The sequence below is a fragment of the Saccopteryx bilineata genome, chromosome 5 (assembly GCF_036850765.1).
Source record: "Saccopteryx bilineata isolate mSacBil1 chromosome 5, mSacBil1_pri_phased_curated, whole genome shotgun sequence".
In the NCBI taxonomy this organism is placed as follows: Eukaryota; Metazoa; Chordata; class Mammalia; order Chiroptera; family Emballonuridae; genus Saccopteryx; species Saccopteryx bilineata.
In genome coordinates, this window is record NC_089494.1 from 21625679 (window position 1) to 21769857 (window position 144179).

The following is a 144179-nucleotide window of genomic DNA, read 5'->3' on the forward strand; positions in this document are numbered from 1 at the left end:
GCTTGTTCCACTCCATCAATTACCACATTTGATTGCTTGTTGTCAAATATTCTTAGGCTGAATATTTGGGGCTGGGAGGGGGGGGAAAGACTTCAGGTTTCCTGTAAGAGATTCTTGCCAACTAAATTTATATCTGACAAAGAGAATGTACTCAAAAGAGTCAAAGTGGTCAATCCCTCTGTATGACATCATAATTAAACACCAGAGAAGAATTAGTGTACATGTTGAATTTGTGAGACAGCTTCAGTTCCATGGGAGGAGAGTCTGAATATTATGTGTATACTGTACCATTTTGCTTGTTATATATGTTTATCCAAGTGAATATGAGGAAGATTTACTTCTTTGTACAACACTTCAAAACGGAAGACAAAAAATTAGCATTTAGACTGTTTTCAACAAACCATTATATTGAGTCTGTAGATCAGGAAAGAGATTCAGGCCAGAGATGCCTTTGGAGTACTGTGATCAAAGCAATGAGGTAGACGGCATGGAGAAGAAAGGATGTATAAACAGACTAAAGAAAGCCAATTTTTCTGCTTCAGAATCCCCCCCAACCCTTGGACTGAAGTGTTACCCTGGGGTGGAATGAATAATTTTAAGAATCTAAGGTACTAGGGAATACTGCTTAACTGGAAAAATAGAAGAACAGACTAGAAGTGAAATGGAGCAACAAAGCTAGACTTGGATGTGCTCAGGAGGTCCTCGCAGAGAAGCACAAAGGCAGATAAGATACCATTAAGCCCTTTTTAAAATGGAGAGAGGGCATCGTTCATGCCCTTAGCCAGGGATTTTCAACCGGTATGCCATATGCCGTGGCACACTACGTGCCGCCAGGGATTTTTGAAACATGCATTACCTGATTACTTAGTCAGGGACACTGACCTTTTTTCATTCAGGTTGTCACATAAAAACATGACATTAGCCCTGGCCGGTTGGCTCAGTGGTAGAGCGTCGGCCTGGCGTGCAAAAGTCCCGGGTTCGATTCCCGGCCAGGGCACACAGGAGAAGCGCCCATCTGCTTCTCCACCCCTCCCCCTCTCCTTCCTCTCTGTCTCTCTCTTCCCCTCCTGAAGCGGAGGCTCCATTGGAACAAAGATGGCCCGGGCACTGGGGATGGCTCCTCGGCCTCTGCCCCAGGCGCTAGAGTGGCTCTGGTCACGGCAGAGCGACACCCCGGAGGGGCAGAACATCACCCCCTGGTGGGCAGAGCATCGCCCCCTGGTGGGCGTGCCAGGTGGATCTCAGTCCTGCGCATGCAGGAGTCTGTCTGACTGTCTCTCTCCGTTTCTAGCTTCAGAAAAATACAAAACAAACAAACAAACAAAAAAAAACAAACATGACAATAATGCCCTGGTGGGATAGCATGGTTGGTTAGAGCATTGTCCTGAAACACAGAAGTTGCTGGTTCAATCCCCAGTCAGGGAACATACAGGAACAGATTGATGCTCCTCTCTCTCTCTCTCTCTCTCTCTCTCTCTCTCCGCCCCCCCCTCCCTTCTCCTTCCTCTCTCGCTAAAATAAAAAAATTAAAAAATAATAATAGTTAACACAGCAATAGTTATCTGGTGTGAATGAATCAAAAGTATAGTTTTTTTTGTCAGATTGGCAAAAAGTATATTTTTTGGTGTGCCACAGAATTTTAGTAACGAGTTTACATGTGCCATGAGATCTAAAAGGTTGAAAATCACCGCCCTAAGCCAAGGCTTTACCAAGACCTCATAGATGGACTGGATTTCTACCAGGAAGTGTTTCTCTGGGGCCAGAGTTCAGGATTTTACACATTGCTGATGTGCCTCATCCTGGTTACATGGCCTGTCTTACCAGCACACATGTGTGGACATGGGAGAAAAAAGTGGCTTTCCAAAATCAGGACCCAGGGCTGAGAGGAAGAGTTGGTTCAAACACACGTGGACCATCTCCATTAAAGCCAACCATCATTAACCCTTAAATCACACAATTATTTAGTGGAGGAAATGGGATTAGAAATAGGACTGTCTGGCTCTTGAAATCACCAATTTACTTCATTACACATCATAGCATCTCTCCACGGTTGTCTAACATTTTAAGTTTTCTTTAGTTTGATTTCGCTGGGGCTCCACAAAGCAATGGCTTACCAGGGTTAATAATCAAGGATTAACTCCTTGGCTACTTCTGACTTAAAATTTTTTGATTAGTTTAAGGTGCTATCATAAGTCAGTTAAAATACCCTATAAGATTTTAATTAATTTGACTCATTCTGCTTTTTTGGACAGTTTATTTGGAAATGTTTTAGATGGCTACAATGTAGCCTGAAGCTTGGAGGGGATTTGGGTGGACACAGGGATATCCACTAGAAGGCTGTGGAGACAATCTAAGCCAGGGGTCCCCAAACTTTTTACACAGGGGGCCAGTTCACTGTCCCTCAGACCATTGGAGGGCCGGACTACAAAAAAAAACTATGAACAAATTCCTACACACACTGCACATATCTTATTTTAAAGTAAAAAAACAAAATGGGAACAAATACAATATTTAAAATAAAGAACAAGTAAATTTAAATCAACAAACTGACCAATATTTCAATGGGAACTATGCTCCTCTCACTGACCACCAATGAAAGAGGTACCCTTCCAGAAGTGCGGTGGGGGCCGAATAAATGGCCTAAGGTGGCTGCATGTGGCCCGCGGGCCGCAGTTTGGGGACCCCTGATCTAAGCGATGATACAGTTGGGCTTGTCCTAGAGCAGGGGTCGGGAACCTTTTTGGCTGAGAGAGCCATGAACTCCACATATTTTAAAATGTATTTCCGTGAGAGCCATACTAAGACTCATGTACATTACGCATTATCCAATAAAAATTTGGTTTTGTCCCGGAGGACAGCTGTGATTGGCTCCAGTCATCCACAACCATGAATATGAGCCTTAGGAAATGAATGGATTGTAATACATGAGAATGTTTTATATTTTTAATGTTATTATTTTTTTTATTAAAGATTTGTCTGTGAGCCAGATGCAGCCATCAAAAGAGCCACACCTGGCTCGCAGCCATAGGTTCCCGATCCCTGTCCTAGAGTGAAGATCAGAGAGAAGTGGGAAGATTTGAGAGTCAGTTATGGGGGAGAAATGCAAAATATTTTTGAACTGGTAGCACAGGGTGAAGGGAAACTCAATAGATGTTATCTGTAAATTATAGCAATCAATGAAAGATCCCCATGAGGGTATATACACTTTAACAGACAAAAAGTTGGGTTGGGGGGAATACTCTTAGGAAAAAAGAGAGTGGCGCTTTCGATGTCATGAGCAAAGCTTTCCCAAGCTCAACAGTAGTCGAATCAGCACTCCTTACAGATAATGCTCAACTAAACGTTTCTCGGTTTTTGATTATTTTTCATCGGTCAAGTTCAGCTTAGGGTGCCAATATTGTTCTAGAAAAGCAAGGACATTTTTCATGGTTTTTTTCTGCATTTATCTCTCCAGGAGAGAGGGGGCGTTCCCTGGACCCGCCCCGCCCCGAGGTCACGCCCATTGAACTTGGGCGTGCACCCTTAGCCACGCCCCCGGCCGCGCGCGGGGATTTTGGCGGGTTTCTTGGCCCCTGCCCCGCCCACCTCCACGTGCCCCGCCCCCAAGGCGTCCTGCCCGTCCGGACGCGGGAATCGCCGGGGCTAAGGGTCGAGTCGCAGGCCTGCCGCGTCTCGATCGCTGTCCGTGTCGGTCCTGCCTCCCAGTCTCCGAGGAGCTTTCCCCGCGAAGGCGGGGCGATGCCGGGGGACCGGCACCTGAGGGTCCGCTCCGGGAACCAGCCTCGTCCCGCGCCCGCCATGGAGCCGGCGGCTGGCGGGGCCTGGGCCCACACTCGCGCCGCGCTCGGCCGGCTGGAGAAGCTGCTGCGCTGCGCGCGTTGGTAAAGATGGACCCTCGAGGGGCTTGCCGCGCGGACAGGGAGGCAGGGGTCGCCGCAGGCCGGGGGGCGGGGGTCTTTTCAGACCTGCGCTTCCCGCCTTCCGTCCCCGTCCCGCACTCGGGCGGACGCGCGGGGCTGGGACCTGCCCAGGGATCTGGCGTGAGTTATCCCCATTCACGTTTCTGGACGGCTTTCCAGCCCCTTTTTGCGTGTGTGGGCGCCGCAAACCCAACTAAGATGGTAGTTCTTGAACTTTGGGGGGCGTTTGAAACGCCCATAGGTGTGGTTAAGAACGCGGCTCGCCGGCCGCGCCGCCGGAGTTTGAATCTGTGGGGCTGGGGTGGGGCTAAGGCGCCGGCCCGCAGTAGAGGGGCCCTGGATCTTGGTGACCTGCTAATTCCAGGCTCTGATGCCGTTTGGAGCCGCTGTCACTCTTCGCTGAGCTGGCCTCTTTGACCTTGTCTCCGTGGCAGGTTATGGGGGGCGGGGGAGAGTTTGGGGCCTTCTGTTGAAGGTAGGTTATAGATGGTCTTGTGATGAACACTGACATTCTCTTTATCATTCAAGTACTCATTTCCTTGGTTTGGTCAGAAGACTGGCATGGGGTTTCAGCTTTTAGAGATGTTACTTATTAGTGTTTTTTGTTTCTTATTTTCCTTCATGCTGTTACATCCTGGGAGTCCCCCGAGTCCAAAGTTTTAATTCCCTCTGAAGATACCATTTTTATGACCGGTACTCCTTGCTTCTTTTCCAATAGCTCTTCCTAGTATAAAAACCAAGAAGGTTTATAAAACCCAGGAAGGGTTTGTCTCACTTCTCATTTCTTCCAAAAGTGTTTATTGTGTTTATTGAGCCCCTGCTACGTGCACATCTCAGGATTTCTGCATCAATATCACTCGGGTAGGTTTTCTGTCTCTAGCTGTCCCGATCATATTTCCTCTGAACTATGTTTTAATTTCTTTTTTTTTTTTTTTGCCTCTGATTTCCAACCTGCAGAACTTAGTTATACATACAGTATAAGTAACGTAGCAGCTTTTCCTTGTAAAAATGAAAAGAACTTAATCCACAGTTTGCATTTATAATTTGTCTTACAAAAACTTTAAAACCTATGACAAAAATGACATTGCACTCCTTAGAAAAGAGGCACTTTTGCTAGACGGACATTCTGAATTGTGTGTTTTCCCATAGCACAGGGGTCATCCCTCTGAGAATAAGAAATTTAGAACTAGCTCTGCAAGTGGCTGTAATAGGAGCAGTTGCGGTCATGCCCAGATGAGAGTTCAACAAAAATTAGACATTCAGATGGGACGTTTCTGTACGGGATACACTAGGGCAGCAGCATAGCCCTTCACTTAGGCTATGCAGCCAGGATGCCCAATTTCAGATTCCAACTTTGACATTGTTGAATGGCCCCAGTTATTCAAACTCTTTGCTTCAGTTTCCCTGTTTGAGTGATGATATTGCTCATTAATAGTAATTTTTAAAAAGATTATTGAACATCTTCAAAGTGCCAGAGGTGTTAGGCATTTGGAATTCATTAGTGAACAAAGTGGGGGGGGGGAACAATCCTTTTGAAGGTAAAATTCTTTGGGAGGAAAGAATATAAATGGAATTATACATGTAAAGTGTTAAGTGTGGTAGTTGTCATAGAATAAGTGATAAATCATAGGTATCTTAAAAATCAAAAAAGCAAAGCCTGTTTGCTGAATGGTTTTGGGGGAAGAAGATAGGTGATTTATATAAATAATCTATAGGTTGCCCTGAAATCTGATAAAACTAGTTCACTGTTTCTCCCCTAGCAAATATTTGTCCAGTTTCTAAGAAGCGAGCTGACAATAAAAGTAGACAGGACTGAAAGTAGACAGTAGCTAGGTCCAGATTTTTAATACATCTTATCCTTGACTAGAGAATGATGTTGAACAGTGATTTAAAGCAGTGGTCCCCAACCTTTTTTGGGCCACGGACCAGTTTAATGTCAGAAAATATTTTCACGGGCCGGCCTTTAGGGTGGGATGGATAAATGTATCACGTGACCGAGACAGAAGCGTCAAGAGTGAGTCTTAGACGGATGTAACAGAGGGAATCTGGTCATTTTTAAAAAATAAAACATCATTCAGACTTAAAAATAAATAAAACGGAAATAATATAAGTTATTTATTCTTTCTCTGCGGACTGATACCAAATGGCCCATGGACTGGTACCGGTCCGCAGCCCTGGGGTTGGGGGCCACTGATTTAAAGAATATTAATATGTGAACCACTGATGGATTAACTAAATCACAATTGTTTCCCTTTATATTTTAACATAGGACTCTGAAGACTTTTTCTGTAAAGAATCATACATTAAATATGTTAGGCTTTGCTGGCCACGTAGAGCCTTTCTATTTTTTTTTAACTCCTAATAATGTAAAAAACCAATATTTTTTAGCTCAAGGGCTGTACAGAAACAGCCTATTGGCTTGATATGTATGACACTTAGGCAATAGTTTGCCAAACTCTGTTTTAACAGAGCTAAATGTCTTAAGTTTAAAAATCCTTTTTTGGTGTGAAATTTTATATCACATGGTTTAATATTAAGAAATGAGTTTGCATTCCTCTCCTGGTATCTCTGTGTTTGTCACTGCCTGTAGTAAATAAAACATGGTTGATTGCTCCTTACCCAGGGGGGAAAATGTTCTTTTCCTCTCTGCCTTTGCCTAGTAGCTATCTTACATCATTGCTCAAAAGGAGTTACTCAAGATGGCCTGCTTCTTGCTTTTGCTATCCACCGTTCAAAGCAGTGTCATTAGAAATTGTGTGTCAGTATGTCCTTTTACAGAGTTTCAGAGCTCGGTGTAGTAAGCTAGTGATTACCGCATTTACCCTGAGCTTGCAGGGTAAACGTTGTTTGCAGCAAACATTACTTGTGTGTGAGGGTGGATCAGTGGCAATACCAGGCATCCTTTCTGAACTTTCAGCCTCAAGAATGGCTTCACGGTGAGGCTGGTGAGATTGTTCGAGAGGCCAGATGGGACATTTGTGTTAGGTCCAAGCCTCGTAACCAGGTAGAAGTTATATAAAGATTTGGAAAACTGAGACAAGAAGACCGGATCATTTGAGAAACTGGCAGAAAGCATAATGATAATGTGTTCTTAAAAGGAAGCAAGAATTGAGAATAGGAGCCACACTGTAAAGCCTGGGTGTCATATGATAATATTTTGTGAATTAAAATAATTAGGCACCTTGACATTTTATTGGGGGACGGGAGGGTGGGCATCTATGACAGTTGTAACTTAAGAGTTCCTGCACCTCTTACATCAACTTTTTGTAAAAAGTTAAAAAGTCATCTTGCAATTTTTAGGGTGATTTTGGACCCTGGGTTGAAATCCTTACTCAGTGTTCTTGGCCAAATTAGTTCATCTTATATGATGCATTCGTCCATGCCAGTGATCCTTAAATGAGATAATTGCTCCTTCAGTCTGCAGTGGTGCTGGTTATTCATTAGGGCACCAGGCAGCCACTGAGCACTGTGGTAGTGGACACATGGTATTTTATACCTGCAGGAGCACATGCTAAGGGATGAAATGTGTCCACAGTTCAGGGTAAATGATGCTGAGCTTGGCCTGCTCAGCATCAGGCCAAGGCGACGCTGAGCAGAGTACTTGGGTAGAGCCAGTGGAGGGAGGCTTCATGGGCTTTTGAATTGGGCCTTGGGTAGATTTTTATAAATGGATCCCAGTGGGGGGTTATTAACAAATAAAATGCTAGGAAGTATTGTATAATAAAGGCAGAATGAGTCAGGTGGGCAGAGAATTAAGGCAGGGTCAAATCATAGAGTGATTGGTAGCCTAACAGACTATTCATTTGGTTCAGATGCAGGCATACTTGGCTTTATTGCACTTCAAAGATGTTGTATTTTTTACAAATTAAAGGCAAGACCCTTCACGAAAAGGTGATGACTTGCTTGATTGTGATACTCAGTATATTGCGGTGGTCAGGAACCCAACCTGTAGTATCTTTGAGGTCTGCTTGTAGTTACTTCCACAGAGAGCAATTTGTGGAACTTTGTTCAGTAGGTATCATATAAACCTCCAAATTGTGGGATTTATTTACTTACGTGACATTTTGATCCTTTGATTTATGCCTGTCTTCATTTACATTACACATTTCATAAGGACAGGTTCACATTTGTAGCCACAGTGCCGGACACATAGTTTCTTAGTGTTTGTTAACCCATGAAGGAATTAAGTCAGGATCCCATTTCAGGGGTCTTTGAAAGTAGAAATACTAAAAGGACCTAGTTAATTCACTGAATCACCAAGAATGCCTCCCCCCCCCCCCTGATTCCTGGGGTTAATTACCCACAGTAAACATGACTAAGGTCTGGGCAGGTGTAGAAGTACAGGTCTTTCCTTCCCCATAAGATTTAGAGTTGGAATGACAACATGAACAGTACCATTTATAGCAGGGGTCCCCAAACTGCGGGCCGCATGCGGCCCCCTAAGGCCATTTATCCGGCCCCCACCGCACTTCCGGAAGGGGCACCTCTTTCATTGGTGGTCAGTGAGAGGAGCATAGTCCCCATTGAAATACTGGTCAGTTTGTTGATTTAAATGTACTTGTTCTTTATTGTACAAATATTGTATTTGTTCCTGTTTTGTTTTTTTACTTTAAAATAAGATATGTGCAGTGTGCATAGGGATTTGTTCATAGTTTTTTTTTTATAGTCCGGCCCTCCAATGGTCTGAGTGACAGTGAACTGGCCCCCTGTGTAAAAAGTTTGGGGACCCCTGATTTATAGTCTTGTACATAATTGTTATATAGGGCTTGTGACTGCCGGAGAAACTTCCCAGACACATTAAGCATCCTTTAACCCTCTGAGTAGTATGAACGTTCATGTACATCCTCGTGCCTCCTGACCATCTAGAATACAATCATACATGTGTAAGACAACATTAAAAAAAGGCAAATGGGCCCTGGCCGGTTGGCTCAGTGATAGAGCGTCGGCCTGGCGTGCAGAAGTCCCGGGTTCGATTCCCGGCCAGGGCACACAGGAGAAGCGGCCATCTGCTTCTCCACCCCTCCCCCTCTCCTTCCTCTCTGTCTCTCTCTTCCCCTCCCGCAGCTGAGGCTCCATTGGAGCAAAGATGGCCCGGGCGCTGGGGATGGCTCCTTGGCCTCTGCCCCAGGTGCTAGAGTGGCTTTGGTCGCAACAGAGCGGCGCCCTGGAGGGGCAGAACGTCGCCCCCTGGTGGGCAGAGCGTTGCCCCCTGGTGGGCGTGCCGGGTGGATCCCAGTCGGGTGCATGCGGGAGTCTGTCTGACTGTCTCTCCCTGTTTCCAGCTTCAGAAAAAAAAAAAAAGAAAAAAAAAGGCAAATGAATGTTCTTGTTTTCATAAATCAAGCAAACATGATTTTAAGTTAATAAAATATTACTGGAACTAATTTCATTTTTTGAAAAAAAAAAAAAACTCACACCCGGGATCTGCAAGCATGAAAAGAACTCACTACTCAAAGGGTTAATACTGTCCTCCTTCTGTAGAGATTGCCTTACAAATGAAGTATTGGTCTACAGGCCTGTGGCTCAGGGGAGAGATTTTCGGCTGCAAGTGAAAATTAGAGTCTTCTGCATATAGATGGTACTTGAAGGTATTCTTTTAGAAGTGAGCAAGGAAGAGAGTATAAAGACAAATGCCTAGGTCTAAGCCTTGAAACTCAACATTTGAACCTCAGATGGTATGAGTGAAGCAGCAGTTACTTAGATACTGTTTTGCTTCAAAGAAAAGGGAATAGTATACAGAATAACCAAAACTATGAGTTGGGTATACATAACATTCTCTGTGGCTTATCTATTTGTCTCATATGATAGATTCTATTATCATTAATCATTAATGATAGAATTCTATTGTCCAGTTGGCTTTTGGGATATTTGACTCATTGATTTATTCAGTAATTACTGACATTAAACAAGTAGGCTTTCTTATTTTCCCCATGTGATGTACTTGAATCTGGCATATAAAATAACTGTACGGGGTAAGGTGCTTCCATGTCAGTATTCACATCCCTTCCTTGTTAACGATTTTGTTTGTTTTCATAAAGTTAAACACAGCAAATTGTTTAATTGGCTTGGAGAGCCTGTGCATTTTGGTATTAAACATGTTCCACATTTAAAAATACCTTGGAGATTTTCTAAAATGTAAGAGTACTGTGGTAGCTATCTTGCCTAATATTAAATAGCAGTTGATACATTATGGAAGCTTAGGGAGCCATTCGGTTAAGAAATAGGTCTGCCGTATAATCTCAAGTGAATTTACTTTCATTTTTTGCAAAGAAATTTTTATATCAATAGGAACTTTAAAAACAATAGTTTGTTGGGGGATGCATTCGGGGCAACACACAAAAACAAAACAAAACAAAAAACAATAGTTTGTTCTTACTGCTTAGTTCTTCCCTAAGTTATAATCCTCTGACTGCACCAATCTTTCCAAACCAACTACATGTCAAGTAACAGGTATGACGGCAGATGGGAATTTTCAAGGTACCGAAATCCTGTTACCATGCAAATGCCTTTTCTTTTTCCTTTGGATTTTTTTTGCGCGCGCACGTGTGTGTGTGTGTGTGTGTGTGTGTGTGTGTGTGTGTAACAAAAAATAGGGGAAAGATCAAATAGAATTGTTAATATATATGCAATTTTGTATGTATTCTTCCATTTTGGTTCCTTCACTAAGGGTTTATTGAAAGCCTGCTATTATATAGTACCAAGCTAGGTATGTAATAGAGCAGGCGTCCCCATGAGGCCATTTATCAGGCCCCCACCGCACTTCCAGAAGGGGCACCTCTTTCATTGGTGGACTAGATATGTTGCTGGGTTCTTGCAGTGTCACCAGAAAGGAGTTTTAAAGGGCACATGCATGGGAGAAGTTTCAACGTGGTGGCGAGATTTACTGGGGTGAAGGGAAGTAATACTCCCTGGGGGTGGTAGAGGGCAAGCAGGCTCTAGTAGCAACTGCCCGGAGGTACCTGATAATCCTCTATGTATTGTCTTGATTTTGGGGCACAAGCAGGCTTTTTTTCAAACTATCCAACCCACTTTTTGGGTTTTCCCGGGCTTGTGCTGGGCCCTTCCCCTAACCATTCCTTTCCTGGACTTTCCAAGTGTTCTCCATCTTTATCCAATCAGATCCTTTTCCTATATTTTCCCATGCTAGACCGCACCCCTTTATGTTTCCATTTTGGCTCCTAGTGGATATGCCTCAAAAGTTTTGCCTCACAATCTGGTTTTTGTTGTGCATATGCCAGCAAAGGAATTTCCCCTGCTGTTTTTATTCCTCCACAGTAATCCTGGCAAAGGCTAAGGACCCATTACCAATTCTTCCTGCCAGCTTTGGGATTACCTCCCCTCAGGGAGAATATGGTGATGCCCTGTGACTGTTGTGGCTTCCTAGTGAGTCAGGTTTATCGTCCGATTCAGCTCTCTGGTAGATTAGGCTTAATATCTGATTCAGCTCTCTAATTTATTAGGCTTAATGTCTGATTCCACTTTGCTCCCTTCCTTTACTAACTAGCTACCTACACTAACAGATATGAAGCTCAAAGTACAAAATAGTTTTCAATTATTATTTTGATAATAAACATCCCTCATTACTCTTGAGGTTCTGTTTTCTATATATATGTGGCATTTTAATTTTATTATTTCTTAATCTCTGGAAGCTTTTGTATCTTGTCTAGATATCTTTGCTCTTGAATTTTCAGTTTTATAAGCATTTGAGTATTTATCAAAGATATGTTCCTGCCTGACCAGGCGGTGGCGCAGTGGCTAGAGCGTCGGCCTGGGATATAGAAGACCCAGGTTCAAAACCCAAGGTTGCCAGCTTGAGCGTGGGCTCACCAGCTTGAGCCTGGAGTCGTTGGCTTGAGCTTTTGAGCATGGGATCATAGACATGACCCCATGGTCGCTGGCTTGAGCTCGAAGGTCACTAGCTTGAAGCCCAAGGTCGCTGGCTTGAGTAAGGGGTCACTTGCTCTGCTGTAGGGTACCCCTACCCCCCTACCCCCCTCCATCAAGGCACATATGAGAAAGCAATCAGTGAACAACTAAGGTGCCGCAACGAAGAATTGATGCTTCTCATCTTTCTTCCGTCCTGTCTCTCTATTCCTATCTGTCCCTCTCTCTGGCTCTCGCAAAAAAAAAAAAAATAAAAAAATAAAATAAAATAAAAAGATACGTTCCTGGCAGTGAAATAGTTGAATGAAGTTGGATATACACATTTACAATTTTGATATTGCCTGGTTTTAATAAAATTATTTTATTCCAGTATATCTTCTCAGCGAAGCTCTAGATATTGTCAGAAAATCTAGTTTTAACAGACATCATTGCAACTCGGCTTTGTGTATCTCTCGTTTGTGCATGTGGGGTACAAAATGTAATTTGCTTATCACCTAAATTCTTCTAGTTGGACGAATAATCAAATTAGCATGAGACAGATTAACAGAAGAAAGTGTCCAAAATGTATTACAGATGTATATGCAGGGTGTCATAAGGAAGACGAAAGACCCGAAAACGGACACTTTGGGCAGTTGAGGTCTATGCGCCATTTTGCATAAAGGAGAAAAAGGGATAGCCGTCTAAGACTTCCAAGGGGAAGTAGGCAATTCACAGGTTGACAAGAAAGAGCAGACATGGAAACAAATTCTTGCTGGGCCACCCAGAAAACATGGGAAACAGAAGGAAGATCAGAAAACAGGCTACTTGATTTCTCTCTGTCTGCCACGTTTAGTTTATATTATGATGCTAAGGAGACCTTTCTTTAAGCAGCTTTTTCTAAGGGAGAGGGTCAAAGGTTCTTTCTGAGTCTTTTTTTTTTTTTTTTTTTTTTTGAGACAGAGAGAGAGTCAGAGAGAGGGATAGACAGGGACAGACAGACAGGAATGGAGAGAGATGAGAAGCATCAATCATCAGTTTTTTGTTGCAACACCTTAGTTGTTCATTGATTGCTTTCTCATACGTGCCTTGACCATGGGCCTTCAGCAGACCGAGAAACCACTTGCTCAAGCCAGCAACCTTGGGTTCAAGTTGGTGAGCTTTGCTCAGACCAGATGAGCCCACGCTCAAGCTGGTGACCTCGGGGTCTCGAACCTGGGTCTTCTGCATCCCAGTCCAATGCTCTGTCCACTGTGCCACTGCCTGGTCAGGCCTGAGTGTTTTGTGTTTTAATAAACCAACTTAAATTCATTATCCTGAGAGGCTTATTTTGGGGTGGCAAAGCTCTGGCCCCCACTCAAGCTCTTCATTAACATTCTTTTGAAGTTGGCCAGCTCTCCCCCAGGCTGTAACACTCCTCCCTGCTTCTTCCCCTGTACACACACACATGCAGGTACCTTTTCATCTGTTACCTGCAACAAAATATAGTCCACTTCACTAGACTCTAGAATAATTAGTGCAAATGATCAATTCATAAATACTAGATTTATTGCTAATTCTACTGTAGCATTTTATTGCTAGGGTGGAGGGTACGAACTGGTATGTAGATAAAGGTTCACAGTCATCTTAGGAAGAAACCTGAAGCTTTGAGACTGAAGAATTAAGGCATCGAGTCAGCTGTTGTCCGAGAAAACCCGAGAGCTGTGGGTGCATCCTGGGGTAGGCCTGCGTGAAGAGGTAGGGAGAGAGGCAGCTTGGGAACTGCTGGAAAGGAGGCAGATAAATGAGAGAATTAAAACTCAGTAGAAAGAAAGGTTTCAGGAAAGAAGGTGACGGAAACTTACTTCACAGAGAGCTGACGGAGAATGAGAACCAAAAATGCTCTGGAGAGTAGTTTCAGCAGTGAGCAGTTAGAGGCAACCAGGCAAGGGGGTGGATTTCGCTGGTATAGGACACTTGAAAGAACTGGCATCTGCAGGGAAGGGCAGAGATGGGGCAGAAGGAAGAATGGGAAGCCTGTTCTAAAGAAAGTGGTTTTCTTTAGGTTGAAGGAGAGGTATCTGTTCGTGTTTAGATGCAGATGGGAGGTGACTATAACAATGAGAACAGAATACTTTAAGAGTCAGAGGAGATCTAGGGACAAATAGAGCAGCACATTTTAAGAAGGAAATGACTAAAGGAGCCCTTTTCATTTGTGCCTGGAAGGAGGGTTAAGAGTATGGGTGAAGAAGTAGGAATGAGTCTAGGTGCTGAAAAGCTCACACCGTTTGGCTCCACTGAAGGTTGATTAAGATTTAAGAGCATGGAGATGATTGTGAATAGCCATCTATTTGGTCATTTGTTTACTCATAGAACATCTGATACCTCACTTTGACAGACATAACAAAGGTGAAGATGCTGTCACATAAATGTAAGACATATATGTGTATCGTTCTTTCTTTTTTGATGGTTATCCACAGCCCGAGAGCCACTGAGGAAGGCTTTATAGATCTTTATAGATCTTTATAGATCTGCATACCTGAGAGCCCAAGAGGTCAGGGGAGGTAGGCTGGTGGTAAAGATGGCTCTGAAGGAGTTATCTGTGGCCTAGGCTGCATGTGGAGCTCAGGGAGCAACTGGACTGAAGGAGGAGGTTTGGTCACAGTGGTGGAATACAAGAATAGAGACTATTATGATAGGAGGAGGGGAGATCCCAGAGCAGAGCTTGTAATGAAGTCGAATTCAACACATATGATTAGGAGATAGGAGATTAGGTTTGTTAGATTAAATCATGAACAAGAATCCTAGAAGCAGCATGAACATTGGACCAGAGATTATCTTAATTGCTAGAATCACAAAATTGACTGGCACATTATAAGTCATGACTGTGTTCTATGTAGTATTATAGACAAATCAGATATTGTGAGTTTTTAAAAAGTAATGGGTATTGTAATGTCAGAAGCATCATTTTTGGTAACTGGAGAATAACATCATGAGTGTATACTCTGTTTTTAGCATTTGTTTTGATAGCTCAATTTCACTTTAAGGTCGTATCTATGAAAATGTACAGTGTAGTACTCTTGATCTTACAAAAAATGTATTAAAATTGTTTTTATTGACCTGTGGTATGTGTACAGAAGTAATTGGATTAATCATGGTATAAATACCTAAAGCTCCTAGGATTAGTGTAATAAACCTTGCATCCCTTAAAAATTTCTGCTTGCTCTTGCTACATTATGCCCTCTGAACATAATGACTTTGGTGTGCATTTATTAATAAGTACCATTACTTTTGCAAGGTTATCAACTATACTGGCTATTTTGAGCTACAGTGTTGGGAATAATTGTGTTTCTGTCTCACTTCCCCCAAAGCCATGAATCTCGGTTTAGTCTGCAGGTTGATTGTCAGCCTGATGATTCCTATTTGCACTCACTTCATAACAAACATTTGACTTTCTCTGAACTGAAAGAATGGCTGTATTTTTGACAGGGCATCTCTTAAAAGTAGGTGGTTACTTAACAATAGCTAGGAACCAATGTTTTCTTATAGGAACATTGAGTTCTTATGAGCAAGATGTCCAGACTTTCCTGGGACAGTCCTGAATCGATCTGCTGCATCTTACCCCATTATCACCCCTCTTGCTCTCAGAAATGCTCTCATTTGGACAGTACATTATATGGCCATTCAACTGTGGGTCTCATTTTGAGATTTATGATCTACACTTTGAGTCATTAGATAAAGATTTATTTTAGGAGTTGAAAGAAGCAACTGTGGTTGGTTTTGCCTATTGTAAGAGGTTAGAGATGCTTGAACAAAGCTACTCTTTTCTATGACTTCCCAGTATATATGTTATAAAAAGGGTTGCAATTTGTACTAAATTTGATAGTTAGTATTTGAATTCAGCAGGTATGTTATGATACAATATTAAACCAGGATGAATATATCTTTAATATCTTCTGCTTTGAGAAAAGAAAGAAATTTGGTAGTTAGGCCTTGGATTTATGAAATGTTGAGTATAAAACGTTACTCTATCAGTAACTAGGTCTTCATTGTTTTTCTTTCTTCAAACAGCACTAATATCCTGAGGGAGCCTGTGTGCTTAGGTGGATGTGAGCACATTTTCTGTAGGTAAGTAGTTATGGCTTGATATATATTGTTACTACATGTATGTAGCAGTTGTGTTTTTTACTAGTACATTCATGTGTTAATATTAATGCTAATATTTCTTATGTTTGAGTAAGTGTCTTAGACTACAAAGTAACTTACTATACATTCTCTCATTTGACCCTTATAACTGTCTTAATTTAGGAATAAGAAAATCAGAGCTCAAAAGAGGATGGCTTGATCAAAGTTAGTTTAATCAGCTTTGTTAAACGTCAGGGGAAAATTAATATCTATTATATTACTCAAATATATCTCTTTTTTTTCTTCATTTAGTTTTGAATCTAGACTTTCCAAATTGTGAAAGTGTAGCTCTAACTAATTGTTTCCTAGGGCTGCCATACAAAGTACCAAAAACTGGGCGGCTTAGAACAACGGAAATGTATTGTGTTTCACTTCTGAATGTTAGAAGTCCGAGAGCGAGGAGTAGGCAGGGCTTGTCCCTCTGAGGGCTGTGTGGGAGAGCCCATTTCGTGCTGCTCGCCTACTTCTGGTGGAGAACCGGTGGCTTCTGGAAATCTTCAGCATTCCTTGGCCTGTAGATCATCACTCTGGTCTTAGCCTTGATGTTTGCATGGCATTCTCCCTGTGTGCATGCTTGTCTCAGGGTCCAAATCTCCTCTTTTTCTAAGTTAAATGGGATTAGGGCTCACCCTGATGACCTCACCTTAACATGATTATCTGTATAGACCCTATTTTCAGATAAGATCATGTTCACAGGTACTGAAAGTACAGTGGTACCTTGAGATACGAGTCTAATTCATTCTGTAACCGAGCTCGTAAGTCAGTCAACTCGTATAGCAAACAAATTTCTCCCATTTCAAATAACTGAAATAGATTTAATCCGTTCCAGCCCTGTGAAACATCCCCAAACTATCCTAAATTATGAAAAAAGACATGTTTTTAATTAAGAAACACACATGTATACTTTACCAATGCATAACAAAGTATATTAAATAAAAGAAAAAAATGTTATTTAGTACTGTATTCTTACCTTGGAGACAGATGAGTGCGGCTAGCGGAGGTGAATGGCGGAGGAGGAGGGAGGGAGAAAGGGATGCAGGCACTGTAGACACGTAAACTAAAACTGCACTTTCTTAACACTAAATGTTAACTAAAACTGCATTTTCTTTAAACAAAACTAAAACTGCACTTTCTTTACTTAAAATGAAACCACAAAAACTTAATTGTAAAAAAATGCACTTTCTTAACTTTAAGCTTAACCTAAGCTTAACTTTACATATTTTTCATTTAATCATCACCTTATTTTGCCTTTTTGGTTGCACTTTCGGCACTTTCACTTGCAGGACTTTTGAATAAAAATCTATCCAAAGAGGTTTGCTTTTGTCTACCTTTTAAAATGTTATGGAAATGTGACAAACAAGTGTCATTAAAAAGTGCTGAAGCACGACCAGTTGAAACTTTTTCTGGTGTTTCTTTTCAATGAAACTTGAAAGCTTCTCCCACATTGCCAGCATGTCTTTAATTTCCCTTGTAGAAATCACTTCCTCCGACTCTACCTCCTCCTCACTACTAATCTCTTGCAGAAGCTCCGTATGTTGCATCATCTGTAGCTCCTTCAACTCCTCAGTTGAGAGTTCCTCCTCATGTTCCTCAACAAGTTCGTTTACATCACCATCATCTACCTCCAGACCAATCGACTTTCCGCGGGACACAATCTCCTCCAGTGCTCTACCTCTGTCTCAGTCTCTGGTTTGAATCCTTCGAAGTCCCTGTGGGCAACAGCATCAGGCCGTAACTTTTTCCATGCCGAGTTCAAGGTTCTTCCTGTAACCTAACCTCTTGCCATGCCAAGTCAATGCATAAAACATATCACGATGTTGTAATGATCTTTCCAAAACTCTAAAAGGGTTAGAATTGTATTCTCAGTCACCTCAAAGCAGCGATGGAACAACTGCTTTGTGTAAAAAGCTTTTTAAAGTTGGAAATGACCTGCTGATTCATAGGTTGCAAGATTGAAGTTGTGGTGTGTGGGAGGTAGAGGACTTTCACGAATTAGAACTCATCGAGATTGTCATCTTCAAGACCAGGTGGGTGGGCTGGAGCATTATCAAGGATTAGTAATGCTTTCATTGGGTGTTTATTTTCTTGAAGATATTTCTTCACTGCAGGACCAAAGACGAGATTTACCCATTCAATAAAAAACTGCTGTGTAACCCATGCCCTAGCATTGGCATGCCACATAACCTGCAGTTTTTCTTTAAGAATCTTGTGAGTCTTAAAGGCTCGAGGATTTTCAGATTGATACACTAGCAGTGGCTTTACTTTACAGTCACAGCTAGCATTTGCACACAATGCAAGGGTCAGATGGTCCTTCATGGTTTATGGCCTGGCAGCTTCTCCTCTGTGGTGATGAAAGTTCTCTGGGGCATTTTTTTTCCAAAACAATCCTGTATCATCACAGTTGAACACTTGTTGGGGGATGTAGCCCTCCTTTGCGATAAGCGCAGCAAAACGTGCGATGTACTCCTCAGCTGCCTAACATCAGCACTCGCAGCTTCACCATGCCTCACCACCGAGGGGAGGCCAGATCTCTTCTTGAAATTTTCAAACCAGCCGTGACTTGCCTTAAACATATCTTCTGCTGCCTCTTTTGAGGTTGATGGTTCTTTCTTCTTCAAGTCACCATAAATAATATGTGCCTTTTCGCATATTACAGTCTTCGTCACTGTATCTCCTGCCAGCTCTTTCTCTTTCACCCACACCAGCAGAAGCTTCTCCATTTCTTCATTGATATTTGTCCTTAATTGGGATAGAACTGTAGTTCCTTTTGTTGGATTTGCACTTTTGATGGCATCCTTTTGTTTAAGGATGGTGCAAATTATAGATGTATTGTCATACAGCCTTGCCAGTTCTACACCACACTCATGTTTTCCTATTATTTTTTGCTTTTCTTCTATCAACATCATTCTCTTCTTCTCACCACTGTCCTTTACACTCACTTTCCTTGGCCCCATGATAGCACACACAAAAAGCTAGTAAAAAACGCAAGAACGAGTATAGTGCACGAGATTCAACTTGATTCTGCAGGTAACATGTGAGAAAGAACGAGTTGCTGGTGTCGTGCTGCCGATACTGGACCCGTGTGCCAAGTAGCGGCAGCATCCCGCATCACGACTCGTCCTGGGAATTTTGCTTGGATCTGGAACAAAAATATGGACCAAGTTGCAGCTCGTATCTTAAAAAAAAAAAATGTTTGTCTGCTCGTATCTCAAGGCACCACTGTAAAGCTCTGGGGGGGGTACTGTTAAAGCCATACAGTTATTGTGAAATTATATCCATTGAAAGCCTTGGCTTAAAATATTAGATTTTCTTCTCATCCTGTATATTATTCAGGAGAAATCAATTTAAGTACGGAATGTGTTAGTTTAATTGTCTCTGAGCAGGGTTAATATAGCCTCCTTTGAATCAATCTTTTAATTATTTCAGGTTATGACTGAAACTGTCTGGCATGAGCAAACTATAATGTGAAGTTTAAGCACATTTGGAAATAATTTCCTCTGTGACTTCAGTGGGCTGGGGATGTGTGGGAGGCAGCTATGTTAGGGGTCCCAATTTTCTTTCTAGAACTTAGATCTGTTATGTGGGGCATATAGGACCGGGGGGTGGGATAGAAATGAGTACCTGTGGCCTTCCTCACATCTCTGTGAGAGGATGAAAGGGATTCCAGAGTTGGTCTGTTCAGAGCAGATCCGTGGGCCAGCATCCCCTCCCACCTGTCCTGCCTCAGGGATCTCATGGTGACAAGTGGTGCTACTGGCAGAGTCGCTCAGGATAGAAGCCACGAGTCGTACCTGAGAGCTCTTCTTCTTCCTTATCCCACTTCATTAAGTTCTGTAAGTTCTACCTCAAAATGTGCCCTTAGTCTTGACTTTTCTGTCTTTTCTCTGTAATTACTATTGTTTATACTTTGGTCCAAGCCATCATATTATCTTTCCAAAAGCTATTTTAATAAGTTCATAACTTGTCCTCTTCCCCACTTTCCTCATTTCTTGTTGGTGATCTTTTAAAAATGTAAATCACGCTTATACCATTACTTCTTAAAATCCTTCACTAGCTTCCTATTACAAATATGATAAAATCTACACAATTCTGCCTGCTCTTGGACCAAGCTTCTCTCTGGCTCAGCCTGTTTCAGCACCTCCTTTTAGTTCATGAAACATCAAACTCACTCCTGCCCCAAGACTTTTGCACTTGCTATTTCTTTCATCTCAAATATATTTCTGCCAAATTTGTGTGAGGCTAACTTCAACAGTTACATTTCAGCTCATATGTCACTTCCTCCTATGACCCCTTATGAAATGATGCCAATTCCCTGTTTCCACTCTGTAGCAAGCAGATTTCATTTGTTTCAGTTGATGTGCATAATAGATTAGTGACAAAACTACTGGAGTGTAACAGACTCCATAAAATCAAATGTAAAGTGTGTGTGTGTGTGAGAGACAGAGATCCATACCTACTTTTAATTAGGTTCTAAAGGCAACTGTGACTTAAAACAGCTAATGAATTGATTAAAAGTGGCATGAGAACATCTTAAAAGAGAAAATGGTCATCTTTAGATGATAGAAACAGGAAAAAAACAGTTCAGTACAATTTTGGTTCATTTTGATTATATGATGTCATGAATTTGGTAGCTGTTTGTATTCTCTGCAGACTTGAAATTATATAAAACTTCTGAGCAATACCATAAATATTATGCAGTTTTTAAAAATTGATTGATTTTAGAAAGACAAAGGAAGGGGGAGGGAGAGAGAAAGAGAGAAGGAAAGAAAAGCATTCATTTCTTGTTCCACTTAGTTGTGCATTTATTGGTCGCTTCCCATATAGGCCCTGACTGGGGCTCAAACCCGCAACCTTGGTGTTCCAGGACAGCGCACTAACCGACTGAGCTAACCAGCTGTGGTCTTGTCCACTTTGAAAAGATGATTTTCATATATCTCAATCCAGCTGAAACGTACACATGGGGGAAGGTTGGAGAGGCACTGAGATTTTTATATCATTAATAGTGTTTTGTGGTTTCATGGTACTTTTATGCCCCTGGTAAAAGTAGTCCACATACTTACTTCAACAAATAACTCATTCAAAACATGGCAGAGTGATTCAAATATTTTGGTCTCAGATCACTTTATGCTCTTAAAAATTGAGAATCCCAAAGAGATTTTGGGTGGGTGCGTGTGTGTTACCATAAAAACACATTTAAAAATACTGATTCACTTAAAAATGATGATAAACCTGTTGCATACTAACAAAAATAATGCCTTTTTTAAAGGAAAAATAACTTGTACAAAACAAGAAATAGAGGAATAGCACTGTTTTACATTTGCAGATACTTATATGTACTTACCTATTTAGTCTGTTGTGATATCTAGTTGTGATTGAAGTATGTGAAAAAATCTGATATTACATGTATCTGTAATTGGAAAAGGAGTGTTCTAGATAATTATGGATAGTCTTCTCTGATACTATATAACTTCTTGGCAAGGGGTAGTTTCTTAAATTTGTAACAGTGTATTCTGTTACATTAAACTTCATTGGTTTAATTCTGTACTTTGTATGATTCCTTTATACAAGCATCATTCTATGACAATCCTACATTGGCCGTTTGGGAAATAATTGGCTCACCCAGTTATATGGATTTACGTACGGAGAAATAACATATTACCCTAGACTTCTGGATTAATGTACACAAATAATTTGTGAGCAGTTATAAGACAGACATAGATTATATCAAATAGATCTGAGTACTGGTGTGCTGGGTCGGCGTCTTAACTAACTGAATTCCAGTTTTTTCACTTGAAAATGAGGTAATGGATTTTGGTGAGTGAATTTGACTAGATTTCACTAGGGTTCCTCAAATAATTTGAGTATTTCACAACAGTTGATTGAAATCCCTTGAATTAATTTGCCTACTTTATATGTTGAGAGTTCTTACTACAAGCAAACTCAAAGAAGTTCCTTTCTTTGCTAAAGAAATTTTACAATTTTACATTTATGGGATCCAGTGATCTGGACTGTCTCTTCCAGCCCCGATATGGTTTATAAATTTATCTAAAAATTTATTGAGTTACTTTGATTCAGGAATAATGCTAAGGGTAGAAAGATTAGAAATGCCTCAGGCTTTTTCTGAAGTGAGCTCATATTGTAAGAATCCTTCATGCCTACAAATGAGTGAGTCACGTGAAAAGAAACAGTGTTTGGGGGAGATGAGAATTTTATGACTATTACATCACTCAGTCCTTTAGCGCCTGTGTGGTGGGGCTAAGGAAAGAGTGGATTTATATAATTCTTATTTGGAAGTTTAGATAGGCTTCAGGGAAGATTGTGATCCCCCCATTAACTTTTTTACAAGAGATTGTATATGTTGTCTCTGGATTTGCAAAAGGTTTTTAACCCCCAAAATTAGGAAAACTGATCAACTATGAGACTGTAATTCCTAGTTAGATAATCCAAGGTAATTTAATTGAACCTACAGCTCTACAAGTACATACTTAAAAGAATCAAAGATCTTTTCTCAAAAACTTCTTTAAAGGCTTTAGACACTTATCCAAAAACAAAACAAAAACTTTCCTCATCTCTTTGCATTACTTTTAATTATTTTCATGAAGCATAGTGAAGGTTTAGGATGGGGAGGTAGAGATGCATAGGTACTATTTGTTTTGTCTTCTTCTGTGCTCTTGCCCTTTAGAAACTGTAGATTTATTTGCAGGGAAAAATTACACAGACTAATTTCTGGCTGTATAGTTTTTTCATTCAAATTACCTGAGCAACTTTGGATTTTGTGAGTGTGTCACACCCTTTCAAAACCACTATTTAAATAAGTAGTTTATAATTGCCTGTTGTTAGAACAACCTTTTCTTCATTTCCTTCTCTTCAAACACTGTTTATGTTTATTTTTTGGAATTCAGACTGCTGAATGTGAGTTGATAATTACATACACATATTGTAATTCTCTTTAAGTAACTGTGTCAGTGACTGCATTGGGACCGAATGTCCAGTGTGCAACACTCCAGCCTGGATACAGGATGTGAAGATAAACAGACAGCTGGACAACATGATCCAGCTCTGTAGTAAGCTTCGGGGTCTGCTGCATGGAAATGAGCCTTCAGGTGAGAAATATCAACTGTCTCTCTTAGTTAAATAGCTGATGGATTCATACTGATCACATAAAGTATGTAAAAGATCTATCAAAGATTCTGAATGGCCTATTTCATATTTCAAGATGTATAGTGTTTGGAATCATCTTGAGTGACAGATACCGTAGGCTTAGAGATAATTAAGTCTGACTCCTGCTTGTATAGAAGAGAAACAAGGTCCAGAGAGTTGAAATGGTCTTGCCTGGACTGGCACATGCAGTTAGTACCAGAAGCAGGAGAAACAGCCCCTGTCTGCTGCTTGCCGTCTGCTTTACCACCCTCATTGCCTGCGCTTGCAGTTCCGATCATTTCTGTGTACTAGATGTAGAAGAGTGATTTTGTCCTTAATACTAGTGATTTTGCTTTTGAACTCACTTGCATACATTTTTACAAGGTAGAAGACAACCTTCTTCCATGGATTACCTTTTTAGACTGAATTTAGAAGAGCACATTTTGAAAGAGCAAAAATCTAATACTCATTTTTTTTCTGTTTAAATGGGGATTAGTGTTTTTCAAACTGTTCTTAGACTCTGTGCATTAACTGTGTATCTTCCCCTTGTGCTTTCTGCTGAGAACTAATTAGCTGTGGAAAGAAAGCAAAGTGTTTTGAATCTCATAATTAGATACTGGAATTGTCCTTTTATTGACCAGATCACTTCATTTTAGCTTATGTTTCTTGATAGGAGGACCTTTTCTTGGCTGGCAGGATGCCAGGAATGATTGATAATATTGCTGTAAAAGGGCTGGGTGTCTGTTTTAAAATCCTTTGATCTTAGTTTACAATGTGTAGTGTCACTGTCAATTATTAAAGGGGAAGTGATTGGACAAAATAAAGAAAGCAAACACTTTGAGTCTTACTGACCAGGTCTACATTTTTAAGATGAAGAATTAAAATCATAGTTACCTACAATAAGTTTTTTTCATCAAATTATCTTCTTCTTATATTAGACTTTGTTCTTTTATGATAAAATGTTTTCAGATTTAATTATACACATCTTATCTTTTTGAAAAATAAGTGTTGTAAATCTCTTCAGAGTGCAATGAATAACAGTTTTATTATTAAGTTCATCTGTAGTCTTTTCTTTCTTATTCAGAGACAGTGTAAATGGTATTTATTTTCTAATTAAAGATTAGTTGACTATATAGCCCCCCCAACATTAATGAAAGCATGAGTTCTTGATTAAGAGTCCCTGCATCTTTGGCAGTGATGGGGTGGCGGGGAGGATTAGTGAGCCTCTTGAGTTAATTGTACAGTGTGAATAATGTTCATGTCTTTGTGAAAGTGGTTTTCATGAGATTCTTAAAGATGTGTGATCTGTTAGGAATGTTGGCCAAGCATAGAAATTTGGGGTGCTACTCTGAGATTTGTGTCTGTCATGATGTATGGATTTCTTATTCTTTTCTAGTTGCTCTACAGTGGTTATTAGTGCACATACGGTGATACTAGCTCGCCTGGGCTCCCATACCAAAGGAGCACACCACAAACCGGGTGCCTTGAACAACAGAAACTTCTTGTCTCACAGTTCAGCAGGCTAGAAGTCTGCACCTAAAGATGTTCAAGTTGTGAGGGTGGGATGTGTTCCAGGCCTCTGTCCTTGGCTTGTCAATAATGGTCTCCATGTTCACATGGTGGTTCTCCCTATAGGTGTGTTTGTGTCGGATTCCCCCTTTAAAAAGGATAGCAGTCCCACCCTGCTGCTCATTTTCACTAATTATGTCTGTAATGACCCTGTTTCCAAATAAAGTCACATCCTGAGGTGCTCGGGAACAGACTTCTATGCAGTATATGAATTTTAGGAGGGACACGATTTAACCATAACAACTGACGTGACGTTTTTAATGGTAATAGAAGGGGAGCAGAGTAACCATTGATGAACAGGGAACTATGACAAAATGGGATCCAGAAATTTTATTGTGGTTAGTGATGTTTGAACCGTCAGTATGGTTTTCATATTTTGTGGACCATGACTATGAAATGCCTTAATATTTCTTCATTAAAATATATTTAGGCCTGACCAGGTGGTGGCACAGTGGATGGAGTGTTGGCTTTGGGACACTGAGGACCCAGGTTCGAAACCCCAAGGTCACTGGCATGAGTGTGGGGTCATGGAGATGACTCCAAGGTTGCTGGCTTGAGCCCAAGATCACTGGCTTGAGCAAGGGGTCACTGGCTTTGCTGGAGCCCCCAGTCAAGGCACATATGAGAAAGCAATCAATGAACAACTAAGGTGCCACAATGAAGAATTGATGCTTCTCATCTCTCTCACTTCCTGTCTGTTTGTCCCTGTCTGTCTGTCTCTCTAAAAAAAGATATTTAGGAAAATTATTGAATTTAGAACAGTTCTTGTGTAGGATCTGAGAGTCTTAAGAATGCTCTTTTTTGTTTAAGAGTAGAGGTGGAGTTTGGAGAGAGGATTATGGTGATTAAATTTCTGAAGGCTCTTTTGTGTTCGTTTTCCTTATTATATAATGAGTAATTACCTCAGTCCTTACCAGACTTTAGTAGTGCTGGCTTTGACATCATATTTTAAGATGAATTAAAACTTCAGTTTGGATAGTATATAATTTGAATTTTAGGAGCTGGAAGGTTCTCTTGAATCCCTTTATTCTGTAGGTGAGGAAATTGAGGACCTAGGTTAAGCAGGGTGGTCATGTTGTCAGTTTCTCGCTTTCTGTTTTATCTTTTAGCACATTGCTTTTGTTAGAAGCATAGGTGTTCATCATGTTTGTTTAATTGAGTTGGAGAAAAATTGTCAGTGCTAAGACTTCATATTCCAGTGACTAAACTTAATGAAAATAAAACAGTTTTAAAACCAATTCTTAGGTTTTGGTTTCAACAATTCATTTTATAATAGCAACATCCTCCTTTGCTACTTTTCTATAAGATGATAAATATGAATTTTATCTCAAATGTAAATTCTGAAATTTAAATTTCTAATCCAGGTCTAATTATTTATTTGTAAGTTGCATTGTCATCAACTTTTTCTTCTGATGCCCCTTAAAACAAACTAACCTTGAAGGGCATTTGAGTTTTTTTGAGAGTGTATCTTTATAGTTTATCTATGTGATATATTTCAGTAGTACAGTTATGTTAGTTTATCTAGCAGGTAGTTCTAAAACTAAGGTGGTGTAAGGTGAGTGAGGTGAGCAGGTAGAGAGAAATAAAAGCTGGATCAAATAATGGTTAATCCCCTTTATAATGAAGAAATTGGAAAAGATTGCCTGGTAAAATAAGGGTAGATTAAGTGATTCCTAAGGTCTAGCTCCAGAGTCATATGGTTAAATGGTTAAATGCTGAAGTTGAATTAAGTAGAATGGTTGGACAGCTTCCACATTTTCTCTATTTTTTTTAAACCTGTAGTTCACAATTTATCTTCCAAATGAACCTTGTTATTTGCATTTACTACAAAATATATAATTATTGTAATTAAGGTGGGTAATTAGGAAGGGCTTGTCAAGTCCTGGGTGTAGTATTTGGTATGTACTAGAGATAGAGAAGCCTAATTTACAGTAATACTGTCTAAAACGAGCTACTAAGTACTTGAACAATTTTTCTCGGTTCAGTGTATTTTAAAGCAAAGAGATTATCATAAAGTTTCCTGACAAAAATGGATAATTTTACCTTATTCTTTATAACATAATCTGTTTTCTACTAATGGAGCCAAATTTGAAAGTTTTTATTTCCTCTTGGCCCCATCATATTAAAACAGACCTTGCAGGTGCTGGTCAGGTTCTGTGAAATATATGTTGATTTTGGTGACATTAAAAAAAAAATTGTGATTATGCTTTCATAGCATCACAGTTTTATTTTCTGGTTTCAGGAGAGTTGCTGGTCTTTCTGTGGTGAATTACATAGTGTTTCATATATGCTATGACTGTTTTATAATAGATGAAGACAAGCTTTTGAATAGCTGTGTTGCTTTTATTTCTTTTTCTTTTTTTTAAAGATAGAACTGAATACTTCTTTTTTTTTTTTTTTTTTTTTTTTCATTTTTCTGAAGCTGGAAACGGAGAGACAGTCAGACAGACTCCCGCATGCGCCCGACCGGGATCCACCCGGCACGCCCACCAGGGGCGACGCTCTGCCCACCAGGGGGCGATGCTCTGCCCATCCTGGGTGTCGCCATGTTGCGACCAGAGCCACTCTAGCGCCTGGGGCAGAGGCCACAGAGCCATCCCCAGCGCCCGCCCGGGCCATCTTTGCTCCAATGGAGCCTCGGCTGCGGGAGGGGAAGAGAGAGACAGAGAGGAAAGCGCGGCGGAGGGGTGGAGAAGCAAATGGGCGCTTCTCCTGTGTGCCCTGGCCGGGAATCGAACCCGGTTCCTCCGCACGCTAGGCCGATGCTCTACCGCTGAGCCAACCGGCCAGGGCTGAATACTTCTTAACTTACAAAATAATCATTCTTCAGTGAAGGCATTAATGTTGCACAGATGGTAGCAAAGTATTTTTCCTTTGATTTTTAATAAGGGGCTAGTTTGTCAGAGATTTCTCAACTTCTGTTGTGAAACCTATAATAAAGAATAATTTGAAAGGCACACAATGTACATCATTATATTCCTTTGATGTAGATTAATGATAGCTAAATCACATTTTCTAATTGCCTCTCTTTTCTATAGTTCATTATTAAATTTTGAGAGTGAGTTTGACTAACCAGCTCCTGGGCAACACGTGCATTTCTGTTCTTGGATAGTTGTGGAGTACTCAGAAATGTTTAAATTCAGAGAATAGGATTCTTTTAAATGTCATCATTATGAAATTTATTATGTAGAAGAAGGACCGGTATTTTTCTTCATGAAATGAATATGCTACTTTATCATGCTTAGAAGCATTCACCCATAAACACTGATGTAGCTGTTCGTAGTATGATATATGTTCCAGCAGTGATGGTGGTTGTGCTCTTTATAGACTCAGAATTTACATGTTTGGTATTGTGGTCCATGGTTAGTTAGGACAGGATATACAATTAAAATAATCTTTAGTAAATTTAGTATTACTGCTGGTCAGGTTCTGTGAAATATATGTTGATTTTGGTGACATTAAAAAAAATTGTAATTATGCTTTCATAGCATCACAGTTTTATTTTCTGGTTTCAGGAGAGTTGCTGGTCTTTCTGTGGTGAATTACATGACTAGTGAAATTATGATGTAGCTGTAAATTCCATGAATATATGCTATCTTCATTTCTTGCTTTATATGTTAAGAAATAGGTACACCTGAGTGAAATTTGTTGTCATTTTATTTATTTATTTTTAAGATTTTATTTATTCATTATAGAGAGGGGAGAGAGAGAGAGAGAGAGAGAGAGAGAGGGAGAGAGAGAGAGAATGGGGGAGGAGCAGAAAGCATCAACTCCCATATGTGCCTTGACCAGACAAGCCCAGGGTTTTGAACCGGCGACCTCAGCATTTCCAGGTCGACGCTTTATCCACTGCACCACCACAAGTCAGGCTGTTGTCATTTTAGATTTAGATTTTTTAGTCGATTGAGTGTGTTGCTACTACTTACAAGCCTTAATTTTTTGTTAAATGCCTAATTTTATGTTTTGTAAGTTTTTATAAGCGTTGAGAACTTCAGGATTTGACTTTTTAGTTGAAAATGTCATGTTTAAACTAAATTTTAAGAAGTCGAGTATAAGTTTCTACAGACTACCAAGGGATTAACCTTTAGTCTTGAAATCGTGAGTCTTTCTTAAAAAGTAATCCTGGTAACATTTTATTTTGACCTTTTCTCTATACTTTAGATTTTATCAGAAATGACTTAGTTTTGAAACCTACTTATCACTGTAGAGGAAAGACCTTGTTGAATTTAGACATTAAGTCTCTGTATGAATGGCTACCTCATTCTGTTTGTTTTGATTTCCAAGGTCCTGTCCTAATAACACTGTGGGTCCAGTGACGGAAGGCAGGGCATTAGAAGGCTGTCAGAGAGTCTGCCTTTATTCACATACACATCCTTGCATTTGTCCAGGTTCATCAGTTACTCTCTTTCCAGAGAAGTTCTTCCTTTTTCCACCTTTTTCCACAAGCCACTGGGCGAATGGACGTGCCATTTACTGAGGTTGGAAACCCTGTGGGAGGTTTGGGAGGAGGTGATCAGAAGCTCCTGTTGTGTGTGAGACACCCAGTAGACATACAGGTAGAGCTGTTAAGTAGTAGTTGAATATGGGAGCATGGAGTTCAGGCTAGAAGTCTGTGCTGCACATATACATGTGGGGTTGTCAGTGTATATGTAGGTAACACACACACACACACACATCATCACCAAGCTAGTAACTACAGATAGAGAAGTCCCAAGCAAGCTCCTTCACTTCAGAGATTGATGAAATGAGTACCAGCCAAAACACCTGAGACTGAGCTCTTCATAGCATCCTTCTGCCTACCTGTCTGACTTCATTTCTCTGCATTTTCTCTTGCTGCTTGAAGCTCCAGCCACACTAGCTTTCTGTCTGTTGAACGTGCTGAACTCATTCCCACCCTAGACACTGTGCTCTTCCTTCTACTTGGAAAATGCTCTTCTAGATCCTTACATGGCTGCTTTTTGTCATTTAAGTCTCAATTCAAAAGCGAGTCCCCCAGAGAGTTCTTCCAGGGTGACCGTACCTACAGCAGCAGGGTGGTTTGTACGAGTAGTCACCCATGAAATGTTATACCTTGTCTACTTAGGGACAGCGATTCTTTTTTAAAAAACTCTTAGTCTTTGTTTTAATGCCCGATTACAAATATGTGTTCTTTTAGAGACTTATTTCTAAAGTATAATATATACATTGTAAATGTATAACTGAACTCACCCCAAAGAATAAACAGCACTGTCTCCTAGCCCCATAGGGATCATCAGTAATCTGACTTAACATGTTAGATTAATATTAACTGTTTTTATGTACTCTTTTGTATCTGGCTTCTTTTGCTCAAGAGTACAGTTGAGAATGTAGTTATAGCTCATTAATTCTCATTAGGTTTTGGTTTACATAGCTTGAGATTATATTAGATGTTACCTAAGGAGTTGTGACTGTACTCTGTGACACTGTTAAAGTCACCTGTTAGTTTTATTAATTTTTTTAAAAGATTCTTTGGGATGTTCTACACAGTCAATTAAGTCAACTATGGATAGATGCAGATTTATAGCTTCCTTTAAATCTGTATGCCTTTTTAATGTTTGTTTGTTTGTTGTTTTTGCGGGAGAGGAATGGAGAGAGAGAGAAGTGAGAATAAGAAACACTGTCCCACCCATCTCTGCATTCTGTGACTGAGTCCCGTCTGTGCCCTGACTGGGATTGCCCCTGCGCTCTGGAGTACTGGGCACATGCTCCAGCCAGCTGAGCTGCCTGGGCAGAGGAGCTTTCTATATGTGACTGAGTCTCGTCTGTGCCCTGACTGGGATTGCCCCTGCTCTGGAGTACTGGGCACATGCTCCAGCCAGCTGAGCTGCCTGGGCAGAGGAGCTTTCTATAGCTTTTCTTTAATTTGCACTGTCTAGGACTTTCAGTATAAAGTTGAATAGGGGTAGTGAGAGCAGACATCTTTGCCTTGTTCTTGATACTAGGAAGAAAGTCATAGAAACAAAATAGTTAATTCAGTCTTTAGCATTAAGCATGATACTATCTGTGTATTTTTGTAGTTGGCTCTTCATCAGGTTGAAATTTCCTTCTACTTCTATCCCTGATTTGCTCAATCTTTCTAAAAATCATGAATATCTTAGGGAGTTGAAGATGGAGAGAGTAAATTCATGTAACAGATTTTTTTTCTCTTTTTTTTCTGTCAGATTTAAAAGAAGATACATCCAGGAAAAATTTATTTAATTATGCAGAAAGTAAGAAGAAGTCAATAAAAATGTGGTTTAGTCCTCGAAGTAAGAAGGTCAGATACGTTGTGAATAAGGTTTCAGTGCAAACTCGGCCTCACCAGGTGACTGATGAGAAGGGGCGACAGGCCTCAGCCTTTGAGTACGTTTCTGCGAGTCCCCTGGACGCTCCCGCCAGGCCTAAAAGGGCCTTGACAAGAGCCGGGAGGAAACAGAAAAAGAAAACTTCAACTAAAGTCAACCAAGAAGGGAATTTAGAGGCAGCCAAAAAAGATGGTGACCTTGACTCCAAGGAGGAGTTTAAGCAGAAGTTGGTCCCTTCCTGTGCCCAGCCCCCTATCATTGCTCGGCCTCAGAGAAATGGGGAGATAGACTTACTAGCAAGTGGCTCGGTAGCAGAAGATGAGTGTTGTGGAAGCTTCAGCGAAGTCTTTCTGCCGTTAGCTGAGCACATAGAGTCTCCCGAAATTGAGAACAGGGATGAAGCAGCTTCTGAGGAGAGTCTCTGGGAAGATTCTCCCAGGTCTGAGAAGCCTGTGCCCTTAGGTCATAAGGGAAAGCGTGGGGGTGGCGGGAGACTTCCCAGCCCTGTCTCTAAGAGACGCAGAAGCCGCGGTTCCAGTGCCAGTGGACATGCTATTAAGCAGTCAGCGCTCTCGGAAAACATCCCGATGCCCAGCTCTTCCTCGCCACCTCCATTGAGGAGGACAAACATATTAGGTGAATCCACTAGCCCGTCACCAGATACACCGCCTCCTACAGTGGCTTGTAGCAGTTACAGGCGAATGCTGTCCAGCCCCTCTGCTATGAAGCTGTCTCCCAGTAACTTGATGACTATGAAGAGAAATCATAAGGGAGAGACTTTGCTCCATATTGCTTCAATTAAGGTATGTAGCTTACTTTAAAATGTAATTTCAGAATGAGACCAGCTATATATAAAACGTTTCTTTGGAGTTTGTGAGAAGGGAGAAAAGATTACCAGGGTAATGAATGTAGCACAGATGTGATACTCTTGAAGACTGAACTAGAAAAGGAAAACACAGGGGCAGAATGCCCACTTCAGTTAAAGTGGTGGCCCTGGGGCCTGAGGAACATGATCTTGCAGAAGAAAATCAAAGTTTCAAATTTTAGCTTCTGCTTTGGCAAGTGCTATTGTTTTTGCCTATTCCATAATGGTTTTGCTCAGTTTTCACCATTTTGTTTACCCATTCTTCTCATGCTTTATGGATGTAGATAACTGCCAAGTTACTGCTGGCAACATGCCTCCCCTAGTGGAGGAGCCCGGGCAGAGTGAGAGGTGTGAGCTCCTGGAAGGCGGGCTCGCCTAGGGCGCACTGCCAGACTGGGAGGTTGAGAGATGCGATCTGTACATTTCTCCAATTACCAGGAAATTCGATGGAGAAAAGGCTCCTGTGGTTACTAGCCTGCTCATTGAAGTTCATTCTCTGTATTTATGCCTCGGCATCTGGGGTGTGGCAGTTTTGTGTTTTGGAACCTGGCTGGTTCACACAGCATGAGGTGGTTCGGCTTTGAAACTGACACAGGTACTGCACATAAAGAGGAGCGAGCAGTTAACACAATAGCTTTATAGGCTTTGCTCTTTGATTTTCTGCAAGTGTTATGAAAATATGACATGGGAGAGCTTAGTACTAAATTAAGGTAGAGCTTCCAGTAAATTCTTTGGGATATCCTTGGGTCTTTTTTATGAATAGAGAACTTTGGGAGGTGTGGAAGGAACCCTTCCTGAGGTCAGTGACACAATCTCTGGGAAGAACATGGAGATGAGGAGTCCCGTGGGCAAAGTACAAAAATGAGTTTCCAATAATGATGAACACAGAATATATCTGATGCGAGTTGAAGCAGGGGAGAACCTGCAACATGATTACATGCTCGGGATTACATAGCCTTTGAACAACTTGGATTTTCAGAGTTAGCTCTTAGTACATTTTAGTTTGACTTTTGAAAAGCATGATTTTAAAAATCAGACTATATTTCTTTCTTTGTTTTATATATTTATGTATATAATATATAAACATATATGTGCAAAATATACACATAAGCTATTATAAATCCTAACATAATGTTGTTAATGCTTCATAGACTTAAGTAGCTAGCATAATAATTACTTTTTGTTCATTTTTCTGAATACTACATAAGAATTTGACTGACTTAGTTTCTGTCTTGCTCTCTGTGAATTTTATTTATTATTTATTTTTTATTTAGTGAGAGGAGTGAAGGTATAGAGACAGACTCCCACTTGTGCCCTGACTGGGATCCACCTGGCAAGCCCACTAGCGGGCTGTGCTTTGCCCATGTGGGGCCACTTCTCTGTTGGTGGGTAACTGAGCTCTTCTTAGCACCTGAAGTGGAGGCTATGGAGCCATCCTCAGCACCCAGGGCCTACTCGCTCCAGTGGAGCCATGGCTACAGGAGGGGAAGAGAGAGAGAGAGAGAGAAAAGTGAGAGAGGGAGGAGTGGAGAAGCAGATGGTCGCTTCTCCTGTGTGCCCTGACCAGGAATCAAACCTGGGACATCCTCATGCTGGGCTAACGCTCTACCACTGAGCCAACCGGCCAGGGCCTCTGGGAATTTTTTTTAGACCACCAGGTAAGCATCAACTTACATTGTTAGAGAATTTTTTTTTTTATTTAGAAAATTAAATTGAACAGGGTGACATTGATCAACAAGAGTACATAGATTTGAGATAAACATCTCTACAGAGAATTTTTCTTTTAACCATAAGAATTACATATTTATGTTTATTAACGAGGATATCTAAGACCTAGAGTTTAGGCCATGGTTTGGCAAATTCTTTCTTATTTTTTATTTTTTTTATTTTTTTTACAGAGGCAGAGATAGACAGGGACAGACAGACAGGAACGGAGACAGATGAGAAGCATCAATCATCAGTTTCTCGTTGCGTGTTGCAACTTCTTAGTTGTTCATTGATTGCTTTCTCACATGTGCCTTGACCGTGGGCCTTCAGTAGACCGAGTAACCCCCTGCTGGAGCCAGGGACCTTGGGTCCAAGCTGGTGAGCTCCCTGCTCAAGCCAGATGAGCCCACGCTCAAGCTGGCGACCTCGGGGTCTTGAACCTGGGTCCTTCCGCATCCCAGTCCGATGCTCTATCCACTGCGCCACCACCTGGTCAGGCAGCAAATTCTTTCTTAAAAGGGCAATTGGAGTAAATATTTTCAGTTTTGCAGAGAAATAGTCTTTATAACAACTACTCAACTCTGCCATGTAGTAGAAAAGCAGCCGTAGACAATGTGTAAACCAGTAAAACTTTACATCCAAAGTCAAGTGTCTGGCCAACCGGGCCTACTTTTGGCCTAGGCCATGGCAACAAGCCATAGTAGAATATTCAATAGGAAAAGAATGCTGGCATGATACTGCCTTGTGAATTTTCTCCATTGAACATTATTTCATACAAGCTTTGTCAGATTGTCAGTTTACTGAGAGTCTTGCCAGCTTTAGAGTTACCCATTTTGGTTCTTTTGAACTTATCAAATATTGTTATTGTCAGTAGTTGGCAGATTCTGATATGTCATTTTTTTTTAAATCACTATTTCACAATTATTTTGTTTGCACTTGTATTCACTTAGCTTTCTGTTTATTATATGACTCCTCAATTAAATTTGTGGTTATTTGGTATATATTCCTCATTTAGTTGTAATTTTAAAATATGAGTAATAACTTCATTTAACCTCACTTCCATTTCTGTCCCAGCCACCCTATTGCTGGTAAACCCACCCTGCTAACCACCTTTCTTATTGTGTATCTTTTGTGAATTTCTTTATGCAAATATAAGCAAATGCTCCCCATATTAGTACACAACTTTTTGTACATTTTTATAGTAGCATAAATTTTCATTGGTTTCCTTATCTATTTCCCTACTGATGGATGCCTGTTTTTTTCTTTTGCTTTTTTAAAAAGTACAGCACTAAGCAATCTTTGTTTCATGTATGAACAGGTATATCTTTAGGATAACTTCCTAGAAGTGGGACTTCCGAGTTAATGTAAACCATTTGTTATCATTTATCTTGGCAATAGAAGGATCTTTGGAAATATCCAGCTGTTTAAATATGCAGATTGACCAAATGTAGCTAGCTCATCAGATACTGTTTGGACCATTAATTCTCACATCCTTTTATTCTCAAGGTTGTGGGTGTTCAGGCCAGCCAGCTACTTTTTGGGTATATTTAGCACCATTTTATGAAAACTGCACAGGATTATTCTTGAGTACCTTAATTGTCTTTTTATTTTGTTACATTATAGAATTTTAAGGAGAATATTCATTAATATGATGTCTGGGATGTTGTGGACATTCTCATTTTAACCAGAACAAAAGTTGAGATCCATTAGGCTCTTTAGTCCCCATGTTTCTATTTGAATATGTATGTTACCTGTGATTAAAATGCTGCTGAGAACATTATGTTATACAGTGAGAGATGGTATGAGAAAGCCCTTGCCTAAGTAGAAACTAAAATAAACAGTCATATTGTTTCTTCTTCTGATTTAATGAAAAAAAATACTTTACACTTGACATTTCTCTAGACATAGAGAACATTTTGATTTGTTACTTTATTTCACCTTCACTGGAGAATTTGTAGGTGTTGGGATAAACCTCCCCAAAGTTCTCTACTACAGATTCTTAAAACGATAATGATAACTCATATATCATGCCACAGCAGTGAACGTATTGTGAAGTACAAGAATAGCTTGAAGTTGGCATATCATATGATGTATTTGTTATGCAGACATAATAGATAATATTTTGAAGGCAATTTACAAGGCAGGATGTGCTTCACATAACAAAGGTGTTAAGGATCTCCTGGGTAGAGTGAAAATCCCTAGTGAGGAGTCTCCTTCCCGGGATACAGTGTGTGATACAGTGTGTAAAGTCACAGCATACATGTCCTTCATACTAGCTTCTTGAGAAAGTAGGGAAGGACTCAGAAGCAAACTGGCATATGTGATATTGTCAAGATTTTAATTTCTAGAACACCTCTAGGAGTCTGTGCCCATTTTCCCCTCTGTCTGGCACTCGCCACCTTTGGGATACCAGTAGTTTATGTCATTATTGGGTTGTCAGAATCAGCTGTGAAATTATTTTACTCAGTAGACTCAGGCTTAGAAGCCAGAGGAATGTTTGATTATATTTTAGAGCTCCATTCCAGAGGACTAAAAAAATTTTTAATGACTTCTGGTTGCTAAAAGAAGTTTCAGATACTTAGTTTGTATATGAGGAAAGCATAACCATTTTGGGTAACTAATTATAGCACTTAATAGTAATGTCCTGTACTATTTTTATAAAGATGTTTATTAACGGTATTTTGGAAGCACTAACCTTTAGAATAAGGAAATGTTTTGTTTGTGTATGTGTGTATTTTGGGGAAGTTAATTTATCATGAATATGTGAAGGAGAGTCTTTCCTTTTAATGAAAATTTAGCAAAAATTCATTGTGGCATGCATGCTTCTTTATGTTGAGCCTTTAAGGTATTACTTCAAAATATCAAATCCATTTAAAATTTCTTATAAGCCTTGGTAAATACTTTCCTCAGGTGATGGTTTAAAAAAAAAAAACTCAGTTATTTTTTTAAGTTGTGAGGAGCCTAAAAATGAGTGCTTATTACTCAGAAAATATTTTATTCCAGAAGAAAGGAATTTAAAGAAACCAGAAGCAGAAGTTCATTTAATCCTGGAAACTTCATATTGGTTCAAGCTTACCCAGTTACTGTGGATCCTATCAAATTATCATAATTTTATTTATGTGCGTGACATTGCATTTACCTAAAGGAGAAGGATGAAAATATGACAGACTTTTAAGTACAAGGGAAGAGAAAGCAGGTTAGGTTCTAAAAACAAGCTGCTTGCCAATCAGCTATACAGTTCGGGGAAGTCTAGGGGCTCAGTGTTAACAGAAGACATCTTTGATAGTACGAGGGGGGGTGTGAAAGGAAAAGATCACTGTCTCGTAGCCTGACAGCAGATTCTGCTTTTAGTCTCCAAATTGTCACTCTGTTCCCGTGTGGCTCTTTCATTCCATGGTCTTATAATTCCATATAAATTATTCTGTGGGCTCCTTTAGGTGAATATGGTTTTATGACCACCATCTAGATTTCGATTGAGGACATTTTTGATAAGATTTTTCTGTCTACTTGTATTTACTTTTATGTTAAAGTTTGGGAATGCATGTGCTTCTGGCAGTTCATCTGTCCCAAGTTATTTTTAAAAATTCATATTTATACCTTGACAGGTTTTCCTGAATTTATTTGGAACTACTTAAATATAGAGCAGAATTTGCTAAAAAACATGTAAACTTGCATCAGAGATACAGTCTGCACCCCTTAGGACCAATAGGAAGATGCTTTGTATGCGAACTAGAGCATTTGATTTGAAACATACTATGCTTATTTTTTAAGTGTATTGATTATTTAAGGGCATTTTGTTAATTTAGGAACATAAAAAATTATATATTGCATGTGGATTTGTTTTTTAGGAAACTAAGTAAGCTACCATCTTAAGATATGCTGTATTTCAGTGTTCCCCAACCCCTGGGCCATGGACCAGTACCGGTCCGTGGGCCATTTGGTACCGGTCCACAGAGAAAGAATAAATAACAACATTATTTCCGTTTTATTTATATTTAAGTCTGAATGATGTTTTATTTTTTAAAAATGACCAGATTTCCTCTGTTACATCCGTTTAAGACTCACTCTTGACACTTGTCTTGTAAGTTTGACAATTATATTTAAAAATATTACAGGTTTTATGCTGGTCGTATAATTTTATTTTGTGCATTTATCCATCCCACCCTAAAGGCCGGTCCATGAAAATATTTTCTGACATTAAACCGGTCCATGCCCCAAAAAAGGTTGGGGACCACTGCTGTATTTGAAGGGTGGCCCAGAACAGTCAGATAAAAAAGCAAGTGTTACTGTATTGAGGGATTAAGGGTCCTAGCGGCTGTATGTCACCACCTGTAGAGGAGAAGAACTGTCAGAAGGGAGCAGTGCTGGGAGTGGGGGCAGGGCGACGTTCTCCCTGAAGAAGTGCTTCACAGAACGTTGTCACAGGTAACCTTTGTCAAATGTAATTTTTAAAAATTTATTTCTCAGAGAAAGTTGTTACATTTTTTTTGAGAAAACAAGCCGTCTGCCTAGAAAAAATATTTTTTAGCAAATAAGGTGAGTACGAACTAAATTAATGTACTAAGGATAGGCAACAACCTGTAAGACACCAGTTTTTGGCTGTTTTAACATTAGTTTTACTGAGTAGTCTTCTTGGCTTTAATTTTGTTTTAAACAATACTCAGAAACCATTTTCATGTAGCTTAAAGAGGATGTTTTTTCACAAATGAAATGACTTTAAAAACTTTATTATGATTGGATGAACTGTGGCTATTTGGTATTTTGAAATGAATTTCTATTTGAGTTGCTTATAGCAGATTTTGCACTGTGTATTCAAAGATGGACCATAATATGTTCTATGACTTGGTACCTCAGAATAATTTATATATACAACACTTATTCTTTATCAGCTCACGAGCAGTAGGCATAAGGGAAGAGATTTGTATTATTTTAAAGAAGCAGAGTCTTTTAAAAAAATCTCAGTATCTTGTTTTTTTCCTTGATGATTTTTAATTTCATTTTGTTCTTACACTAGGGTGACCTATCTTCTGTTGAATACCTCTTACAGAATGGAAGCGACCCGAATGTTAAAGACCATGCTGGGTGGACACCACTGGTAGTTTCTGTTTGTTTTTTATTCCCATTCGGTTTATGTTTTATAGATATTACAGTTCATAGTTATGTTGTTGTATATATATATATCATTTTCTGCCATGTATATACTCTTTTAAATCTGAAAATTTGTATTTTCACCAAGTAAGAAAATAAATCCTTTTTCATCTAGCTCTTCAGTTGTGATAGGCATGGAACAAGCCACCTTTTGACTGGCCACCTTTAGGATTAGGAAACCAGTTACCCCATATTGCTGCACTGGCAAGTATGTGGCAAGGTGACTGCTGCCACCAACATCAGGCTCCATTCTGCAACCTGAATGTAATTGAAAACGGAGTGGAGCGGAGAGGTCAGAGGTCAGAGGAATAGGGTGGGTTAGGAATGTATCAGAAGACAGTGATTCTTACTGAGGAGCTCTCTCGAGCCTCACTTACAGATCTCATCAAATTCAGATACAGAGAGGCAGTAAAACTGCTTTGTTAATAATTCTTAAAAGTCTCTGCTTTTTATTATTAATATGCAGTGTAAAGAATAGTCTGGGAGGAGAATGGCACAAATACATGAGAACAAATGCTATATGGGCTAATTGTACTGGTGTAGTGAGCATGTGACTTGAATACAGCCATAGACGTGTGAGCAGATGAGGTGGGTACTCTTATCCTGCGACGTGGGGATTCACAAGACCTGAGAGTTTCTCATTAAGTCAGGTGTAGAAAAGGTTTAAAGTGGTATATAATGACTTCTTTTTGCCAAATTTAAGCTGGGAGGGTTTAGTTTGGATTATAGACTTCGTAGTTTGGACTCTATGGGCTGGCTAACCTTTTCAAAGAAAGGTTGATTTATTTTTTTTAAAGCCACAAAGGCATATTGTCGTAAAAGTTGGTGAGTGCCTTCGAGAACCTGGTCCCTAACTTGGATTTTTTTCTCCTAGAAATAAACCTGTAGGCATTTCATATGTATCACCTATTATGAATTGAATAGCACAATATACCAGAGATCTATTAAGATTGCAACAGATTGGCATTGTTAGTTTATTAGACATCGGAAAGATTTGCATATAATGACCTTTGAACACCCTGTTGTTACCAGTTATGTCATTCATTCAGTAAGCTCTTTTTAAGGACCTACTCTATGTAATTTCTGTTACCGACACCAGCTGTACAGTAATCTGGAGCTTCAGCAATAAGAGAGGCTTGTCTTATAAGTACTCTTTCTAGAATAGTTCACTTTAGTGGGTGGTTATACATATGTGCTGGTGTGCCACTTAGTTTATGGCTAAGCACCTGATTTAATGAATCCTATTTAGCCTGGAAATTTTAGATTTTATGCATGATTTGGTTAAATACTTTCTAAGATTTTGTTTTGTTTTGTGGAATAATTTAGGAGTTATAATTGGCTTAAAGCTACATTTTTTTTTCGAAACAAAAAGCACTTGACCTAAGTCTGAAGTAAAAGCATATATTTCCATGAATTGCATAGATCTTACTCGCCATGTATCTTATCACAGAGGTCTTTAATAGTGGCTTTTATTCTATCAACAACTTATGATCTGTGGTGAGTATTTAGACAAGAACCAATTTACTGACTGCGATTCAGTTTTTTCCCTAAAGTGTGGTTTTATTATGATATTATCCATTGCTCTTCTTCATCACTCTTCTCACTCCTTTTCTTCTTTTAAAACTAGCATGAAGCTTGCAGTCACGGGCACCTGAAGGTAGTGGAACTGTTATTGCAGCACAAGGCACTGGTGAACACCACTGGGTATCAGAATGACTCACCACTGCACGATGCAGCCAAGAACGGGCACGTGGATGTAGTCAAGCTGTTACTGTCCTACGGGGCTTCCAGGAATGCCGTGTAAGTAGTTCCGTGTGGAAACCTTTCTTTGACTTGTCTTCCTAAATCAAGGTCTGTGATGAAGCAGAGACTTTGTTATCCATTTGATGGTTCTCTTTTTCACAACGAAAGTTAGGTGTGACCATTAAATTCTGGATTTAAAATCAGCACTCAGCCTCATTTCCTTTCTGATTCTTATTTGAGGGAGATGTTCTCTCTTAATTCAAAAATAGTTGTTCAGTTTATTTTGGAAGCTTTGACTTTCTGTACAAATTCAGTTAGTTTTTATATTCTTTTGGTTAATACTTATAAGAAAAGAATTAGAAAAAAATAATTAGAAGCATAGAAATAACTTTTTTATGCTTCCCAATACTTTGAAATTGCTTTAAATATTCCAACTCTTTCCTGCTTTTTCTGCATACTTAGTATAACAACTTACATAGTTAAAATATTTAAAAATTTAAATATTAGGGTCAGCCAGATTATTTCTTAGATTTTTTACAATATTCAAAAGAAGCTCTGAGTTAGTTGTTTTGCAGTGTCAGGGTGGAGGTGCGTTAGTGAGTGCTGGCTGCTGCTTTTTATATTGTAATTGTAGAGTTTGTTAATAAGCAAATGCTGTATGTGGATTTTATTTTATTTATTTTTTGTTAAAGATTTTACTTATTGATTTTACAGAGAGAGGAGGCGGGCAGGAATGAGAAGTATCAACTCATAGTTGCTTCACTTTAGTTGTTCATTGGTTGCTTGTCATATGCACCTTGACTAGGCAAACCCAGGGTTTTGAACCGGCTACCTCAGTGTTCCAGGTTGATGCTCTATCCACTGCGCCACCACAGGTCAGGCTGTATGTGGATATTATATCTTTAATCTATAACTTGGTTCATGTCTTTCTATATATTGTTTTATTTTCAGTTAATGAGGCAGTTGAAATGAAAATGCAAGATTGTCTCTATGTCCCATTGTTTTTGTAGGTTTGGAGGGGACACAGAAAAGGTGCTTACTCTGGTTACAGAGGCAAATAAGAATTACAAAATGCAGAGCATCTAGGTTGTAATTTTTATAGGAAACCATATAACACAAATTAATAATGTAGGAATGATCTAAACCTTGGTGCTATTAGTTTTAGTAGCATGTTTAATTTAATAGCCTTTTCTATCGTATGTGATAAGATAATTGGGGCAAACTTAAGGGATATTTTATTCTTTTGCTTTATACACAGAGGACACACATACACATTACATTAGGTTTCTGTGTGTACCTAGCAGATATGCCCCTCCTGTGGGTGTAGCACAAACCACTTGATAAAGCAAATGGTTGCTGGATCAGATGAAATAGAATAGTTTCTATCCTTGGGTTCTCAAATCAGGCATGATGGCTTTAATGAATGGGCACTGGCCAGGGGGTTAGGGATTCCAGCTTTTATTTGTGACTCCTTATTGACTGACTTTATAGTCTCACGCAGGTTAATATCTGGCCTTTGTGTCCTCACCTATAAAACATGAGAGATTCCTGTTACTTTTCTATTTCTTCAGAGTATAGTGAGAATTAATGAGCCAAAACACAGATCCTGCCTTGTGGCTCATACATCGTGAGTTTTTACTACTGAAGCTTATTACTATACAAGGTGTGGACATGAGACAGTGAGTGAATCTGCCTACACAGGTGCCTTCTCAGGTAGATGTGTTGTTTTAAATAGGTCCACCTGGTGAGGTGGCAGATGTAGGTGTACCCAAAGCCCAGCACTGACCCCGGACTGTTCCCAGTGAGGGACATGCCCTGTGGCTCAGTGGCACACTCAGTAGCCACTGGTCTGTTACTATGAATATTCAAATGTGGTTATTGCTTTTGTGGAACTAACTTTTAACGTGTATTTTATTTTAATTAATTTAAATAGCCTTGTGTGCCAAATGGCCACTGTGTTGGACAGCTCGTTGGTACCGTTAGTATAATGGGGAAGGAGGCTTTATTTGATATAAGAGGTTGGGGACGATGTCAGGTGGAGTCAGGGCAGATGCAGGGTGTGATTTAATCCAGGGTTAATGGTGTGGTAGCTGTTTCTCAATATTGTTATTTCATCTTTTTCAGACTTAGTATTTTCTGTGTTTTGTGCTTTCTGTTTTATAGTAGTAGTTGTTCACCTGATTGGCTCCATCATTTCCTGGTCTCTTTCTTTACAGGTTACTTTTCATTTTGCAGCCCAAGAGCTTTCAAAAACTACAAGTCTGGCCAAATTATATACATATTTGTTTAAAACACTTGACTATCACGTCTTAATGTATTTTAAAATTTTGATTGATTGATTGATTGATTTTAGAGAAAGAGGAAAGGAGAGAAACGTTGATTTATTGCTCTATTTATTTATGCATTCATTGCACGTTGGCATATCAGAATGTCGCTCTAGCCATCTGAGCTGCCCGGCCGGGGCAATGTTTTTAAACTAAAAGTCAAACTTCAGGACATGGTTCTAAGTCTCTAACGGTCTAACACTACTTCCCTTCACAGCCTTCGCTTTCCCCAGTTCCTCCTGTCTCCTTTTCCTTCACACATTATTTTTTTTGTTTTTGCAGTGGCCTTTTAAAAGTTTATTTCCTTAAAATATGCTAGACAGTTTTGCCTTCTAGCCTTTAAATAGGCTTTCTCTTTGGAATACTCATTTTTGGTGGCCGATTTCTCATTTTGGGGGGCTTTATCTTAGGTATCATTTCCTTTTGGCTGTCCCCCTGATTCCCTTGTCTGTATGCGGTGTTTCCTCTCAGGCACAGGACTTACGTAGAGGCGCTGTTGCTCTTAATATCTTCTCATTGGGTTGTACGGTCTCTGTGCCAGGGATTGTGCCAGCTCTCCCAGGCCCTGCCAAGCGACGGACATAGTCTGTACCCCACGTATTTGTAGAGTGAATTAGTAGGTGTGTGAATGCATGAGAAGACAGATGAGATGAAATAGGAATATGTCTCTTTCTGCTCCCAATTTCACTGTCAATGTGAAGTTATATCTAAAACCAGGTTTCCATAAGCAGCGCCTTTATGAAGGTGGTAGAACTGGCTCCTGGCAGATGTTAGAGTAAGTGATGTGTGTTCACTGGCATTTGCCCAGTTGGGCATCCGTAATATATTACCTTTGGTGAGATCATGGCTACTCAAAGTAATTCCTATAGCCGTGGCACTTTTAGGTCTTCTACCATTGTCCTAATAATTGTTTTTCTCGAGTTAACTGCTGACAGGTGAGAGTAGATGAAGTTCATTCCCGTGCTTTCCTCTGTTTCTAGGGGGAGCTTGGGCAGTGAGAGGCGTGGGGAGTCCATGGGGTTCTAATTACTCTTCTTTTTTCCCCTGAAGTTTTTATTCCTTTTAAGCCAATAATATCTCAGGATCTGGAGTCTGATGTGGCAAGCTTGTTTTCTTTTTTCTCTGCTCATTATATCTCTTACTGTTGGTGGAACTCTTCTCAATAACTAGGACTAGACTCTTGGCATGGTTCTTTTATTCTCATTATTCATCTTATTGACTGTAAACCTACTGTTACTATTAAATCAATATTAAAAACAAAGATCTTTCTTCCCGTTATTTTATTATTTTATAAGAAGACTGTTTTATTTTATTAAATAATTCTCACCTTATACTGAGATGATGATAGACTTTTTGCCTATTGATGTCATTGATAAATTTTTAAATATTAAACCATGTTGTGGCCCTGGCTGGTTGGCTCAGTAGTAGAGTATCAGCCCAGCATGTGGATGTCCTGGGTTCGATTCCTGGTCAGGGCACACAGGAGAAGCAACCATTTGCTTCCCTACTCCTTCTGCTCCCCGTTCTCTCTCTCTCTCTCTCTCTCTCTCTCTCCCTCCCCTCCTCTCCCGCAGTCATGGCTGTATTGATTCGAGTGTATAGGCCCTGGGCACTGAGGCTGGCTCTGTGGAGTCCTCTCCAGGTGCCAAAAGTAGCTCGGTTGCGGGCATGGCTCAGATGGGCATACCATCAGCCCCAGACGGGCGTTGTCAGGTGGATCCCGGTCCGGGTACATATGGGAGCCTTGTTTCTCTATCTTCCCTTCTCTCACTTAGAAAAGAAGAAAAACAAAACAAAATACATGTTGCACTCCTGGGACAAACTTAACTTGGTATAGTGTGTTATTTTTTCCTTTTTTTGGTTAAGATTTTATTTATTGATTTTAAAGAGAGGATAGAGAGAGAGAAAGGCAGAGGGTGGAGCAGAAAGTGTCAATTCATAGTTGTTGCTTCTTGTATGTACCTTGACCGGGCAAGCTCGGGGTTTCGAACCGGCGACTTCAGTCTTCCGGGTCAGTGCTTTATCCACTGTGCTACCACAAGTCAGGCGTGTGTGTTATTCTTAAACAAATACTTTACATTAAGTTTGTTAGGGTTTTGTTAAGACTTTTACATCCATAATCATAAGTTAGAATGATTTGTGGTTTTATCTTTAATTTTTTTGCCTTCAGATTTTGACATTAAAATTATACTCATAGCTTTTTTAAGGTATTAGGATGACCTCCACCTGATATATCATTCATGTATTTTGATAACTTGCATATTATGTAGTATTTGGAGAACTCTCCAATTGTGTTACAAGTAATTATCACTATGAAATGCTAATGTATTAATACTAGGCTACAGGTACTAAAAACCAGGTGGATTTTTGTGATGCTATTAAATTTATCCTTACATAGTCTCTCTCTATATATACATAAAAATGTGCCTATTTTGCAGTTGTTTCTGAAGCTGAGCTTTTTAGGAGGATGACCAGGAATATCATCTTAGAGATGCTTAGCACAGGGTACACCAGTGAGACAGACAGGGTCTGTGAGGAATGCCATCCCTAGTATAGTTCCCACTTGTATGTCAGTATTCAGACCCATAAAGCTTCATGCCTTCAATGTTGTGACAATTGCTTTGGGCTGAATTCTAAAAAGTACTTGGTGTCTACATACCCAGGGCCCTGTAAGCTAAAATAGGCTGTTAGGCCAGCATCATCTCCATTGTACCAGAGACATAAGGAAGTGGTGGTTGTTAATGGACTTTCTATTAAAGCATGTTTCATTAAAGACCTATGGTGTCACCCAAATATAGATTCCTTCTTACTCAACATTTGATGTATTTTGATTGACCCTACACCTTTTCTGCTAGTGTAGAATTTTATTTGAATTATTTTAATTGAGGGTAAAGCAGACTTGTCGAGAGGAAATAAAGATTTTTGTAACTTAGCTTTGGGTGAGAGAAGAAAACCTGAGACAAAGAAAATCCAACCTTAGAGTTACTCTTTGATGTGTTTAGACAAAAGAAAGGGCTCGGGGATTCCTGTTAGAAAGTTTTATGTTCTGTTAGGTTTTGTTATTAAGTTGTCATGAATGGTGCTAAGACCACGTGACTTTAAATGTTGGAAGAAGGCTCAACAGCTGTCTTCTCAGTAGTAATTTATAAGATGTAAATATAACTGAGAGCCATTTTGTAGCCCAGGGAGGGGGGAGAGTCAACAACTCAGTAATTTAATTAGGCATGGAATGATTATGGAAGGCCAGGCATACAAAGAAAGAAAGGAACATTATCTACTGCAAAGCCAAGAGAATCTAAAAGCATCTTACTGAATACTGGGGAAGGGAAATCTTGAAACCTTTGAAGCAAAGCAGGATAACTAGGAATTAGCCACAGAGAGCGTTAATTTAAAATACCGGTACTCTTTATTTGCCATCTTCATTCTTTAATTTAAAAAATCTGGACCTTTCATAGGTTCACCAGTGAAGTCTCCCAACCCTATTTTTTTCCCATAGAAGCTATGATCTTCAACTATGACTTTTCCTACTGCCAGGTTTTTGGGCCCTAAATCATTATGATTATGGAGGAAATAGGTATACAATAGAAGGTCATATATCTACTTGAGACTTTTATCTTTTGCTTTGATTTAATTTTTCTAACACCTTTCTGTTTGTTTTTTTAAATCGCATTTTACATAGAAAAGTTGATTATGTGCTTTGAACTTCTGCTATGTAAACTTTGGCATTTTTAAAGTGCATCTTGCATTTCAATTTAATTTTAATTCATTTAACTCTGAACTTGTGTTTTAATGAGATGTACCTCTAGCGAGCTAAAATAAGAGTCCATTACCCAAGAGGGAAATTACTTCTATTTTAATCTCAGATAATGAGAAAAAGGTCCAGATCTTCTATACTTCTTTGTTGCCTGAGAATATTTCTGTTGATAACTGTTCAAAACATCATGGCTGAGCTTGTGCCCCACTGCCTTCTTTCCACCCGTGTCCTCAGTGGACCCCGAGACAAGAGCTCTTCCAGTCCCATCAGAACTATTCTGAGTGCATGGAAATGATCATATGCTTTTCTTTTTTTTAGATATTTAGTTTTGCTTTCGATACTTGCTCTGCCATTAGCAGAGTTTCCTTGGAAGGATGTAGAATTCTTAATTAGAGAATATTATATGGACCATTGGTTCTTTCCGTTGCCTTACCTAATTTTTAAAATATTAATCTCCTACAACAGAGATAATTTATGTTTTATGGCTTTAAAAAAACATGTTGCACTTTTGAATTTCTGTGCTTTTCTTTGCTTCACAGAAAGCCAAGTGACTTGAAAATTAGAACCTATGTGCTTGTAATTTCATGGTCACTCATAAGGATTTCATTCATGGACTGGCTCCTGTCAGGTGTGAGAGGTTTAGCATTAGTAAAAATGCCTTTTTGCATATGTGGTTTTGGGATTAATGGGTCTGTGTGTGCCGAGTACCAGTTGAGATTTGCCCATCCCTCCCTCCCTCCCCTGTAATAGTGGTGTAACTCATCACAGGCACAGGCGTAGGCAGGTCCTATTTGTCATTCTTGAGGGGAAAAGACATTAAAAGGTGATACTATATTCTGAACTCCCTTTTGGCGTAAATTGTTAAACACTGTAGTTTAATCATTTGATAAGTATTTCTTTTTCATCAGGTTTAGTGATCAAAAAGAATCCTAGTGAAGAAAAGTATCTTCAGGGTCATCTAGTACTACTGTTTGTCTATAGATTTGTACCATACAGAAAAATGAGTATCTCTTTCTATTTTAATGTTGTTAAGACAACAGGCTTCTATATTTTTTCTTGGTTAACCTCCAAATTATCATTATAGAGCATGCATGAAGTATATTATAAAGCTGGGGAAATGAAGATACGAGTCAGTACTACAGATACAACTTACGTTCCTTATCTTCATTCTGTATGTTTTCCAAAAATGCAAATCTATTATTAACAGCTAGCAGTCATTGAACTTTCACTGTCTACTAGGTGCTGTTTTATGAATTTATTTGGTCCTTACCACAGTCTTATAAAGTAGGTTATATTACTGTTCCCATTTTATACATGAGAAAACAGGCACAATAGGTTAAGTACCTCTTCTGAATTCACACAACTGTTGAGTGGCGGAGCTGGAGTCTAAATCCAGGCCCTCCGAGTCTGTGACCCCAGCCCTTAACTACCGTGCTGTACCGTCGCCATCCCTCGCCATCCCTCCTGCGGACAGCCATTTAGGAGCTCGCTGTTCAAGGCTGCTTGTCCTCAGGATCCAGTCCAGCTCCACCAGCACCCTTTTGTTCTTACTCCACTCACAGCGTACTCGCATAACACCCCGTTCCCCTGCACCTTCTCTCTCTCTTTCTCTGTCTCTCCCTCTTTTCTTTTTCTGTCTTCCTTGCTCTTCTCTCTCTCTCTCTTCCTTTTTTGGTGTTCTAGATTGCCACACTGGCTCGCTTCAGGGCCTTTGCCACACTTTTAAGTCCTTCCTGTTTGCTTCCCTGTGTTTGTCCCTCTGAACTCTGAGAGCAGAAACTGCCTTTTATCCCGTCGGTTCTTTAGTGACGAAAAAGTGTTCTTAGAGGTACTTGTTGAATGAATATTTGCCAAGCTGATTACCATGTGATATTTGCAACTTCCCCTCATGTGTATCTACTACATAGACTCATTCTGTGCTAAGTAAAAGTAATAATTAAATGATTATTGCTAGTCCTGGTATTGTATATGTATATTATCATATACAGCCTATTTTACATAGAATCTATTAATTTGCATCAGTAGCAGTGATCCTCAAGTATTTCGTAGTAGCTTTTAATAGCAAAAAGCAGTAACTGACCCTGGCCGATTGGCTAGTGCCCTGGTCGGCAAACTGAGGCTCGCAAGCCACATGCGGCTCTTTGACTCCTTGAATGTGGCTCTTCCACAAAATACCACATGCAGGTGCTACCTCGATAAGGAAAAAACTATATAGTTTTTTTTTGTTTGGTTTTTTTTTTTTTTTTTTGTATTTTCTGAAGTTGGAAATGGGGAGGCAGTCAGACAGACTCCTGCATGCGCCTGACTGGGATCCACCCGGCATGCCCACCAGGGGGCGATGCTCTGCCCATCTGGGGCGTGGCTCTGTTGCAACCAGAGCCATTCTAGCACCTGAGGCAGAGGCCACAGAGCCATCCTCAGCACCCGGGCCAACTTTGCTCCAATGGAGCCTTGGCTGCGGGAGAGGAAGAGAGAGACAGAGAGGAAGGAGAGGGGGAGGGGTGGAGAAGCAGATGGGCGCTTCTCCTGTGTGCCCTGGCCAGGAATCGAACCTGGGACTCCTGCACGCCACGCCAGGCTGACGCTCTACCACTGAGCCATCCAGCTAGGGCCTACCTATATAGTTTTAAGTTTAAAAAATTTAGCTCTCAAAAGAAACTTCAGTCATTGTACTGTTGATATTTGACTCTGTTGACTAATGAGTTTGCCGACCACTGGGCTAATGGATAAAGCGTGGGCCTGGTGTAAGGATGTTCTGGGTTCGATTCTCGGTCAGGACACACATGAGAAGCGACCATCGCTTCTTTTCCCTTCCCTTTCTCTTCCCTCTCTCCCTCTCTTCCCCTCCCGCAGGCACTGGCTCCATTGGTTTGAGCTTTGGCCCTTGAACTTTGGTCTGGGCGCTGAGGATAGCTTGGTTGATTTGAGCATGGGCTGCAGATGGGGTTGCCGGATATATCCCAGTTGAGGTGCACGTGAGAGTGTGTCTCTCTATCTCCCCTCCTGTCACTTGAAAAAAAAGCAATAACGGAGGAACTCTTGGATCTTCTGCCAAGATTTTAAATTAAGTTTAAAATCTTCAGTCATATCATTAAGTTTCATATGAAATATATTTTCCAAATTATGATGGCAAATCACAGCTAAAGGAATAGAGCAAGAATACATTAGAGTAAAATGGTAACCTTTGCCAATGTACTAGGTTGTGAAGGGACAGAAAATAAATTCAGAATCGAAAAGATATCATCTTGGGTAGTGATTATGTAAAATGTTTCAACAATCAGAAAAAGACAATTTTTAGGATTTAAATTTTTTTTTTATTCATTTTAGAGTTGGGGGAGCTGGAAGCATCAACTCCCATATGTGCCTTGACCAGGCAAGCCCAGGGTTTCGAACCGGCGACCTCAGCATTTCCAGGTCGACGCTTTATCCACTGTGCTACCACAGGTCAGGCCAGTTTTTAGGATTTAGTATAGATAAAGCGTATCATCTGTGTTATCACTTGGGATTCACTGAGTTATAAGATAGAAGAGGCTTTCTTTGATAGGACATTAAGAGAACTCAGCTGTCAAAAGTGGTACATATTGTTAATACTGTCATGCACTACATGGAAATTGCAGTGAAGATGCTGATGTTTTTCTGTGTTCTGACCATAGCCTTCATTATATTGGTGTTGCACTGGCCCATAGAGTTTCACTGGTAGACGCTTGTGCCTTTCCACTTTCCCAGCTATATGCTGTCTTTGTCTCTAATGCCATTGGTTGATGCCTGATTATTCCGTCAGTCTTCTATATTGTATTTAGTTCCTACACGTGAGCACACAGGGATTCGACTCTAGCTGTGATAGAAGGCTTTCTTCCAGTAATTCCATTCTTTCAACAATCATGTTGGTCACTCCTTCCACAGGCCCTTCGTGTTGATCCACTCAATTCCAGTTTCCAGTCCTGTGGGTTCAAGGCTGTTTGTTTGCTAGTGTGTATTGTTTACCTTCTCTGGGCTCCGTGTCATATTTCACTTCATTACTTGTACTTGGTTTATTCTTTATCAGTTTTACTTACCTGTTGAATGTGTACTTATCCTCAGGAAGATTACAGTCAGGGACAGTATTTTCCAAGTCTTAGGTATTTCTCCAAAATACATAGTTTACATATTAAGGCTTTAGGTTAAAGTAGGTCAGAAAATAGTAATATGCTAAGTTTAAGAACATTTAGAAAAAAATCATTTTATAAGGTCCCTTGGTAACCCACTCTAAGGAAGTTGTTGATGTTTAACTTGTATCTGTGGTGTGCAACAGAACTAACAGACGAGACTTGACCTGGGGGGGCAGGGTGGCCACACAGTCCAGTGCACAGAGGTGTTTGTGGAATCAGGCACCTGATGCCTGTATGATTTTTTTAACTAGTGTCACCACAATAAATTCAATTAAAAAACTCTTCCCTATGTGGTAATGGAGAATAACAGGTTTATTACTGCCTTCAATCAATAGTCACATTGATAGTCTCTTGTGCTTGTGACATGTAACTTTCCCCCATGTATTACCTGTTTTTTATTTTTTATTTTATTTTATTTTTTATTTTTTATTCATTTTTAAAGAGGAGAGAGAGACAGAAAGGGAGAGAGAGGAGAGAGAGACAGAGAGAGAGAAGGAGGGAGGAGCCGGAAGCATCAACTCCCATATGTGCCTTGACCAGGCAAGCCCAGGGTTTCGAACCGGCGACCTCAGCATTCCAGGTCGACACTTTATCCACTGTGCCACCACAGGTCAGGCATATTACCTGTTTTTTAAAAAAGAATAAAGATAAGTCATGTACATTTTAAACTGATATTTTACATAAAGTCTATAAGCAAAGTGTTAGTCCATTAAAATATGTCATTATAGGGGGAAAAATTGTGACTTTCTTTTGTGCTCCCATAATGAAGGAGAAATCTTACATATGCCCTGTCATTTCTTGCTTTGGCTGTTTTTCTTTAAAAATTTTTATTTACTTTATTGGAGTGACATTGGTTAATAAGACTGTACAGGTTTCAGATGTACAGTCCTCTAACTTATCATCTACCCTCTATCTTCCTTCACCTCCCCTGACCCCTTTCCCTCCTGCAATCCCCACACTTTCTGTGTCTATAAATTTTTCTCTTTTCTTAATCCCTTCACCTTAATCCCAGCCCCCAACCCCATCCCCTCTGACAGCTGTCAGTCTGTTCTCTGTATCTGTGAGTCTGTCTCTGTTTGTTAGTTTATTTTGTTAATTAGATTCCACATGTGAGTGTAATTATATTGTACTTGTATTTCTCTACCTGGCTTATTTCACTTAGCATAATAATCTCCAGGTCCATCCATGCCGTTGTAAAATGTTTTGGGTTTTTGAAGGTGCCACTTAAAATCCTGTGTGTAATTCCAAATTTCAGTGGTGCACTACACAGCAGATGCGTGACAGGATTTAATAGGCTCCATCTCCCATGATGCAGGGCTGAGGTAACCGATTATCTTTCAAACTGCAGCTTTTATAATGTGCCGTTCTCCAGTTCATTAGCAATGCAAGAGGGCTAAGGGCCTAGTGAATTGTGTATAAGCAAAAACCCGCCTTAATCTAAGTAGAGGAAACACATGTTTAAAGGCCAGATGAGACAGTAAGCTTTGTGTAGTAAGGCTGTAAATGTAAATTAGAATTCTACTAGACACTTTTCGAAGCAGTTCTTTAGACAGTAAAGGCATTTACAAGGCCATTTTTTTTATTTGTTAGTTTTTGGTTTAAGTTCTCACTAGCTAGTGGATGGTTGTGGTACTTTGGGTAGTACTTCCATTAACATTTTTTTCATGTTGTTAGAATGGACTTGATTTGTATTTGTATAAAGTAAGTTTGCAACAGTTATTATGCATTAAAGTGTACATAATTGGGCTCTTAAATTTTATTTCTTTAAAGTGTAAATTCTATACTTGTCTCTGTTAAAAAGTCCTTATGTGTGCAGTGATATTTTTGCTGTCATATAGTGTGACTTTTGTTGTTTTTATTCATTTTTGCACTTGGTGGGTTAAGACATAGAATATTGGTTTTTTAACTCTTATATCTATTTTTTGATTGTCATACTTACAGAGTATGTTTGTGAAGAGACTGTGTATTTGGTATGTGGGCATAATAATTTAGGGAATAAAATTGAGAAGTATCAAGTACAGTGATGAGATCAGCTACCTCTGAAATAAGCTGAGATTGTTTGCTCTAACTATATGGGAATTTATGAGGACCCAAATTCCAGGGCAGTGACTCTTGTCACTTCGTTGTAAATCAGAAAGCTGAAACACGATTGTAGTATAACTTGTTTGAAAAAAGACTTGCCAGAGAGAGGTTACACATTACTGGATGTGGGCATAAAGGGGAATCTGAGAAGACAAATTTAGCGGTGTTTACCCAGCTCTGTCCCAGTAAGAAAGGTGACAGAGCCTGATACTCATGAATTATGAATTAGCAGTTATTAGGGAAACATTTACTGTGGTTCATTTTTTTTTAATCCACTAGTTTTCTTTTCCTACTCTGCTATTAGTATTGCTGTCTCCAAGGTCATTGGAGACCTTGTTCTAACCCTACTAACTACTTCTGTCTCTTCTCTCTGTGTCTCTCATCGGTATCTTCCATGCCCCATCAGAGGTGACACCTACCTCCTCCTCTCCCCTAATGTTTCACTCTGTTTCCTTCCAGCTCTTTTCTACACATCAATACAATTGTAAAGACCGGTACTGTACTGTGTTTATCATTTTATATTCTGTCTAACATTGTATTTTCATGTGAACTTCAATCACCATTATATGGATATACCATAATCTTAAAAACCATAAAAGGTTATAAAAGAATTGCTCATTTTAGAAAACTTTCTGCCATAGTGTAGTATATTAAATAATTTTGAAACCATATGTAAGAAAGTGGGATAGTAGACAGAAGTTACATAGTTTTTAGAGTTTACTCATAAATGAAAGAATACTGCTGGGGAATAACGAGTCTTACTATAACGGACAAGGAAAATGTGACCTCAAGTCATTGGAACGTTGTCTCTGTTTTCAAAACTGTGAAAGAACAGAGTCCCACTGTGTCTCTCAAGTCTCCTCCACCGTAATTCTTGGAATTTGAGAAGTAGTACATGGTAAGAAGTCTGTGTCACCTTTTTCTCTTGAACCCTTCCAGTTTGTTCTGTGATGACTGATTATTACAGATTATTTACATACATATTAAAGTTAAATATAAAAAGTGTCCTGTTCACTACTTTACTTATTAAATTGTTTATCATGTGGCATTAGTCATTTTTCTACTGGACGCAACTACCTATCCTGTGAAATTATCTAATTTTTGAATTTGTTTATATACATTATAGAGCTTGTAATTGCTATAGTAAATGATTTTTATTTGCATTTGAAAGCATCTCACACATAGTGATTAATGATTATAAAGCTGTATTTTAAGGTGTGAATATGAACATAGAAGAATACAGAGTTATGAACAAAATAATCTGGAACAGTGTGCTGTATTCAATTGAAAATAACCCCGTAATGGTCTGGTATCACATTAAAACTTCACCTCTTTTTCCATTGAATTCAGCAGCTGCTGATACTTGATCCTTATGCTTTATATGAATTCTGAGTCATTTATTTTAGTAAAACTAATGTATCATTAAGGAAGTTGAAAAACTGTTTTGCTAGTGCACCCATTTAGTTAAGAATCAAGTCACATATTTTATTTACTTAAACCAATCTCTACTTATTTTACCAGTAACATATTTGGTCTGCGACCTGTGGATTGTGCAGACAGTGACACTATGAAATCGCTGTTGCTGCTACCAGAGAAGAATGAATCATCAGCTAGCCATTGCTCAGTAGTAAGTATGGGTTTCACCTTGGAGAATTTATAACTTTTATTGAAATTGGTTATAAAAGGAGCATAATGGAAAAATTTCCAGTTAGCAAACTGTTTTCATTCACTGAACAATTATTGATCACTTCTTGTATATTAGGTATTGTGAGTTTGAAGAAGTAATAGGGATAAATGTATCAACAAGTATTTGTTTACCCCCCTGCTCTGTATTTTAGGCAGCACTTGTATGCAATAAATGGGACTGCTAGAATTCTTATTCTCAACGAGCTTACCTACTAGTGAGAGATAGGAAACAGATTGTAAGCGTGTAAGCTAATATACTATAAGTAAATGAATCCCAGGAACTTATTAATGAGTGCTGTGAAGAAGTTCTGTGGAGTGTTGTTTACTGGAAGTGGTGGGCTCCGGAACAAACACTGCATTTAATAAGGGTCACTGAGGAGAGCCTTTAAGGAACTGCGATTTGATTTGATACCTGCACAAGGAGAGGAGGCAACAGGTTTATATCCAGAGGGCAAGTGTCCCGGCAGAAGGTACAGCAAGTGTATAGACCTCTGAGTGGATGAGCTGGTCATACTTGAAGTTAGAGAGAAGGTTGTTATTACTGGGAACTAGTGAGTGTCTAAAGAAAAACTACTTAAAGGATTTAAAGCAAAGGAATGATAATTTATACTTTAGAAAGTTCATTGTAGCTGCTTTGTAATAGAGAGACTGGGTGGGGCAAGAATGGAAGCAAGGAGATTATGTAGGGCTGTTCATGGTGAGGGGTATGGATGCCGTGAAGACCTGAATTAAGGTAATAGTGGAGAGGGTGAGAAGTAATGAGGGTTAGTATATATGTTTGAGTTAACGCCAACACAATTTTCTGATGGATTATCAATGAGGTGTGGGGGAAGAATAGAGTTGATATGAGTGTAGCAGTGGAGTAGATGATGGTACCATTTGTTGCTGTAGAGAAGGAAATTGTTTGCCAGTTTGATGCCTTATATGACATCAAATGAAAACATTGACTAGACAGTTGCCCATTTGAGTCTAGCTTAGAGAGATGCAAGTCAGAGATAAAGTGTAAAGAATGCCTATTCTTTCAGAGCCTACAGTTTAGTGGGGAATATAGGTGTAAAAAATGTATCACACACGTAATACATTTATGCTAGAAAGCCATACAAATGTACAGTAGAATCCTAGAGAAGAAAGAAGGTAACTTCGGAGCAATTAGGGACTGTCTGCAGAGAAGGTCACAGAGAACATACCTAAGACCTCTGGGAAGCCTTCAAAGGGAAGGCTTTAGTGAGGTATCTAATAGAATGCTGTTGCTATAAAGAATTCCTACAACTCAGTAACAGGAAAACAGTATAATTAAAACACAGGCAGAGAATCTGATTTTTTTTCAAAGAGGAATACACATGGTCAATAGGTATATGAGAAGATGCTCAGTGTGGACTCATCATTGGAAAATGCAAATCAAAACCAAAATGAGAATCATACCTGTTAGAATGGCTATTATTAAAAAGACAAGAAATAAGTGTTAGAGAAAAGGGAACCCTTATGTACTGTTGGTCAAAATGTAAATTAGTGAAGCCACTATGGAAAAATAGTGTGGTTGTTTTTTAAAAATTAAAAATAAAACTACCGTATGATTCCACTTCTGGGTATTTATCTGAAGGAAACAGAACACTTACTTGAAAAGATACAAGCAACTCTATGTTCCTTGCAGTGTTATGATAGCCACGATGTGGAAGCAACTTAAATGTCCATTGTTGGATAAATGTATTAAGTAAAGAAAAATATATACATATGCATACACGTATGCTTCCCTATGTGGAATGGAATAATTTTCAGCCATGAAAACAAACGAAAGCTTGCCGTTTGTGACAACATGGATGGACATTGAGGGCATCATGCTAAGTGAAATAGAGAAAAACAAATACTGTATGATCTCACTTATTATGAAATCTAAAGGCAGCCCCCACCCAACCAAACAAAACAAACAAAAAAATCCTGAGCTCTAGGATACAGAGAACGAGTTAAAAGTTGCTAAGAGAGTAGATCTTAAACGTTCTCATCACAAGAAAAAAAGTTTTATAATGGTGTATGGTGGTAGATGTTAACTATTAACTACATTTACTGTGGTGATCATTTTACAACATATACATATGTCAAGTCATGTTATGTACCTGAATCTAATACATATAATGTTATATGTCAGTTATATCTTAATGTTTAAAAAAAATAATGTTATTAGCTGCAAATAACAAAACTTTCACACAAATGCTTAAAGACATTGTATATCTTATACAAAGATAATCCCAACATAGGATAGCTTTTCACTTGGTGAGTTCAGCAGTTAACGTGCACCAAAGCCCCAAGTTTACTGTCTTTCCCCTTTGCCATCCTCAGCTCTGTCCTCACTAATCTCCTCCTATGGGTTATAGAGTGATTGCCACAGTTTCAGATGGGAGTGTCCAGAGTTAAAAGAAGGATGAAAACCCTTCCCAGAAGCCTTCCAGTCGACTTCCCTTACATTTCACTGGTCAGAACTGGTCACATGCTTGGTTTTTTGTTTTTGTTTTTTTTAAATGCACAGAAAATTTTATTTGTATTTTAAGTCCAAATTTAGGAATGGACAATTATTGGAGGTCAGTAAGGTTTCCAGGTAAATTAATCTATATAAATAATTATCAACAATAGCCTTCCTCTACATGACCAGTTATCAATAAAGCAATGGGAAGGGAACACTAAAGGCCTAATGAAGAAAGTGAGTGAATGAAGGAGATCCACGGATTGGTACAACTTTCGTTTTCTGTCCAGTCTCTGACTCTTGAGAGGCTGGATCAGAGATCTTAAGGCTAACCCCGCCTGCAGCCCCAGCTTCCCTGCGTCCGGCACCTGGACCTGTCCCCACTTTGAGCCTGCCTCTCAGAATATTCAACCAAGACTGGCCTTATAGGACTAGTCAATCAAACCTCGCCCGCTGACCTAGTCTGGTCCCAAGTCCATGCGACTCCAACTGCGCATCTCTCCCGGGACAAAACTAACCATTCTCCATTCTCCATTGGAAACGGCATCTCCCAGTCCTCCGCCCCTCCTTGCCCTTCCCGGCCAACGTACCCTTATTTTCCAGCTTCCCAGGCCCCGCCCCTCACACACTTGGTTTGGAAATACATCATGGTTCATGGTTAAAGATACGCTCTGTCCTTGAAGAGTGGTGTCTGAACAAAATTGGGGTTCTCAAAATGTGTAGGAAGTGAAGAATGGATTTTAAGTGACAACCACATTGCTCACTGCAGTCAGGTATACAAAGTGAGGATGGCAGTCCCGTATTGGGAACAGCTGCTTGGAGACAAGGAAGCATACAGGACCCTGGAAGTCTGAGAAACTAGAGCTTAGTGTGAGGACCGTAAAGTGTGTGTCAGAGGACATTAACAGTGAAGAGCTGCGTTGGGATCAGGTTGTAAAAGGCCTTGAAATCCCTAAGGAGCAGTGTAGACCTTATTTCCCTGGTTGCTGGGCCACTCTCGTGTGTTTTTAATAGAACGGGACCGTGCAGAAGTTAGGTAGGAGTGGGACGAGACTGAAGACTGGTTAGGAGGCTGTTGTGGTGCAGCCTGGGTGTGCTATGGTCAGGACTGGAAATGCAGGTTGTGGCGGTGGTGGCATGGGATGGGGAGGATAAGGAGGATAGAGAGAGGTGGATGGTGAACTCACGATATTTAGCAAGTGCTCACAAGGGGGAAATAAGAGAAAGGGGTATATTGACATGTACAGTGTGTCCATAATCCACCCAGCATGCCCACCAGGGGGCGATGCTCCGCCCATCTGGGGAGTTGCTCTGTTGGAACCAGAGCCATTCTAGTGCCTGAGGCAGAGGCCATAGAGCCATCCCTAGTGCCTGGGCCAATTTTGTTCCAATGGAGCCTTGGCTGCGGGATGGGAAGAGAGAGACATAGAGGAAGGAGAGTGGGAGGGGTGGAGAAGCAGATGGGTGCTTCTCCTGTGTGCCCTGGCCGGGAATCGAACCCGGGACTCCTGCACGCCAGGCCAACGCTTTGCCTCTGAGCCAACCGGCCAGGGCAGGGTTTTCCTTTTATTTGGTGCAGATTTCACATTTCTGTCATCTTTTGTTGCTTTCCTGTGACCGGTCAAAAGTGCACCATGACTTTATGGACACACTGTAGAACCATTAGAGAAGACTTCTTGTCTAGTAAGTTCAGTGGTAATGAATAGAAAGACAACCGAGAAATTAGGTTAATTTCCTCATTTTAGCAAGGAGAAAGTTAAGACCTAGAAAGATTGTGATTTGCCTAGGGTTAATCAGCCATAAAAAAAATTTTTTTTGAATGGATCGGATAGAACACAGATTATTTAAATCCTAGGTCAGTACTCATTCAGTCTCGGCATACTTAACAACTATAAATTGGCACTTATTTTATTCATTTGAACTTGAACTTTTCTGGCAGAACATAGCATAACTAAATTACCATTTGCCAACATTCCTTTTATGTAAAAGCTGGAGAAAGATTATTTTAAATGTGTCATAAAATAAAGATATTTTTATGGTATTCTTGGAGTCTGAAGATGTTAATTCCCTTCAGAAAAGAGCAAAATGATTATACTCCTAGTTCACCTATCCAATTACTATTGTTTTTATTAAATGTAGCAAACCTTTACTTTCTACATGTCACATGGCTGTGACCAGTGAATATTATTATTTACTCTTTTAATGGTATATGCTTGAATAACAAAAAGACAATGAATGATAACATTCTCTAAGTGGAAATGGAGGTTTTTTATGTGCATTTTAAAATCTAAGCTATGGGATCTGCATTCCTCCAGTCACTACCTGACTGCCCTTTGTGCAATCTTTTTCTGCCACCTGGGCTGTCTTGCTGTATTTTGAAGCCAGCAAACATGCCTCATTTCAGGTCTTTAGCACTAACTCTTGTCCCTGCCAGAGCAAACTTAGGGAACCAGATGTCCCTGTGACTCCTTGCTCTTCGCAGGTCCTGCTCCATTGTAGCCCTCCCAGGATATATCTCTACTGCAGTATATTAACTAGCCCTGCCAGTGCTTCTTCCCCTGACCTTGCTTTGGCACCTGACATTTTTATTTTGTTGATTTTTCTTCTCCAACTAGAATAGAAGCTATGTGAGGCCAGGCCCTTGCCTCTTTAGCTTGCCGTAGTACCCCAGCATGGAGATCAGTGTCTGGCAAATAGTGGATGATCAATAAGTATATGTTGAACGTTGAATGTGACTACTGGAGGGTCATTCATGCTATCAGCTTGCCCCGGAAACACGCACAAGCCGAGTCAGGTCCTTCAGATCAGTGACTGTTAAGCCATCTGCAAGGTGCTTCAAGGAACAACGTGCAGAAGGGCAGAGGGGATGAGTGGGTGGATTTGCGCTCCTCTTCTTCCTGTTTAGAAATTTTGTTGTTCCAAGTAAAGCTTAATGGTTGTTGGAAATAATCTTTTAACTTGAGAAGTTTTTAAGTTTGAAGACTTAAGAAAAGCTGCTTGCCATGTTTACTTTGTGACTTCTCTGCCCATGATCCCTTTGAGCAGCTCGTTTGTCCTTTTTCCTCTTTTCATAATTTTTAAACTCTATATTTGATACTTATTAAAAATAATTTAAGAAAGCATTCCATATCAAATTATCCTTTAAATAAGAGTTTAATGTCAGTGTATATTAGTAGTAGTCAACTTGGTCCTTAACACCCACTAGTGGGCATTCCAACTTTCATGGTGAGCGGTAGCAGAGCAACCAAAGTATAAATAAAAAGATTTAATTATAGTAAGTTGTTTTGTAAAGATTTATTCTGCCAAACTTAGCAAAAATCTGACATAAAGTACTTGGTAAGTAATTATTATTATATGCTTTAACTTGCTGTAACTCTGCTTTATAAATTTTATAAAGTAAAGTTCCTTACTTTATAAATCACCATTACTGTGGAAGCAGTGGGCGGTTAGAAAATTTTACTACTAATAGAGATACAAAAGTGGGCGGTAGGTATAAAAAGGTTGCCTACTCCTGGTGTACATGGTATCTGATTGCTGTAAAATCAGAGTATTGAACCCCTTGGGATGTCTTGGATGTCTTTGGAACCTCGTGGTTCTTACACCTCTGCTTTTTCAAACCAGATGTCTCCCAGCCACCCCCCCGACCCTTGCTCCTTGTGGCTTTGGCTGCTGTTTGCTTTATTTACTTCTAATAGTTTTATTATTGAATCTATTGGGGTGACATTGGTTAACAAAATTACACACGTTCTGGGTGTACATCCTATCACACATTGCCTGTGCATTGCACTGTGTTCACACCCCAATCCAGGCTCCTTCCATTTTGCCTTATTTTTTTTTAAATAGCATTTCTTAACTAGAGATATTGTTGCCAGTTTCTATTTTTTTATTCAGATTTAAAAGCTGTGATAGGAAAAGGCCTGACCCACTTTGGCGCTTTCCTTGGGTTGGTAGAAATAGTATCATCGCCTATGTTTAGAATTTCACTTTTGTATTTTGTGTCGAGAACTAATTTAGCTGAAGTGGAGTTATGTAAATTGGAAAGTAATATATTCCATTTCAAGCTATTTTATGACACTTATTTGTATAACTGACAAGAATTATTGGAAGACTGTTTTTCTTTTTAATACTGCCATTGTACAGTAATTGAACAATTCATAAAGTATACTGAGCTATTTTCATGTGATGGAGTGTTTGGAATGTTTAACGCAGACGTGGTTGCATCATGTTCTAGTTTAGTGAAGAGGGAAGATACATGCACAGAGATGTGATGTAAATGTGCGTGTGATGTGCATGGCATGTCTGGTAGAAATGCCTTTGCACCTTGAGCCGTAGAGCAACAAGTAATTTAGGAAGATGAACTTCTAAGTGCAAGCATTGCAATTTAAAGACTTATGAAAATCTTTTTAAAAATGTCTTGAATGCATACATAACACATGGTATTTTTTTTATTTAATGTATTTCATATGAATGAGTTACTCAGACCAGTCTCTTCGTAGATATTTCAGATAAAATGTGGTAGGGTATCAGACTGGATAAATGATCACCACCCTGACAGGTGAAGTGAATGAATAAATATCAACTTTCTCTAATCTAGCTCCTGAGCTAGACTGGTGATCATACTGCCAGTGTTTCACCCATGTTCCTTGGAGCTTTGAGATCCCAGATGTCCAATATATATATATATATGTACACACACATAGCATGGCCCTGTGTCTTGTATTTGAACATTACAATACAAATATTGATCGACTTACGACCTATGCAACTTACAACCATTCGACTTTATGACTACAGTCGCTAGCCACAACTGCTCCGCGTCTGGCAGCGCAAGCGTTGCCCAGCTGGGCCTACGACAGTGCGGACCAGCTTCCGGCAGCACTACCATCTCCGCGTGCACCATTTCAACCGTTATCCCTGACTCAGTTCAGCAATTTGTGTTTTGTGTCTTGGATATTTTTCATCAAACCCCTCCCAAGATGTCTACCAAGAGGAAATTGCCTTTGTAAATATTAAACCAGTCGTACTGGTAATGCAGTGTTTTACTTAAACCTGACGAACGTAAAAATAAACAAAATGGTGTAGAGATGATACAAATGGCATAAAATGAACAAAGAAAATGATGATATATAACAATAATGAAAGAATTATGATAAAATATGACTTAAAGATTTTTATAACATCATTTCACAGTACTGTACATATAGCCTACTCAACTTACGACCAAATCATGTTACGACCGGTCTGTCGGAACCAATCGTGGTTGTAAGTCAAGCACTAGCTGTATTGTATTTGACTTTTTATCCTCTCGTACAGTAGTGTTGATTTACCTTTTCTTCATTGCTCAATCATTGCTTTGTTATCAGGTAGTTTTTGGCCAACATTCCAGTTCTAGTTATTAAATTTCTGTTGGCTAGTATTGAATACACTATTTCATTGTGTTTTTGTTTTTGTTTTTTAATCTTTCAGTTCTAATCTCTAATGCTATCCATTGGTGCCTTCTCTTTATTTTTGTCTTTTTTTGTCTTCTGTAATCCAGTGCTAATCTTTCTTCTGATGTGAAAATATTAGACTTTGTTGGTAGAGTATGTCTTTCCTTTTCATGAGCTGTGTTGACTTAACTACTGTGTTGAAATCTGATCTAACTTGTATTCTCTGGTCTGCTTTTATTTTCTTGGTTTTGAAAGGTAACTGTCTTGATGTGAAAAATTTGTTTCTGTCTTTGAGATCATTGCTGCCTAAAAATCTTAGTTGTTGTTTTTTCCACATAATCTCAGTGTAAACTAAGAAGACCATGTTTGAGTTCAACTCTAGTGGAATAAGTTAATGGAGCGGAGATAGGGATTTTTTTTTTGTTTTTTTCCGAAGCTGGAAACGAGGAGAGACAGTCAGACAGACTCCCGCATGCACCCGACCGGGATCCACCCGGCACGCCCACCAGGGGGCGACGCTCTGTTGCGACCAGAGCCACTCTAGCGCCTGGGGCAGAGGCCAAGGAGCCATCCCAGCGCCCGGGCCATCTTTGCTCCAGTGGAGCCTGGCTGCGGGAGGTGAAGAGAGAGACAGAGAGGAAGGAGAGGGGGAGGGGTGGAGAAGCAGATGGGTGCCTCTCCTGTGTGCCCTGGCTGGGAATGGGAATTGGTTATTTTAAGTGGGTATTTTGAGTTACTTAAAAAAGGGCTTATTGGTAAAGAATTAAGTTGTAAAACCCTAAAAAGACCCAAATTAGAATCAACGAAACAAGATGCCCTGGGTATAAAAAGCTGTTCCGAAAATGTTTTATTTGGAGGAGGGATAAAGAAACAAAAATAATTATTTTAATGAACTGAGCATTAAGGTTTTAAGTGGCAATTCAAAGAAAATTATTGGTAATTAGTAGATAGAGTAAGCTAAGTAATGAAATTAAAGCTTACATCAAGAAAAGGTCAGTTTAATATCTTTCTCTGGTCTTTAAATGTTTGTAACACTGTGGACCCCTCGTTATTAACAGGTGAACTCTGGTCCACGTAGAGACGGGCCTCTTGTCCTTGTAGGCAGCGGGCTTTCTTCAAAGCAGCAGATGAAGCTCAATGAACTGGCAACAATTCTTAAGGTTAAAAAATGTGCTGAGTTCGACAGTACAGGTGAAGATGCTTTATTTATTTTTGATTAAAAAAAATTTTAATAGTTAATTCCTTTGTAGAATTTTATTGTGATATGGCTATGTACTTTGAATCTTATAATCTAAAACATTTCTATAGTTGCAAACTACTTACAGGCTGAATTTGTTTAGGAAATGTAAAGTTTGCAGCTTTGCCCTTAGTTTAGGAAGAAACATGTCAGAAGAGCAAATTTATCAGTTTGCTAACCACAAATAAATTCTAGTGCATATAATGCTTTAATTCTTCAGTTTTAGTTTTAAAATAAAGGAAGAAATGGTGTATGCTAACGTGGCTTTAAGATATATGCTTTATGATCTGATTTTTCATGTTGGTGGCCAGGCTAGAGAATAATAAAAGAAGTGTTATACCTAAGAATAAAAATTGTTATTTTTGGAAAGAATTCAGATAAAAGTGTATAAAGTGATTGACTAGTTATAAATGCCGCTGGTTAAAGGATTATTTTGGTTTATATCTGTTTCTATTATTCCTTTTTTTGTATTCTAGTAACTCATGTCATTGTTCCTGGTGATACAGTTCGAACTACCCTGAAATGTATGCTTGGGATTCTCAATGGATGCTGGATCCTAAAATTTGAATGTAAGTGTTGGGTTTGTCAGAATTACAGTGAATAGAGTAGACTAAATTTTATTCTTCATAGTTCACTACTACCAATAATTGTTTAAGGAACATATACTAATTTTCTTTCCTCTGGTTAGTCTCTGCATTTTGCAAACGCTTGTCATATTAAATGGTATCATTTTGATGTTCTTGGTAAATGTCTGCAGATAGGTTTTGATTTTAAAGTCTTTTTTTTTTCTTTACAATTCCAACTATTTTAATAAAATGTAAATGTATTATATAGTATACATTTATGCCCAAGCAATCTATATTACTATTAAACGAGATGATCATATCTTACATGTAAACAGCCTTTTGCTCTCCTAGCTGATCTGGTATATTTTAGGAGCTGCTGGGAAATTTAGAATGCTTTGTACTACCTGGTTTGGGGTAATTTTACCGGTTTAAATCATAATCTAAACCTGCGCTGAAAATGTACTCCTGTTCCCCATTTCCTGTTTCTAGTCAAACGGCACCACCTTCCAAGCTGCCTTCCACCTTCCCTGCTCTTCCTTGTTTGCTTTTCTTAAGCTTGGGTTCACTTAGGGCTAAAGACGAATAAAAGAAAATTCATACACGGTGCTTTTTCTACTCTTCAATAGTGAGAGTCTCTACTTTGGTTACAGTGGATTGACCTTTTTTGCTAACTGATGGTTTAGAAAAGAATAGTGGTGGGAACGGGATTGCAGGAGTCTCGTGATGATACGGTCGGGTGTCTCGATCCTCGTGGCGGTTACCTTTCACAAGGCTACACATGTAGTGAAACTGGAGATCTGCGTATACACATACCACACACATTCAGTGCTGTGTAACTGATGAAATCTGAATAAGCTGGGTGGGTGGCGTCAGTGTCAGATTCTGTCTGGGTATTATGCTCTAGTTGTGTAAGATGTTAACAGTGGCCCCGGGGGGAGGTGCGTGGGCTTCCCTGTACATTTCTTTGCAACTTCCTAAGAATCCATACTTATTTCACATTAAACCGTTAAAAAGAAAGAATAGGATAAGTTTTAATAAAACTTTTTAAGAAATAAATAATGGAACAGAATTTGTTTTTTAAAAATCTTTGTTTTATGGCTTTGTGCTTTAAAGCCTTTTTTTTTTTTTTTTTTTGTATTTTTCTGAAGCTGGAAACGGGGAGAGACAGTCAGACAGACTCCCGCATGCACCCGACCGGGATCCACCCGGCACGCCCACCAGGGGCAATGCTCTGCCCACCAGGGGGCGATGCTCTGCCCCTCCGGGGCGTCGCTCTGCTGCTACCAGAGCCACTCTAGCACCTGGGGCAGTGGCCAAGGAGCCATCCTCAGCGCCCGGGCCATCTTTGCTCCAATAGAGCCTTGGCTGCGGGAGGGGAAGAGAGAGACAGAGAGGAAGGAGTGGGGGGTGGAGAAGCAAATGGGCGCTTCTCCTATGTGCTCTGGCCGGGAATCGAACCCCTGCATGCCAGGCCAGCGCTCTACCACTGAGCCAACCGGCCAGGGCCCTTTGAAGCTTTTATGGTAGAAATGCTTGATTTCTTAAGATCTTAATTATATTTTTAATTTAATCAGTAGTTTGAAGTTGATTTGGCTTATAAAATTGTTTCCTTTTGGCAGTTAGTATTCATGTCCTTTTTCAGTGCAGCTACCACTTGTGATGCTGGAGTCTCCACCAACGCGCTCGTATCCAGCTAGGGGTAGTGACTAGCAGTGGCATCCCTCTCCTCCCATTGGTCTTCGTTACTATTACCTTCCAGTACTGATCAGTTTAAAAAGTATGATGAGCAATTGGACTAACCATTGACTTCGGAAAAAAAGTTTTCCTATCTGTCTCACTCCTATTTTTTAACTTCTTTTCCCTTTCAAGTCTGTGGTAAGTCTTACTGGGCCTTAATGCTTAAAATTTTGATTTAAAATAATTCCATGATTATAGATTATAGATGACTTTTATACTGAATTTGTGCTAGAAATCTTGCCAGTGGTTTTAGGAAGGAATAGATTTTCCTAATAATAAGGTCTCAGTGATGAAGAAACCATGTGAAATTTTGAATGTTATAGCATTTACCACTTAACTTTGAGTATATATAGTAGTTCTTGTGAATATGTTGAACTTGTATTTGGTTACATATATAGGCTTCATGATTCATGTCCATTAAATCTGTCTTTAAGAAATGGAAATTTTTGTCAATTTAATGGTGTGGGCGTGTCATTTTTGTAGAATCACTGATAGACTCAAGCTGACTTAATTGTGTCCTACTTGGAGATTCTCACAGTAGTGAGTAACATTCTATTATCATTGGTTCTTTTAGGATAAATGGTGGATGGAATCTCTTATTGAAATTCATATCGCCATATTTTCTAATACAGGGTCCAAAGAAAAATAGGTGTAGGGTTTGAGATAATTGCTTGAAATAGTTAGTGGGTTTATAAAAAGTAGGCAAGAACCCTCAGACACTTTTTTCCCCAATATATATTTCTCACAGTTTCTATATTCTTAGTCTTAGGCATCTAGTTTGATTTTTAAAAATGTTCGAAGCTATTCCAAACTATCTGCGGATGATCTGTATTAAACAGAGGTGATGTGGAACAAAGCTTTCAAAGTTAACTGTAAAGATTTATGACTCATTAATACTATGTATTGTATTTGAGGTTATCCATTCGCTTGTTGGTGACAAAACCATTTCTGGTTTAACTGTAAACACTATAACATATTATCTTTTAATCTGATTTTCCATAAATCACATAGTTTCAAGGGGAAATTTTCTAAATGTGTTCTGTATATATTGGGCTTCTTTAGCAAATTAAAAATTTAAAAGTTAACAAAAGAATAACTTCAATTTATTGGAAGTTTTCTGTTTAAACATGTTTCGTCTTAATTGGTTAAACCCCTTATTTTTCTACATTGTATATGTAGAGTGTATTACAGTGTTACAGTTATGGACTTAGCATGAAGATTCTGCAGATTGGCCATAATTTTACTATTGTACCATTTTGTCTCATCACATGTATTTTACAAATACTTTACAGAAATGGGAACTCTAGAAAGGAAAAATGCCTTCTCCAAGATTAAATTTGTAGCTGAGATTTCTGCTTTGGTCCTAGTTTTCGTACTAATTCCTCATAGACAATTTAACAGCCATGTCTGTGTAAGGGTGAATTTTGGTAAGGAAGTGACTAGAATGAAACAATGGAAGACATATAAGTGAATTGTTTTATTTATCTCTTAGAATATAAATAAGGTAGAACTGCATTCTAAAGATGTAAATGAGTCTTCAGTGAGAAGATATCTTTTGACCTGCTCTTTTAGTACACTGCTTTCAAAATTTCCTCTAAGCTAACCTTTTTAAAAATAAATTAATTCTGCCTATTCATTCTTCATCTCGTTGGGAACGGGAGAGCTGATGGCTGTCATCTTTCCTTTAATAATCTCTCCCTCTTCCCGCTCTCATCTAAGCTTAAATAAAATTGCTGCTGTGGAGCTTTGCAGGTCCTCTGCACCTAAGGGAATTGCTGTGGGGAAGTGCCAGCAGTTGACATGGGACTTGAGTCTATAAGGTGAGGAAGGGCCAAATAGGGTGGCTTTCTTTTTGTTATACTTGAAGAAGATGGAACCTAAAAAACAATCATTAATATCATTAAGAAAAAAAAAGCCCTCATAATCAGATCAACATACTTTTACTTTTTATTAAAATTTGTTTCTTCAAATGGATATTGACAGTGCTATGGAATTTTACAAATAAAAGGATTTTTTTTTCTGTTTAAACCTTGGTAATTATATAAAAATAAATATGCCAGAGCAATTCTTTCAACTAAGATTAATTAGGCAACTCCATACTTAAATCCTTTACCAAAGATTAAAAAAAATTAACACCATTTGATTTAATAATTTACATCCTGAGAATTTACCCTAGCAAGTAATGCAGATAAAAGAAAAAGCCTATTGTGTAATTTCAAACAGCAAGAAATAGGGGGAATAACTGAAATATGAGTTAATTAAGAAAATTCTGGAATGCATAAATATATTTTCTGAAAAAAATTCTATATATATGATTATTAAGACTGAAGTATGAAAAGTAGGATTGTTTCAGTTTTAATATGTATAGAACAATTGTATGTTTACTTTCATAATATATAAATGTGTGAGTCCATGCAGCAAAGAAATAATCAAAAGAAAACAGTAGTGGATTAGTAGGTAAATGCCTGTTTGTAACAGTTTTAAAAACAATGTGTCTGTTAAAAGGAATTCAAGTTATCTAGGAAGAAGTTCAACTTCTTAAGTTCTAATAACAATATCTTCTTAGTCTTTTCCGAAGAGTGTGGTGATTTGTCCTCATCAAAACAGATATTCTTACCTAAATAGTTGAACTTTAAATAGATGGCTGAAAAAGGACAAGTATGAGTTTTTAAATAATTTTATATTAAGGAAATTTTTGGACATTAGACTGAATTTGGTCTTTAACCACATCTATAAAGAAAAGAATTATTTCCATTTTATTACTTATAAAGTATAAAATTGCTACCCAAATTTTGCCTAAGAAAATTTTAAGACACAGTAATATATTTTGTGACAGAATTTGTCCTGTTTCTTAATATGCATTAAGTAAAATAAATACAGCATATTATTATATGAGGAAATGTGTTTTTATATGAATATGTTTATAATTAGAATACCAGCTGAAAAGTATCCAGAAATAACTAGTTGTTAAATGGTCTTTACATGGAATCACAAAATCTAATGACCTGTGCCTGCTTCTATGGTTGCCCAAAGCTGGATGTTCGTGCCGGCAGGAGCAGAGAATGTAGCTTTTATTTTACTTCTTTAAGCCTTTATTTCATTGCTCATTCATGCCTTTCTGTGGAATTTCACGAAATTGCTGTGAGGATAAGTTGTTTTCCATTTTGTTGTCATTGGTTTAAAACATTACCTCGTTGTTTTCTCTTTGTTCAAGTTTAGTGATATCGTAGCCTATTTTTCTAAAAAGTCTATAGAAAAGCATTTAAAAATAATTATTTTGTTTTAATAACATGGGTGTTGTTTTTAATAGACTCAGAAGGGAAATTCTTCAATTCCTTTTTTCTAATATGCTGTTGTCTTGAGTTACATAAAAGTGCTTAGTTTGGATCTATTGACACATTTATTATGAGTTCTGATTTTGACATAGTGGTGTTTGATGCTGTATTTTAATTGTTTTTAGGACATTTAGTGTTAACTGAGAATGATACTTCTGGTTGTCAGGGCTGTTTCAGTTATAAGTCTAGTTGTTTATGATGGCATGAGTGGAACATTTAGCTTTCATTTTAGTTTTTACAGTAGCTCCAGAAGAATAACAATTCTTTAAAATATGGATTTATTTACTGCTCTAGGTTTTGAAGAGGGTGAGCAAATTCTGTGGCCTTCCATGGAAGGCTAATTTCCCCCTTTGGACATTTAACAGATCTTCATATTAAAGCTTTATTCTGTCTTCATTGTGTTCTGTAATCATTTTGTGTGTAGCAGTGGGTTCAGCAACTCCCTTTTTTCTACTACCTCCTATTTGTATGATTCTTTTTTCTTCCAAAAGGAAGAAAAGTGACTGAGCTTAATATAGATCCATGAATGTCATCACTGGTTCAAGCAGCTAAAATAAAAATGCATGTCTATAGACACATATGTTTTTATGAGGTAGGCGGTAAGAGTGGTTACTAGAGGTTTAGAATAAAGGAATACCTTTTTGTATAGTACAAGATTCCTTAAAAAAAAATTATTGTAACTCAACGTGGAACCTGTATCATTGTATTAACCAGTGTCACCCAAAAAAAATTCAACTTAAAAAGTGTAAAAAAAAAATTATGGTAGCCCAAAGTTGTTTTAAAATTAATTTTAATGGGGTGACATTGATAAATCAGAGTACATATGTTCAGAGAAAACATCTCCAGGTTATTTTGACATTTGATTATGCTGCATTCCCATCACCCAAAGTCCAATTGTCTTCCGTCACCTTCTAACTGGTTTTCTTTGTGCCCCTCCCTAACCCCTTGCCTCTCCTCCCCCCCACCCCGTAACCCCCACACTCTTGTCCATGTCTCCGAGTCTCATTTTTATGTCCCACCTATGTATGGAATCATATAGTTCTTAGTTTTTTCTGACTTACTTCGCTCAGTATAATGTTATCAAGGTCCATCCATGTTGTTGTAAATGATCCGATGTCATCATTTCTTGTATGGTAGCCCAGAATTCATAAGCTGTACAGCATGCAAGGATCCCAGGCTTTGCTGAGGTAGCCAGAAGTACCTTAATGACTTTGAGTTAGCAGTCCTTTGCGAATTGGGCTGCTTACCTATATATAAAAAAGTAATGTGATCAGGGCCAAAGGAAAGTTTACCTGAAATGGTAAACATGATCAGGAGTCCATTTGGGCTAAAAGAATCACTTAGTTTTAATAAGGTAAGTAATTTATTCCTCTGTTTCAAAATGATAGCTCTAGTCAAAATCTTAAAATGTTGAAACATGTAAAAAGTAAGAGGAGAGTAAAGTATATCTTTCATAATGATAGTAGCTTTACATGTATTAAAGTATATATTGTTCTGGCATATGCAGAAATCTGTTTACATAAATAACAAGACTTATTCGTGTAAAGCCATTTCAGTTTGGAAAGTTAGCTGAGAGAGCTGACAGGTGGTGTTGCAAATGCTTTTTTCAAAAGAGAGTAAGAGTTTATCTTTGTGCTCAACTGTTGTAGTGGCAGATGATATGTATAGACTTTATTAAGTACACATTACAAATATAAAACATATTTTAGTTAAATTTTAAAAAGCATCTTTAAATTGATGAACATGGCCTATTTTAAAATTTGGATGTATATTACAGTATATATCATACTAAATGTTCCATCATAAACGCCTAGACTTATAATTGAAACAGCACTGACAACAAGAAATATCATTCTTATCATGAGTGTATCATTAGGAATGTTGTGTAAGTTCTGATGTTTTTTTGTTTAACATGGAATGTAGGCTTACGTATTCTTGTTGCAGGTTAACTTGTCATCGAGTAAATTAAACCTTGAAATATCATCTGTTACTTAGGCTTTTTCATTAGATAATGTATGGCTGGGAGATTCTTCCATTCCCTTGATGATGTTAATGTATCACCATTTAAATTGCTGAAAGTTTTAAGTATTTCAGTCTTGTTTTTCTGCTTCTTTAGTCAATCAGTAGTTAGTTTATCTCAAAATAGGGTCACTAGGAAGTTGATAGAATTTCTTATCATAAATATCTACTGTGCTGTAAGTGCCGTATATCTTCATTCCAAACTCCTAGGGCACAGATTAGAGTGGCAGCTTTGACAGAAGTTAGGTGGAATAAACTCATTGGTCCACTGAAGACAAAGCCAAACGCACTGTGCTCCCCACACCTCCTTCCCCAAAGTAGTCAGCAGTTTTTGTCATTTCATATACTCTGTCGAATCTCTTAAAAATAAGGCTCCTCCTATTATTCAGTAAGTGGTTATGTGAATTATTATGAGAGGCACAATATATTAAATCTGAGTAGTGAATGCCTTGCTGTTTCCTTAGATGCTTTTTAAAATAATAATAATAATAAAGTTAAGAATAAAGATCAAAGAATAATAAAGATTTTTAAACTGATCTAGGAATTGAAGGATGTATGAATTCTAATCTCAGTTGTGTCGTGGGGGAAGCTGCTTAAATCTCTTAGGACTTAAGTCTCCTTGCCCGTGAAAGGAAGAGACTGATTAGATGCAGAACCAGGAGTTTCAGCATGGCGGTCAGAGGGCCGAAGCAGATACCGCTGATGCGGCTGTGTCCAGCATACCCAGTTAATTGTGTCTTTAATTATGATGTACATTTGCCCATTCATTTTTGTTTCCACAACTCCCTACAGTTAACACCAGGTTCCTCACAGCTGTGGGAATCTGATTGGCCCTTGTGGATATCATAGCTGCAACCCTTGGACTAGAAGTCACTCATAGCTTTTAAGAAATTCTAAATGATTCCTTAGTTATGGCAGCAATTCTAATAGCACTTTGTCACCGTTCAAACATGTTTCTTAGTTTTTAGGGGGGAAACATGCTATATTTTTCCTCTTTAGTTGGTATTAGGTGACCTACGGAGTTGGCACATTGTTTCTTAGAGTAAGAGTATCAGGGGAATGTTGCCTTCATTCAGCTCAGTAACTGAGCATGGATTTTTCTGCCTTACTTTACAGAAATTTACTGAACAACTGCTCTAAAGCTGAACACTTTGTGACGTGAAACACATTCACGCCGACCGTGAAGGCACTGGCCTCCCCCTGTGGCAGTGCCACACTGCCTGGCGGAGTGTGCCATCTCCTTTCCCTGGGGCCGTGCTTGTCTCGTGCTAGTCTCTGTGGAGGCTCTGTTCTGATGAGTGACTAATGTCTGCACATTGCCAGGATCAATATATACCACTGTAGTATGCTTTTTTGACAGTAAATAAAACCATAATGGATAAGCAACAAGCATAGGCATAGCCTATATATTTTATTTCTGTAATGAGCCATTAGCTGTTCACTTGTTATAGTAGATACCATAGAAGTATTGGAGTATTCAGTGTTGAGTCCATGGGTTTATAGGCTGGTACATTCCTTTATATAAAGATTGTTATGAATGCTCTGCAAATATCATTAGGAAAGGAGATTTAGAAAGGGGGCTCCATGCATGATGACAAAAAGTAGAAGTAATAGTTTACATGTTATTAAAATAATGAGTTTGATGCAAGTGATTTAGCTAGATTGCTAATGTTTTAGAGGTGGTTGTTAAATGTGGAAGTTGTATATGATGTAATGCAAACACAGTGGCAGTGTTTCCGATATACTTTAACCTCATCAGAAATTTTGAGATTCATTTTCAGTACACAATAAAGTAACTTTTAATACTATTTTCATTAGAAAGAGTTTTTTACTCAGTGACCTATTACTAAAAATTATAATATTTATAAAATACAATTTTTACTACATGAGAAAGTTCAACAATTTTTATAGAACCATTATATTTATGAAAAATTAGTGAGAATAGAATTTAGACATTCATTGTAGTCAATTTGTCTAAAGATAGTTCCTGTATTAAACACATTGGGGGAAAGGGACAGCAAAGCTCCAGTCCAACTAACGAAGTAGGAATTACATGGTGGCGAATTATAAATAGGCCAAGTTTAGAGGTGAATTTGAATTGCATTAACAAAAGTCAAGAAAAAATTTAGTCTCTTGACAAAGCCCTGCTTTTGTAGAGATGGAATATCGGGTCGTTAAGTCTTCTGACCTTCATGTGTTAAGCAGCATCTTTGAACATCTCAGTTGAAGGCACTAAAGATATTCACCAGGCCACCTCTAGAGCAGTGACCTCAGTGTGTACCGTCAGGTGCCAAATATGTATATATGTCTCGGGCTCTGCCTATTGTTTATTTTAACAAGTGCACAGCCCTCCGTTGTGTGGCCAGCTGAGCTAGGTGCTCTGGACTAAGCATTGTCTTTCCTGTCCCCTTGCTGATAGTCTAAAAAGAGAGGAGATGTGACTGCGACAGTGAGCGTTCAAGTTCAGTAAGCATTCAACTTCGAATCACTGTGGGCTGAACTGAACGAGGGACTTTTTGTTCACCTTCGTTTTTGATCATTTAGATTCTTACTCGAATGTGAAACAGTGTATTGATTTTGGTTGTTCAGAAAGGAACTGAGTTTGTTAGTATTCAGTACTACTTCATTGCTCAGTCCTCTGGAGGAGAGATTGCTTATACTGTATTTTCTTTATGTGGAAAGCACATTGTATTACATTTGTTTTGGCATAGGTAAAGTTTTTATTTTCTATTTTGAGATAATACTTAACCATGGAGAAGAAAATCACTTATGTAAATTGCTAACTTTGAATGAGGAAGAAGTAATGCTCACTTGATGTTTAATTTGCTTGTATGCTTGTGATTTTGTTTTTGTTGTTCTGGTCAGGGGTGGAAGCGTGTCTACAAAGTCAAGAATGTGAACAGGAAGCACAGTACGAGATCCCCGGAGGACCGCGGAGAAGCAGGCTCAACAGAGAGCAGCTGGTAGTTCTCTTTTGCTACTCCTTTCATTGTTCTGTTGTAGCTGAATGTTATTGTCACCATCAGGGAGAAACTCCTGCCCTTTCAGCAAGTACAGGTGACTGATTAAAATTTTAATTGTACTTATTTCAAGCACTTGATTCTGAGGGATGATCACGATGAGCAGTAAAATCCAGAAGGTAATAATTTCATACTGTTAATGGGTTTTTGGCATCTTGAACAATCCCATAAGCCTTTCAGAATCTGAGGGAAGTTGCAGATATAGGAAGTAACTTGAACGAAGACTTACAGCTGCTGCTCGGATTTAGTTACCATATGTCTTTATTGCCATATAGTGCAGTTTTCATGGAGAATATTCCATTTTCCTGTTGATGTATAAGTGTATTAGAAATGTTGGAGAAAAATTTTTATACATGGGAATTCTGAAGAATTTTCTTTTTTCATGAAGCACACAGAAGTGTCTCTCATAGCTAATTGGAACCTTAGCCATGGCTTCATAATGTATTGTGCCCCAAGGAGTACATCTGTGCACCTGCAGGCCAAACTCCCAGCTCAGCTGCTCGGAGACCTTGGGTTGGTCAAGCAAAGGCACCTGAATATGGATGGGCAGAACTAGATAAATGACCGTGGAAAGATGTCACTCTTAATTTAAGGTTAGCCCATATCCCTGAAACATGTTTCAGATACCCAGGAATCCTTGGTCCTTTAAGTCTTACCAAATATGAATAAACTGATAAAAGAAGTTTGATGGACAGTTTTGCTTATTTTTTGTTTTATACGAAACACACCTAAAATCTAAAGAGAGTCAAAAGTACCTGAGGTGGTGACTGAGTCTTTGGAAAAAAATTTTAACTAGGAAGCCTATGAATATGTAGTTATTTGTACCTCCTTAACTAACTGCTTGACTGCTCGTGGATATATATATCTCATATATATATATATTTTTTTAGTAAGAGGCAGGGAGGCAGAGACAGACTCCTACATGTGCCCTGACTGGGATCCACCCAGCAAGCTCCCTATCAGGCGATGCTTTGCCTGGCTGGGTCACAGCTCCGTTGTTCAGCAGCTGAGCTATTTTAGCACCTGTGGCTGAGTTCATGGAGCCATCCTTAGCACCCAGGGCCAACTTTGCCCAAATCATTTAAGCCATGGCTGCAGGAGGGGAAGACAGAGTAAGATGGTGGGGGGGGGTGGGGTGGAGAAGCAGATGATCTCTTCTCCCATATGCCCAGACCCGGAATCAAACCTAGGACTTCTACACACTGGGTTTGACAGTGACTATATTATTTTTAACTTCTTCATCTATATGCAGTGTTTTAAAATAGTTTTATCTGCTTTTAACAAGCTTTTTTGTTATTATTTCAGTTGCCAAAGCTGTTTGATGGTTGCTACTTCTATTTTGGGGGAATCTTCAAACGCTATCCAAAGGAGAACCTTATTAAGCTTGTCACAGCAGCTGGGGGCCAGATCCTCAATAGAAAGCCCAAGCCAGACAGTGACGTGACTCAGACCATCAACACAGTCGCATACCATGCCAGATCAGATTCTGACCAGCGCTTCTGCACACAGTATATCATCTTCGAGGATCTATCCAGCCAGCGCCCAGAGAAGGCTCGGCAGGGCAAGGTCTGGATAGCTCCTTCCAGCTGGTTTATAGATTGTGTGATGTCTTTTGAGTTGCTCCCTCTTGACAGCTGAATACTGTACCAGATGAACATTTCAAATTGAACTTAAACAGTGTGAGAACCCTGCCATTTCAATTGTTTTGATCATTCACATTTTTATAAATAGATAGACTCATTCATATATTTAGTCCTTGAATTAAAATTTTTTATGCTAGATTAGGAATTTATTTTGTACCATTTAGATTTGAGATTGCATTGAAGGATTTTTTATTTTAAACTGACATGTTTTAATTCATCATGTCTTTCTGTTCAAATTATCATCTATCAAAGATTAATGAGAGAGTATTGGATTTATTGGTTGATACACAAGTGGTATCATTAATGTCTCAGCCTTTTAATTTTTTTTGATAAAATGATCCACACTTGCCACCAGCAGAAATACTTGTCATCCTTTAGTAAACAAAGAACATTGTCATATAATTTATTGTCTTTATTTTAGTGATGAGAGTAAGTCCCTGGCCTACATGTGTTACCTTAGTTGTTAAATTCTTCTCCTGTCTACAGTTGTATGCATTTGACATTGTATTTATTTAGTTTCTTGTAATTTACTTGGATGTCTGTACCTACATTTTTATCCCTTATTTTTGTCTGTGTCTTTATTAGAAAATCATGATTTGAACCATAGCATTAAGTGTTCTTTGGTGGTGGAAATCAGCATTGGCTCATGGCGCATATTTTTATTGTATACACTTGCTATGGGTGACTCTCAATGTGCTGCTGTATTTATCTGTAGGAATGCATACTTCAAGCAGTTTCTCTAACATATTTCAGTATCAGTATTTCTTAGAATGTCTCATAGACTAGCAAATTGTCAATCAGATGTTAGTGTATTGAATGAGAAAGCCGTCTGGTAGACTTGGCTATCTGTTGCTAAAATAACTTTGTAAAGATCTTGGTTTCTTCATACAGGTTTCTGTTTCTTTTTCATTTTTAAATTGCTGTGGAGGTAGAAGTTACAGATTACTTGAATTAGAACAGTTTTATTCAAATGATAAAGAAGGCCATAATAATAAGTCTAGAGGTAGGAGCAGAAAGATCTAACTTATAACTGCAAGGCAGGCAAGGTTGTGGAGTAGTGGACAGGATGCCACCTGAGAATGGGGAGGTTACTCTAGTCTGAGTGTTCTTGTTTGTGAATCCATAAGGTAGATTAGATCATTTAAAAACATGTTTTAAGAAGTCTTCTGCCTGACCTGTGGTGGCGCAGTGGATAAAGCGTCGACCTGGAATTCTGAAGTCGCCGGTTCAAAACCCTGGTTTCCCTGGTCAAAGCACATATGGGAGTTGATGCTTCCTGCTCCTCCCCCCTTTCTCTCTCTCTCTCTCTCTCTCTCTCTCTCTCTCTCTCTCTCTCTCTCCTCTCTAAAATGAATAAATAAAATCTAAAAAAAATAAATAAAATAAATAAAAGGTCTTTAATTTCTAAAAAAAAAAAAGAAGTCTTCCTAGAAATGGAATGTTCTTACAATATTAAGGACATAAGAAGAAGTATGAGGCATGTTAGTTTGGTCACTCGTGGGTCAAAGAGAATAGTTTGACAATCACCGGATTAGAATACTGAGATCTGGAGTTTATGGATATTTTAAGACCCATTTATTTGAAAGTTTGAGATTCTGATGGTTATTCAAAATCAATTTTACTTTCATTTCTTCTTAGACATGTTACTTTTCCATATCAAGAAATATATTATGTGAGTACAGTAATATACTGCTGACCCTGACCTTCAAGGGTGAATTAGCTCTGAAACACTCTCCAGCTAGTAATGTGTTTGTCCCACATTTCATTCTAATGGAGAATGATGATCACCATCGCGCCCAGCAAATCAGAGGGGTTAGATAATGTCTGGATGAAAGAATTGAAGACTCTTAGGGATTTGGGTTGTCATTTTTGATTTATAACTGACTTTTCATCATTTTCTATTAGCTCATTGGTCACATTCTTAGGTTTGTGCCTGTTCCTCTGATCTGAACCCGTTTGTTCAGACACCTTTGGGGACGTTGCTCGCTTTCCCTCACTCCTTTGCTTGGTCTGTCCCCTGCCCTCTTTCGTACCTTGTCGCCCATTGTTGAGCAGTTTTACTTTTGTTTAATTATTTATTTTGACAGCAATTGATTGATGTTAAGTTCTTGAAACTTGTACTTTCTGTAATTATTTTCATTTTTCAGTCATAGATACAAGCTTTCCTTTGTTTACCTTAAATTATTAAACTTATTTGTGTTTCTGTGTCTCCTATGGTGGTTTATTCTGCGCTCCTGAAGAATGAGACTCATGAAGACTTGTGAGGAAATCTTCAGCTAATAAAAACTTACCTTTTAAATGCTAATGCTTTTTAATTATTTTTGGATAGAACTATTTCTAAAGCATATTACTTTATTACCTTAAATATTTTTTAAAACAATGTAACCTTGATAGTTTGAAATCATCAAGTATAGTTTTTATAGATAAGGTTCACCATTTCTTTTATCTCTCTTGCTTTCTTTTGAGCCTGCTTTGTGACTGTTGCAAATAAGTGACTTCTGCATTGATGGTGGTTATGTTTTGGAGGTTTGCTGTTTCCTGTGTGGGGTGTGTGTGTATGGGAGAAGGGGGCACATTCCTCATTAGTTATCGCTGCCTACCTGGGTTGGAATAGAAAAAGAGGCAATTGTGTTCTAAAGGTTCGTGGAAGTCATCACAGTCACAGATGTCTATTTTTAAATTTTTTTATTTATTGATTTTAGAGAGAAACCTTGATTTGTTGTTTCTCTTATTTATGCATTCATTGGTTGGTTCTTGTGTGGGCTCTGACTGGGAGATAGAATCTGCAACATTGGCCTGTCACGATGACACTCTAACCAACTGAGCTGCCTGGGCCGGGTGGTACAAATGTCTATTCTAGTCTCTAGTCAAAACACATTAAAATGGTAGGGAATAATGCTACTTCAATCGACCTATAAGCCACTATTTTTTTTGAAGATGGTTATGCGGGGAGTGGAAGATTTTCTTTAAAATATAAAGCTAAGTCACCTTCTGTCATTACCATTTCTATAAAATGCAGCGCACATCATATACATTTAGATTAAGACATGGGTTATGCTTAAAATACAAAAATTATAAAATGAGCCTTAATTGATTGCTGTGATTTTCATGAGTTGATGAGACTAAATGTAAGGTTGAAAATATTGCAGCTCTTAGGGGTTAGAAACGAACCAGGAAAAGCGGAGGCGGAAAGGAGTCAGGCCTTTCGGTCAAGAACTCAGAGATGACCTTACCTGTGAGGAGATACTTCGTTAAGTTGAGGAAGAGGGTCCACAGGAAACTCGATCACACAGCTTACTGGCAGGGTGGAGATGAAATGCACGTGTTCTCTCGGTCACACCGCCTCCCAGGGTACATTGCACCTTCAATTAAATCGAAGCATCTGCTGTTCCAGAGGCTGTGATCTGACCTGCACTTGAATGAACTTAGTGAGCTGGTCTGGGACACCCAGAAGGGGAGATGGCATCTAGCCCACACGTGCCGCAGCCGCCACCTCTGCTTCAGCAGACATCACCAGTCACTACAGCTGTTCTTACGTTTTTTTCTCAGCGTTTGTTCCCAGGAGCCACAACCAAGTGGTCAAGTTGATAGAGCCGAGCTGAGGGATGGATTTGCTACCATTAAACTGAGCCATGCTTTCAAAACCTCCATGATCTTTATATTTGTTGTTTGTTGCTGACCCTATAGCATGGCAATATGCCAGAAATATAGGATGTATTTCAGTCAATAATCATAGCTCAGTACAGAAGTGATTCTCATGCCCTTTTAGTTGTGGGTTGAAGGAGTTAAAAAACAAAGCTCAAGGACAGGAAGAGAGAATAGGACGGAATATATAATCTGAAAACGTCCTCAAGGTAATTTTTATGTCTGCACCTGCCGCAGTTGCAGTTCACTGCTTTGGTACCATTTATTGTTGGAAATTGACTGGAGACATGGTCATGCCATGTAAAATTGTATTTCTGATTTAGGCGCCCATTGCAATGCGGCGTGTGTGTGTGTGTGTGTGTGTGTGTATTTGACTAAACGTGACCCTATATTATGTGTGAACTGTACCTGATTGCCCAAGCACAGTTCTCAAGCCAAGGTACGTGGGATTCGCTGGAGAATACGGTGACTGATGTACCTTAAAGTCATCGCTATTCTCATTGTTACAATTTCCTTTTTCTGCTGAAGTCCAGACGCCTGGTGGCAAATTCGGATTATTTTTCTGGGCTATGGAAGTAGTAATTAATAAGTATGATATTTAATTTGTTTTAAAAGGGAATTAAGACATTCTGAAAAGTAAACAAAGTCTGAAGATGTGTAACAACCTTTCTTTTTCCAGATTATGGCGGAAGAAATAAGTTTTCTTGTGAAAAGGGCAGTTGACTTTTACAGTAAGTGTTCTTTTATAAAGGGCTATGCAAAAGTTCACTAGCAATTATACATTTTATTCTTTTCCTTTCAAACAATGGGTATCTAGATTTACATTTTCAAAAGAGGCTGAACAAGAGTCTGATCCTGATTCGCTAATTTGTATTGTACATTGATTCATTTCATATTTATTGGAAGACTACTGGACATGAGTTACTGCCGTTCCTGTGGAGCATCTAAGGTTAGTCAGATGTGGCCACAGCCTTCGAGGGACTTACACTCTCCTGGGGGATCCAAACCGGTGAACATGATCACAGGTGTTGTGTTTGGCCAGGCAGGCAGGCCCCTGCTCCCATGTCTGGACGGTTTCAAGAAGGCGACCTCACCACGTGTGACTCGTCTGGCGCAGAACCAATGAGTGTGCACTCTGCACATAATAAGGTTCTTTTTGAAAAGGGAGCTAGGATTCATTCTTAGAACCAGATGAGTTAATATTTACTGTGATATTCACTAAACATTTTATGATTGATTCCCTTGAGTGATACTTTTAGTTTCTTTGCAGAAAAGAATGACATTTTACCAGTAGCTGATTAGGTTTTTTTCTTTAATTAGGAAATCAAGTCAGAAATTGGGAATGCACCATGTTTCAGCCATGAACAGAAAATGAGTTTTGTGCTGTTTAATTTGCTAAATTAGCAAATTTAATCTCAAGATATTGTATTTTAAATAGTAAAGATAACCATGTTTTAAAATGCATCTTTTTAATATTTATGCTGTTTCTTTTTATATATTCAAATGTTATCAGAAGGGGGGGTTAATGTAAAAAAGGTTTTTTAAATGGACTGTTGGCATTTAGAAAGTGTGTTCTATTGTGGTCAGGGCACACAGGAGAAGCACCCATCTGCTTCTCCGCCCCTCCCCCTCTCGCTTCTCTCCTTCTCTTCCCCTCCTGCAGCCATGGTTCCATTGGAGTGAGTTGTCCCTGGGCGCTGAGGGTGGATCCATGGCCTCTGTCTCAGGAGCTAAGAAGAGCTCGTTTGCTGAGCAACGGAGCAACACCTCAGATGGGCAGAGCATCACCCCCTAGTGTGCTTGCGGGATGGATCTTGGTCGGGACACCTGTGGGAGTCTATCTCTGCCTCCACACTTCTCACTAAATTAAAAAAAAAAAATGTTCCCTATTGTAGCAAAGTAATTTATGTACCTAGTTTAAAAAGTCAGTGTATGGGAGGAGACTTGACTTGGATTGGTGAACACACAATGCAATATACAGAGGAAGTATTATAGAAATGTGCACCTGAAACCTATATAATGTTATTAACTAAAGTCACTCCTATTAATTCAATTTAAAAAAAAGTCAAATAGTGCTAAAAGATTAGGCTAAAAAGCATTAGTTTCCTGTAGCTGTTTCTCAATCTCTACTGAAAAACAATCACTTTGTACTCTTATAATAATTTTTTTGCCTTCTACATAAGTAGCTATGTGTGTTCTGTGTTTTTCTAAGTCATCCTTTTAGACATTTGTTGACTTCCTGTTGTGATAATTGATCGTTTTGGCGCTGAAATCCCTTCTTCCCTGTCTTTCCCAATGGGTAATTTTAATCTCTCTTCAGGGTTTTCCCAGTGATGACTATGGAGATAGTGTTCTTCAAAGTTATTTGAATGATTGTTTTTTGTAAACCTTTTCATTTTTCCTGAATTTTTTATTAGTTTTAAGAAATCTGTCTAAACTTTTCCACCTCTGTCTACATCTTCCACTACTCTCTGACATCTTGGAAAAGGTCTTGCGATCTCATTTTTCTCCAAGACAAACCTGTTTGGGAGATGGACTAGCTTCAGCCTTTCCTGGCAGCCTCCCTCCTGAAGCCCTCTACCCTCCGACCCGACTCCCGACTCCCAGCGTGGACTGCATACCAGTGCGGTTTGCTGCATAGCTTTCAGCCGGAGACCTCTCTCCCCCCTAGGTCCTAATAAACCCCTTCTCTTCTCTGTTGGAGTCCCTCTTGTCTATTTTACATCTGTATTTTGATGGAGTATATCCTCCAGTAGCCTCAGGAAAAAGAGGACAATCTGTGATTATTTTGTGTGAAAAATATTTTCATTCTGCCATTACCTCTGGCTTTGGCTTGGTAAAGAATTCTTAGGTACAAAATGGGGCTTTCTCTCAGGGGTTTTGAGGAGTTAATCAGCTTCATGGTCCATGTCTCCTCTTAGGCACTCGGTTTTGACCTTCCTCCCATCTAACAAAGCCATTTCACCCACTGTGTGTTGTGTTGTGTTGTGTTGAGAGTTATATCCAGTTAATGTGGTTTTCAGGCAGAGAACGGGGCAGGCAGTGGAGAGTGCCTTACACATACTCATCCATCTGAAAACCAGAAAGTCTTACCTTTTATATGCAGTTGATAAACTATCTGGTGCTTTGTGTTTCTTCTGCATTTAGAAATAGTTGAGCATGCTCTTGTCTAACATCATGTAACCTGGTCCTTTGCGGGTACTGTTTGACAAAGTAAGGCAGATCAGTCGTGTGGGGGCTTGGGGCAACTTGCTACCAGAGCTTAGTAAGCAGTTCCTTTTCTAAACAAGACTCAAACCCTTGAATGTTTTTGTTGTTGTTCTTGTTTTTAAGCCAGAGAGAGAGAGACAGGAAGGGAGAGAGATGAGAAGCATCAACACGTTGTGGCACCTTAGTTGTTTGTTGATTGCTTTCTCATATGTGCCTTGACCAGGGCACTCCAGCCAAGCCAGTGATCCCTTACTCAAGCCAGGGACCTTGGGCTTCAAGCCAGCAACCCTGGGGTCATGTCTATGATCTCACGCTCAAGCCAGCAATCTCCGGGTTTTGAAGCTGGATCCTCAGTGTACCAGACTGATGCTCTATCCGCTGTGCCACTGCCTGGTCAGGCTGACTGATGATTTTAAATGACTGAGCCCTTACCTGCCCAGTCTATCTGTAGTACTCTTCATATAAAATCTCAGTACATTCATGGTTAACTCTTTTAGCAGGAAGCCTTCTATTGATGTTTATAAATTGAGAAACCTAAAAGTAAAAGGCCCTGTTCACAGGTGATCTTCTCATATGCAAATGAAACTCACTTAACTGTAGGGGAGGTGATGGAGATTTTAAAAAGCCATCATTAAAGAAAGTGATCAGTTAATGATCACAGAAAAAGAAAAGGACAACTGATGATGATGATCAATCCAGTATTTTGGGGGTGGAATATCAAGTAGAAAGCCAGTCAATTTCCTGTGGTTGAGGAAAGGGGGAGAAAGAACAACATATTGGATTATGCATAATAATTCTCTTATGTCTTTATGTTACACTATCATTTCTGAAGAATTGGCAGATAAGCCACGCCTCTTCTCTGAAAGATAGGCTTGTAGGTTTTGTGGTTTTTTATCTATAAGAAAATAGCCAGTTTTTTATTTATCTGTACATTGTGGGATATAGGAGTAAATAACCACTGAACTTGCTTTGGGTAGTAAAAATCGATAGAAATATATCCAGGTGGTTGCCGCTGGGGGATATGTTAAATAGTACATAATCCGTTTTGAAGGAGATGAGTCCGTAGAACAAAGAAGAGGAATTTAAGAACTGAACACATCCTTGATGGCTCATCCCTGCTGAAATTGTCAGCGTGTGCAAAGTGTCAGGAAATTGTGAATTAGAATCTTGAAACTGAGCCATTTCCTTCTCTTGTTCTGAACCTTTTCCAAGATTTTATGGCTTCATAAATCATTTCCATTTGCAGGTGAGCATCAGGACCACTAAATGTAGCTCACTGCTTGTTTTAAAATATTACATCACGTACAAGCTAACAGGCTGTAGAATCGGAGCCCAGAGATTTTCTCCTGATGATTAGATTTTTCCTTTGTTCTCCATTTTATACTTAGGTATCTTCTTGCTAATCCTGTCACCAGATATTTTTAATCGGTTCTTCCTTAATAGAAAGGCGTCTGCCTCCATCTCTGTCCTATGTCTTGAACAGAAGACTGATGGTGTTGAATTTGGTGTTGAATTTTGTGGGTTTTTTTTTACTTCTGCTAAACTTCCTTCACCCGAGTGCCGCCGCGCTCCTGCTCTGCCGTCTTTGCCCCCTGACTGTGGCTGGCCTCCAGTCTCAGGCATGCTGAGCTTACACGCTCTCCAGTTGTGTTCTAGCTTTGTCGTCCTAGGGGAGAAATGGTGCCCAGGATTCTCAGAATTGTCCACTTTTATAAAATCATCAGAAGTTCACCTCTTCGTTGAATTGAATACTATTTTTTTATTTGGACTACGTATAAATTTTTAGCTTTCTTTTTTTTCCCTGCTGTCCGCTCACCCCCTCCAAATTGGTTTTTACATCAACATTTACTCTGTGTAGCTATCAAAAATTACTAAAATGTTTATTTCCTTGGCTCTTATTAAAATGAACTGTAACCAAATTTACACATGTTCTGTAGAGCCAGGAATATATATATATATATATATAGATATATATATATAGATATATATATAGAGATATATATAGATATATCTCTATATATCTATCTATCTCAGTGAATGCATTCTAGAGCATTCCTACCATGATCAGATCAGACACCATCTTGACTGGTTTATATACATGTTCCATAATTCTCACAACAGCCTTCACTTCCTCGGTACTAGGCTCTGAGAGCTTAAGTAGGTTGACTAAAGTCAAACAGGTAGTTTTAGTCCTGCTAAGAGTTGAGCTCAGACAGTGATTCAAGAGCTGGAACCTCAGCCTTCCCAACACCTCTGAACCCAGATGTAACTTCAGAAAAGGCTTTAGTGTAAGGAATCAGTCCCCACCCGACCCCCGACCCCTAGCTGATGAAAGCAACAAGTCCAAAGAAACAAAAGCAGTGTCAAAGAAGCAACAGGCCGCAGCGGTTAACAATGGGCTAACTTTACATTTAAAAGTTAACTGGAATGATTGGGCAGGTACCTTCGAGTCTGACACTCTTCTCATCTGTAATGGGGACAGTAATGTACTGATGGGTCATAAAGATGAAATGAGAACATGCTTGGCATAAATGGAGTAATGAACACAAGGGGCCAGTCTGAGCAACAGGTCCATCACGGGGATCTGAAAGGCAGTGGCCTACACCGGGCAGGGGATTATATTTCCCTTATGTGCCATGATGTCAGCTGGCACGTGGTCCAAGGCTGGTCTAGTGGGTCCTGTTCTCCGCCTGGCAGCGTTGTCACAAGGTGTGTACTAAAGCTCTGGCCATCATGTCTGCACTTAAATTAAAAGTAGGAGAGAGCAAAAGAGCCCACCGGATCTGTCAGCCAAACTCCACATCTGCATTCTTTGTCTCATTGGCCAGAAAGGAACATGATCAGTCCACCAGCAAAGTGCTGACTCTAACAACAAAGATGGAATTGTTGGTAAGGCAGAAGGGGCTAGCCAATATGCTATGTAGGTGTGTGTGCATGGTGGTTACATGTGTGTATTGTAGTATGTTTCAGAAACAGGAGTAGAACGAACAGTGATCATGTAACTAGAGAAGAATTGGAGTAGCAGCCGCTCTGGCCAGCAGCACGCCTAAGCAGCAGTAGCTCGTCGAAGCCGGCGGGACTAAGCTAGGAGGGAATCGATGTTCCTGAGATATACATTAAGACAAAAAAGTGAGCTTGCCCCTTGCAGAAGAATCTCATGCAAATATATATATACATACATGCATATACACTTATACATACACTTACACATACACATACACACATATATAACGTGTGTGTATTCACATTCAGGCCTTGGGAGGTTACCTTAACTGGTTGGTTAGAGTGATGACAGAGTCTATTTTGGCTTGAACTCTACAGGGCTTAATTACCTGACTCCTTATCGTCTGTCCTTGGCCACCCTTCTCAGAAATAACTGTAGTCCAGATAATATGAATGTGGATTTTTTTCAACCTATCCCCACTCCCCAGGAAAATGCCAACCAAAACCACTAAACACTTAAGAGATAATGGACTGATAGCTTTGTCTTTGCTCAAAAAGACAAGAAGCCTAGGATGCTAAGCTGCACGTGGTGGGCTTGGGGCATTCCGGCCATCATATGGGCCCTGTTGTGTGATTTCAAATCCACTTGTTTATGACAAAGACCAGGTGGTGTTTAGGTGTCAAGGTGTTTTGATAGAAGAATGAAGTCAACTGTCAGGATGCCATAGTCTCACCTGTTGTCCTTGACCAGCAGCCAGCTGCCCAGCCGCTGAGGGGCCAGCTGGGCCCTTCCTGATAAGACCATGTGGAGAAATGGCAAGGGGACATTTATACAATAAATACTGAGAGTTTGGGAGGACTCTTAGGGTGTCCATGTGGGAAAGGCACACTTTGATGACCTGAATAGCTCTCCAAAGATCTTGGGACACTTGCTCCTGCTGTGGCCAAGGAGACTGTGTGGGCGACAGCGGTGCTCCCTCGTGCAGCAGTCCCTGGGGTAACATTCCCCAGAGCAGCCTGGCCTGCCCTCGTCGCAGGTGCCGCAGTCCCGGCTCGCAACGTGCTCGCGCACAACAAGGCGCCTTCCGGTCTCAGACGGCAGCTGGACGCCCCTCCCCCCTGGGTAAGCTGCCCCTCCAGAGGAACCGAACTCATAAAAGATAACACCTCAAATTAAATTTGGACTTTATTTCTTTCATCTCCCCGTGCCTGCAACGATAGTGCGATTAATCTGTCATTTGTTTGGAGTACATTATTTCTTAATTTGGCTTATGAAGAGATATTATCCCGAATGCTATTGGCTTATAAAATTACTACAATTCCCACAGCAAACCTGTGTTAAATAAATGGCTGCCAAAAACAAAATCATTCTCTGAGTGTAACTTTGCCACCTCTCAAAACAAAAAACAAAACAAAACAGGTTCATACTGCTTTTTAGCTATTTAATTACTGGATTACATAAAAGGATATTTAAGAGTTCCAGTGTGAGTTCAGGCTGGCTAGTTCAGTGGACAGAGCATGGGCCTGATGTATGGACGTCCTGGGTTCAATCCCCAGTCAGTGCACCCAGGAGAAGAGACCATCTGCTTTTCTCCCCCTTCCCCTCCCGCAGCCAGTGGTTCAACTGGTTCTAGTGTCAGCCTCAGGCAGTGAGAATAGCTCAGTTGATTTGAGCATCGGCCCCAGATGGGTTATCTGGAGGACCTCAGTCGAGGTGCATGCAGGAGTCTATCTCCCCTCCTCTCACTCAAAAAATTAATTATTTAATTAACAAAAAAAAGTTCCAGTGCAAGATGGATGGGATGAAACAGGTAGCAATATAGCCCACAAGGAATCATGTCTTGGTTCACTCTTAATGGTAAATTTCTTATAAGGCTGGAAAATGGCCTAGCTGAAGAAGAATACAACTTCCATTTATCTGCCTTAAAATATGAAGGTAATGTCATACGAATATCCCCGCATTGGAGAGAGGAGAGGAGCCTGTGTACATTTCTTTTGCTTTTGACCTGATAAAATTCATTTTTATCCTTTCAAAAAATAAGCCACCTCAGAAAAGATTCTTGCATTTTTAGGTAAAATATACTACTAACCAAAGATAACAGAAAAGAAGCAAAATCTATTCCATCCAGTGTGAAAGGAACACTGGAATTTTAGAGTCCCCTGTAAGTGCTGAACTGTCTTTGGAGCCAAAAATGCAGACTTGAGCCTGGCCTGTTGCAGGTCGGAGTCATCCCAGCCACTGGGGGAAGGTGAACGTGCTTGCATCCTGCAGCGAGGAGGCGAGCCAGTTTCACTGTGGCCTTGAGGGAGCTTGCTGGCCTCAGTGCTGGGTTTAGCTATCATCAGGATGAGAGCTGATGCAATTGTAGGAAGCTCCTGATATTTATGTAGATGTACTCTCTGTGACTTGAAGGGTTCTGCTTTACCTAACTTATTTCAAATCACTGCTAGGCATGATTAGGCCGGTACAAGGTTTCTCAATTTCTTGGAGCTTTGCTACATATTGCTGCCACATAAAAGTCAAGGCTTTATTAAATTACATTGCCATCTCTTGATAATAAGATCTGTGGCTCAACTCTTCTATTAGAGCACTCACTCACATCCAAGACTTAAGATGTCAAGCATTTCTGTCTCTGTCTGAATAAATTCAAGTATTTCTGAAATAGGTTTCAAATAAAACATTCCGCCAAATATTTTATTTTGTATATTAAGAACATGGCATCGAAACCATTAATTTAAAAAAAGTAGTTTCCCTTGGCTTGTATATCACTGTCGACCATGGCGACTCTAACAGCAGGGTTTCGTCAGCGCTATTTTTGATTCATGAGGCAGAAGAGCTTGCAGTTTGCTCTTCTCCGGCAGTCCTGGTTTTCCAGAAGGGGTGGTAGTAAAATCCTTATTTCATCAGAGTAAACTAAGCAGATGTGAGTCAGGACACACAGGAAGGAGATATATGTTCTTCGGATGCCCTGTTTGCAAAGGCCCTTTTGACAATAACTGTACTTTATGTCCATGTCCTTCACAATATTCTGTAATTTCTAATACAACATAAAATGAATTTACACTTTCCTTTTGCAGTCAACAGTGGGAGGTTCTGCAGTCAGTCCCTCAAGTTCAGCTGTGCTGTGTGGTCTGAAGCAGCCTGATACAGGTGCAAGCTCATGGGACAAGGAGGTGAAGTTCTGCATTGAGTTCCCGTTGACTAACTGTTGACCTGGACAAGGCCTGTTAGAGTCTCATTTTTTGTTTTTTTTTTTAACCTGTACCAAAAAATAATAATCTTTGACTATCCCATGGAGTTACTTTGAACATCAGGTAATAAAGCATGTGTAAGTCGTTGGGTCTGCCATTGATATAAGGAATTATAATTTAGGAGAGTTTTGACACCAAACTAGCTTCTCTAAATTCAGGACTTATTCTATCAAGAAGAGGAAGAAAAGCCAATATATGTACTTGACCTAGGCAGACAAAGTTACTGGCTGTTGAGAAAAATAGGAAGAGTTTTGACATCAAATAGGTCTGATGTGTTAGAGACGGCTAGCGTCTCTAGAAATCTAGTTCTAAGATGGAGATTTGCAATAATTGTAATATGGTCAGAATATTAACAAGCTATCTAAATTTGAGATATTTTATATGCCCTGTAGTCAAAGGCAAATAAAATCAATCATATTTTTAATAAATACCTTACACTCTTAAAATTATGGAATATTTAATTGTATACCAAGGTATAACTATTAGATAGTTTGGGTAATAATTCAGGTTATTTTCCTTCATAGGATTTTAAGGTTGTAAGTTACGTCTTGAGAGAGGTTATATACATTCTTAAGAAGATACTCTTAGATGAAAACATTTTATTCCTAAGACTTGTATTTTTTTAACTTCACAATATGTAAAAATTATTTTCTTGAGCTATTCCTCATGATTACATACTCTCAGTGGTATAAGAGAATCATAAATTGCAATCAAGATTAATCTTTACATTAGATTCCCAGTCATGCATACATTCAGTATAACCTTCAGGAATTCAAAAGGGGGACTCTAATGGCATAGATTATTAAATTCACAAAGTAACACATGACAGGAATCTAAAAATGTATGTAGTCTGCAGTTCGTACTTTACAGTGTAGTAAAAATAAGTGAAATTGAAATTTGGTTCCGAACTTACAGATTTGTTAAACTCTGCATACTAGTACAGGAAATATTTCCTAAAATGTGTCAGAAATCAAAGGATAATTTAATATGACAATAAAATGATAATATCAAAAGTTCTTTTTTTAATCAATATTTATTTATTTTATTTATTTTAATTTATCGTGTTTACATGGATTCAAGTGTCCCACCAAATATAACTCCCTCCCTTCCCCTCCATGCCCCCCTTTATATCCCTTTTGTCCCCCTCTCTTCCACACCCTCCCCCCTTCCCTCTCAAATTTGCTGTCCTGCTATCTATATCTCTGTGTTGTGTATATATAATCTATGAATCCCTATACCTTCTATGATCCCATCCCCTTATCCCCCTTCCCTCTGACAGCTGTTCCTCCTGTTCTTGTGACCCCTCCTCTGCCTCTATTCTGTTCCTCAGTTCACTTTGTTCATTAGATTCCACACATAAGTGAGATCATATGATATTTGTCTTTCTCTGCCTGGCTTATTTCACTTAGCATAATAGTCTCCAGGTCCATCCATGCTGTCACAAAAGGTAAGAGTTTCTTCTTTTTCATGGCCACATAGTATTCCATTGTGTATATGTACCACAGCTCTTTAATCCATTCATCCATCCACTGACAGACACTTGGGCTGTTTCCAGATCTTGGCTTGCAGTAAACATGGGTGCATATCTTCTTTTGAATCAGTGATTTGGTGTTCTTAGGATATATTCCTAAAAGTGGGATGACTGGGTCAAAATGCAGTTCCATTTTTAATTTTTTGAGGAATCTCCCTACTGTTTTCCACAGTGGCTGCACCAGTCTGCATTCCCACCAGCAGTGCAAGAGGGTTCCAGTTTCTCCACATCCTCGCCAGCACTTTTTCTGTGTTGTTTTGTTGATAAGCGCCATTCTGACTGGTGTGAGGTGATATCTCATTGTGGGTTTTTTTGTTTGTTTGTTTTTTATAAATAAATTTTTATTTTAATGGGATGACATCAATAAATCAGGGTACATACATTCAAAGAAAACATTTCCAGGTTATCTTGTCATTTAGTTCTGTCGCATACCTATCACCCGAAGAGAGATCGTCCTCCGCCACCCTCCATCCAGTTCTCTCTGTACCCTCCTCCTCCCCCTCTCCCTCCTTCCCTCCCCCCACCCCCCGTAACCACCACACTCCTGTCCATGCCTCTTAGTCTCACTTTTATGTCCCACCAATGTATGGAATCCTGCAGTTCCTGTTTTTTTCTGATTCGCTTATTTCACCCCGCACAATGCTACCAAGACTCCACCATTCCGCTGTAAGTGGTCCGATGTCATCATTTCTTCTAGCTGAATAGTATACCATGGTGTATATGTGCCCCATCTTCTTCATCCAGTCCTCTATTTTTTTTACAGTGATTAAAAGCCTTTAAGCAAACTCTTGGCCAATACAGCAAGAATCCATAAAAGAGTAGTGTCCTTAACATGTTCACCAAGTCCAAGTTGGCCCCATCACCATGCCAAATCCCTGAAAAATGCAACCCAACCACAGTTCAGTCTGTTAGGAGCTGTCACAGGGAGCAGGAGTCCAGGAAAGTTCCCCACAGGAAAAGTCCGCATGGCACTGGAATTGTTGTCACCATTCTATACTTTGCAGCTCATGTCCAAGTCTCAATGACCGCTGCTTCTAGCTGGTAATGATTCAGGTAGACTGGAAAAAGCCATTTGCAGCATGTGTGGATATGGAGCTTCTGTTCTCCTCTGCCTGGAGAGTTGAGACCAGTTTCCCTGGAGCTCTGTGACTGTGGCCTGGCAAAGAGAACCTTGGGATACACTAAGCTGGGTGGCAAAGGTAAATTCATAATACAAGTTGGCAAAAGGAGGAAAGAGAGCTCTAAATTAGGAGTAGGTCCCAGCCTGAAATATGAGTGGGGCATTGAGGTAGGAGGGATAAAGGAAACACTATATATTAAACAAAGCAGCAGAAAATAGGACTATCAACACCCACAACAGAGATCTTTGAGGGAAGAATAAAAAACCTGACTATTCAGGCAAAACATAGTTAAGTGGCCCTTGTGCAAATGAGATCAGTTTACCTGCTTCTTGGAAGAAATACCCTAGGCTTGTCCACAGTGTCATAGATGGGGCTGACGGCTCTGGGCACCTTCAGCCTTCAGTGGCAAACCCCAGCTTTCTGGGCAAGGTTAGGCATAGGTGGCTGGAGCAGGGCTGGAAGAGACTGAACCCTCCCTTAGAGGAGTGAGGGGGAAGCCCACCTTCAAGTGTCCCTGTTTCCTCACAGCAGAGGCTTGTAAGCCTGGCAGGCTTTAGCTCAATGACCTTCCTTTCCACTATTGAAGCAGGACCCAGATAGCATCCTATGAGACCCCTTTGGGGTGTTGGAGCCTTTAAGGGTATATCCTAAAAGCTGGTAGTTCCCCTGAACTCTATTGGGCTTTTTCTGCCTCTAGGTATCTTAAAAGCCATTAATTTGCATTTCTCTAATGATTAGTGATGTTGAACATTTTTTCATATGCCTGTTGGCCATCTGTATGTCCTCTTTGGAGAAGTGTCTATTCATTTCTTTTGCCCATTTTTTGATTGGATTGTTTACCTTCCTGGTGTTGAGTTTTACAAGTTCTTTATAAATTTTGGTTATTAACCCCTTATCAGACATATTGGCAAATATATTCTCCCATTGCATGGGTTGTCTTTTTATATTGTTCATATTGTCTTTTGTTGTGCAAATGCTTTTTAGTTTCATATAGTCCCATTTGTTCATCCTGTTCTTTATTTCATTTTCCCGCAGAGATAAATCAGCAAAGGTATTACTAAGAGAGATGTCGCAGACTTTACTTTCTATGTTTTCTTCCAAGATGTTATGGTTTCACAACTTACATGTAAGTCTTTTATCCATTTTGAATTTATTTTTGTGTATAGTGTAAGTTGGTGGTCTAGTTTCATTTTTTTTGCAGGTAGCTGTCCAATTTTCCCAATACCATTTTTTAAAGAGACTGTCTTTACTCTATTGTATGCTCTTACCTCCTATGTCAAACATCAATTGTCCATAAAGGTGCAGGTTCATTTCTGGGTTCTCTGTTCTGTTCCATTGATCTATATGCCTGTTCTTATGCCAGTACCAAGCTGTTTTGAGTACAATGGCCCTGTAGTATAACTTGATATCAAGAAGTGTGATACCTCCCACTTTATTCTTCTTTTTCAAGATTGCTGAGGTTATTCATGTTCTTTTTTGGTTCCATATAAATTTTTGGAATATTTATTCTATATCTTTGAAGTATGCCATTGGTATTTTAATAGGAATTGCATTAAATTTATAGATTGCTTTGGGTAATATAGACATTTTAATGATGTTTATTCTTCCTATCCATGAACACAGCATATGCTTCTACTTGTTTGTATGTTCCTTGATTTCTTTTATCAATGTTTTATAATTCTCTGAGTACAAATCTTTTACCTCCCTTGTTAAATTTACTCCTAGGTTCTTTATTATTTTTTTGTTGAAGTAAATAAGGGGATTGTTTCCTTAATTTCTTTTTCAGACAGTTTATTGTCAGTGTATAAAAATGACACTGATTTCTGCATATTAATTTTATATCCTGTCACTTTGCCAAATTCGTTTATTAGCTCTAGTAGTTTTTTGCCTGAGACTTTAGGGTTTTATATGTATAGTATCAAGTCATCAGCAAATAATGATAGTTTTACTTCTTCTTTTCCAATATGGATGCCTTTTATTTCTTCTTCTTTTTGATTGTTGTGGCTAGGACTTCCAGAACTATGTTGAATAAGAGTGGTGAAAGGGGGCACCCTTGCCTTGTTCTTGATCTTAAGGGGATTGCTTTTAATTTTAAGACAATTCAATATGACAATAAAACGACATTACCAAAAGTTCTTTTTATTTTTTAGATTTTATTTATTTATTTTTAGAGAGAGAAGAGAGAAAGAGGGAGAGGAGGGAGAGGAGCAGAAAGCATCAACACCCATATGTGCCTTGACGAGGCAAGCCTAAATTTTTGTTGTTGTTTTTTTTTGTATTTTTCTGAAGTTGGAAACAGGGAGGCAGTCAGACAGACTCCCGCATGTGCCTGACCAGGGTCCACCCGGCACACCCACCAGGGGGTGATGCTCCACCCATCTGGGGCACCGCTGTGTTGCAACCAGAGCCATTCTAGCGCCTGAGGCAGAGGCCATAGAGCCATCCTCAGCACCCTGGCCAACTTTGCTCCAATGGAGCCTCGGCTGCGGGAGGGGAAGAGAGAGACAGAGAGGAAGGAGAGGGGGAGGGGTGGAGAAGCAGATGGGCACCTTTCCTGTGTGCCCTGGCTGGGAATTGAACCCGGGGCTCCTGCACGCCAGGCCGACGCTCAACCACTGAGCCAGCCGGCCAGAGCCGCAAGCCTAAATTTTTGAACCGGCTACCTCAGCATTGCAGGTTGACACCTTATCCACTGTGCCACAACAGGTCAGGTAGTAATTTTCTTTTCTTCCTTTTTTTTATGTTGTTTATTATTAAAGGAAAACGTTTCATCAATAAATGTCATTCTCCTTATATGTTCAAAATAACTTCCAAAACAATGTTTTATTGAAATTTTTACACTGCTTATCAAAAATTCTCGACTCTTCATACCCTATTTACTTTTGATAGTATAAATGTCTATCTCTTGAAAAGCATCATTTCTTAAATGAATACTTACATGATGAGCAGGTGCACTTCTAGTAGTGGGTGTGCAGATTTAAAGATGATAAGACATAGTTGGATTCATGAAAATAAATGGACTCTTCCTGAGGGTTTAACAAGTCAAAGAATCCTTTTAAAAAGACAACAAATATTTTAAAACTAAGTCAGATGACAACAAATTGTATTTCGTCACTGATCTAACATGAGAAGGTGTGTATATCAATTATGTTACTATCACATAAAGTTTAGTGTCTTAAAAAAGAATCGTATTTTATGAGCGTGTGGCTTGATTGGCTTCAGCTGGATGGCTCTCTATATGGTATCTGCTGGGCTGCAGCTGTCTGTAGATTTGACTGGGTTGGGTCATTTAATATGTGTAACTCACATGACTGTTAGTTGGTATTGGCTACAAAACTCCCTTTGTATCTTGATTCTTCCTATGGCTTCTCAACTTAGACTTGGCTTAGATTTCTAAGACCATGCCTGCCAACTTGCTTCAAAACAGAGCAGTGTTTTAAGCATTGAAGAAGGAAACCACAAGTGCCTGGAGGCCAAGTCTCAGAAGTTATATAGCGTCTCTGTGCTGCCTTCTAATGACTGGAGCCTATCACAGGGCCAGCCCAGGGCCAGCGAGGGGAAATGGAACCCTACCTCAGTCGAAGAAGGGATTGAAGAATTTGCAGATGGCAGTAGAGAGGGGGAGTCTGTGTTTGATAGAAAGTATTGTGGCACCCTAAAAATTGTTTCAGATTCTGCCATTATGTAATAATTACCGTACTTGCTTTATCTAAACACTGTTCAGTGATTCAAAACAGAGTTAACTGTAGAACATGGTGACTTTTGAACTGGCACATACCTTTGGGAAAATATAGGTTTGAGAAATGGCTGTTTGTAAAATGACCATCAGCACAGAAAAGTAGAAAAAGCTTAAACTGTATATGCTTGCTGGTTAGACACGGTGGGCTGACAGAAATTTGATCGTTGTTACTAATGCCCTTCACAGCAGAGATTTCTAGCTGTTACCTCTGATCTATTCCCCTCTCTTTCCTCAGTATAGATTTATAGTCTAACTAAAAGTCTAAATTACCCAGTGTCCACTGTAGTGTGTTGTATGAATTTGTGCCAGAGATCAGTGACAAAAAGCATTAGATGAGCCTTTCTTGTGTCCTTTCATTTTACTGGTGAAGGTAGATACCTTGCTGGACAAGCATCACACCTAGAGATCATGGAGTGGCGAGCGGGAAAGGGTCTGGCTCCCTGCTGACACGTGGAGAGCCTGTCCCACCCAGGACTGCCCACCTTGGGCTTTCTTTTATGTGGGAGAGATATGCTGTGTCTTGCATAAGCTACTCCTATTTGGGATTTGTTATAAGGAACCAAGCCTAATTCAGCTTGATTCACCTGTGAAGCAAGTCCTCCATCCTGAACTTAAACTTAATGGAAGTACAGCCAATGTTGAGAGATTTCTTCTCTATGGGTGATGTGTTCAATGTGATTCTTGTTTTTTGTTTTCTTTCGGACCTGGCATTTACTTGGTGGCTTCAATGAAAGGAACAATGAGCGTGCACACATGCTCGTTACGTGCCAGGAGAATGAAATCTGGCTACAAAAAAATATTCTGGTTATTCTTTGCCAAGTCAGAACTGGCCAAGGAGTTGATTCTTTTATTTGTTGCTTTGGTCGGCAGAGCACTATTGAGAGACCCAAGCAGAAAATGAGTAAGTCTAATTAAAATCAAATAGAAACTTAAAGATTTTAGTATCACCTTAACATAATCAGTGGTTGATACAAATAAAATGATGCAACATTTTTATGTAAATAGTAATATTTAAATACAGCTCTGAAAATGTATTTTCTTCATTTTAAATACGTTTTTATGCTCCTGGTCCTCAATATTTTTTTTTCTTAAATAACAAGTTTATTAAGATATATGTCACATGCCCTACCTAAAATTTACACTTTTAAAGTATGTGATTCACTAGGTTTTAGTATATCCACAGTTCTGCTACCATCATCACCACCAGCAAATTTTAAAACATTTTCATCACGTAGAAGGAAACTTTTCACTCATTAACAATCATTTCCCATTTAGCTCCACTCCTTGCCCCTGGCGAATAATAATCTGCTTTCTGTTTCTTTGCTTATTCTAATCTTTCACATGATGGAATCATACAATGTGTGTTTTTTGTTTGTTTGTTTGTTTTTGTGACTGGCTTCTTTCAACCAGACTGTACTATTTATCCGTATTAAGTTGTCTTTTAATGCCGGAGTAATTAATTTCCAGTGTATAGATATACCATATGTGCCCATGTATAAGACGCTTCCCATTTGTAAGATACACCTTAATTTTGAGGCCCAAAACTCAATATATATATTACATAAAGTTATTGAACTCAAGTTTTATTCATCATAAAATTCATATAACTCCTCATTCACACAAAGAAGCGGAAAATGCAAGTTAAAAAAAAACTACAACCACTGTACAGGATGCACCCAGTTTTTAGACCCTAAATTTTTCCAAAAAGGGTGCATCTTATACATGGGAAAATACGGTACTGCATTTGTTTATTCATCAGTAAATGGATATTTGAGATGCTTCCACCTGTGACCATTATTGATAATGCTGCTGCAAACCATTGTGTACAAGTTTTTGTGTACATGTGTTTTCATTTCTTTTGTGTATATACCTAAGATAGGAATTTCCGTTACATGATAGCACTATATTTAATTATTTGAGAAACTTCCAGACAGTTTCCCAAGGCATTTGTTTTATTTTACATTAACAGTAGTGTGCAGGCTCTGATTTTTCCACATCCTCTACAACACTTGTTATTATCTCGTATCTGGTTTTGGTTTTGAATTCCGTCTCCCTGATGACTAATGATGTTGAACATCTTTTCATGTACTTATTGGATATTTGTAAACCTTTCTTTGAGAAAGATCTATTTATCTTCTTTACCCATTTTTTAAAATTATGCTATTTGTCTTTTTTTAATCATTGAGTTTAAGAGTTCTTTGCATTCCAGATACAAGTCTTTTATTAAATATATTACTTGTGAATATCTTCTCCCATCTTGTGAGTTATCTTTTTACTTTCTTGTTGATGTTTTACAAAGAAGTCTTTTTAATTTTGATGATATCTGATTTATACATTATTTTTTCCTTTTCTCACTTCTGTTTTTAGTGTCCTATCTAAAACAAAAACAAAAACGTTGCCTAACTTTAGCTCATTAAGACTTATTCCTATATTACCTTTTTAAAATTGTATGGCTTTTGCTCTTACGCTTAGATCTATGATCTGATTCATGTGTTACTCATATTCTAGCCCTGACTTCCATGCCACCAAATCTTGGAGGAACTAAAAACAAACAAACAAAAAATCTGTAATTTTGCTGAACAATTCTAGCTCAGCTTTTTTCCTGTTATGTCACTGTGCACTTAAAGTTAAGATGATTGTTCTTAACATCTTATTTTTTTTTTTTTATTCTTTTTGTTGCAGCTGTTGACCTCTCCACCATCTCTTTGTTCTATTGTTACAGTATTTTCTCCTTTTCCTTTGCCAGTTTAAAGCTTATTTCTTAAGTAGTTAAGAGGATAGCTTCTGAAGCCAGACTGTTAAATTCAAAATCTTGCTCTGCCCTCCAACTGTAAGAACCTGGAGAAATTATTTCACCTCTTTTTTTTTTATTAATTTTAATGGGGTGACATTGATAAATCAGGGTACATATGTTCAGAGAAAACATCTCCAGGTTATTTTGACATTTGATTATGCTGCATTCCCATCACCCAAAGTCCAATTGTCTTCTGTCACCTTCTAACTGGTTTTCTTTGTGCCCCTCCCTTCCCCAACTCCCTCCCTCTCCTCCCCCCTACCACGTAACCCCCACACTCTTGTCCATGTCTCTGAGTCGCATTTTTATGTCCCACCTCTGTATGAGTTCATATAGTTCTTAGTTTTTTCTGATTTACTTATTTTGCTCAGTATAATGTTATCAAGGTCCATCCATGTTATTTCACCTCTTGAACCTACCTCACAGGGTTATTTATTGTGAGCTAAAATAAGTATGCACAGATAAAGTACTTGAACAGTGCCCAACACAAAGTAGTTAATAGCATTAACTATTATTTTCATTATTAGTATTACTTATTAAATCAGCTAGTATTGACATATGTATAACAATAGCAATGTTTTCTAATTTTTAAAGAAAATTTCTACATGGTTAGCCATTAACTTCTCACAATTTCTTCACCTTTTCACTATTACATTTATACTTTTTCTTGAAGAAATAAAATATGTGTGTGGTTTTCTTCCAGGTGACAGAATGCCCTAATGAAAGAAGCAAATTTTGGTCTTAAAAAGAGCTTTGTAGCCCTGGCCAGTTGGCTCAGTGGTAGAGCGTCGGCCTGGCGTGCGGGAGTCCCGGGTTCGATTCCCGGCCATGGCACACAGGAGAAGCGCCCATCTGCTTCTCCATCCCTCCCCCTCTCCTTCCTCTCTGTCTTTCTCTTCCCCTCCCACAGCCAGGGCTCCATTGGAGCAAAGTTGGCCTGGGCGCTGAGGGTGGCTCTGTGGCCTCTGCCTCAGGCGCTAGGATGGCTCTGATTGGCAGAAAGATGCCCCAAGGTGGGCAGAGCATTGCCCCCTGGTGGGCGTGCCAGGTGGATCCCTGTCGGACACATGTGGGAGTCTGCCTGACTGCCTCCCCGTTTCTGGCTTCAGAAAAATACAAAAACAAACAAACAAACAAACAAACAAAAAAAGAGCTTTGTAGATGTGATAAAGCCTGATTTCCTCCTTGTCTGTCAAGCAGAGGACAATCAATGGTCCAGAAGATTTGGGCTACTTTTAATGGAGGGGATACATCTTCCAGCACTAAGAGGGACCACTTTCTCTTTCCCTTTTGTGTAACTCTCATCTTCTCTAATAAGTATTTCTTAAGTCTTGTTCTTTTACAAGTAGATCTTTGTCAGATAAATTAACTAAATAGTCTGCAGGATATTGGACTATATCTGTTCAAGCTTTGAGGTGAAATATAAAGTTTTCCCTCCATAAGAACAACTTTACAGCACTTAAGAACAGAGGATGGGATAAATTGTTTGGGAAGAGTATTCATTAGCTTTTCCAGTTTATCAATTTTCTGATTGATGATACTTCCATAGAGTAATAGCTTTCTTCAGCACTTGTACGAAAGTCAAAGTCATCTGAGGCACTTGTAAAATTATAGTTGTTGGGTTTGACTCTTGATCTTCTGAATCAGAATCTCTGAGCTTGAGGGTGTATAGATAAGTATTTTTAAAACTAACAGCCAGAATAGATATTTTCTGTGTGGTTTTTTATCTTATTGATATGCCTATCCACATTTGAACTTCCTTGAACTTCTGCATATATTCATTTTTTTTTTCCTAAAAATTTTTATACCTTTCTCATTTAGTCTACCTTCTGGGAGATTGTCTTGCGTTTCCAACTTATCTACTGAAAACTTTATTTAAAAAACATATTAAGTTGTAGGTGTTCTTGTTTCCTACAAATTACAAATTTATGTTCTCAGGTTTTTTCTTGATGTCATCTCTGGTGGTATCATAGATTTATTTAAAATTAACATGGAATAGGTTTATCTAGAGCTAGGAATATTTCCTAGAAGTTGTAGAATATTTAAATCAACAATGAGAGAAAAATACATAAATTTTGAACCCTTGAGAATGTTTCTGACTTTAAAATTTTAGCAAAAAAAATTTTTTCTTTCTATTTTATTACAAAAAGGCTAACACTTAAAAAAGTCATCATTCTAATTTTGTTCTTGTTGTCTATGCAAAATTCTCTTGAATATCTTTAAAGATATAAAATAACTTTTTGTTTTATCTGGGGTTGTTTCATTTTTTTAAAAAAAATTATTAATTTTAGAGAGAGAGGGAGGAAGGAAAAAAGAATCAATTTGCTGTTTTGCATATTTATGCATTTATTGGTTGACTCTTGTTGCCCTGACTAGGGATTGAACCACAACCCTGGTATATCTGGGTGATGCTCCAACCAACTGAGCTACCCAGCCAGGGCTCTGGCGTTGTTTATCTTGGTTTTGTCTTGTTTTTTATTTTCCATGTTATAGATTTTTCTCAGCTTTTGGTGACTTCTGATAGTGAGTTGAATTTTGAAAAGAGGGACTGCTGGGTAGGAGCGCTATGACTGTGGGCAGAGTTAGTAACTCCAGGTTATTTTTGTTGGGTTTTACTTTGCTTTTTTTTCCAGGGTAAGCTTTGAAGAAGCAATCCATTAATTTCCAGGTGTCAGAGTCAGGAGGGTTGTAGTCAAGGGCACCACCATACTGACTAGCTCTCCGAGTTAGCCCCAGATCTTAAAAAAAAAAAAAAAGTCTAGAAATGGTCGCTGTTTAGATGTAAATACCTGCTATCTATATGCTGCGTTCAAGGGGAGGGATGTGGGGGCAGAGTGGAAAGTGAATTAACTTTTCTGTGGTGTACACAGACCTGCAGTCAATTATCTGAAAGTCTGTCCTCCCTCTCCCTCCTGTCCTTTGTCTTACCTGCTCTTTGTATTAAGTCTGGGCACTCAATTAGTTCTTTACTGCGCTGCATCTCACTTTGTTTAAGCTCTAGACTATAACTTTCACAATTTTATGTCATTTGTCAACACTCTTTTATCTATATATCTCTTCTAGAAATATGATGAAAAAGCTCATCTATTGAAGACCACCCCTAGTCTCAGAGTCCTTTTATCCTGTACTGTCATTTGAATGGTGTTTAATAAAGAGAGGAGAAAGAACACGTGCTCCGTCAGCCCAGAGTCTCGCACTTTGTTGGCAGTGATTCCAGGTGATGTTTTCCATCCGTCCCTGGGCTCAGCCATGAAGTCACGTCTGATGCTCGAACTTGACTGACTCCTCTAAATTAAACTGATTAATTGGCTTGATAATGTGATGCTCTGAGATTCTTCCTATTGTTGAGACATTCTTTCACTAGTAAGAGCGGCAGCAGGTGGCATCGTGGTGTTTGCTTTTGCTCTAACCCAGGGGTCCCCAAACTTTTTACACAGGGGGCCAGTTCACTGTCCCTCAGGGCCAGACTATAAAAAAACTATGAACAAATCCCTATGCACACTGCACATATTTTATTTTAAAGTAAAAAAACAAAACAGGAACAAATACAATATTTAAAATAAAGAACAAGTAAATTTAAATCAACAAACTGACCAGTATTTCAATGGGAACTATGCTCCTCTCACTGACCACCAATGAAAGAGGTGCCCCTTCCGAAGTGCGGTGGGGGCCAGATAAATGGCCTCAGGGGGCCGCACGTGGCCCGCGGGCCATAGTTTGGGGACCCCTGCTCTAACCCATGTGTACTACATCTGCTGAAAGTGTTCTCGTTTCTGACATAGTTATACAATTTTTGCTTCTTGATAATTTGAATAGAAATCTGTGTGAAGTAGAGTTAATGTTGTAGTAATATAATGGTATAATAATTAAATATATAAAAATATAAAAAAATATGGAAGATATATAAAAGTAATTAAGATATAATATTAAAATTAATTAAACTAAATAAAGTTATGCCGCCTGGATAGGAATTAATATAGTGTGTACAAATATGATAAACAGAGTCTGACTTTTGAGCAGGGCCCAGTTAGTGTGCTTGTGAAGTTATACATAGATAAGAAGTGGCTTGATGTCATAACTCTGTAAGTTAATATAAACAAGAAGCTTCCCCAGGAACACCTTAAAAGTGGCTTGATGTAACATTTCAGTAGATTAACATAAAAAGGGCTCCCTGTGAAGAACTCCCCAAAAGGTAGTTTGAGGTGATAATCCTGTAGATTGACACCTGTTAGAAGGTGGATTGAGGGTTGAGGTGATAATCCTGTAGATTGACACCTGTTAGAAGGCACTGGCCAGAAAAGGTACTAAAGCTGAGGGACCCCCCCTGCTGAGGTAGTCGCCCAGACTCCAACATGAACGTGGACTGTCTCCACTCCACTCTGAGCTCTGACCAAAGACAGCCGAGAGGAGCACGCCGACGGGGGCCCCCTTATACTGGACCCAGGCAAACCAAAAGGATTTGTGAGTAATAAATTGCCTGTGTGATTCTTGCAACTAACTTGTGTGTCGGTTGTGTCTTTCCTCCGGTGGCAGTTGGTGTGGACACTGATCAGTAGAATCCTCATAGCAGACTCAAGAAGTAGTCTCGAAGAGGCTGCCAGCCCTGCTGATAATAAGCAGGAGTGTCTCAGTGCACAGGGAAGTCGAATCAGGGATGCCTGATCGACGTAGAGCTTGGGCTCTACTGGGACAGTTAAGTGCCCACCTCAGTTGCTATTTAACTTGGAAGTTCTTTATAACCCCTTAATGTATTGTACAAATATGAACGTTGAGGTATAGATCCTAACCTAGCTGACCAGTGACAAAGGGGGACCTACACTTAGGTCTTCAGACTGCCTTCCCAAGGCTCTTTCAGACTTCGCCACACCTGTTCTGCTACCAGCGCCTTCCTGGGGCATGAATTATTCCAGGGTAGATATAATATTATCTTGGACCACGGGCATCATCAGGATGTCTGACACTCTGACTGTTAAATTATTCTCATTTATATTGAGCTAAATTTTGTAGCCCCGTAGTTCATACTCGCTGGTGCTGGCTTTTCCTTAGGGTCAGAAAAATAAGTGTAAAATCTCCATGTAGTGACTCTTCATTAAGAGATTTGCCCTCTTTCTTCTATATTCTGCCTATGAATCTTTCTCTTTTTCTGATTAAAAGATCTTGTTTTTTTTTCCCCAGAAGATTTATTTTTAAGTTCTTAATTACAGTAAAGTATATATAACATAAAATTTGTCATCTTAATCATTTTTAAAGTAGACAGAGTTCAGTCATGTTAAGTCCATTTACATTGTTGTCCAGCCAGTCTCCAGAAGTCTTTTCATCTTGTAAAACTGAAACTCCGTACCAATTAAATGTCAACTTCTCGTTCCCCCTTCCCACAAGTCCCTGGCACACTTACTACTTTCTGTCTCCATGAATTTGATCCTCTTTAAGTGCCTCATCCAAGTGGAATCACCCGGATGTGTCTTTTTGTGCCTGGCTTGTCTCACTTAGCATAATGTCCTTAAGCAGTTTTTTCTTACAGCAGGATTTCAAACCGCCTCACCATTCCAGGCAACCCTCTGACTTCTCTCCTGTTTGGCCACATCCCACTCAAGAAGATGAGGTCCAGCAACACACACTGATCCAAGCATAGGCTGAGAGTCAGTGTAAGGCCAGTGGCTGCCGCTGTCGTGGCCATGCAGGTTCACATTGGATTTGGGAAGATGGTAAAGAAACAGTGGAGCCAAAAAATGGTGGGCCATTCCGTTTATTAAAGTCTTGCACCAGCCAACGAGCAAAAACACAGGGAAGACCATTCCTTCTCATTCAGAACTCCCAAAGCCCCGATGCCTTCTCTGGTTCCACAACCCAAAGAATCTTCTCTGGTTCTTGCTGGAATCAAAGGCTCCACCAGTCTCAGCAGAGCTCGCAAAAGCCCCTCCCCCCCAGCTCTGGTTTCCCATCTACACTCCTTCATCTCTTCTGCAAAACTGGCTGGGGCAACCAAACACCTCTCCTCCAGCAAACATTAGCAAAACAATGGCCCTTCCTGAGCAGGAAGGTAATTCTCAAGTTGCAATCTGCCGCAGTCTTTCACAGACCACATATATATGTCGCTGCCCAATGCAAACCATAAGCGAGCAAACTTAAACATTTGTTAAAATTTATTTGCCCAACAGTCAAGGAAGAGAACTCATGCTGAATATTGCATTTCTAAGAAAGAATATGTGACACTTTTTCATTGTCTCCTGCTACTGGTGACTTATATTGGACTTGACCTCAACTCCTTAAACAACTTCTTTCCTGCTGCCCCTTCCCCACCACCAAGACTCACCAGGCACAAGGGACAATAGAAATCGCATGTAAAATTTATGACTTTGGGTGGTGGGCACATAGTGCAATATACAGATCATGTGTCATAGAAATGCACACTTGAAACCTATGTGATCTGATTAACTGTTAAATTTAATAAAAAATATGAGATTTAAAAAATCTGCATAGGATCTTGTCAAGCTAAGATATTTCCAAGGCTATAAAATTTTTTTTATGGCCCTGGCTGGTTGGCTCAGTGGTAGAGCGTCGGCCTGGCGTGCAGAAGTCCCGGGTTCGATTCCCGGCCAGGACACACAGGAGAAGCGCCCATCTGCTTCTCTACCCCTCCCCCTCTCCTTCCTCTGTCTCTCTCTTCCCCTCCCGCAGCCAAGGCTCCATTGGAGCAAAGATGGCCCGGGTGCTGGGGATGGCTCCTTGGCCTCTGCCCCAGGCACTAGAGTGGCTCTGGTCGCAACAGAGAGACACCCTGGAGGAGCAGAGCATCGCCCCCTGGTGGGCAGAGCGTCGCCCCTGGTGGGCATGCCGGGTGGATCCCGGTCGGGCGCATGCGGGAGTCTGTCTGACTGTCTCTCCCCGTTTCCAGCTTCAGAAAAATACAAAAAAAAAAAATTTTTATGAGTTTATATGAGCCAAACAGTCAACAATTGCCAGGAAGCAAAGTCTCACCATATTGAGAAAATGCTTTAGAAAATGGCGGTTTCACCATTGATTTTATACAGCAGGATTAAAGGGGAAGACCAAGGGGGTTACATGAAATTGATTGGTGATAGATTAGGAAAGCAAGAGAAAGCAAAGGAGGGAAATCTCTGGGATTGGTGGGATTGGATACAAAGTAAAAATGTATATAGTACAACTTCTTTTACATGAGCAGGCATAAGTTTGTTAGTATTTAATTAAAATGATAATAATAGCCATGAGGAGGTTTGTGGGTTCCTGCTCTGGTGGGACTCCTGCCCCGAGGGGAACAGGAGAAGATTGCCTGCGTGTTATCAGGTATGTTATTGTAGATGCAAAAGACAACAGACAGGCTGGATTAAGGTAAGCACTGACCTTTGCTAGAGAAAAATACCTCCCTAGGACGTGAGTACCCACCATGGACTGCTTTTAGTTAGAAAGTTTTCATTTCAGTCCATCCTGTGTGTTCACTTTAGGTCTCTGGGTCTGCAGGACCACCATGCAAGCTTTCTCTGAGCTTGTCAGCTTCAGTGTGTAGCTCCTTTTTTTGTCCACAATCTCTACGATGAATGAATTTTCTTATGCAGTTTCTTCTGTAATAACATTTCATATTTTCATTAAACTTTGGTTCATAGGTAGAATGAATGCAGTGACTTTGGTAGACAGAAAATAATAGCAATTATTAATATGCACTGACCCTGCTTTCTGAGTTTGTGTTCTATAATGATCCAGAATTATTATGCTGAGCGCTTTTTTTCCGCTGAAAGCACAAACATGAAATTGCTTTTTTTTTTCTTTGCAAACACATTAGTTTGCAGTTGATAGGCTAGCAATTCTCAAGAAATGTCAAGCCACACTTATCTGTGGTAAAATGGGTTGTGAACCTAGGCATAGGTCATCTGGTATTAATTAGAATACCAAAGTTTATAAATGAGCTAACTTTTGTTAAAAATTAAGGCTGACCCAAGGCTTTCTCCTCACCTACTTTCTAGAATGGGAGAAAAAGGGTAGAGTTGTCATTCATTAGCTGGGTGGAAATTGTACATAGTTCACAGCCTTCTCATTAGAATTCAACTGTTATTAATGTACTGATAATATGTGAGGGATTATGAATCATATAAATCCTTGTAAAATACAATTTTAATTATTTTTTAAATAGTTTTACCAAAGGGTAAATGTATAATTTCTTTAAGGAAGAAAGTAAGGATGAAGAGATTGTAAATGGAAACCTTACTTCTACATTCTATCCCTGGGACTGTGTGCTTTAGGTCCTAGCTATTCTTTGTTTCATAAAAGTCTGCGTAATCATGGGAATGTGAACCTGCAAACATTGTTGTAAGGCCAGTAGTTGCAGCCATTGTGGCCATGCACACACAGGCTCTCATTGGATTGGGGCAGACGGTCAAGAAACAGTGGAGCCAGGCCCTGGCCGGTTGGCTCAGTGGTAGAGCGTCGGCCTGGCGTGCAGAAGTCCTGGGTTCGATTCCGGCCAGGGCACACAGGAGAAGCGCCCATCTGCTTCTCCACCCCTCCCCCTCTCCTTCCTCTCTGTCTCTCTCTTCCCCTCCCGCAGCCGAGGCTCCACTGGAGCAAAGATGGCCCCGGGCGCTGGGGATGGCTCCTCGGCCTCTGCCCCAGGTGCTAGAGTGGCTCTGGTCGCAACAGAGCGACGCCCCGGAGGGGCAGAGCATCGCCCCCTGGTGGGCAGAGCATCACCCCCTGGTGGGCAGAGCATCGCCCCCTGGTAGGCGTGCCGGGTGGATCCCAGTTGGGCGCATGTGGGAGTCTGTCTGACTGTCTCTCCCTGTTTCCAGCTTCAGAAAAATACAAAAAAAAAAAAAAAAAAAAGAAACAGTGGAGCCAGAAAATGGTGGGCCATTCCTTTATTAAAGTCTCGCATCAGCTGACAAGCAAACAGGCAGGGAAAGCACTTCCCTTTCATTCAGAGCCCCCAAAGCCACTGACACATTCTCTGGTTCCACAACCAGGAGAATCTTCTCTGTTTCTCCTAGAATCAAAGGCCCCACCAGTCTCAGTAGGGCTCCCAAAGCCCTTCAGCTCTGGTTCCCCATCTACACTCCTTCTTCCCTGCCAACATGGCTTCTCTGTCAGCACTCTGCATTCTCTCTGCTTTCTCACTCTGCCAACATGGCTTCTTTCTACCTCTCCTTTTCTTTCTCTCTGAAACAGGCTGTGGACACTCAAAATCCTTCCCCCAGCAAACATTAGCAAAAACAATGGCCCTTCCCAAGCAGGAAGGTAATTTGCAATTTCACAGACCACATATACCTGGTGCGGTCCAGCCCTCAATGTAAACTATAAGTCAGCAAACATAAAAATCAAATTTTACAAACTTATTTGACCAACAATTGTCTATTACATATGTCAAAGCTGAAAAGAAGATTGAGAACCATTAATGTAGGCAGTTAAGATACTACATCTCAAGGTTTATAAATATGACTATTTTGTATTGTAAAAAAAAATCTGATACATGTGTAAGATTATTTTTATGAGTTGTCTTTAAGTGTTGGTATTTAGACAAGCAACTACCTTGTACAGGTAAAATTTTCTAAGAATATAATTCCTTGGTCCCTGTTAGGATAACATGTTTGTTAAGTAGACAGTAAATAGATTGCATTTTAGCTTGTGAAATAATATTGAGTATTAATAGTGTTAGGTTTATCATTTTTGAAAAATTGTTTGGCTGTTATGGTTTGCTGATAGTTTTCTCCCAAATACACACAGCTTCTCCCAAATACACATTGCCATACCGAGTGCGGGATAGCAGCATGATCCCAAGGTTTCTGGCTTGAGCTCAACATCACTGGCTTGAGCAAGGAGTCACTGGCTTGGCTTGAGCCCCTGGTCAAGGTACATAGGAGAAATCAATGAACAACTAAAGTGACACAACTACTATACAACGGGTTGATGCTTCTCATTTCTTTTTCTTCATTTCTCTCTATCTCAATCTCTCTCAAACAATATGAGCACTTTCAGACATATTATTTTGTCATAATACATTTGCTAATAAAAATAATTTATGTCTTCATTTTTCAATAAAGAGACAGAGAATTATTTTTCACTTTTCTCCCTGAGAATCATGGGGAAAAATATGTTGTCAAGGGTGCTCAAATTGTTTCTAACAGAGTATTCCTTATTAACATTATGGGACTGTAATTCTCTGAATTAATCTAGTGTTTTATTTTCTGATCTTTCAGTCAGAGTTCAGTGAAGTGATATTTATTGATAAAACCTTTTCTTCTAATTAAATTATTCTGTTTAATTTTCGTGACAATTGTTGGGATAAAAGGCAGCTCTATTTTAATTTTTTGAGGTAACTCCATGCTGCTTTCTACAGTAGCCACACCGGGTCTAGGGTTCCCTTTGCTCCACACCCTCGCCAGCACTTGTGTTTGTTGATTTACTGATAACAGCCATTCTGACAGGTGTGAAGTGATATCTCATTGTGGTTTCAATTTGCTTCTCTCTGATGATTGTTGAGAGTTATGTTGAGCATCTTTTCATATGCCTGTTGGCATCTATATGTCCTCTTTTAGAAAAGTGTCTATTCAAGTCCTTTGCCCATTTTTCAATTGGTTTGTTTGTTTGGTCTTATGTTTTATAAGTTCTTTATAAATTTTGGATATTAGCAGCTAATATCACCAATGACACTGGTTTATGCCTTTTTTTTTTCTGCAAGAGAGATATTGAGATAGAGAAAAATGAAGAAGAAGAGATGAGAAGCATCAACCCGTAGTATAGTAGTTGTGTCACTTTAGTTGTTCATTGATTTCTCCTATGTACCTTGACCAGGGGCTCAAGCCAAGCCAGTGACTCCTTGTTCAAGCCAGTGATGTTGGGCTCAAGCCATAGACCTTGGGATCATGTCTGTGATCCCGCACTCAGGATGGCAATGGGTGCACAAAGTGGAACAACAACTTAATGCTTCTCTCTCTCTCTCTCTCAAAAAAAAAAAAAAAAAAAAAAAAAAAAAAAAAAAAAAAAGAGTTAAGGAATGCCAAGCTAGCCTATAAAAGCTAGAGGAGACAAGGATTGAATTCTGACTCAGCCTCCAGAGGGAAGCAGCCCTGCTGGTGATTCCTGAGATTAGCTCTCTAAAACTCATGTTAGACCTCTGGCCTCTAGACAGTAAATTTGTGTTGTTTCAAGCCACTGAATTAGTGGTGATTATTTTTTACAGTGGCAACAGGAAAATTACTATCCCCTCCTTCTCTTTCTTTGCTCATAAATGTGACTGACCTTTTTCTTGAAAGATCATCAAAATATTGCATGATCTGGCGCTGATTTGAAGTGTTTTAGTTCCCCTGCGAGGTGGCAAACTCATTGAAAATGGGTTTTTGGTGATGCCATGCTGTTTTCCCCAGGACATGTTAAGTGCTTGACCACAGTTTATAGTTAATCAGTATTTGTTGAGAAAAAGGAATATAGGATAAAAGGGGAAACTAGGGGTATTGGTGGCTACATTGGCCATGAGGAGCACTGGTAGGTGAAAGCAGTAGTACAATATATGTCTTGATATCTTGGAATTCTGATGCAGCGAGGTAACTTGCATTGGCCTGATGGACCTGAAGGAAAGGAAGGTAGACAAGGGAGGACTGGGGAACTTGATTTGGGAAGAGTGGATTTCCTCTGTCTCTCCTTCAGTTTGGGTGTGGTACTGATCCTGAAATACCCATATTACTTATTGGAGCACTAGGAGAAGCAATTTTACTCAATGAGTTTTATTATTTATTTATTTTTAATGAGAGAGACAGACAGACAGACAGGGACACACACACACACACACACACGGAGAGAGATGAGAAGCATCAATTCTTAGTTGTGGCACTTTAGTTGTTCATTGATTGCTACTCACATGTGCCTTGAATAAAGGTTCCAGCTGAGCTAGTGACCCCTTGTTCAAGCCAGTGAGTGACTTTGGGCTCAAGCCAGTGGGCTTGGGCCTTGTGCCAGCAACCTTTGGGCTCTAGCCAGTGACCATGAGGTCCTGTCTATGATTCCATACTCAAGCCAGTGACCTTGTGCTCAAACTGGTGAGCCCATGCTCAAGCCAGCGACTTCGGGGTTTTGAACCTGGGTCCTCAGCATCCCAGGTTGATGCTCTGTTCACTGTACCACCACCTGGTGGTCATGCTGCTCAATGAGTTTTAAATTCTACTTCTATTGAGGGGTCCTCCTAGATGACATGACCTATGACATTTTAAAGCATTTTTCCTTGTGGGATCCTTGGTCTAAACTGCTATTCCATTTTAGAAATTGTAGATTCTCTTAGCAAATAAGGTCAAGATAATTTTTCTTTTTCTTTTTTGGACACACATTAGAGTAGGTTACAGCCATCTGTGTGGACAATGTGTTATTTTAGTGCAACCTAGATATTGGCATCTCAGCAGAAGTCTCCAGGGAAGGCAACATATTTGCATAATGTCACCAAAGGTTTATATTCCTGTATTAACTGACAGAGATGGGCAATGACAGGGTGCCAGACAGCTGCACTGATGATAGAACCTCTGAAAATAATGCATGTTCTTTCGAGATGACATCAGCCTTCAATTAAACAAAGGTGGGAGGATACCCCACACACACACACAAAAAAGAAGAGACAGGGAAAGATGGGAAAAGAGCTACCAAGGAGTTGGGAAGGTAGGGTGTGTTTGATCACTGAAGAGAGGAGAGAAGCCAATGTGTCAATTATGCGAAACTTGACACAAGTGGGTTAAGCATTTTCTATAACTAAAGGGTTCATTAAAAAAGAGAACAAATAGGCCCTGGCAGGTTGGCTCAGTGGTAGAGCGTCGGCCTGGTGTGCGGGGGACCCGGGTTCGATTCCCGGCCAGGGCACATAGGAGAAGCGCCCATTTGCTTCTCCACCCCCCCCTCCTTCCTCTCTGTCTCTCTCTTCCCCTCCCGCAGCCAAGGCTCCATTGGAGCAAAGATGGCCCCGGGCGCTGGGGATGGCTCTATGGCCTCTGCCCCAGGCGCTAGAGTGGCTCTGGTCGTGGCAGAGCGACGCCCCGGAGGGGCAGAGTATCGCCCCCTGGTGGGCAGAGCATCGCCCCTGGTGGGCGTGCCGGGTGGATCCCGGTCGGGCGCATGCGGGAGTCTGTCTGACTGTCTCTCCCCGTTTCCAACTTCAGAAAAATAAATTAAAGAAAAAAAAAAAAAGAGAACAAATAGATTAGGATTAGGTTAACAGCATTATGGTCATTTTTCCATTTCATTTTATTAATCACAACCTAAGATCTTGTCTTTTATGGGTGTAAACAGGGGGAAATGTGTCTTGTGTAGATGAACAAGAGCAATTTCTGGGCTTCGGGACGATGCTCTAACCAACCAAGCTCTCTGGCCAGGGCCAGACATGCAGTATTACATTAGTTTCAGGTGTACATAGTGATTTGACATTCACAGACATTACAAAGGGATCACCCTGATAAGTCCAGTACCCTCCTGACATCATATATAATTAATACAAGATTATTGACTATATGTCCCATGCTGTACTTTACACGTGCAAAACTGTTTGATTTGATGGGGTCCCATTTGTTTATTTTTACTTTTGTTTCCTTTGTCTGGGAATACATATCCAAAAAAATATTGTTAAGAGTGATGTCAGGCTCTGGCCAGTTGGCTCAGTGGTAGAGCGTTGGCCCAGCGTGTGTATGTCCGGGGTTTGATTCCCAATCAGGGCATCCTGGAGAACTGACCATATGCTTCTCCACTCGCCCCTCCACTTGTCTCTCTCTCTCTCTCTCTCTCTCTCTTCTCCTCCCACAGCTATGGCTTGATTGGCTTGAGTGAGTTGGTCTCAGGAATTGAGGATAGCTTGGTGGCCTCCACCTTAGGTGCTAAAAAAATGGCTCTGTTGCTGAGCAACAGAGCAATGGCCCCAGATAGGCAGAGCATTGCCCCCCCCCCCCATAGTGAGCTTGCCAGGTTGATCCCAGTCAAGGAGCATGTAGGAGTTTGTCTCTCTGCCTCCCCTCCTCACACTAAAAAAAAAAAAAAAAGTGATGTCAAAGAGCTTACTGCCTGTCTTTTCTAGTTTTAGGTCTTGCATTTAAGCCTTTCTTCTTTCTTTTTATTTTATTTTATTTCTTTGTATTTTTCCAAAGTTAGAAGCAGGGAGGCAGTCAGACTCCCGCACGCGCCCGAATGGGATCCACCCGGCATGCCACCAGGGGGCGATGCTCTGCCCATCTGGAGCGCTGCTCCCTTCTGGCGAGAGCCATTCTAGTGCCTGAGGCGGAGGCTATGGAGCCATCCTCAGCACCAGGGCCAACTTTGCCCCAATGGAGCCTAGGCTGCGGGAGAAGAGAGAGACAGAGAGGAAGGAGGAGGGGAGGGGTGGAGAAGCAGATGGGCCCCACTCCTGTGTGCCCTGGCCAGAAATCGAACCCGGGACTCCTGCACACCAGGCCGACACTCTACCACTGAGCCAACTGGCCAGGGCCACCTTTAATTTATTTTGTTTACTTTTGTTTATGGTGTAATAAAGTGTTTCAGAATTTTTTTGCATGTATCTGTCACATTTTCCTTACACTGTTTATTAAAGAGAGGTTCTTTAATCCATTGCATATTTTTGCCTTCTTTGTCATGCATTAGTTGAGCATACAGGTGTGGGTTTATTTCTGGACTCTTCTGTTCTATTGATCTTGTTTCTGGTTTTATTATTCTTTTTTTCATTGCAGTCATTGACAGAACAGTCTATTGTCCAAAAATGGTTCTTAATATAAAGTTGATTTAATCATAGGCACTAAAGATTGAGCAATTTTGTTTTCTCTGTGTTGCACATCTTCACTGCCTTTAACGTACTGTCAAACAGGAAATCAAAAAGCTACTCAAGTGTGATTATATTTTCTCCTAACGACTCTGCCATCACCTTGCATTTGGAAACTTGAGTGTTGACTGACATGTGTGCCCAGAACTTCTTTCTATCAAAGCCCATTGATAGAAATTGGCAACTGTTTTAGGAAATTAGCATTGATAGATTTTTTTCCAAATAGGAAATAAACACAGAGACTCTGTCATTAATATTTGAGAGTTTCAAAAACTTGAAAACTACATGTCAAAATTCTGATAATTTTATATGTCAATTGTTTGGCTTCAGATTTTAAAGGAAATCATACCAAAATAGAAGATTCTAGTCATATAATTGACATCAAAAGATTATAATGAAGGAAACTGCATACTTCCTCTGAATTATATTCTGTTTGGGCATAGTTACATATAAAGAGGAGGTTGAAGACCAGATATGTGAAAAGAAGACACGTAGAAGTATTTAACATAACACCTGCTTTCAGAACCCTTTAAATATCTAAGTCTCTCCCCATTCTCACCTCTGCCTTGATGGGATTCTGAGAGAGCACTGGGGTCTAGTGTTCTTCCTCTGCCTAACAGTGGATGTCTGGATTCTGTAAAGAAGACAATAAAAAAAGAAATAGACTTATTCTGCCTAAAAAAATACCTCACTTTTTCCTGTGTTTTTTGAGTAAAAAGTGACACTAAAAACACATGTTACATGTTACATGGTTTCCAAAGGCACTACATATCTAAAATAATGATCAGGTTATTTTTAAAGAAAAACCTCAACAGCAGATTTAGTTTTTATTTTTGAAAATTTTAAATACATATACATAAACATATATGTACATATACACACATATACATACATGCATATACAGCTACACATTTGTACATACACATATATACATATAAAACTGTAACATTTAGAATTCATATGTGAATGCACATATACATATGCATGCATATTTGTATTATATACATATATATATACATGCACACATGTAGATATACACAGGTATATGTGTATACACATATAAACATACATGCTTACATGTATATACGTGTAGGTACATATTTATGTCTACTTATATATGCATATAGAGGGACATATGTACATATGCATCCATATATATATATTTATATGTGTTTATACATAAATATAGACTTTCAGATTGTTACAAACTGATCTAAGCCCATTTGGACTGTCAGAAGTTCTTTTTTGGAAGCTATCTGTAGTGTCCCGTAGTTAGAGGGAGGTGAGGGGCTATTGATTTAATTTGCTTGGACCAGGATCTGTTTGCACCTGTTACCCTGCTATTCCATTCAGTTTAGCAGTCTAGCTCTCTTTGAAGTCTCCTGTTTAGATGATACATTATATGGTTACCTGGCTTTGGTCTCCTCCCCGACAACCTTCTTATTGGGTAATATATTATATTGGAACATGTCTTAGACTCAATTCTGTCACATGTAAAATCTTTTGTTAGTCAGCAGGCATAAAAACACGCATACTGCCTCTTCTGAAAGCATGATTGGGAGCCATCTCTAGTTCTTACGGGCTCTCTGGCAGCACCTTGTGGGGCCTAAAGCTTAAACAGTTCTGAGAGCACTCCTTATGAAAAAAATAATGCAGAATTCCAAATAGAAAACTGGAGGGGAAAAAATCACTATTTAGAAAGAGAAATCACACACAAAAAATCATGCTTATTTATGTATCTGACAGATACCACAAGTCACACGAAAATTCAGATGTATAATATATAATATGCTGTTTGTCTCTTTAGACATTTCATTATATATTATAGAAATTCATGTTATATGAATATCTAAATTATAAATTATTATTTTATATTAATACCAGTATTTAGCTTTTTAGATTTACCTCTTTGTTGAATCTTTTATTGGCTATTATAGAATATATAATACATATCTTTAACTTATGGGAGTGTACCTTCAAATATTACTATGCCACTTGAGTCTTGAGTCTTAAACAGTGTCTTTTCACTTCTTCCTGTCCTTTGTGCTTCATTGCTATCATTATATTTTTCAAGTGTATAAACTCCATCATATATTATTATTATTGATAAGTTAAAAAATTAGAAAATACAAGTCATATGTTATCTACATATTAACCATGTCCAGCTCTCTCCATTCCATTATATAGACTTGAGTTTCTATGAGGTTGCTGTTATTTAAATCTGAAGAATTTTCTTTTAATATTTCTTGTGCACATGTCTGCAAGTGACAGTTTTCTCTTTCTGTTGTCTGAGAAAAGCCTTTATTTTTCCTTCATTTTTAAAGTATAATTTCATTGGATATAGAATTTCAGTTTGATAGTTTTTCCATCACTTTAAAGGTATCATTCTATTGTCTTGAGCTTGAATTAATTCAAATGAGAAGTCACTGTAGCTTCTCTTATGTTTTCCTTTAAGTGATATATCTTAATAAGTCTTTTTCCGGTTGCTCTTAAAACTGACTTTTTATCACTGTTCTTCAGTAATTTCATGATGATGTGCCTTTTGGGGTTTATTAAGCATATGGAATGTCTGTGGGTTTATAATTTTTAAAAAATTATTTTTAATTCATTAAAAAAATTTTTTTTTGTACTTTTCTGAAGCTGGAAATGGGGAGAGACAGTCAGACAGACTCCCGCATGCACCTGACCAGGATCCACCTGGCACGCCCACCAGGGGCGAAGCTCTGCCCACCAGGGGGCAATGCTCTGCCCCTCCCGGGCATCGCTCTGCCATGACCAGAGCCACTCTAGCGCCTGGGGCAGAGGCCAAGGAGCCATCCCCAGCACCCGGGCCAACTCTGCTCCAATGGAGCCTTGGCTGTGGGAGGGGAAGAGAGAGACAGAGAGGAAGGGGGTGGGGAGAAGCAAATGGGCGCTTCTCCTGTGTGCCCTGGCTGGGAATTGAACCTGGGTTCCCCTCACACCAGGCAAACGCTCTACCGCTGAGCCAATCGGCCAGGGCTTAAAAAAATTTTTTTTTGACAGAGACAGAGAGTCAGAGAGAAGGACAAATAGGGACAGATACACAGGAAGGGAGCGAGATGAGAGGCATCAATTCTTTGTTGCGGCATCTTAGTTGTTCGTTGATTGCTTGTTCATTGATTTCTTTCTCATATAATCCTTGACCAGGAGGCTACAGCAGAGCAAGTGACCCCTTGCACAAGCCAGCGACCTTGGGGTCATGCCAGTGACCTTAGGCTTCAAGCCAGCAACCTTTGGGCTCAAGCCAGCAATCATGGGGTCATATCCATGATCCCATGCTCAAGCCAGCAACCCTGACCTCAAGCTGGTGAGTCTGTGCTCAAGCCAGGTGAGCCATGCTTGAGCCAACGACTTCAGGGTTTTGAAGCTGGGTTCTCTGCATCCCAGTTTGCTGCCCTATCCACTGTGCCACCACCTGGTCAGGCTCATTCCTTTTAATTTTTTTTTTAAAAAATTATTTATTCAATTTTAGAGGGAAAGAAGAGAAAGAGTGAGAGAGAGAGAGAAAGAGAGAGAGAGAGAGAGAAGGGGGAGGAGCAGGAAGCATCAACTCCCATATGTGCCTTGACCAGACAAGCCCAGGGTTTTGAACCCACGACCTCAGCATTCCAGGTTGATGCTTTATCCACTACACCACCACAGGGTGGGCCAGGTTTATAATTTTTAAACAAATTTTAGCCATTAATTTTTAAGTTTCTTATTCTCTATTCTCTGTTGATCTTGAATTTCAATATGTTAATTTTACATATATTAGAACTCTCGATACTGCCCCATAAGTAACTTTTTTTTTCTTTATTTATTTTTAGAGAGGAGAGAGAGAGGGAGAGAGAGAGAGACAGAGAGAGAGAAGGGGGGAGGAGCTGGAAGCATCAACTCCCATATGTGCCTTGACCAGGCAAGCCCAGGGTTTCGAACCGGCAACCTCAGCATTTCCAGGTCGACGCTTTATCCACTGCGCCACCATAGGTCAGGCCCCATAAGTAACTTTTATGAATTTTGTTTATTTTTTTTCTTTCTATGATTCAGTTTGGATGGTTTCTCTTGCGGTATCTTCAAGTCAGTGTCATGTGTCTAATCTGATATTTAGTATGTACAGTGAATTTATCACTACAGATACTGTACTTTTCATTTTTGAAAGCACCTATTAGTTCTTTGTTAAAGGTTCCATTTCTGTCTTTATTTTGTTTATGTTTTCCTTTATATTTAGGACATATTTATAATAGCTATTTTAAAGTTTTTATTGTGTGTGTTAATTTCATCCTTTGACATTCGGTGACTTTTGTTTTGATTGTTTTTCTTGGTTATGGATCACATTTTTCTGCTTCTTTCCATGTTTAGTAACTTTTTTTTGGATACCAGACAGTGCAGTATTACATTACGGGAAAATCAAAATTCTGTTTTCTTTTTCAGAAGCAGTGTTGAGTTTTTGCTTTGTAAGGGAGTTGAAACAGTATGATAATTTTGAAGCTTATTCTAAAGTTTTGTTAGAGGTGTCTCATGTAGCTATTACAGAGGGACTAGTTTAGTTGCATTACTTAGGCGTGACCCTTCTAGGGTCTCTGTTGGATGTGCAAGTTGGCTCATTGATATTTGGATGTTTCTCAGCCCTGTGTGGGCACTGAGGATTATTCAGCGTCTAGCTGCCCTGTTGTTTTTCTGACTTGACATGATTGTTTATGCCGATTTCTTGAGCTCTTCTTCTGTGTACTACCTTCCTCTTCAGTATATTGCCCTGCAAATTTCAGCTGCCTCCTTGACTCTGATCTTTGTCTTGTGTAGTCAGCAAGACCAATGTAGTTTTCTTGAGGTCCTCATTTCCTTCCTATTGTCTGGAAGATACCTTTAAACAGACAGGAAGGACAACAAGAAGAGTTTACCTTACTTATTTTCTTTCTCTTAGGGTTCATTGTCCTAGGCTACCTATTGTTCAATATCTATAAATACTTATTTCATATTATTTTTAGTTTTCTAATTGTGTTTATTTTGAGGGGGGAGTAAGTCAGATGCTGTTTAATCCATTATAAGGGAGCAGAGGTCAAATCCACTAATCTTATTAATAAAAGTATCTTTAAAAATATTAGATCAGCCTGACCTCTGGTGGCGCAGTGGATAAAGCATCAACCTGGAATGCTGAGGTCCCCGGTTCAAAACCCTGGGCTTGCCCGGTCAAGGCACATATGGGAGTTGAAGCTTCCTGCTCCTCCCCCTTCTCTCTCCTCTCTCTCTCTCTCTCTCTCTCTCTCTCTCTTTCTCCTCTAAAATGAATAAATAAATAAAAATAATTAAAAAAATATTAGATCACTAGAAGAATATGAATCTTTGTTTTGTTCATTGATATAGGGCAAATCTAAAAATGCTTATTATGTAGTTGCTAAATAAATATATTTTAAATACATGAATAAATTTATAAAGGACTTTTTAAACTATAGTGAACTCTGCTATTGATCATAAAGCAAGATTAATAATGTAATTATCTTAGCTTGTTTGTGAAATGTGGGCCTTTGATTAACAGTTTAATATGCTAATTATTATTAATAATTATTTAAGTGTGTATTCCTGAGTAAAGCATTTCAAATATGAACTAATCTTCCAGGGTATAGGAATAAATTGAGAATAATGAACATACACATGCATACTATACTTCTATGTTGAAGTATTTTATTTATTTATTTATTTATTTATCTTTTTTTGTGTGGCAGAGACAGAGAGAGTCAGAGAGAGGGACAGATAGGGACAGACAGACAGGAAGGGAGAGAGATGAGAAACATCAATTTTCCTTGCGGTTCCTTAGTTGTCCATTGATTGATTTCTCATATGTGCCTTGACCGTGGGCCTTCAGCAGATTGAGTAACCCCTTGCTTGAGCCTGTGACCTTGGGTCCAAGCTGGTGAGCCTTGCTCAAACCAGATGAGCCCGTGCTCAAGCTGGTGACCTTGGGGTCTTGAACCCGGGTCCTCCACGTCCTAGTCCGACACTCTACCCACTGCGCCACCACCTGGTCAGGCAATTTTATTTATTTTTATGAAGAGAAAATAACACATACATATATATGGGAGCCCCACATACACGAGAGAGTCTGAGACCCCACATGCATGAGAGGTTCCTGTGTTGAACTGATAAAAAATAAGTACAGACCATGTACAACACAGAAAAGTTAAAAAATTCTCCTTCCTAACCCTAATTCTTATTCTCTTAATCCTCTTCTTTATAAATTACATTTTTTATATCAGCTCATGCATATGTCTAATTCTTCTTTTGTCTAACAAATGATTGCATATTAAGTATGCTAAATTGCATCTTTCTATTTTCATATAACTATATCTGTTTAGGAGAATTAAAAAAAAACCCCTACCTCATTATTTTAATAGTTGCTTTGTATTTCAATAAACAGATGTACTGTAATTTATGTAAAGTATTTCCTGTTGATGGATATTTAGTGGACCTCCAGTTATTTGCAGTTGCAAATAGTGCTATAATCAAAAGCCCTATGCAGGCATACACGTTGTGCATGTCATTGCGTCTACGTCATTGTGCTGCAAGTGCCCCTGTTTCCATCCTACCACTGCACAAAGCAGCAATAAAAACATACCCGAAACCAGGTAATGAGCAAGTAAGCCTTCAATGCAACAGCTCTTTTTTTTTAATTTTTTTTTTTGTATTTTTCTGAAGCTGGAAACAGGGAGGCAGTCAGACAGACTCCCACATGCACCCGACTGGAATCCACCCGGCACGCCCACCAGGGGGCGATGCTCTGTCCATCCGGGGTATCACTCTGTCGTGACCAGAGCCACTCTAGCGCCTGGGGCAGAGGCCAAGGAGCCATCCCCAGCACCTGGACCATCTTTTGCTCCAATGGAGCCTCGGCTGCGGGAGGGGAAGAGAGAGACAGAGAGGAAGGAGAGGGGGAGGGGTGGAGAAGCAGATGGGCGCCTCTTCTGTGTGCCCTGGCCGGGAATCAAACCCGAGACTTTCGCACGCCAGGCCGACGCTCTACTACTGAGCCAGCCGGCCAGGGCGCAACAGCTCTTTATTGCTGCATAATAATTATGTCTTTGCAGATCAAATTATTATAATAAGGAACTTCAGGCACACAAATTACCCCCCAAATTTAGCACTGCTTTGTAATATACCCTTATTTCTTCTCAGTGGGCTGTGTGTAACACTATGTAACATTATTATGGTAAAAGTCCTTTTAATTAAAAAAAGAAATATCTTTTCATTTCTTTGGTCTCTCTGGATTAGAAAACAGAAAACTTGAGACTTTGAGTCTTTTATTGGGGTGTGTGCAAAAAAAAAAAAAATGGAAGAATGAAAGAGGCACACATAAACAAAGATCCAGAATCTTGTTTGCATTCTCCTCCTTTTTTGTCTACTGTGTAATTCATTAAATGTGTTGTTTGCATTTACAGGAGAATTGCAATGCTCTTGCTTTATTTTCTTATTAAGTAGTCTTGGGACGCTACCTCTGACAGAGGAAGTTCTTGTTCGCAATTCTAAAATGCACGGTCCCATGGTGTTGATAGACTCGTGGTGACGAGCTTTCCCTGGGAAGATGCAGCACAAGTATTCTTTCATATGTTTCAAAATATCTAACTTTGACAAAGAATGGCTAGAGGTCATGAAGTCCTTAGATACTTTTCCAGCCAGCCCACTAATACCTTTGCATATTGAAGAAGTTCCCAGTGGAAGCTTAAAGACATTAGAACGAAGCAAACACTTGAATTTTGTAATGTAAAGATTCTAGATAGATGTAGGTAAGCCTGGATGTGCAAGAATTCTAAGCTACTCCCAGTGAAGGGCCATTGTGTATGACATTGGAAATACAATTTTCTTAGGGCTTTGGACCTTAATGATTTATTCCTTCTCAACACTTGGAGGGTTCCCCAGACCTCCCCAGACCTCACATGTTCCCTTTTACAAGAACCACCCAAAATGCATACTCCAGGTGCTCTTAGAAATGTCTTGTTAAGAGGGAAGAGAGCCCAAGGGCCAGTTCTCTTAGAGATACAGTAATCTGAATTCAGATTAAAAGAGATAATTGAGTTGGGGCCACAGCAAATCTTAGAGATGGAGAGGAGTGTAGGATGGCTGCAAAAAGAGAGGAGAGCTAGAGACCCAGATTTGCTGGAAATCCAGTAGGGCCACATCCCTATGGGAAAATAAGGTGACACTCCGGGAACTGCTTCTGTTGACAATCCACTTGTACTTGCATTGCCCCGGGGTTTGTGTTAGACTGATTTGACCAGCACTGTGATGTCCAAATACTTGGAACATGCTGAACAAAAACCTTTTCCCTGATAGACAGCTCTACAATAGTGACAACTACAAAGAAAAAACTGACAGCACACCATTGTTATTATTTAACTTTCATAGAATGTCAACAAGCATGCTTGGTGCTGTGAAAAATGAGGGCTACAATACTAGACAGCGTGATGACTTTATGTTTTCCCGTAAACAGCGGCAGCCGGAGCGCTGAGGCTATCTTTATGAGAGAGACGGGACAGATGTGCTGAATTCGGCGCTTTGTTTCTTTCCCCCTCCTCACTCTCTCAGCATTCTGCTTGGTGTCTCATATCCCACAACTTAGCGGTTCTCAAACTCGGCTGTATGTTGGAATTCTCCAGGAAGCTTAAAGAAACCAAGCCAAACCAAACCAAACAAACACATTATTTTCTGTTTCTCACTGTCAAAGACAGTGAAGTAATAGATCTAGACATCAGGATATTTTTTTTTCTTCTCTTCCAAGTGAGAGGAAGGGAGATAGAGAGGCTCCTGCATGCACCCAGACCAGGATCCACCCAGCAACCCCTGTCTGGGGCAGATGCTCTGTCCATATGGGGCCATGCTCCTAATGGAGCCTTTGTTAGCTCCTGAGGCTTAGCGACTGAGGTGGAGGCTCCACGGAGCCATCCTCAGCACCCGGGGCCGATGAGCTCAAACCAATTGAGCCATGGCTGTGGGAAGGGAGAGAGAGAGAGAGAGAAATAGAAGATGGAGGAGGGGGAGGAGTAGAGAAGCAGATGGATGCTTCTCCTGTGTGCCCTGACTGGGAATTGAACCTGGAACATCCACATGTCAAGCTAACACTCTACCACTGAGCCAACTAGCCAGGGCCAACATCAATTTTTAAAGTGCACCCCCTAAGTATTCAATGCAGTTAAGGTTGTGAACCACTGTATTAGTTTTGTTGTTGTTGTTGCTGATGTTGTTTGTTTATTTTTAAATCAAATGCCCTTGATAACAGATTTGAAACAAACTTGGTCACCATTCTAATTTTTTTTCCCCTTCTCTTCTTTGTGCCTTAGAAAAAAGCCCCAAAACAATTAACCTTAGTAACCAATCCCTCTTCTGCTACAAATATCAAAAGAAAAGATTTTTTGCCCGTCTCCCATATGGCATATGCATTTTAACTTGGGAGCATCTGGAAATAATGTCTTACCCCCTTTCCAAAGCTGTGGCTCTAATGGTGTATATTTTAAGTGAAATGTTTTGCTATAAATTTCTACTTAGTTTGTGTATCCCATTCCAGCCCTTCGTCTGTTTGCTTGGAACGGGCGCATAAGAAGGACCTCTGTGAAGGTCACCGTGCTGAGCTTCCCAACCAGCTTCAGATGTTTGTTCTCGATCACAAGGGATGTCCTTCCCCAGCTCCTTACACAGACTGGAAGAGCAAATTGGGTTATATTTCTCTCTTCTTTATTTTTTTCAACATCTAAAGAGCATATGAGGTCATTTGTCAGTGCTGGGGTGCCATCTTAGAAATAGCTATTAGTTTGGAACATGGGCATCCTAAGACCATGTCCATAGCAAATGTGGGCTTGTGTCTAACTCCCACATGTCAGGAGTAGCAGGAGTGTTAGTTATCTATTGCTGCATGACAGGTGATCCCGCAGCTTAGTAACTTAAAACAACAAACGTTTATGATCATCACACTGTTTCTGAGGGTCGGAAGTGACTTAGCTGAGTGAGTCTGTCTCAGGATCTCTCATGAGGTTGTAGTTAAGTTGTCCTCTGAAGGGGTGACTGAGGCTGGCGGATCCTCACTCACCTGGCTGTTGGCAGACCTCAGTCTCTTGCTGGCTGCTGGTCAACAGACTCAGTTCTTTACCAGGTGGAATTCTCCATAAGGCTGGTCATGATATGGCAGTTCACCTCAGTGAGAGTGTGTGTCAGAGAGAGACCAACAGACAGAGACAGAGAGAGAGAAAGAGACCTATCTCTATATCTTAACCAAAGGGCCTTTAAAATTAACTTAAAAAATAAAAAATTATATGAAGTAAAAAAAAATGGTACAGATCAGCAATTATAAAATAGTCATGTGCATGTAAAGTACAACATAAGAAATACACTGAATTATATTGGAATAACTCTGTAGGGTGCCAGGTGGGTACTGAAAATATCAGTGTCGATCAAATAAGTTTGTAAATATGATATATATGTTTGCTCGCTTATAGTTTGCATTGGATATGGGAGACAGGCTGTAAGCTGGCAAAGTCATTATAGCTTATTAAGGCTTAGTTTTAAGACTAAGCCTTTCCCACCCTTTTAATACTAAGATCTTTTCAAAACTAAGCTTTTCCCCACACCCTTGACTGTTGCATGATGTGGAGTGGTGCACTCTTATGAGGAATCCCATTTATGCCTCAGCTAAGTGACTTTGTATCAGAGACTTCCTTATTTGTATATTGGCTTAAAGGTTTTGATTTCTACACTATAAAATGAGACAGACCAGGGGCTTTCTTTCTCTCGGTTCCTGAAATTAGCATTGCAGGAGAAAGGCAGCCAAGATGGTGGAGTGCTGAAGGAGAAGCCAGTTTCTGCAGAGAGAAGGAGATGGGAACAGAGGTGAATAAGGCCGGTGAGGTAGATACCTTTCATTCTAGGAATACCTGAATAAGTCAGTGGCTTTGGGAGCCCTGAGTAGAAAGGGAAGTGTTTTCCCACTGTGTGTATTTCTCGCCCGCTGGGTGCAAGCTAGGATTAAAGCTAATGGCCCACCAGTTCTTGGCTCCATTGTTTCATTACAGTCTGTCCAAATCAAATGCAAACCTGCATGGGCCAGGCGGCTGTGATGGTGGCCATGGCACACAGTGGGAAAACACTTCCCTTTCCACTCAGTGCTCCCAAAGCCACTGATTTATCCAAGTTTCCTAGAATCAAAGGTTTCTAGCTCACCAGCCTTATTCACCTCTGTTTCCCATCTCCTTCTCTCTGCACAAACTCTGCACAAACTGGCTTCTCCTTCAGCATTCCGCCATCCTGGCTGCTTCTCCTCTCCTCCATGTGGCCTCTCTCTGCTCTCCTCTCTAATGCTAATCTCAAGAACCAAGAGAGAGCAAGCTCCCGGTCTGCCCCATTTTATAGTGTAGAAATCAAAACCTTTAATCCAATATACAAACAAGAAAGTCTCTGATACAAAGTCACTTAGGGTAGGAAAGGCTTAGTCTTAAAACTAAGCCCTTAGTGTATAACAACCCTGCCTGCTTACAGCCTGTCCCCCACACCCAATGCAAACTATAAGTGAGCAAACCTATGTATCAGAGGTAATCAACCTTTTTATACCTACTGCCCACTTTTGTATCTCTGTTAGTAGTAAAGTTTTCTTTTTTTTTTTTATTTTTCTTTTTTTTTAATTTTTATTTTTTATTTATTCATTTTTTTTACAGAAGAGAGAGAGTGGGAAGAGAGAGAAACAGAGAGAGAGAAGGGGGAGGAGCTGGAAGCATCAACTCCCATATGTGCCTTGACCAGGCAAGCCCAGGGTTTTGAACTGGCGACCTCAGCATTTCCAGGTCGACGCTTTATCCACTGCGCCACCACAGGTCAGGCAGTAGTAAAGTTTTCTAACTGCCCACCGGTTCCACAGTAATGGTGATTTATAAAGTAGGGAAGTAACTTTATAAAATTTATAAAGCACAGTTACAGCAAGTTAAAGTATATAATAATAATTACTTACCAAGTACTTTATGTCGGATTTTCTTCAAGTTTGGCACAATAAATCTTTATAAAACAACTTACTATAGTTAAATCTATCTTTTTATTTATACTTTGGTTGCTCCACTACCACCCACCATGAAAGCTAGAATGCCCACTAGTGGGCAGTAGGGACCAGGTTGACTACCACTGTTATATATCATATTTACAACTTATTTGATCAACATTCTGTGGCTACTAGCTTTATAATTAGGGAGCACACTTTTTAAAGTACAGTATATAATTATCTTTTTTGGAGGGGGGGTTTAAATTATTATTATTATTATTTTAATTTTTCTGAAGTTGGAAACAGGGAGGCAGTCAGACAGACTCCCGCATGCGCCCTACCGGGATCCACCCAGCACGCCCACCAGGGGACGATGCTCTGCCCATCTGGGGTGTCACTCTGTTGCAACCAGAGCCATTCTAGCACCTGAGGCAGAGGCCACAGAGCCATCCTCAGCGCCCGGGCCAACTTTGTTCCAATGGAGCCTTGGCTGCGGGAGGGGAAGAGAGAGACAGAGAGGAAGGAGAGGGGGAGGGGTGGAGAAGCAGATGGGGGCTTCTCCTGTGTGCCCTGGCCAGGAATCAAACCCGGGACTCCTGCACGCCAGGCCGACACTCTACCACTGAGCCAAACCGGCCAGGGCAGTATATGATTATCAAACACTATGCTATACACCTGAAACTAATACAAAATAATATTGAACGTAAACTGTAATTTTAAAAATTTTAAAGAAATAAATTAAAAATAAAAGAAAATAACTCTTGAAAATGACATACCATAATTTCTTCTGTACTTTATTGGTCACATAGACCCACCCTGGCACAGGGTGAGAGACCATATAGGGATGCCAGTACAAGGCTGTGGGATCGTTGAAGGCCATCTTAAGAGTCTGGTTACCACAAATGGGCTCGACCAAGCACCACAAGGGTTGTATGAATTTTGTTGAAATTTAACACCCACTCTTATAAAGCTTCCTATCCAGCTATCTAATTGAACCAGTCCCAACCAACTGCATGGGGCAGGTGAAAGTCACTGCACTCACAACTGGGCATTTCTTGGAAGTGGCTCTATAGTATCTACCAAACGCATCGCTCTGATAGGTGCTTACAAGGCACTTAGTTTCAACAGTAGACTTTTTCCTCAATGATGGATGCACAATGTTGAACATTTGTAGGGAATCACCCATTTAACCTTGAACTTTCTATGACTTGGATTGAGGAACTTTAGTTAAAAGCCCTGAGTGAATGTCTCTTGGATGCAAACACCAAGAAAATGTGAGTGGGTGACCTTTGTGCAGACACAAAGGAATGCATGTGAGCGGGCTTTAGAAAATTAGTTTAGAGGTTCTGGATTGCCCCTTCCTTTGTGCTTGTTAATTAGCAAAAGAAAACGAATGTATTGACCAATTTAGCCCTTTCTCCAAGTCAGCAAAATGGCCATTAATCATTCCTCCCCTTTCACCTGAGCTCCCTCCCTTGTGATCCTGTTACCTCTGTTCTGCTTCTGATAATAAAAGCTAAGGAGAAGGAGATTCAAGAAGTCTCTCTTTGCCTTCCTTGGCAGGCCTCCTTCTCTCTTCCTCTTGACATAAATTTGTGTCTTGAGTAGGTTTTTTTCACACGACACCGGTAGTTCCCAGTGGACTGGAGTACTACAAGTGGTAACCCCCAAAGTGATCGTGTGAAGTATAGTTTAGCGGCCGCACCTTATGGGGAATTCCAGTAAGGAACAGTTCCTACTCACCTTGAGGACAGGACCGATATACTTAGGTCAGAGAGAGTTTTCCTCGAGGATCAGGAGCTCACCTAGCAGCAGTGCATGTAGGTTAGAAATTTACAGCACTTGCTCCACACTGCTGTACAAGAGCACTGCCCATGGTTCCCCATCGAGGGAACCTTAGATTGAAAATTTTGGGAACAAGCAGGTAAAGTTTCTGTTGGTCAAATAAGCTTGTAAATATGATATATATGTTTGCTCGCTTATAATTTGCATTGGGTGTGGGGGACAGGCTGTAAGCAGGCAGGGTCCTTATAGCCTAAGGCTTAGTTTTAAGATTAAGCCTTTCCCACCCTTTTAATTCTAAGATCTTTTCAAAACTAAGCTTTTCTTCACACCCTTGACTGTTGCATGATGTGGGGTCCTGCACTCTCATGAGGAATCCCATTTATGACTCAGATAAGTAGCTTTGTATCAGAGACTTCCTTATTTGTATATTGGCTTAAAGGTTTGGATTTATACACTATAAAATGGGGCATGCCCTATCTCTGTTCCTGAGATTAGCATTAGAAGGAAGAGCAGAAAAAGGCCACATGGAGGAGAGGAGAGGCAGCCAGGATGGTGGAGTGCTGAAGTAGAAGCCAGTTTGTGCAGAGTACAGAGAGAAGGAGACGAGGTGGGGAACAGAGGTGAATAAGGCTGGTGAGGTAGATACCTTTGATTCTAGGAAACTCTGATAAGTCAGTGGCTTTGGAGCCCTGAATGGAAAGGGAAGTGTTTTCCCACTGTGTGTATTTCTTGCCCTCTGGGTACAAGCTAGGATTAAAGCTAATAGCCCACTGTAAAGCCAGTATCCATGGCCACCATCACAGCTGCCTGGCCCATGTAGGTTCACATTAGATTCAGACAGATGGTAGTGAAACAACGGAACCAAGAACTGGTGGGCCATTAGCTTTATTCCTAGCTTGCACCTGGTGGGCAAGTAAAAACACACACTGGGCTCCAAAACCCACTCATTCAGTGCTCACAAAGCTACTGACTCATCCGAGTTTCCTAGAATCAAAGGTTTCTAGCTCACCAGTCTTATTCACCTCTGTTTCTCATCTCCTCTCTACACAAGCTCTGCACAAAGTGGCTTCTCCTTCAGTGCTCCACTATCTTCGCTGCCTCCCCTCTCCTCCACGTGGCTTTGCTCTGCTCTCCCCTTTAATGCTAATCTCAGAAACCAAGAGAGCAAGCTCCCAGTCTGCCCCACTTTATAGTGTAGAAATTAAAACATTTAAGCTAATATGTAAACAAGGAAGTCTCTGATACAAAGTCACTTATCTGAGGCATAATGGGATGCCTCATGAGAGTGCACCACCCCACATTACACAATCCGTCAAAGGTGTGGGTGCACCACCCCACATTACACAATCAGTCAAGGGTGTGGTTGCACCACCCCACATTACACAATCAGTCAAGGGTGTGGGCAAAGCTTAGTCTTAAAACTAAGACTTAGGCTATAACCACCTGACTGCTTACAGCCTGTCTCCACACCTAACGCAAACTATAAGCGAGAAAACATATATATCATATTTACAAACTTATTTGACCAACACTCACCAGTTCTTGGCTCCATTGTTTCATTACTGTCTGTCTGAATCAAATTTGAACCTGCACAGGCCAGGTGGCTGTGATGGTGGCCGTGGCTACTGGCCAGACAGTTTTGAAAAGGCAGTTTGAACGAGGGTGAAGGGTTTTTTTTCCTCTTCTTACAACATGGCAGAAAGTAAAAGAGAATCTCATCATAGACAATGTGAACCACCAGTTACAGCAGCAATTAGATTTGAGGAGGCCAATAAGGAGTACAAAACACCTCTTCCTCCTCCCTTGCCTCTGGAATCTTCAGCTCCCCCCTACCCTCCATCTTGAGTAGATTTTATTCCCTGAGACACCGGTAGTTCTCCGCGGGCTGGAGTACTACAAACATTCATCCCCTCTTTGTGCTTTGGTTTGTTTAAAATATAAATAAACACTTTGTGCTTTATATCAAACCATTATCTACATCTTGGCTTCTGAATCTTCCTAATAATTCTACTACACTATTTTCAACGCTAATCTACCATCTGAAGTGGGTCATAATTTGCCAGAGAGTATGCTTGTAAAGAAAATTTATTGATTATCCAGATCATGATGACATCTAAAGCTACATTTTAGTTCCTCTAGTAATTGCGATATTTTTGAGTAAAGAGGATTGTTGAGACCTTAAACTCATACCATAGGGACTTTATTCTATCAGTTAATATTTAAACCTTTTAAAAGAATAACTAATGAGGCATATGTAAGGCCAGTAGCCACGCCCACCATCAAAGCCACCTTTCCAGTGCAGGTTCCATTCGGACAGACGGTGAAAACCTGGTGAGCCATCCTCTTTATTCCTATTCACAACTGGCGGGCGAGAAAATACACACAGTGGGAAAACACTTTCCTTTCCATTCAGGGCTTCCAAAGCCACTTTTTCCGGTTTTTTCCCCTAGAATCAAAGGCCTTCACCAGTCTTATTCACCTCTGTTCCCCATCTCCTTCTCCTGCACAAACTGGCTTCTCCTTCAGCATTCCGCCATTTTGGCTGCCTCCTCTCCTCCACGTGGCTTCCCTGCCTTACTACAACATGGGCTCCTCCTCCCTACAACAATGTGGGCTCCTCTCTGTAAAATGGCCTCTTAGCTCCTCCTTTCAAAACTTTTTGGCAGGACAGTCCCCTCCTCCAGCACACATTAGCATAACCAAGCCCCTTTCCAAGCAGGAAGGTAATTAGCTGTATCACATGAGAGCATCATCACGTGAGCAGTGGCCTTCTTTAATAAAGTGAAAATAAATTTACAGTTTATAAACTTATCTGCCCAACAGCATAATAGACAAATAATAATCTGTACATATTTAAATGTACAAATTCATTAGTTTTGACGTATTTATACCCATAAAATGATTACTAAAATCATGATACTAAATGTGTCCATTATCCCGAAAGTTTCCACGTGGTCTTCTGTAATCCCTTTCTCACATCTTTCCTTGTCAGCCCCCTTCATCCCTAAGCAACTGCTTCATCATCTAAGCAACTGCTCATCTTCTTTCTGTCACTATAGATTAGTTTACGTTTTCTGCACCAGAGTTTCTCATCCTTAGCACTATTGACATTCTGGATCAGGTAATTCTTTGTTGTAGAGAGCTGTCACATGCATTGCAGGAGGTTTATCAACAGCCCTGATCTCTACCCTCTGGATAAATGCAGCACCTCTGCCCCAGTTGAACAACTCAAAAATATCACCAGATATCACCAAACATCTTCTTGGGAGCTAAACTGGTTCTAGTTGAGAACCACTGTTTTACAGTTTTATATAAATAGAATCGTATGGTATACGTTGTTTTCTGTCTGGACTCATTCTCTCGGCATAATTATTTTGAGGCATAATTATTATGAGAAGGATCCTATAGAGATCCTTCTCATCAGGCTACCTGATGAGAAAAAATTCTGAGAGTGAATGTTTTGTTGTCAAAGTCGGTAGTAAACAGAGTATTGGACCATGTAAGAGTCAAAAGTCTTAGGTTATGATTCTAGCATTTTCATTTACTACCTGTTCTGTATTAATGAAATGGAAATATTTGCCTTTCTCACTTTGCAAGATTACAGGAGGATCAAATCTGAGCTATATTACATTGAATTAATAGCATCTGCGTTCATTTTTCAGTCTATAGAAATATAAAGCATTTGTGTACCAAATAATTTATACTGTGTCATATAATTTAAAAGTTTTTATTGAGTGCTTGCATTTGTAGAGTATTCTGTACTATAGCACAGAAATTAATTTGTTTTCAAAGAGCCTACAAGACATTGCACTTAAATGAAACAATATAAATATAGAAATCTGGATGAGGGTCAGAGGAGGCAGAAAAAAAAAAAAAAGAATGGGGAATTCATCCAGAGAAGCATTAGAACAAAGAAGATTTCCTGGAGTCAGTACAATCTGGACTAGATTTTAAAAGATGAATGGGTCTTACTGGGTGGACATGGGAGAAGGGAATTCCATCAGAATGATGAGGCATAAAATAGCATGGTGTATTTGGGAGCTATAAGCAGCTTAGCATCACTGTAGCAGAAAACAAGAGAGGGGACCTGAGTGTTGGAATATGAGCAATAAGCGAGAGTCAACCAAGGAGGAAATATTTTATTGTCCTAATGTGTTTCGGACTTTATTTTACAAATGGTGGGAAGCTAGTGAAGTATTGTAAGCAAGAAATATAAACCGGTTAGTGTTTTCGAAAGACTGCTTTGGAGCTAGTGTGCAGAATTAATTTAAATGCCTGTTCTCATTACTGAAATCTAGGGATTTTTATTTCATCAATATTTTATTGTTTCATTGTCATAAATTAACATCGATTTGTACAATTATGTTCCATTACTAAATGGCAAAAAAATGACTTCTTATAAGAGATAAGTAATTCCTTAGCATAATTTCAATTTAGAGGGCCAGATAAATATATAGAAGCTTTTTTCTTTTTTTTTTTTTTAAATGAGGCTTTTGTTCAGTAATGACAGTTTGAAACTACTCTCTGTCCTCATTAAAAACACTCAAAGGCTCCTGGGGCTGAGAGGTGATCGGGATCATGACATATGATAAGCAAAACAGCTCCCAACGTTGTGAGTGATGGGAGAGAAGGGACAAGTGGCCCTTTTGGAACGAGACTCACAGCTTAGACTGCATTGAAGAGGGAAACAGGATTCACAAGCCACAAAACTCTGTGTCATAGTTTCAAAAAGATAAAATTCTCAACTAACAGAGATCCTTAATATTTTATCCTCCTGGACAGATACTGGCAAACCTTTATAAATCTACAATGCAAAATCACCGGATCAAACCTGAACTGTATCACATTGTAGCACTGTCACCCTTCATAGACACACAGGTCTTCTTCTAGTGCCACCCAGTGACCTCTTTCAGAGGTATGTTGTTGATACCCTTCTCCTACAGACTCTGTGTAGTGTGCTAAGGTGTCAGTACACATTCCCCCTTTCCCTTCCCGTCGAATGTCGTGAGATCTCACTTTCCTTAAATGATGTCATGTCACCCCCCCTGACTTGCTGACCACAAGCAGGTCTTGGAGGGTCTTAGGCTGTGCTCATGTACTAACTGAAAACGGCCATGTGGGTGTGTTAGGGAACTGGATATGGTGGTCCCTTCTTTCAGTGCCTCTTACTTCCTGCAAGGCAGTGTTTCTGAATAGCAAAATTCTGTTTTTACGTTCTGAGGCTGGATTGATTTTTCTACAAGGGTAATGATTTGGCCTATTGTATATGGAGCACTTCATGCTCCTGGGATGAAAAAGTAGATATTGAAAAAGTTAAGCAAGACCAGGGGAGGGAAATGAGGATAAGAGGAAAACTTTGGGTATGTAGGAATGAAACTTAGCCAGGCCAGACTCCTAGGCTTGCTGAGGAATGTACCTGAAAACATGACGTTTCAGAGCCAGTCTCACTCAGGGACAGGTCATGTTGCATGATTTCTTTGTACCTGATGAGTCCGTAAACACAGACTCCAGAGTAGGCAGATGGGAGAGGAGGCCATGAAGGTAAAAAAAAATTGCTCCAAGAAGATGCAAAAGTGAGTTTATATGCCTAACAGAATTCTCACCCTGGGAAAAAGTGTAGGTGGTATTGACCTCTATTACTCTCATGGGGAATTTTGGAGACCTGTCTCTATAAATTCCTGAATATGTCCTGTTAAAAGACTTCTCAAGCCTCTAACCACAGTTATGGCCATTTCCCATGACTCATGCTACCGTCCTATGGAAACACATACGTATGTCATGTGAAATCAATAAGAAGAAATAGTACTATAGGAAAACAGAAAAGATATGGGAAGACAAACAAGAAACATGATAAATGTCTTTTAATATTTGATGGGCCTTTTATGAGCTAGAAAGAATAGATGTGGTTTTCAGTAGAACTAGGACCAGAAAGTAGGGACGGGGTCAAGATAGGAAAGACTTTGTATATTTGAAAACTTAAGCTGGTCAAGCAACTTTTTACCATGGGATGCATTCAGATGGAGGCTAATGACATCCTGTTAGGTCACAAGAGAGGCTTTCAAAATTGAGTCAGACTAGATATCTTCTATGTCTCTTGGAAATGTGGTATTCTATTATAGAATTCAAACAATACAGTAAGCTCAATGTCAAGATTGTGAACTATGATCTTCATAGAGCTTTTGTTTTGCGTCATTGCAGATACTCAAGGCCCCGTTAATTTGTTTTGCGTAATGAGGTGTCCTTGTTTCTCCTCTGTGACTGTTGTTGTTTTTTGTGACCGGCAGCTATTTTAATTTGTTCTTCCATTTGTTTATTTATTCATTTAGTCAGTTATCCAACAAATATTGTTGAGTTTCTCATCTATACTGGATACTGTGCTAAAAGTCCAGAGATGAAAAACACGCTATGCTTGCTTTGTCCTCATGAAGATGTGAGTCTGTGTTCAGCTGCTACCAAATTTGGAGCACTACCTTTAAATATATGTGATGCTTTTAGATTTTTATTGGTTGTTTAGACCCTTAAAATATAGTGTTACTCATTCAATCTGATATATTCCAAGTAAGGACAAACATAAGACAATGTCTCAGAAATTAAATGAGAAGGTATTTGAGAGATATCATTCAGTGCCATATTTAAATACTTTCTTCTTGACCACAACTGGCTGTTAAAACCTGTCAATGGTCAGTGCTTAAGGGCAAGACCTCCAGCTTCAAGCAGCAAGGTCAAATCCGGTTTCCTCTGCTATAACTATGAATCTCAGCTACCTAACTTTTCAGTGTCTTGGGATTTGCATCTGAAAAGGGAATTACAATAGAACCCACCATGAGGGTTTGATGCTCAGTAGAAATAATGTTTGTAAACTGCTTACTACAGGTATTTGTACACAGTAAATTACACAGCAAAAAATAAGGTATGATTGTTGCCCCTAGAATGAGGTTCTCATCTGTCTTGTTTCTATTTTAGACTGATTGTATAGAATTTTAGTAACTTTAGTTATTTGTTTACATGTCTGTTTTCCTCATTGAACTGGGGTTTCTGAAACCCATGACTGTACCTTAGTCTTTACTATATCTTAATGTGTCAGTGCTTTTTGATGTCATTCATATGAAGACAAACACTGAAAAAATATTAATCTTCAGTGGCCCAACAGGGAAATGCAAAAAGCTGATCTGGCTGGAGGTGACCAACTTGTGGGCTCTAATGACTCCAGACTCCGCCTACTTTTTTGAAGGCTAATAACATCAATTACGTTGGACACGAGGTACTGTATGTAGCACATGGGTTGGAACAGCGGTAAGCAAGAACCAGTTCAGTAAGTATTCTGCTGGTTTTCTTCTTTTCTGTATTAAAAGGACTTCTACTTCCCAGCTTCATTTATGTGCTTTAGAATCTAAACTCTTATTCTGCTTTTAAAGTGTAAATAAATACCTTATTTTAAAATCTTGAGCATTTTTTTTTCTCCCAAATGTCTTTCATGGGACGTGTGATACCTATCCAAAGGCCTTGAAGTATCCAAGGTGGTCTGGGTTCACAGTGTGCTCCTTAATTACTAAGTTCTGGCAAGTACACACCAACTTTATAATGTATCCTCAGGAACAAGATTTAAGAATATACAGTGCAGGGGGTCCTCAGGTTACAACACAGTTCTATTCCTATGACAGTGACGTAACCTGAATTTTGGTGTAAGTTGAAACACATCCTAGCCTAAGTCACTTACCTATCCTAACACAGTTGTAAAATCATAATCTAGAACATAAAACCACAATTAAGCCAAAAATGGCATAGGTAGTGGGGGACGCCAACTCATATGCTGCATTACTGTGTATTCTTCCGCTGCGGGCAACTAAACTAGTTTGCCCACGTAATTCATAAGTATGATGCTAATGGTGTAAACCAAAGCACTCACATCTCAATTTTTAAAAATTTTTATGGGAGTGTCATAAACTCAAAATTTTGTATGTCCAGACTGTTATAACCCAAGTGCCCCCTGTATTTAGGTACAAATTTCTATCTACTGTAGCTTAAAATTTCATGGTAATTGTTGGGGGCGGGATGCTTATTCTATCTGTGTCTCTGATCTTGACAGGGAGGGGTTTTTCTTAAATGTTTTAAGCCTTTTGCCTCCACAGTTATATAGTTCTGGCCATGGAGGTTGAGTGAGCTAATTGCTTGGTGAGTGAAAGGCATTGATTTACAACTTTCTCTGGGTTGGAGCCAATACAGAATAGTCAAAGTTCTTAGGCCTGGAGGATCCTGTCTTTTGTTGCTGTCCTCTTTCCCCCTGCACAGTGCTGGACACTGGTCCCCGGGAAGTGTGTGTGCTCTTAGACTCACACTTTTTCTCAGGATATAAAGCAGGGGAGGGGAGGGTGTTAAGATGTTTTAACAGGTCAATTTGGCTCTTACGCTAAGTCTTTTCTTCTACTGTGGCTGTATCAGAAACCAGGTTGATATATGGCTTCCACCTCTCTCATTCCTGTGTCTGTATCTCAATTGGTTTCTAATTCAGGCAGAAAATAGAATTGTCATTTATCAGGCCTTCTAAAGTGCCAGCAATAATCAATTGCTATTTGTTATTCAAAGATGATTTTTTTTTAAAAAATTTTTAAAATTGATATGATATGTATAGATGATTAAAAATGAACTAAGCCATAGACATAAATAAAGTAAAATATAAAATTCTCTTCCCTCCCCCTTGTCCTTCCCCTCAAAGAACATTTCTGTGACTCTTTAGGAAAAAAACCATCGATTCCAACATAGGATTCTTTGATGCTTCCAAAAATGTATACAAATCTGTATGGTTTTGTAAAGTAATGTCAGCTCAATAAACTCAGTTAAAAAAATATATGCAATATATGGAGTTAGGCAAAAAACAATTTTAACTATGACACTGAAAATACAAGTTATTGAAGTGAATATTGATAAGTTGTACTTCAAAATTAAAAACTTTTTCACTTCAAAGGACATCATCAAGATAGTGAAAAGACAGCACACGGAATGGAAGAAAATATTTGCAAATCATATATTTGGTTATGGACTAGTATTCAAAATATATGAATAGCTTTTTTAACTCCATAGTAAAAGGCAAATAACCTAACTGAAAACCAGGCAAAAAATCTGAATAGGAATTTATCCAAAGAAGATTTATGAATGCCTAATAAACATATGAAAAGATGCTCAACATCATTAGTCAGTTAGGAAATGCAAATCAAAACTAAAATGACATGCCACTCACTTCACACCCAGCAGGATGGCGACAATAAAAAAGATGGGCAATAACAAATGCTGGTGATGATATGGAGAAACCGAATTCTCAGATGCTGCTTGTGGGAATGTAAAATGCAGCCACTTTGGAAATTAGTCTGATAGTTTCTCTAAACGTTAAACATAGAGTTACCATATGACACAGCAATTCCATTCCTAGATACATTCTCAAGGGAAATAAAAGCATATGTCCAAAACCTTCTACATCAATGTTCATAGATGCATTATTTATAATGGCTAAAAAGTGGAAACAACCCAAGCCCAAATGCCCATCTATTGATAAGTGCATAAAAAAATGTAATATATCCATAAAACAGAATATCATTGGGCCATAAAAAAGGAACGCAATATTGATATATGCTTCAACACAGATAAACCCTGAAAACATGTGCTCAATGAAAGAAGCCAGTTACAAAATCATACCAGTTGTATGATTCCTCTGATAACAGATGTTCAGAATGGGCTACCCCATAGACACAGAAAGTAAGTACATCAGTGGTTTCGTGGGAGTGAAGGGAAGGAGAAGGGTGAGTGACTGTTCATAGGTACACAGTTTTTTTTGGAATAATGAAAATATTCTAGAATAGAACTTTGGTGGTAGGTGCACAATGCTGTAAATATACTTAAAGTCATGAAATTGTATACTTTAAATAGGTAAACTTATGTAAATGACATCTCAGAAAACTTGTTAGATGGAAAATGATGAGAAATGATTGCATTATACACTGCCACCTTTCTTTAACTCTTTTTAGGGTGTTGTTTTCTTCCCCCTCATATCAGAACATACAAAATTGCCTATGTTTTTTATTATTTATTTGTGAGAGAGACAGAGAGAGAGAGAGAGAGAGAGGTGAGAAACATCAAGTCGTAGTTGCAGCACTTAAGTTGTTAAAATTGATTGCTTTCTCATATGTGCCTTGACCAGGGGGCTCCAGCTGAGCCAGTGACCCCTTGCTCAGGCCAGTGACAGTGGTTTCAAGCCAGCAAGCATGGGCTTTAAACTAGAGACCTTTGGGCTCAAGCCAGTGACCATGGGGTCATGTTTATGATCCCATGCTCAAGCCAGCGGCCCCGCGCTCAAGCTGGTGAGCCCACGTTCAAGGTGGTGACCTTGGGCTTTCGAAACTTGGTCCTCGGAGTTCTAGGTTGATGCTCTATCCGCTCCACCACCACCTGGTCAGGCAAAGCTACCTATGTTTTTTAATAGTTGCCTATTATTTCAAATTATAGGATACTTGATTATTTTCTGTAATTTGAATTTGTAACAGAGTTTCCTAAAGCTAATAGCCTTGATCTTGACCTGTTCATATCCTACAATGAGCATAATTAGGGGATGAGAAGCCTTTAGACCTGATACAAACAGAACATTAGGGAAGAGAGGTGGATGGATTTTGTTTTTCCTGGTGAGGCTTGGAGAACTGGAGGGCAGAGCAGAACCGGCCTCATCATCATTCTCTGAACGCCTCTTTTTTTCTGACTGGAGGTGTTCCGGATGTTAAAATTGGACCACCAAGCCTGCCCCCGGTGTTATGAACTTCTTTAGAGTAAACCCAATGCACCTGTGTGGCTGACGATTTTATTATTGATTAGATCTGCTTTGCATTTCTTTGTGGGATTCTCTAGGTCTTTAATATTTTATATCTTATTTTCATATTTTTGCCTTCTTTCCTATCTCAGGCCTGCAAGTTGATTTTTATTCATAGCTGAGTCCTTGAAGGAGGTAATTATTCTTTCTTTTATAAATATTTAGAAATATATTTGCTGTTGGTTTCTGATAAGTTCTTTTATTGAGTTAATGATATTTCTTCTACTTCTTGATGAATAATTTTTCTAAAAAATTAGGAATGAATGTGAAGTTTACCCTATTTGTGGGCACATCCATCACAATGGTTGTATATATTTATTTTTTTTCTACTTTAATCCGTTCATGTGCTGAATTGCATTAATGCATTTCCTAATCTGTTTCCTATCATTCATTTTACATTTATTGTATTTCATGCATATTTTTTTAGTGCCCTCTACACGGTAGATACTGTTCTGAGTACCAGTGATACAGTAATAGGCAGAACAGACATTACTCTTGAAAAACACTGCTAAATACAATCTGCTAACATTTATTACTTTTTTTTTACATTTAGATCTTAGAATCTATCTTCAGAAATATTCAAATATACACACAAAAATCTGTGATAAAAGACGATTATTGCAATGCTGGTTTTAAATGTTAACATGTCCATGTATATAGGAGAATGCTTTAGTTTCTCCAGAGTAGAGAAAAACACACAGTACAAAAGAACCAGGAAGCTTGGTACACACAGATGAACTACGCAAAGAGAAATAAAAAATCAAGTTGCAGGACTTATGTACATGTAGTGCCAGTCATTTTTGTAAAAATGCAAAATAACCCTCTCTGTATTCTCATACTTTCTATAGGCATAAAAGTGTGAAAAAATATGAAACAACAAGGTAGTCAAAGTGAATTTTTGAGATACAGGATAAAGGGTGGGAACAGTGAGGACTGATTTTCATTGTTCAGTGTACAACTTTTTTTTAATTATTTATTTTTTTAATTTTTCTGAAGCTGGAAACGGGGAGGCAGTCAGACAGACTCCCGCATGCACCCGACCGGGATCCACCCGGCACGCCCACCAGGGGGTGATGCTCTGCCCATCCGGGTCATCGCTCTGTTGCGACCAGAGCCACTCTAGCACCTGAGGCAGAGGCCATGGAGCCATCCCCAGCGCCTGGGCCAACTTTGCTCCAATGGAGCCTTGGCTGCGGGAGGGGAAGAGAGAGACAGAGAGGAAGGAGAGGGGGAGGGGTGGAGAAGCAGATGAGCGCCTCTCCTGTGTGCCCTGGCTGGGAATTGAACCCAAGACTTCTGCACACCAGGCCGACGCTCTACCACTGAGCCAACTGGCCAGTGTACAACTTTTGTATGTCCTAATTTTATTATTATTAATTTTTATAACAGGCAGTCATTATTGTTGTAACTACAAAAAGAGAAAAATTAATTGTAGTGTCTAAGAACTGAAAGAAGGGTGTACAAAAACATTTTAAACATGAATCCATGGATTAATGCTCAGTTGCAAATCATAGAACCATCATAGCTAGTTTTAAGCAGACTGGGATTTTACTATATAAAATGGCTTATGACATCATCTGAAAAGACAAAAAAGCAGGTGGTAGGTAAAATTTCCATAAATACTCTTGGCCCCAGAGCATACTGTCTCCTCGGTGATCAGGAAGTTGTCACCACACTGCTGGAAGCTTCAGAGTCGGTGAGCTGAGGACTGGGGATTGCAGAACCATCCTGCTTTTGCTCTGCTCTGCCATGATCTGCAGCCCACAAGCTGACTTCCTTTGAAATTCTAGCTAGGCCTGAGGGCATCTGATGGAAAGAACCTGAATCTCATCTGAAACCATAGCTGCAAAGGAGTCCAACAAAGTCATTTTCAGTCTTCCCAGCCCAGCAGGAGATGAAGATGCTTGGAAGGACACTGGAATAGATACCAAGCAGGCAAGCCACACATAGACAGAATCTGCCCCAGTGAGAAATCGCCCGTTGCTTCTCAGTTACAATCTACGGCTCTTTTCCTAAAAAGGTTGGGAAGATCATTACTTTGCTGGCAAAAATCCTTTCTTGTATTATATATCACACACACACCTTATATATACATACACATACCTTATATATGATATATCAATATATACATACATACCTTATATATATAAAATATATAATATATACATATATATGTAATGATAGATAAGCAAGCACAGAGAAGAAAAATATAAAAATCATCTGAAATCTCACCATCCAATGACAATATTTTGATGTATGACCTTTTAAAAACTTACATACCCAACCCCCACTCCCACACTTTTAAAAGAGTAGGGTTATAACACACATCTACAAAAACTGTTTTAAATGTGTAGCAAAGCTTTATGTAATGTTTAAAAAGGAAAGTTAATTAAAAATCATAAAACACATAATGACTTAATAACTTAATTTAAAAACTCAATGAAGTGGCAGACACTGAGTTTAAAAAAATGAAATTAACTTTTAAATCACTTTCATCAAGTCAAAAATAGTCAAGATCTTTTCTTCATTTTTCATGAACTCTAATTTTCTACTCAAGATTTGTTATTAACTTTTTTTTTTTTTTTAGATTTTTAAACACATCTTTTTTACTACCTTTTCTCCTAAGTTAATCAAAAAATTCTGTACGCTGTCTGGTTTTAAGACAATGGAAAGAACTATCTAAATAAGTAGTTAATATGACCCACGTCACTACACAACCCACACAAACCTCTCAGCACCTCTGTTTCCTCATTTGTAGAGGAAAGAGATTGAGCTACATTCTTGCTCAGGTTCAAATCTGCACAACTGAACATGCTACGAAGAGATTTCCATCCCTCAGGTAAAAGTTTCAGTCCGCAGAAACCTAGCTTTGATTTCCACGCCTGCTTTCCCTGAACCAGGTGACCTTGAGCTCGTTATGAACTGCTGGATTTCTGCTTTTATGAATCTGAGCACCAAGATGAAAAGTAGTTTCTATTTACTTCTTGGAGTTTGACGAGGACAGCCAGCAACCTCACAGCAACTGTCCTACACTACATATTATAACTAATTAAAGTAAGGACAGTAATGTGCTCCCAGAGACAACTAAACAGAGTTCTTTAATTTCCGTGTGGATTTTAATCTTGCGTTGACTCTGTGAGATGTAAAAGCAACAATGACAAAGCTTTTAGACAACAAAAAAGCACCAGAATCCAGTTCACATAATGAATGGATTATATAACGACTCCAAATAAAAAAGTTTACTTGGCAATATACATTATTCTCTCTAAATCTGCCAATCTTGTCATTTATATTCCATATACCTACACATATTTAGAAAGGTTTATACAAATTAAATGTGCTTATCTGTGGGGTTGGAATTACAAGTGATTATTCTAAATTTTCCAAGTTATTAATTAAATTAAATTGTTACCTTTAGTGAGCAGATGATACTTTTAGATCTAGAAAAAATGCAACAAAGTTTTTTTTTAAATTTATGTTTTAATGAATGTTGTGCTTTGTGGCATATATTCTGAGGCTACAGCAGGTAGGTGGAATAACAAGGGAAGAAAGAGAATAAACATTGCTCACCAATTTTAGGGGATCAGGGAACGTGCAGATACTCCAGTACTTTCAGCCTTTTGTCTAGCACAGGGGTTGGAAACATTTTTGGCTGAGACAGCCATTAACGCCACATATTTTAAAATGTAATTTCGTGAGAGCCATACAATATGTTTAACACCAAATACAAGTAAATGTGTGCATTTTATGTAAGACCAACACTTTTAAAGTACAATAAGTCTCTGAATTCTTTGTAATAACATTGTTATGCTGTTGCTAACCAATGATGAATAAAGTACTTCTTACCATTAATGTAACTTCTGGTGCTGCATGGTTTTGCTGATGGCTTTGTAGTCTGGTTGATACACAGTGAGGTTAAGCTTCATGCAGGCATTGAGACTTCCATCTGTTAGACGTGATCATAGATTGGTCTTAACGTTCTTTAGATGTGAGAAAGACTGCTCACATGCATATGTAGAGCCAAACATTGTCAGTACAGCAATATTCACACGCTGCAGTGTGTGGTATGTGATGGGAAGTGCGTTCCAAGTTTTGACAATCAGCTGGTCCGTGGGTTGAAGTTTTTTCATTTCTCCCCACTTGTGTTTGCTCGCCAACTCTGCTTGCTGTCATGCAAGTCTTTCCAAATCTTCATTCAGTTACTTGAACTTATTCACCCACATGTCTGAGGCCTTCAGGTCAGCAGCTTGTAGCTCAAAATCTCTGACAGAGACACTGGGGATGTAACTCAGGTTGGCGCTGTCCACTGCACACTCGTGTGGATGGGTGATGAACTTAAAAAGATGAATACACTCACAAAATTCTCCAAAGCATGCTTTGAATGACTGCGGGAGATTAGATGTGAAGCTTGCTAGCTGCTGGAGATCAAGATGTTGAGCAGGGTCACTTGCTGTGCATGCATCTTTAAACTCTCCCAGTTTTTCAAAGAGTAGTAAACGACCTGTTTCAATGTCAGCGATGAAGAGTTCCAGCTTGTTTCAAATGCAAACATTGCTTGTTGAAGGGATAAGACTGTATTTCCAATGCCTTGCATTTTCACATTGAGCTGGTTCAGATGTTCAGGCATGTCCATGAGATGGTAGAACTTCAGGAGCCACTCAGTGTTAGCTAACTCAGGATGCTCGACATTTTTCATTTCAGGAAAAGTTCGGATTTCGCTCAGACAAGCCGCGAAACGGCTGAGCACCTTCCCTCTTGACAACCAACGCACATTGTGTGCAGAAGCAGACCAGAATAATTATTCCCAGCTTCATCCAGCAGTGTTTTAAACTGGCGATCATTTAAAGCTCGGGCAACAATAAAATTGACCACCCGAATGACCAGTGACATCACCTCACCAAGCTGCTTGCCACACATCTGAGCACAAAGCGCCTCCTGATGTAGAATGCAGTGAAAATTTAGGATGGATCTCTTTTCATGTTCATAAAGAAGCACTACAAATCCTCTGTTTTTCCCCACCATGCACGGAGCACCATCAGTACACACCGAAATAAGTTTATCCATTGGTAGATTTTTTTCTTTAGCAAACTCAGTGAAAGACTTGAATAAATCCTCCCCTCTTGTTGTCTCTTTCATAGACAAAACAGCAAGACTTTCCTCACGTAGTGTGTCACTGACAGCATACCTTGCAATCATGCTGAATTGGGATAAATGGCTTATGTCTGTTGACTCATCTAAAGTAAAAGAATGGTGCTGCATTTATGTCCTTTACTTGCATTGCCTCAATTTGATTTGCCATCATGATGGTACGATTGTGAACAGTTTTTGCTGACAGGCATGTCTTTTATTATCTTACCTTTATCCAAAAAGTCGTCAAAAAGTTCATTGGCAACATCAAGCATGAATGTTTTGGCACACTTTCCATCTGTGAATGGCTTTCTGTTTCTCACAATTACTAAAGCACAGCAAAGCTAGCCAAATTCCAGTCACCTTGTTGGGTCCAAACACGGAGTTGCTGCTGATTAGCTTGCACTCTGCACAGTAGCTCTTGACATACTTTCTTCCTGCTGTCTCCCACTGAATATTTTGATGCAAATGTAGTATGGCATGTGTCGAAGTGCTGCTTTATATTTGACCGTTTTATCGATGCAATTTTATCATTGCATATTAGATACACTGCAGAATCTGCTCTCTTCACAAAGGCGAATTCCTCTGTCCATCCTGCTGAAAAGTACGATATTCCTCATCTTTTTTTCTTTTAGCCATCTTCTTCATCAAAAGGGTTTCTGCAATTAGCTAGCTGACTACTTGATTAAAAGGAAGGAGGTTTACTTCCTGACCTCACAACAATCCGTGTTCATTATGCATTATCCAATAAAAATTTGGTGTTGTCCCAGAGGACAGCTGTGATTGGCTCCAGCCACCCACAACCATGACCATGAGTGGTAAGAAATAAATGGATTGTAATACATGAGAATGTTTTATATTTTTAATGTTATTATTATTTTTATTAAAGATTCGTCTGCGAGCCTGATGCAGCCATCAAAAGAGCCACATCTGGCTTGCGAGCCATAGGTTCCCAACCCCTGGTCTAGCGCATTTTCACCAATGAAATAAAAGTTGGTTTTGCATCTCATTTGCAAACTCAAACAACTTTTATTGACTTGTTTGCTTTTCTGATGTTCTTGTTTAATTAAGAAAAATCAAATGCTCTTTTTTTATCGCTTCATATTCATTTTGAAATATCCCCTAAGTTTTGTGAGCAGAATACCTGTTAAATTATTGAGAGAGAGGGAGGAAGAGAGAGAGCACACACCAGTGAGAGTTCCAAGATCCTTTCAGTCGACTATTCATGACTCTGACATCTCCCATGTCAGGTGACCTTAGCCTTCAAACCTAGTTTTAGATTTACTTGCATGTTGTCCTTCTCTAAAAACTCATTTGCCTTCCTCTAGCTATGTTTTCCAGTTGTTTACTAGGCAAGGAATTTGACTCATTCACTCTCCCTGTCATCTTTGTTCAGCTCTCATTTAACCCCGCCCACACTCACAGTGGTGGGTGCAGGCTGACACAGCCCCAGCGGAGGCTTTCTGCAGGTGTTCCCAGGACTACAGCAATAGGCAATAGACTCTCGTTTCTCACTGGCTCTGGTCCTGCCCTCTAATCCATTTTAC

The 144179-nt window shown here is 39.6% G+C and overlaps 1 protein-coding gene across 2 annotated transcripts; it reads left to right on the plus strand.

Annotated features, from left to right (window-relative positions):
- Positions 1-3624: 3624 nt before the first annotated feature.
- BARD1 (BRCA1 associated RING domain 1) lies at positions 3625-78054 on the plus strand. Of its 2 annotated transcripts, XM_066281172.1 has the most exons (11): positions 3625-3881; positions 15831-15887; positions 22899-23047; positions 30833-31758; positions 38542-38622; positions 40303-40475; positions 54248-54353; positions 63355-63487; positions 64010-64102; positions 74056-74153; positions 75516-78054. In XM_066281172.1, exons 1-11 carry the CDS (start codon positions 3739-3741, stop codon positions 75846-75848), a joined length of 2292 nt encoding a protein of 763 aa, XP_066137269.1. In that variant the 5' UTR covers positions 3625-3738; the 3' UTR covers positions 75849-78054. The 2 variants fall into 2 exon arrangements, with proteins under 2 accessions (XP_066137269.1, XP_066137270.1); XM_066281173.1 differs by lacking the exons at positions 3625-3881; positions 22899-23047 and having other exon boundaries at positions 15851-15887.
- Positions 78055-144179: the final 66125 nt, after the last annotated feature.

What these genes read in the sequence shown, in the direction of transcription:
- BARD1 (XM_066281172.1), top strand. Translation starts at nt 3,739, where the DNA reads ATGCCGGGGGACCGGCACCTGAGGGTCCGCTCCGGGAACCAGCCTCGT. An exon ending in ATGCTGGGTGGACACCACTG is followed by an intron (nt 38,623 to 40,302) that starts GTAGTTTCTGTT and finishes TTTTAAAACTAG; the next exon opens with CATGAAGCTTGCAGTCACGG. An exon ending in CAGCTAGCCATTGCTCAGTA is followed by an intron (nt 54,354 to 63,354) that starts GTAAGTATGGGT and finishes CGTTATTAACAG; the next exon opens with GTGAACTCTGGTCCACGTAG.